The following is a 144,179-nucleotide window of genomic DNA, read 5'->3' as shown; positions in this document are numbered from 1 at the left end:
AGTTCAGTATCTTATATTATATGTGATTCTTCTCAGAAATTCTTCAAAACTCCAATGCTCACCAGCTGGGAGTTTCTGCCAATTTTCAGGGATGTTTAAGTCAGATAATGTCTTTGGTAATTCTGGCAAAAACTTGCGGTGCCGGCGCTGTAATGCATGCTTTGAGCATATACCCTCTATATTTGGCTGGAAGTTGTTTGGAGAGCTCCCGATTGATAATTTTGAATGGAGCTTCTTGGGATTGCGATGCTGATTCTTTCATGCGTGACAGTCATGAATTTCTGTAGCTGGAATGTCTGGTCATGTGATGTCTCTAAGAATTACATCATTAGGGCGTCTTTGCACTTCCTGTTTTCAAAATACGCCAGTATACCTTTTCCGGCACTTACAAAATATTACCCAGCAGTCCCTAATTTTTGTCAACAAAATTAATCATTTAAATGATGCAGACTTTGCCCAAGAACATCAAGCTTGGAAGTCATCAATCAAATTAGTCAACAAAACATGTCAGATTATTAACAGGAGATGCAATTCATCAAGTACAATATCATCAGGGTAGATTTTTATAAGGAGTGAGTGTTTACTCTCAAATTTCTGGCCATTACAATTTTTTCCTTTTCATATATTCTGTCTCATAATAATTTGTCTGTTTAGTAAGGTCTAGTCTTTGGGCTTTGCTGACATGACACCATGGACAAGCATCCATTCAGACCAAGGCATAATTGGATGAATTTCATATCTCCCCCAAAATTAATATCAAGTTGGCAAGACTTTCCACTGAAACTAACATTTCTTTTCTGAATTAGGTTATTTAGTTCCCGGAACACTGGCTCACAGGGTACTTTGAGCGTTTCATAATTTTCTGATGACTTAACAACAGCATTGGTTTTTATTGCAAGTTCTGGTAAGCAGTTTAATCCTTGGCAGTTAAACTGACCGATGTTGTTACAATGTTCGATTATCTTTGACAGTAAAACTGACCAATTGTCAGGATACTGGTTATATGACCCAGGGAAGTGACTACGTCTTTAGTATATTGAACAATGATTTGGGTTCAATCGCTAAGGTGACTATGTCTTAGACTAGCTGACCAATGATGTAGAATGTCCTTTGTTAAAACGTACAGCTGGTAAGACCAAATATCTCATATATAGAATTTTCCTTTGGCTACCTTGCCTAAATGATTCGTGTACCAATGATTCGTAAATAATTTCTGATTATGAGCTAGACAATTTCAGGGATCAGGCAAATCACTAAATGTTTCAAACTAACAATCTCCAATAAAAAATGATTAGCTCAATCTCCTATAGGCTGGAGACTCTATACTTGACTGGTCTTTTTGTTTAAGTTCCCGTCAGACAATGTCTTTGAATCAACAACATACGAGTCCTATCGCATAGATGCTCGGCCTCTGTCCTCTCAAACTCTATATAATTGCCCCGACTCCTGGATGCTCAGCGCCTACATGCTATCATATGTAGCATTCAATTACCTTTAAGGTTAAACTCCTATGCGCTGGCCCTATAGCTTGAAACCTTGTTGAAATTCTGCAACTCTTCTTTAGTCTACCAACTTCCAAAGTCTTCTTTTTAATAATTTATCCGCCCTGATGGGGTAACTGCAATAGTCTCCTTATCAAGGTACTGGTATAAATTATTAGTTGAATCCTCGATGTGTCTTCTTCAACAGCTGGATACCGAATGAGCTCTCTCAGTTCAGTTATTTGAGTTTAATTACGGTCCATCCGCCCTTTTAGACACAATGAAGCATATAAATGCCACGTAGAGTATAGACCGCGAATATGCCCCCTTTTCATGTTCTTAAAGTATGTTTTGGTTCTAATGTAGGGGTATTGTAAACAGAGCATGTTTTATATCAAATAAGGTTAAGAAATTCAACAGTTTTAGTTGTTTATTTCAGCAGAACACCAGGGAGAATTAAATGTCAATAATAGTCTAAAATCATTTACCAGAGATTTGTCACAAGTTTTCACGACCTTGTTTGTCAACCAAGTTGAAAAGTGTCCCAAATGACCAGCTTGGCCACTTATATAAGCTCTGAAAGTGCCAGGACTGTCAGAATTGACCAATCATATGGTTCCATTTGTCCTGTAAGTCTGGCAGGATGACAGGATTTTTATTGGAATGGCGGCCATATTGCCAGGAATATTTTAGAAAAAGTGAATTTACATAAATAATATGAATGATAATATGCTAAAAACACTTAAAATACAAGCCTTACTAGTCATTTCAAATGTTTAACCAAAAGCTTTAATAAAAACTCATAAAAGGAAAGAATTATTAAGGAATATAAATTCCTAGCTGCAAGGATTTTGAATATTCCCGCCTGCCAAACTTAGAGGTCATAGCTGGACAAATCATTATTACAAAATACTGCAAGAATAGCTGAAAGATAGAAAAGTTACATAGTTTCTAGATGAGAAAACATTAAAAGGTTTCATGTGACACATAATATGTGAAGAACTAGCAACTAATTATTTATAAAGAGGCCTTGGAAATTTGACCCAAGGTAGACAACTCTTGTCGGCCATTTTGAAGCCAGTTTACAAAAAGGTAAGAAAATCAATGCTTTCTTCAAATATAACCCCTTAATAAATGTCCTATAAAGTCCTATATGTTCAAGATGTCCTATAACATTGTATTAATATCTTAATTTGTGAGATATTCTCTTAGTATACATAAAATAGTGGAAAAATGTCACAGTCTCAAGAAGTTCAGAAATCCTGGCAGGTAAGTGCCTTAAATACCTCCAAATATAAGCTTCATTATCAATTTATTCTGTTAGTAAAGTATCCTACATTGTCATCCAAAGTTTATATATTATGTTTCATTTAAGATATACTGTCTAGATTGTTTATTTATAAAAATAGCAATATGTAAGCTTGAGGTTAAATTTGGTATTGAAATTCTGAGTCTTTTACAGTATTGATTACCACTCTGCAATTTCCAGAGAGTTTCGGCCAGTAAGCATGAATTTAGTAGCCAAATTGAGACTGTAAGTACAGCGGTCAATGAGACCTAAACGTACTCCAGTCAGGATGTTACAGTCTGTTTTGGGAATGCAAGCTCTCGGACCGGACCGGTCACGCGTTCCTAGCGTAGACAATATAGTAGGAGAAGGCGAAGGCGAGCCAAACTGTTTTTCGGACCACTGGAGTCTCCCGCAATTCCATGCCACCCAGGAAAAGCAAACGCATCTTGTAGCCACTCCTGTCGTATTCGTTGATGGAGCCCCTTGTCTTTGGTCTGTGCTGTGTCAACCAGTCTTCACCCTCCCCTCCAGGAGAAGCACGTTGAGCGTACCTTCTCTTTTAAGGCTTGGGTCGTTGATTGATGAGGTTCCATCTCTGGCCACGGCTGGAGCGGTTGTTCTTGCCACTTGTAGAACACACAAAACGTCCCTTCCGGAGCCACTCATTTTTGAATTTGGAAAATGGTCTAAATTGTATGCCAAATGAGAAGAAAATTTTACTAAAAATGTTGCCAAAATTAGAGAGAGTTTTTTTTGTTGTTTTCTTTTGTTTTTTTTATATGTATATATATGTATATAGTTACTTAAAATTTGCTAATAATTATGTATTTACAAAATATGAAAAAAACCGAAGACAACGCAAGTACTGAGCTTGAAACAAAAATTTAATTGGATTTATTTTTTGTTCTGAAGTCAATAGGAGCCTATTTCTAATCTAGCATTGGATGGTAGATTTTCCTTTATTTTCATTATGTCATATGTTTTTGTAATGTCAGGGCTATTGCCAAATAGTTATAGTGTATAAACAGATTGTAGCACCTGCATTTTTTCTATATTGCCTGCCATTTTTCTTCTTTGCGACTTGCAGTTTGGCCAAAAATTTGTAACGACAGGCTGTTTTTGGATAGCTATATATTTCATAAATGCTGTTTTATAGGCTCCATTTTTGATTTTTTGCAATACCAGAGTATTTACCTTTCTTAAATTGCTCTTACTATTATTCTACATTGTTTGGTTTTTTGGTGACAGACATGCATTTTCTTCTTTTTGTTACAAAAATGGTCTAAATATCTTTCAATGACCTAATTTCTGAAATATTCTTCTACTGTCATCTGATTGGCTGAAAAAATTACTGCCTTAATTTGATTGGTTCTTACTATTGCTCCCGTACTGTGTGTCTTCCTTGCATTTAAATCGTTATTAAAATAAGCTATATACAATGACCTAAAAAACTTCATGCGATAAGAAACCATAGCATGAGTGTCCAGGTAAATTATAATGGTAGAGCTGACCCGCAGACCAGCTCTGGCTGTTGGTGCAGACAGCGTGCACATGCTGCCTCCCCATAAGGCGAAGTCCATCCCGTTGAACTATCGCCCAAGCACGATTGTCTGTTCCATGAATCATCGTAGGGGGGTGAACGACCTCCATCGTGGGGCAAACCGGCATGGAATGCCCCTGAACCGCCCTTACTTGGAGATACGGATGGGTCCATACCTCCAATCGTCCTTTTCGATCGTCTCGAACAATCTGGTATAACTCGGATGGCTGGAGTCCTCTGAAGCGGGGTAAGCGAGTGATGTGGTCAAAAGACACGAAGCCCTCAGTATCGACAACCAGCCAATCGGTTTTTCCAGTATGGCGCAATAACTTTACTAGTGCCCAATCCTTGGCTTATCAAAAAGATAATGAATACATGAACCAAAAATATCATTATATACCATGCCGACAAATTGAGTAACTACTGACAATCAGACCAGAACAATGAAGGTGCAATAAAATTTTTCACACCCGAGATATCATAAAACTGAATATAAAGAAGAAAAACAGGTATCAGTTTAGCTAAATTAGCTTTAAGAATCACTATTTAGTAAGTGATCCCAGTAGAGAAACATACAGACAATGAATATTTGAAATATTAGTGGAATCAATCAAATACTAAAAGCAATATTGACCGATAAAATGATACCCAGATTAATTTCCATTGTTTATCAAAATGTCTTCTGCCTTAAACAGTATGAAGTTAAATGAGCCACAGCAAATAAACCACATTCTACTGAATTGTCTTGTTTTATAATAATAATAATAATATAATAATAATATAATAATAATAACTTTATTTTAAGAACTGATGGAACTATAATCTCAAAACGCTCTTCATTTTTGCCATAACTCATTTTCTTCTTTTTGTTACAAAAATGGTCTAAATATTTTTCAATGACCTAATTTCTGAAATATTCTACTACTGTCTTCTGATTGGCTGAAAAAATTACTGCCTTAATTTGACTGGTTCTTACTATTGCTTCCGTACTGTGTGTCTTCCTTGCATTTAAATCATTATTAAAATAAGCTATATACAATGACCTAAAAATCTTCATGCCATAAGAAACCATAGCATGAGGGTCTAGGTAAATTAAAATGGTAGAGCTGACCCGCAGACCAGCTCTGGCTGTTGGTGCGGAGGCAGCGTGCACATGCTGCCTCCCCATAAGGCGAAGTCCATCCCGTTGAATTATCGCCCAGGCACGATTGTCTGTTCCATGAATCATCGTAGGGGGATGAACGACCTCCATCGTAGGGCAAACCGGCATGGAATGCCCCTGAACCGCCCTTACTTGGAGATACGGATGGGTCCGTACCTCCAATCGTCCTTTTCGATCGTCTCGAACAATCTGGTATAACTCGGATGGCTGGAGTCCTCTGAAGCGGGGTAAGCGAGTGATGTGGTCAAAAGACACGAAGCCCTCAGTATCGACAACCAACCTATCGCTTTTTCCGGTATGGCACAATAACTTTACTAGTGCCCAATCCTTGGCTTATCAAAAAGATAATGAATACATGAACAAAAAATATCATTATATACCATGTCGACAAATTGAGTAACTACTGACAATCAGACCAGAACAATGAAGGTGCAATAAAATTTTTCACACCCGAGATATCATAAAAATGAATATAAAGAAGAAAAACGGGTATCAGTTTAGCTAAATTAGCTTTAAGAATCACTATTTAGTAAGTGATCCCAGTAGAAAAACATACAGACAATGAATATTTGAAATATTAGTGGAATCAATCAAATACTAAAAGCAATATTGACCGATAAAATGATACCCAGATTAATTTCCGTTGTTTATTAAAATGTCTTCTGCCTTAAACAGTATGAAGTTAAATGAGCCACAGCAAATAAACCACATTCTACTGAATTGTCTGGTTTTATAATAATAATAATAATAAATAATAATAAAATAATAATAATAACTTTATTTTAAGAACTGATGGAACTATAATCTCAAAACGCTCTTCATTTTTGCCATTACTCATTTTCTTCTTTTTGTTACAAAAATGGTCTAAATATCTTTCAATGACCTAATTTCTGAAATATTCTACTACTGTCTTCTGATTGGCTGAAAAAATTACTGCCTTAATTTGATTGGTTCTTACTATTGCTTCCGTACTGTGTGTCTTCCTTGCATTTAAATCGTTATTAAAATAAGCTATATACAATGACCTAAAAATCTTCATGCCATAAGAAACCATAGCATGAGGGTCTAGGTAAATTAAAATGGTAGAGCTGACCCGCAGACCAGCTCTGGCTGTTGGTGCGGAGGCAGCATGCACGTGCTGCCTCCCCATAAGGCGAAGTCCATCCCGTTGAACAATCGCCCAAGCACGATTGTCTGTTCCATGAATCATCGTAGGGGGATGAACGACCTCCATCATGGGGCAAACCGGCATGGAATGCCCCTGAACCGCCCTTACTTGGAGATACGGATGGGTCCGTACCTCCAATCATCCTTTTTGATCATCTCGAACAATCTGGTATAACTCGGATGGCTGGAGTCCTCTGAAGCGGGGTAAGCGAGTGATGTGGTCAAAAGACACGAAGCCCTCAGTATCGACAACCAACCCATCGGTTTTTCCGGTATGGCGCAATAACTTTACTAGTGCCCGATCCTTGGCTTATCAAAAAATAATGAATACATGAACAAAAAATATCATTATATACCATGTCGACAAATTGAGTAACTACTGACAATCAGACCAGAACAATGAAGGTGCAATAAAATTTTTCACACCCGAGATATCATAAAAATGAATATAAAGAAGAAAAACGGGTATCAGTTTAGCTAAATTAGCTTTAAGAATCACTATTTAATAAGTGATCCCAGTAGAAGAACATACAGACAATGAATATTTGAAATATTAGTGGAATCAATCAAATACTAAAAGCAATATTGACCAATAAAATGATACCCAGATTAATTTCCATTGTTTATTAAAATGTCTTCTGCCTTAAACTGTATGAAGTTAAATGAGCCACAGCAAATAAACCACATTCTACTGAATTGTCTTGTTTTATAATAATAATAATAAATAATAATAATATAATAATAATAACTTTATTTTAAGAACTGATGGAACTATAATCTCAAAACGCTCTTCATTTTTGCCATAACTCATTTTCTTCTTTTTGTTACAAAAATGGTCTAATTATCTTTCAGTGACCTAATTTCTGAAATATTCTTCTACTGTCTTCTGATTGACTGAAAAAATTTCTGCCTTAATTTGATTGGTTCTTACTATTGCTTCCGTACTGTGTGTCTTCCTTTCATTTAAATCGTTATTAAAATAAGCTATATACAATGACCTAAAAATCTTCATGCCATAAGAAACCATAGCATGAGTGTCTAGGTAAATTAAAATGGTAGAGCTGACCCGCAGACCAGCTCTGGCTGTTGGTGCGGAGGCAGCGTGCACATGCTGCCTCCCCATAAGGCAAAGTCCATCCCGTTGAACTATCGCCCAAGCACAATTGTCTGTTCCATGAATCATCGTAGGGGGATGAACGACCTCCATCGTGGGGCAAACCGGCATGGAATGCCCCTGAACCGCCCTTACTTGGAGATACGGATGGGTCTGTACCTCCAATCATCCTTTTCGATCGTCTCGAACAATCTGGTATAACTCGGATGGCTGGAGTCCTCTGAAGCGGGGTAAGCGAGTGATGTGGTCAAAAGACACGAAGCCCTCAGTATCGACAACCAACCCATCGCTTTTTCCGGTATGGCGCAATAACTTTACTAGTGCCCGATCCTTGGCTTATCAAAAAGATAATGAATACATGAACAAAAAATATCATTATATACCATGTCGACAAATTGAGTAACTACTGACAATCAGACCAGAACAATGAAGGTGCAATAAAATTTTTCACACCCGAGATATCATAAAAATGAATATAAAGAAGAAAAACGGGTATCAGTTTAGCTAAATTAGCTTTAAGAATCACTATTTAGTAAGTGATCCCAGTAGAAAAACATACAGACAATGAATATTTGAAATATTAGTGGAATCAATCAAATACTTAAAGCAATATTGACCGATTAAATGATACCCAGATTAATTTCCATTGTTTATTAAAATGTCTTCTGCCTTAAACAGTATGAAGTTAAATGAGCCACAGCAAATAAACCACATTCTACTGAATTGTCTTGTTTTATTATAATAATAATAAATAATAATAATATAATAATAATAACTTTATTTTAAGAACTGATGGAACTATAATCTCATAACGTTCTTCATTTTTGCCATAACTCATTTTCTTCTTTTTGTTACAAAAATGGTCTAAAGGTCACAATAGCCTAAATAGTTTCCCCTATATATTCTATATAAAACTGACCTTTTTCAAAGAGCTACCAAACATAGCTAGACCCATTTCAGAGAACAAATCCTTACCTCATTTTAAAGAGTTATGATAAAACTGATATAAAATGAAGAGAAAAGTAGGGGTCATGCATCTTCTAAGAAAGATTTCTCTGGTCACATTTACTTACTGTAAACTGACATCAAAATCACACTGCTGTGACCTGGAAGTACTACTCATACTAAAATGGAGCTTGACTTCACCAAATACAACCTGCTCTCCCATTTTTCCTACCAAAATGTCAACAATACATCCACAATGAAATTTAAACAAAAACTAGCCACAATTTAGATCTCTGTTGCCATGCCAAGTGAAAAATTAGTGTTCAAATACCTGGCAGCCATTACGCGACTAGACCAGATGGCTCCCACGCTGGTTCCTTTAGTTTAGTTAGGCCTAAATATCTTTCAATGACCTAATTTCTGAAATATTCTACTACTGTCTTCTGATTGGCTGAAAAACTTACTGCCTTAATTTGATTGGTTCTTACTATTGCTTCCGTACTGTGTGTCTTCCTTGCATTGAAATCATTATTAAAATAAGCTATATAGAACGACCTAAAAATCTTCATGCCATAAGAAACCATAGCATGAGTGTCTAGGTAAATTAAAATGGTAGAGCTGACCCGCAGACCAGCTCTGGCTGTTGGTGCAGAGGCAGCGTGCACATGCTTCCTCCCCATAAGGCGAAGTCCATCCCGTCGAACTATCGCCCAAGCACGATTGTCTGTTCCATGAATCATCGTAGGGGGATGAACGACCTCCATCGTGGGGCAAACCGGCATGGAATGCCCCTGAACCGCCCTTACTTGGAGATACGGATGGGTCTGTACCTCCAATCGTCCTTTTCGATCGTCTCGAACAATCTGGTATAACTCGGATGGCTGGAGTCCTCTGAAGCGGGTTAAGCGAGTGATGTGGTCAAAAGACACGAAGCCCTCAGTACCGACAACCAACCCATCGGTTTTTCCGGTATGGCGCAATAACTTTACTAGTGCCCGATCCTTGGCTTATCAAAAAGATAATGAATACATGAACAAAAAATATCATTATATACCATGTCGACAAATTGAGTTACTACTGACAATCAGACCAGAACAATGAAGGTGCAATAAAATTTTTCACACCCGAGATATCATAAAAATGAATATCAAGAAGAAAAACGGGTATCAGTTTAGCTAAATTAGCTTTAAGAATCACTATTTAGTAAGTGATCCCAGTAGAAAAACATACAGACAATGAATATTTGAAATATTAGTGGAATCAATCAAATACTAAAAGCAATATTGACCGATAAAATGATACCCAGATTAATTTCCATTGTTTATTAAAATGTCTTCTGCCTTAAACAGTATGAAGTTAAATGAGCTACAGCAAATAAACCACATTCTACTGAATTGTCCTGTTTTATAATAATAATAATAAATAATAATAATATAATAATAATAACTTTATTTTAAGAACTGATGGAACTATAATCTCAAAACGCTCTTCATTTTTGCCATTACTCATTTTCTTCTTTTTGTTACAAAAATGGTCTAATTATCTTTCAATGACCTAATTTCTGAAATATTCTACTACTGTCTTCTGATTGACTGAAAAAATTACTGCCTTAATTTGATTGGTTCTTACTATTGCTTCCGTACTGTGTGTCTTCCTTTCATTTAAATCGTTATTAAAATAAGCTATATACAATGACCTAAAAATCTTCATGCCATAAGAAACCATAGCATGAGTGTCTAGGTAAATTAAAATGGTAGAGCTGACCCGCAGACCAGCTCTGGCTGTTGGTGCAGAGGCAGCGTGCACATGCTTCCTCCCCATAAGGCGAAGTCCATCCCGTCGAACTATCGCCCAAGCACGATTGTCTGTTCCATGAATCATCGTAGGGGGATGAACGACCTCCATCGTGGGGCAAACCGGCATGGAATGCCCCTGAACCGCCCTTACTTGGAGATACGGATGGGTCTGTACCTCCAATCGTCCTTTTCGATCGTCTCGAACAATCTGGTATAACTCGGATGGCTGGAGTCCTCTGAAGCGGGGTAAGCGAGTGATGTGGTCAAAAGACACGAAGCCATCAGTATCGACAACCAACCCATCGGTTTTTCCGGTATGGCGCAAAAACTTTACTAGTGCCCGATCCTTGGCTTATCAAAAAGATGATGAATACATGAACCAAAAATATCATTAAATACCATGTCGACAAATTGAGTAACTACTGACAATCAGACCAGAACAATGAAGGTGCAATAAAATTTTTCACACCCGAGATATCATAAAAATGAATATAAAGAAGAAAAACGGGTATCAGTTTAGCTAAATTAGCTTTAAGAATCACTATTTAGTAAGTGATCCCAGTAGAAAAACATACAGACAATGAATATTTGAAATATTAGTGGAATCAATCAAATACTAAAAGCAATATTGACCGATAAAATGATACCCAGATTAATTTCCATTGTTTATTAAAATGTCTTCTGCCTTAAAAAGTATGAAGTTAAATGAGCCACAGCAAATAAATCACATTCTACTGAATTGTCTTGTTTTATAATAATAATAATAAATAATAATTATATAATAATAATAACTTTATTTTAAGAACTGATGGAACTATAATCTCAAAACGCTCTTCATTTTTGCCATAAATCTGAGAAAGTTGAATTTTAAGGCCGTCTGGAATAATTCTGTCATTTTGCTTTTTGTTACCTCAACTGTCTATTAAATATATTGTATCATTGTGTAGTATTGATGTAACACAGCGATCTTTATGGTTATGGTGAATCTGGCAAGAAAACTTTTCCTTCCCTGGCTGGAATGGAGTATAAGTTGTCCAAATTTTTATACCATTGTCAAATTTTGATACTCTTTCTCATAACTGCAAACTCCCGATTATTTCCAAATTGTTTCCTTAAAAGTTTATTTACAGCTTCTGTAATTATGCTGTGAATTTAGTTTTCCGTTTTTAGCTTGGCTATACGAAGTATGGAGGGCTGTCCTACTCAACCTGGCGTAAATGTTGGCGTCCTTCCGCGTACGCACTTTGTTTAAAGTTTTGATGCACTTTCTCTTTATCTCTGTAATTACTTGATGGATTTGTTTCAAACTTAAAATAGTTATTCCTCCTCATCATCAGCCACATCAGATGGCACAAGGGCCATAACTCTAACACCAATATTTCATGAATTATTCCCCCCCTTTTGACTTAGAATTTCAGGTTAAAGTTCTGGTGCACTTTTACGGATTTGATTCAAATTTAAAATAGTTGTTTCACATCATCACCTACATCATATGACACAAGGTCTATAACTCTGGAACCAATTTATCATTATTTAAGCCCCCTTTTACCTAGAATTTAAGGTTACAGTTTTGGTGCACTTTCATTAATAACCACTATTTTATGAGGCTACATATTTGGATTATCCAGTCTTCCATGTTGGCCTCTAGATTTTAAGGATGTATATACAATGACAAATGCGGTAACACAGAACAGTATTATGTTGAAAGATATTAAAACAGATATAACATGGAATAGAACTTCTTCGAAGACAACTCTACAGTAAAGCAATATCATTCATTACCACCAGAGAACTTCCAGGTTAAATTCATCTTCTTAAATGAAGTTAAGTTTTCTGCTGTTCACCGTGAATTGGAATATTGTTCCAAATCTTCGGCCCAGCATATTCCAGGGACTTCCTAAGGTTCTGGCTTAGGTAAATACAGCAGTTGGTTTGTTGTTGATCTAAGGGCTGTATTGGTACTTCTTCTAAATTTATCTGTCATATAGTGTGGGCTTAAGTTATTAAGAGATTTGTGTACTAAAATTCCTTTCCTGTTATCTACTCTGTCAGGGAAAGTCATCCACTTTAAGTGAGTGAACAGGTCTTCAGATGGAGCATCATAATTATGATTTATCAAGAATAATACACTGACGAGATAAAGAAACGCCTCATTCAAACTCGGTATACAATTTTTCGTTAACCGTGATTCAAAATTAGAATAGAACAATTCCATTTGCAAATTAGATGTTTTACAAGAATTTATGGTCAATAAGAAATCATTTCATTGTCGCATTAAGCTTAAATCTTGAATTTTAATAGCCCGGTCGGAGAAATTGCATTAGAAAAATCAGTAGCGTGTGTGGCCACCTCTGCTAGCAACCACAGTGGCAAGGCGACGCCTCATAGAGCCGCACCAGTTGCGTTACAGATACCGTGGGATTCTGGCCCACTCCTGGTGCAGCGCTGCTACCAGTTCCCGGACGTTTGCTGGCTGGGGTTGACGTTGGTGTAACCGCCGTCCGAGATAATCCCGCGCGTGTTCAATCGGATTGCAGTCCGGTGAACAAGCCGGCCAAGGTAAAACATTAATGTTTCTAGCCTGTAGAAAGTCCCTGGTGACGCGTGCAACGTGAGGTCGCGCGTTGTCGTACTGATAGACTAATCCTTGACGTTGAGGGAATAAAGGGACAACTACATGACGTAATATCTGGTCGATGTAATGCCTGGCTGTGAGATTACCTTGGCAAACGACGAGTTGGGACTTAAACCTATGGTTGATTGCTGCCCACACCATTACTCCACCTCCACCGTAACGATTGTGCTCCAAAACGCAATTGTTTGCGTAGCGTTCATGGCGTCGTCTATAGACACGGATACGTCCGTCGGCGTTCCACAAGTTGAAATGCGACTCGTCACTGAACACTACGTTCTGCCAACGCTGGCCGCGATGGTTGCGGGCCCAAATTAGACGTTGGTGATGGTGGCGTAACGTTAGAATTAGACTGTGGTAAGGCCTACGACAGGTAATTCCGCGTTCTCTGAGTCGATTTCTCACTGTATGTCGACTAATTGGACGTCCACGGTTACCTACAACTATACGTGACGTAGATTGCGCCGTCACAAATCTGTCACATAAATGACGTTGACGTATATAATTATCCTGTCGTATTGACGTTACACGCAGTCTACCTGAACGTGGTCTATCGATAGACGTTCCCGTGTCTCTAACACGTCGAATAAGACGCACAATTGTCGAACGAGAGACGTTAAAACGTCTAGCAACTTGTTCCTGCGTTCACCCACATTCAAGCATAGCCAAAACCTGAGCCCTCTCTTCAGAATTCAGCCTCGGCATTACGAAAACTAATGTTTTTTTCAGAGAATAGCTGAAAATATGGTTGTGTGTCGTATTACACATGTACATGTGCAAAAATCGTTCAATCAAACCACATGGTTTACATGCACGGACTGCACGAGGAAATCATGACCAGGTACATGAAGTGAACAAATGGCTGAATGAAATCGCGCGAGTTTTTGTTCACTGTGTTTGTCGGTCAGACTACATGTAGATTTACTACATTTCACAACAATTAAAAGCGTTAGGAAAAAAATAACGCCAAATTTCAATGAGGCGTTTCTTTATCTCGTCAGTATATGTGCAGTATGTTTATTCTATCTCTATCTCTGTTATTACTAAATGGATTTTATTCAAACTTAAAACAATTGTTCATCACTCACATCATATGACAGAAAGGCCATAACTCTTGCACCAATATCTTATGAATTATGCCCCCTTTTTTGCTTAGAATTATACAATGTTTAGATAATTTTATGTAGATAATCTCTCTTATTACTTAATCATTTTGACACAAACATAAGCTATTATCTAATACCTTCATCCACACTGGAGACATTAAACACTCCAGTGACTGCTGCATACGCACAACCATTTTGATTCCGAGGTAGTCCAGAAGGCATCCATTGCTTTAATTTTTAGCTGGACTATACTGAAGTATGTAGAGCTATCCTACTCGAACTGGTGTTGGCGTCCTTCCGCATCCGCATGTTGGTTAAAGTTTTGATGCACTTTTTCTTTATCTTTGTTATTACTTGATGGACTTGCTTCAAACTTAAAATAGTTGTTCCTTATCATCACCCACATCATATGGCATAAGGGTCATAACTCTGGCACCAATATTTTATGAATTATCCCCCCTTTTGACTTAGAATTTCAGGTTAAAGTTTTGGTGCACTTTCACTTTATCTCAGTTATTACTAAATGGATTTGATTCAAACTTAAAATAGTTGTTCTCCCCAGATCATTATCCACATCATATGATACAAGGACCATAACTCTTGCACCAATATTTATGAATAATGCCCCCTTTTTACTTAAAATTTCAGGTTAATTGTGGTGCACTTTCACTATATCTTTGTCATTTCTTAATGAATTTGATTAAAACTTAAATTAATTTTTCAAGATCATCATCCTCATCATATGGCACAAGGTCAGACTCACTCTGGCACAAATGTTTTCTGAGTTTTTCACCGGAGTCACTCATTTTACTTAGAATTAGTTTAATTTTGATGCTTTTCATATCTCTGCTCTTACTAAACTGGATTTAATCAAACTTAAAATGGTTGTTCCACATCATCACTCACATCATACAACACAAGTTTGATAATGCTGGCACCAGTATGTTCTGAGTTACGCTCTTTTTACTAATAAAATTTCCGGTTCGAGTTGCGATGCACTTTTGCTGTATCTCCAGTATTACTAGATAGATTTGAATAAAACTTAAAATAGCTGTTACACGCATGATATGACACATGGTGCATTACTTTTGCAGAAGTTTTCCATGAATTATGTTCCTTTCATACTGATTTAATTTTTTGAGACGTAAGCTATTGTCCAATATCTTCATCCACATCACTATTTTACAAAGTATGGAACTGAATGTCCAGTAATTGCTAGCTGCATATATACTATCCAGCGAAATGAAACCCCTCATATTCATTTGAAAGAAAAGTTGTTCCGATACAGACAACTGCAAAAGATGGTACAAGAACGCGCACTTCCTTCCCCAGATAGCCCCAGCACCATCTTGCCAACTGTCGGTCGGCTGTATATCTTAATGAAAAATATATGTCTGCTGAAAAATAAGACGGGAAAAATGTAAACATGTATCAAGGACACACTTATTCATGCATTTAATATGCAGCTGGTATTTCTTAAATGGATGATGATTGCATCTAAAATAAAGTTGTTAAGGGCTGGCTGCCCGTATTCATTACTGACCCATTTTAAACAGTTTTTAGCTCGACTTTTGGTTAAAGTTGATTAAAGTTTTTGATAAAGTCAAATATCTCTGTTACTATCAAAAGTCTACACCAGGAGAAACAATCCGCATAGCTCTGGTTTGTATTTTGACAGAATTATGCCCCTTTTTAACTTAGAATTTTGGGTTAAAGTTTTTGATAAAGTCAAATATCTCTGTTACTATCAAAGCTATTGACTTGAAACTTAAAATACTTCTTTACCATCAAACTCTACACCAGAAGAAACAATCCCCATAACACTGGTTTGAATTTTGACAGAATTATGCCCCTTTTTAACTTAGATTTTTTAAAAAAAAATTTGATAAAGTCAAATATCTCTGTTACTACTAATGCTTTTGCTTTGAAACTCAAAATAGTATACAATCAAAGTCTACACCAAGAGACACAATTCCCATAACTCTGGTTTGAATTTTGACAGAATTATGCCCCATTTTAACTTAGAATTTTTGGTTAAAGTTTTTGAGAAAGTCAAATGTCTCTGTTACTATCAAAGCTTTTGACTTGAAACTTAAAATACTTATTTACCATCAAAGTCTACACCAGGAGAAACAATATCAATAACTCTGATTTGAACTTTGACAGAATTATGCCCCTTTTTAACTTAGAATTTTTTGTTAAAAGTCAAATATCTCTATTACTGTTAAAGCTTTTGACTTGAAACTCAACATAGTTATTTACTATCAAAGTCTACACCAGGAGACACAATTCCCATAACTCTGATTTGAATTTTGACAGAGTTATGTCCCTTTTTAACTTAGAATTTTCTTCACTGGCAAAGCTCTAATTCAGAGTCAAGCACTGAGAAAAGTCGAGCGCGCTGTCTTACGGACAGCTCTTGTTAATCACTGACCTAGTCAATGGAAAGTGTTGTCAAATTTGTGTGCTTCTCAAGACAAGGATAATAGGGGGGCTATACTACTCGCCCTGGCGTTGGCGTCGGCGTCGGTGTGTGACCCTTCTTGGTTAAAGTTTTTTCGGCAACCTTTGTTTTTCTGTCATATTTTTGTTACTATTCCTTATATCTTACTGTAACTTCACATAAACATTGTCCAGTATACAAACAATGTATGTTTAGGGACTGGGCCCATTATACCTAAGGTCAAGGTCACCAAGGTGTTATACTTAGGTTATTTTTAAGGTTAAAGTTTTTTGGCAACCTTTGTTTTTTCTGTCATATCTTTGTTACTTTTGCTTATATCTTACTGTAACTTCACATAAACATTGTCCTGTATACAAACAAAGTATTTATAGGGGCTGAGCCCATTATACCCAAGGTCAAGGTCACCAAGGTGTTATACTTAGGTTATTTTTAAGGTTAAAGTTTTTCGGCAACCTTTGTTTTTCTGTCATATCTTTGTTACTATTGCTTATATCTTACTGTAACTTTACATAACATTGTCCAGCATACAAACAAAGTATGTTTAGGGACTGGGCCCATTATACCTAAGGTCAAGGTCACCAAGGTGTTATACTTAGGTTATTTTTAAGGTTAAAGTTTTTCGGCAACCTTTGTTTTTTTTGTCATATCTTTGTTACTTTTGCTTATATCATACTGTAAGCTCACATAAACATTGTCCAGCATACAAACAAAGTATGTGCAGGGGCTGGGCCCATTATACCCAAGGTCAAGGTCACCAAGAAGTTATACTTTGAATTATTTTCATGTTATATTTTTTTGAGAGCTTCGTTTATAGACATATCTTTGGTACTTTAAAATATAATGACTTGAAATTAAAAGTATTTGTTTATAATCATCTGCATGTGTGGCTACATACCCCATAACTCAAATTGTATTTTTGACAGAATTATGCCCCTTTTGTACTTTTTTGCAATATTCACTTTCTGGATATAACTTTAATGCAATATAAGATAAAGACTTGAAACTCAAAATGTGTCTTTATCATCATCATCTGCATGTGTGGTAACAATGCCCATAACTCTGATTTGTATTTTTGACCGAATTATGCTCCTTTTATACTTAAATTTTTTACAAACTTCGTTTTCTGGACATAACTTTGGTACTATATAAGATAATGACTTGATGCAATATAAGATAAAGACTTGAAACTCAAAATATATCTTTATCATCATCATCATCTGCATGTGTTGTAACAATCCTCATAACTCAGATTTGTGTATTTGATGGATTTATGCCCCTTGGTGTATCTTCCTTTTGAAGTAGAGGTCTCTTATTCAGACATATATTCATTTTACTATCAAATCCCCGAATAGTGGAGCACGCTGTCTTACGGACAGCTCTTGTTTCAAATATTATTTCTTTTAGTACTTTAGACTTAGACTGAGTATAATATGAATCAGTGCAAATATTTCACAATCAAGAGGTCTCCAAGCAAAGTAAACAAAAATATACAAATAAATGCAATAACAGCAAATTTATGACAATAGCCATAGCTTTTTTCCAGCAGTTACTATATACATGGATAAAACATTATAATTATGAATTATGATAACCACTGGAATTAGTGATCCGGTTAGTGGACCCCAAGTCATCTCTAAAAAGTTTACTCTCTTTCATAATTACAATTGAAGTGTTTCACATGCACTATAAAAGGTAAATACCTATTGATATCTGCGTCATCTCTTTCTCCATACTGTTGACGGTACTGAAGATGTGCAGTTTCTAGTACATATCTGTCCAGACAAACTGTTGGGAAGCCTGGTTGATGAGTTATGCATGAAAGTTCTTCTCCTGTCTCATTTATATGTTCTTCCATCTTGTCTTTGACTTTGCCAACATGAACACAACATCTGCATTTGACAGCAGTTGCCACCTCCTCACAATTGTGACATGTACAACTGAAAATGAAAGCAACAGGTCAAATTTGACTTATTTCAATTTTAACAGTTATTGTGGCCAAGGATGCAAGAAATTAAAACCAGGGCTTAAAAGTTTGTTCACCTACTCCTTAAGCAGGCTAAGATTACTGACATTATTTAAGATACAAGTCCCATGTCAGTAACATTAAAAACCGAGTAAGCAAAATACAAAATAAATGTTAGAAATGAAAGGTCCAGTAGCTTACTCGATTTTAATGTTTGTGCATTTTCTTTCTCATTCTAAATAAATCTGTCGCCCTGGCATCTGGTCACAATTACAAAGAAATTGGTACAGACTTACAGTGCACTACGATGATATCACATTTACGACATATTAATATCATACAACTTGATAAATTAATCGATACATGAAAAAAATCTACCATTCTCCAACATCTTGAGCATTTCCAACTGCATCGTATTGTTTGGAGTTGGATTTGTCAGAGCCTCCCACTTCAGCTCTCAAAAGCTCAAATTGGTAGGGATGAATAGATTCATCATTCGCGGCATCTGATAAGCTAGTATCTTCTGAAAAACTGGAGTTATGCTCGAGAAATCGTCAGAACTTTCGTTGTTTGAACTATACGCCATTGTTGACAAAATAAACATGTACCTCCAGTGACATCATACCCTTAAACCACCAGTAACTGACTTCGTTGTTTTCCGTAATTTGAATCGGCATTTTCTGTACAGGTGCACCCGGTGCTTTATGGATCACTTGATCATAGCTTATATGAGTGACTCCAGTGAAAATAAAACAGCAGAATATGTTCATTGATTAATTTTATTTCATATAACGTAACACTTTATATTGGGTTTATAGAACCTTTCAACACTCTAGTGACCCCCACCCCCTTCCCCCCAGCTTCCTCAGATGTACCCAGTTTCACTATCCAGCATCGAAATAGTCGAGCATGCTGTCTCCTGTGACATCAGGTTTTGTTGATATTTTCTAAGATGAAGTGCATGGATACTATCATTAATTCATGGTTTCATCTTCTTATTCCTTTCCTCAACAAATCGAGTGCCAGTATGTACGTATATGTTAGTTTAAATAGTAAATGTGCAGACTAGGTGATCCATTTTTTTCCATTTCATCATAAAATCCCTTTACTGATGGTTCTTTATTATTTGCTTTTGATTGATTTACATATTTATAGACAAATGCTTTCACTGTTGATTTAAAAAAAAAAATCAACAATTTGCCAAGCTCTTTTATGATCATTAGCACTCTGAAAAAACGTCAGCTGCTTTAAAGATGTAAAACCTAAAATTTTGTCAAGGCTCGGAAACATATCGTCCACATTAACTTGAAAATCGCCTTTGTTGCGTTAATTTCAAAGTGTCCTAGGCCTGGAACTAACAAAATCTTTCCAACTGTTCTACATGTGTTGATATCATGTACAGGATGGTCAATTGTGTGAGCTACAAATGTATCACGGTTGTCAAAAGTAACAAGACAGCTTGGTTCTGGACACGTGTATGTTCTTTCAATAACTTTAGAACCTAAAATATAGGGCAGTCCATCACACCCTGCAATAATCCACTCTTTGCCATTTTCAGCAGCTGTTTTCAATATGCCATTGAAGAGTTCCTTCACAGATTTAAAAGAACATGGATTAACCATCATACATTCTAGGACAAAAACATCGGTGTTTGCATTTATATTACTTTCCACATTTTCATAGATCAGTAAATCTGTCTCCCTATTTTGGAAATTTAGCTGTTTTTCTGCAGAGTCATTCAGGAAGTTCAAAAATTGATGAATAAGAACCTGCCGGGGAAAACTGAGACATGATATTTACTACAGTTTTACTTCCCGTCAACAATATCCATTGCAAAGTTTAATAACCCCACATATTTTGAAACAGCCAAAACCATTAAATGCTCCAATGCATTGATTTTTTCCATTTCTCTGGATTTTTCAGAAATTTTGTCAAGTAATATCCAAACTAGTGGACTTGCTGTATTGTATTGGTGTTTTAAATCCAATTTATTAAAGTCTATATTTGAAAAAGTACATGTATTGATATTTCTTAATTCTTTTTTCAGTCTCTTTCCTACACTTTTAAAAATTGTTAACACATCTTAAGCTTCGTAACATTTGATACACAAATATTTGCTTCTTTCTCGAATTATTTTTTTCTCCACCATGAAAGATATTATGGTACTTTTAAACTTCTTCCAGGTTTTTAAATCTATAATGTTTGTAGATGTCCGAACATATGTGATACAACAGTATTTTCTCGTATACGGCATGATGACTTGGTACTAAAAATAAATATATGTAATGAAGTCTTATAAGACTTTTTATATAAACTGCAGGTCTATAGTTTATGCTATATGACAGGAATATATTGTGGTAATGAGTTACTAAATCGTGGGAACGACATAAAAAAAAAGAGAAGTGCAATTTAAAAAAAAAAGTATTGCATTGAAAAAAAAAGTAGTGCAAAAAAAAAAAGAGAGTAGTGTAATAAAAAAAGAGTAGTGCATGCTAGCTATGTCGAGGGAACGACCTAGTAACTCGTGGGAACGAGTTAGCTATGTCTTGGGAACGACTTACTATCTTGTTCCCACAAGATAGAAAGTTGTTACCATGACATAGCTATCTCGTTCCCACAAGTTAGTCAACCCTGACACAGTATGTGGGCCCATCTCTGGTTGGTCTTTGTCTCGTCCAGAGTCAATCTGCCCGAACTCGGTCTGATGGTGTTTAGAGTGGGTCAAACCCTCCATCTGGTTGTAACTGTCATTCTGTCGGTAATAGTGGGGGTTGGTGTGTGTGTGTGTTCGGGTTTAACATGTTTTTCAGCAATTTTTCAGTCATATAAACGACGGTGTCCACTTGCAGCAGTAAGCACAATGCCCAACTTTATAGTGCTGCCTCACTGGAATATCACGCCGTAGACACATGGCATGATACCCCACCCAGTCACATTATACTAACACCAGGCTGACCAGTCCTAGCATTATCCTCTGAATGTTGAACGCCTACCGTGGAAGCTACTAGTACCTTTTTTTACATCTTTGGTATGATGCATTCCCAAGTCGGTTGGTATGAGCCGTTCCATAAGGGCTTGCTTTGGTATGCCGACCCTAGAGGCCCCATATACCCTCTGACACTGCATATAGGCCAATCTATGGCTGGTTTGTGTCGCCTTTGGTGTTAATCCACTGGTACTAGACCTAATGAGTTGGAGTGGGTTGAGCCCCCAGTCAGTTGGTATGAGTCATTCCGTCGGGAATACCTGAAATGTCACTTATACGTACACTCATCTCCAGCTGATTGTTGTCACCTTATATGATATTGTCCAGGTCCGTTTTTGGACATCTTCCATCGCTATACCGGAGAATCCCGGAGGGAACGACTCCATTCGACGAGGGATCTCCAACGCTCACCAGTCGAGTCCGGAGGGATTGACTCAGCTAAACTCAGCTAGTAATTGATCCACAGACAGTGTCTGGGTCACGTTCTGTCCTCGCCATCAGCAATCACGAGTATTTCAGACGGAATGACTAACACCAGCCGACGAGTGGTCAGACCCTCTCCAACCGCAGATTGACTGAAGATGACAAAAACAGCCGGACGCGAGTCCACATATATTGTCAGGGGCCTTTCGGACCTCTGCTGTCGGTATGCCAGAGCATTCCCGACGGAACAGTTCATACCACCCGACTGGGGTCCAACCAACTCCAACCCCTACTAGGTCGTCCATGATGATCACAGGTATACTAAATATAACAAACATTTTGATCCCCACGACTTAGTAACTCATTACCACGACATACTAAGTCGTTCCCTCCAGTTTGTATCCTGTGGGAACGACATAAAAAAAAGAGAAGTGCAATTTAAAAAAAAGGGTAGTGCATGTCACCTCTGTGCCACCGTAGTTTACACAATGTTTAGATTTAATCTATAAATTTTAAAGTTATTTTACTAAGATATACTTTGTTTGGAACATTCTACAATTATTTGAAATTGATGAAAAACAGGCTACTTTTTCCGAAAAATCCGGAAATACAGCTTTTATCCTAAATTACTTACAGACAGACAAACACATGTTGTTGTTCTGGTCACAAACTTTCAGAAATTTAATTTTCTATCAAAACAAGTTTTATTTGCAAGTATTTACTCAAAATAAATAGACTAAGTTTATTTTACGTGTAATGTTTTAAGCCTAAAATGGCAAAGTTCAGCAAATGCTCCCTACGGCATGTCCCTAGTGGATGAAAATTGTTTTTATATTCTTTTATACAATATTTCCAAATAATTATTAAAGGAAACCTCATTATGATATCTTACTTCTAATGCTTTTTATAATAAAATGAATTTTATGAATTTTTACAAAAAAAATTTGACCAAAATTAGCGTTATACGGTCCCCATAGTAAGTCTACACATCATACAGACGGACAAAACTTACCTAAACTATTTCCATAGAAATAATTTATATGCACAAAACTGTTTTATGTTAGAAACTTATAGTTGATGTAATAAAAATTTGTTAGAAAAATAAGATGTAATTTTCGTACATTGCTTATTGACATGGCACCCATGTTCAAGCCAGGCCGGCCCTTAGTATTGGGTTTTAGCCTTTCACATGTAACTTTTATTAAGATAATAAGATATCGTAATTACTTTTGTCGTAATATTTGATTGAAAATGAACAATAATTTTATTATTTTTTTAATATATGAGCAACATTTCACCAAAATTATCTCAACATGCAACAATTCTGCGATATTTGCGCGATACATGCTCGCGTGTCGTTGCTCGTTGTCGTGTGTCACATTGAATGTCGTGTGTTGTGGTTAAGCAATTTAATGTCGCGTATCGTTGTACATTGTAGTGTGTCGCATTGAATGCGACAATTAAGGCGACACACGACACAACACTTGTAAATGAACAATGACACTAAATTTCTAACGCAATATATTTTGCTAAAACCTAACTTGACAACGAGACATTCAGATGTTAAAATGTTGTGTATCGTTGTACATTGTCGTACGTCCCATTGCAATGTTGTGCGTCGTGTCATGTGTTGCGTTGATTGTCGTATGTTGCCCTCAAAGGGTGACAGTCAATATTCATATTGGCACTAATCGGATTCAGTATCTTGTTGATTTCCAGTAAATGTTTGGACTTTTAAATTTTTTCAGTATAATAAAATGAGTATAGCATTCCCGAGAGTGTTCACCTCTCAAAATACGAATATGGACATGGTTGAGATTCATATATATTGAGATGAATTTTTTTTATCACATCTCAGTAATGCATTCACAAAGCACTTATTATTGCAATATTCTAATCATTCTAGTATGTGATTCATACTTTATGAATGATAGGCCTATATTAATAGCCACCCTCCTCCACAACTTAACCATTCCATACTTGCCATACATATCCTCTGGTGTATACTTGTCATGCATATCCTCGACATGTACCCCAGTACCACCATATGCCTTGCTTATGGAGCCAGGCCTCTAATAAAATATATCAGTCACATGCAACGTACAATGCCCAGTTAATTAATTTTTATTTACTTTAAAACATTAGATGAAATTGGTCATAAAAGTGACAAAAACCAAGAACAGACAAATTATATAGCACGAACGGGCGTACTTTATATAATATTTATGGGTTGTGTATTATTCATATTCTGTTCTATTCAAACACATGCATATATAATCAAAGCACTGAAAGTGCTGACAGCAAGGGACACATTGCAGATCATGGATGTCAGTGATATCAACCTAGAAAGTACCACCGTTAAAGTCAGATATTCAAAAACCGCTTCGTTTTCTTGGTTTCTTGCCAGATTTCAACAGAACTCTAGTAAGAACCAGTAGACTGAGTCCTGACTCATGACAACTTTCTCATATAAACAGGTCAATGGTTAAGTGTATGTCCTTGGAGTGAGTGACAGAGATGGGCTCCGCAGAGCTTAATGCAGTTGAAGGAGATATCAATATCTCACTTTAGTCCATGGTCTTGATGGCTGATTGTTTAATGTTGACAATTATTACCATTGATGAGGTGCCAAAATCATGGCTAAGACCTGATCATTTGTAATTACAATTTTACAGAAAAATCAGATTAACATAAAATCTATCCTACAAAATCAACTTTTATATTTTCTGTACAATAAAAACAACGAGGAGATGACTACTCAAGAATTCAAATCTCAAAAACTTGTTTCCAGTCGCTTGGCAAAATGGTGCAGACACTTCTGAAGAGGATTCCCGGAAAATTGTTTTCGAAAGGATTTTTTTTTACAAATCCAAAACTTGCACAGAAAAACAAATGGCCCATATTGGCGTACATGTATTTGTTATTAATCTCCCACCACAAGTGGTGGGGAGTTATAGGAATGGTCTCCGTCCGTCCGTCCTTCCATCGTCCTTCTGTAACATTTTGTGTCTGCTCTGTATCTCCTAAACCCCTTGAAGGATTTTCATTAAACTTGGGTCAAATGATCAACTCATCAAGACAATGTTCAAAACCCATGAGTCAGCCATGTTGGTTCAAGGTCAAGGCCACAACTCAAGGTCAAAGTTTTGAGCCTTCCATTTCATGTCCACTCTGTGTCTCCTAAACCCCTTGAAAGATAATCATGAAATTTGGGTCAAATGATCACCTCATCAAGACGATGTGCAGAACCCATGAGTCAGCCATGTTGGCTCAAGGTCAAGGCCACAACTCAAGGTCAAAGGTTTGAGCCTACAATTTCGTATCTGCTCTGTATCTGCTTAAGCTCTTGAAGAATAATTATGAAACTTGGGTCAGATGATCACCTCATCAAAAACGTGCAGAACCCATGAGTCAGCCATGTCGGCTCAAGGTCAAGGCCACAACTCAATGTCAAAGGTTTGAGTCTTCCATTTCGTGTCCGCTCAGTATCTCCTAAACCTCTTGAAGGATAATTTTGAAACTTGGGTCAAATGATCACCTCATCAAGACGATATGCAGAACTCATGAGTCAGCCATGTCAGCTCAAGGTCAAGGTCACAACTCAAGGTCAAAGGTTTGAGCCTTTCAATTTGTGTCAGCTCTGTATCTCCTAAACCCCTTGAAGGATTTTCATCAAACTTGGGTCAAATGATCACCTCATCAAGAAGATGTGCAGAACTTATGAGTCAGCCATGTTGGCTCAAGGTCAAGGTCACAATGCCGGGTCAAAGGTTTGAGCCTTCCATTTTGTGTCTGCTCTGTATCTCTTAATCCCCTTGAAGGATTCATATGAAACCTGGGTCAAAAGATCACCTATCCAAGACAATGTGCAGAACTCATGAGTCAGCCATGCCAGCTCAATGTCAAGGTCAAAGGTTTTAGCCTTCCATTGCGTGTCCGCTCTATATCTCCTAAACCCCTTGAGGGAATTTTATAAAACTTGGGTCAAATGATCACCTCATCAAGACGATGTGCAGAACTGATGAATCAGCCATGCTGGCTCTAGGTCAAGGTCACAACTCAAGGTCAAAGGTTTGAGCCTTCCATTTTGTGTCCACTCTGTATCCTTGAAGGATTTACATAAAACCTGGGTCAAATGATCACCTCATCAAGAACCCATGAGTCAGCTCAACTCAAGGTCAAGGTCACAACTCCAGGTCAAAGGTTTGAGCTCTGTATCTCCTAAACCCCTTGAAGGATTTTCATGAAACTTGGGTCAAATGATCACCTCATCTAGACGATGTGCAGAATTCATGGATCAACCATGTCAGTTCAAGGTCAAGGTCACAGCTCAAGGTCAAAGGTTTACCTTTCACTATCCATACCAGTGGCGGGGGATTTAGCTGTCTTTCAGACTGTCTGGTATATATTGTATTAATATTGGCAAATTGTATAATATTTTCAAAATAGTAACTGTATTTTGGTATTTATTCTATCACTAGGGGCAAGACTATAAATATGTTTTCTAAGCTGGAATTGAAACTGGTTCCATTTGTATTCTGTTCCACTGATCTGTCTTAGAAATACAGAGTCAGTTATGGGGACAAGGGATATTAAATTTGGAAATTCTACGAATCTGCGTTGATACCAGCATGCAAAAAATCATCAAATATCCAATTTTGAGAAATTTCCGCCAAGTGTTGAGAGGATGTATTGCATATATTTGTTATACGCCTGAAGGTCATAACAACTTGAAGGGACGTATTATGTTATACCCCCGTTGTCCATCTGTCTGTCTGTCTGTGCATCCGTTAGCAATTTTGTGTCCGATCTGTAACTCTTGAACCCCTTGAAGGATTTCAAAGAAACTTGACAAAAATGTTCACCACATCAAGACGACGTGCAGAGCACATGTTTTGACATTCTCGCATCAAGGTCAAGGTCACACTTAGAGGTCAAAGGTCATATCAGTTTGTTTCGTGTACGCTCAGTAACTCTTGAAATGCTTGAAAGATTTCAAAGAAACATCACACAAATTTTCACCACACTTAAAGACGAATTGCAGGGTGCATGTTTCGGATGACTCACTTCAAGGTCAAGGTCACACATAGGGGTAAACGGTCATATATGATGTTGTTTTGTGTATATTGCTCTGCATTGCAGTGCTCTTGTTTTTATTTGGCAGATCCCTATTTTTGTTCACTTAAATAATTTTGTTTTGAATTACTTCTCTTTTATATTACTATAAATAGCTTATTTTGAAGCTTTTTTATTATTGGCCGTAGGGAAAAACCGAGACCATTTTTTTGTGGTTCAACATGGATTGTACCTCCAATTTTTAGGTGTATTTTGACATACCTGTACCTGGTAAGGATTTTTATGTGGACTTAGAATTGTTTATGGAATTTCTTCCCTTTGTTGTTCCTGTCCTTTGGGCTTTAGCAGTCAAGTTCTTTAAATTTTGCTCCCATCCTCTGATGTAACCCTTCGGGCGTATATTGCCCTGCTTGGCGGCGCTCGTGTCCTTACTTATTTTACACAATAATTACTCAAATACAGGAATCCTTAGTTCTATAAACACCATAAATAACCAGATGAATGTAAAGTACATCCACCTGTTTTATTATCCCCAGCCGATGAAATCTGGAGGAGGGTATTGAAATGGTGTCCGTCCGTGTGTCCGCAGCCATTTCTCAGTAACTAGCAGGTAGAATTTCATCAAACTTGAAATAAACATGAACCAACATACTGCGATGATGCCTGTCTAGTTTTTTTTTGTTTGATTGTTCAATTTCTCTTAGAGTTATTGCCCTTGGTTTAATGAAAAATGCCCAAAAATGTCCGTCTGCAGCCATTTCTCAGTAACTAGCAGGTAGAATTTCATAAAACTTGAAATAAACAGGAGCCAGGAGCCAACATACTGCGATGATGTCCGTCAAGTTTTTTTTTTATTGGTCAATTTCCCTTAGAGTTATTGCCCTTGATTTAATGAAAAATGCCCAAAAATGTCCGTCTGCAGCCATTTCTCAGTAACTGGCAGGTAGAATTTCATAAAACTTGAAATAAACATGAACCAATATACTGCAATGATGTCCGTCAAGTTTTTTTTTTTATTGGTCAATTTCCCTTAGAGTTATTGCCCTTGATTTAATGAAAAATCCACATCTGCAGCCATTTCTTAGTAACAAGCTGGTAGAATTTCATGAAACTTGAAATAAATATGAACCAACATACTTAGATGATGCCCATCGTTTTTTTTTTAATAAGTCAATTTTCCTTAAAGTTATTGCCCTTTACTTGTTTAAGAATCCACAGATTTGTACATAACAAACCAACCAATTGGTAGAATTTCATTAAACTGCTTTCATTCTTTTCCATGAACATTTATTATAAACATGTGAAGATGTGTTCCCACACCTTATCACCACCTTGCCTTGGTTACCCCCCCCCCCCCCCCCCCCCCCCCCCCCCCCCCCGTAAAAAAAAAAAAAAAAAAGTCATTCCTTTTTATTTTTTTTTTCAAACATTACCATTTTTGGCTTGTAAACATGATAGAGACCACATTTTGCAATCAGCTTTAACCAAACTTGCACACAAGTTGTATTGGCATAATATCTCGGTTCCTTTTAAAAACTGGCCAGATTCCTTCATGGGTTCCAGAGTTATGGCCCCTTAAAAGGCCAGAATTTGTTATTTTTGGCTTATGAACAAGATAGAGACCACATTTTGCAATCAACTTTAATCAAACTTGCACACAGGTTGTATTGACATAATATCATGGTTCCTTTTGAAAATTGGCCAAATCCCATCATGGGTTCCAGAGTTATGGCCCCTTAAAGGGCCAGAATTTGGCATTTTTGGCTTGTGAACACAAATGTTCAACTCATCGCAACGATGTGCAGAGTGCATGTTTCGGATCGCTCACTTCAAGGTCAGGGTCACACTTAGGGGTCAAAGGTCATATGACTTTGTTTTGTGTGTATATTGCTCTGCATTTGCGTTGCATTGCAGTGTTTTTGTTTTTATTTGGCAGATCCTTCTTTTGTTCACTTACAATATTTTTTTTTTTTAATTACTTCCCTTTTATATTACTATAAATAGCTTATTTAGTAACTTTTTTATTATTGACCATAGGGAAAAACCGAGACCACTTTCCTTTGGTACAGCATGGATGGTACCTCCAATTTATAGGTGTATTTTGACATATTTGTACCTTTAAGAAAATTTCAACTATATTTTCTCATGATCCTTTTGAGTGATCTTGATTATGATTTTTTACCTTCTTGTCCTTAAGTGCAATGATAACAGGTGAGCGATATTGGACCATTATGGCCCTCTTGTAATACAGATTACAATACTCATCTTGAAAAGTTTTAATCTTGACCTGCTGACCTACTTTCTTGTTTTTGAAGACACAGTATAGAAATATGGACCACGTGTATAACTTTTGATACAGATTTCAATATTCATATTTATTATTCTCAACCCTGACCTACTGACCTACTGTCTTGCTTTTGAAGGTATAGCAAACAGATTTTGACTACCTATATAGATTTCGGAAGTTATTTTGAATAATTTTTACCATGACTTGCTCACCTAGGTATGTCTCTCACCTTCCCCCCCCCCAAAACCCCCCACCCCACCCTTGGAGAGACATATTGTCCTGTCAGTCCTGCATTCCTCTGTCCTTCCTTCCGTACATCACACTTCATTTCCGATCAGTAACTGGAGAACCATTTGACCTGGTACCTTCAAACTTCATAGGGTGGTACGGCTGCTGGGGTAGATGACCCCTATTGTTTTTGGGGGTCACTCCATCAAAGGTCAAGGTCAGAGGGGCCTGAACATTGAAAAACATTTCTGATTTGATCAATAACTTGAGAACCACTTGATCCAGAATGTTGAAACTTCGTAGGATGAGTGGTCACGCAAAGTAAATGGCCCCTTTAGATTTTGGGGTCTCTATATTAAAAGTCAAGGTCACAGGGGTCTGAACATGGAAAACCATTTTCGGTCAGTAACTGGAGAATCACTTGACCCAGAATGTTAAAACTTCATAGGCTGATTGGACATGCAGGGTAAATGACCCCAGTTGATTTTGGGTCACTCTATTAAAGGTAAAGGTCACAGGGGCCTGAACATGGAAAACCATTTCCGATCAATAACTTGAGAACCACTTGACCCAGAATGTTGAAACTTCATAGGATGATTGGCTATGAAGAGTAGATGGCCGCTATTGATTTTTGGGTCATTCTGTTAAAGGTCATGGTCACAGGGGCCTGAACATGGAAAACCATTTCCGATCAATAACTTGAGAACCACTTGACCCAGAATGTTGAAACTTCATAGGATGATTGAACATGCAGAGTAGATGACCCCTATAGATTTTTGGGTCATTCTATTAAAGGTCAAGGTCACAGGGTTCTGGTCATGTGAAATCATTTCCGGACAGTAACTTGAGAACCACTTGACTCAGAATGTTGAAACTTAATAGGCAGGGCTCCGGAAATTTTGATAACTCAATCGGTCCGAAACGAAAATCCTGACATCGACGCTACCCCACCCACGGCATTCCCAGTATTACATATTTTGTAAAACGTGATAGGGTAAAGAAATAAGCATGTCATGCATTAAAACTGAGTTACTAGGCACTGCGCGTTACCATACAATGAAGACAGTTATTCAGTGTTACGTGTGATCGTTACTTTGTTTAAATTTCGATGTTTTTCCGAGATAATACGAGGCATTGACACCGTGTGCGTAACTAGTCTAAAAGCCAACGCACGTGACTTTGATACCGTATACACGGCAGATACTTTGTGATGTTTCCTCATTCTTTGACGGAATTCTATAAAATACAATGCGTCAAAGTGAGTTACACGACACATATTCTCTGCTAAACAGCCTCAGTATTTAAAGAATACTCTGCTGCGGACCGAATGTGTACGTTATTTGAACGCTGAGATCGAATTTCCTGCATGTATAGTACCAAAACGTCACGCGGGTTGGCCACGGATATTTCATTTCAATTACGTTGTACTTCGATAAGCAACTACATTTTATAAAGTTATATGTTCTCTTCTGATGTAAACAAAATTTCATTTTGAAACGTTTTTTAAAAGACCGATTTGATAAACAGTGCCACTCCGGTTTTCTTTATCATTCGTGGTTGCCCGTCAATTTTTTCTTTTTTTGTAGTCGGGTTGCAAAGACGATTTTCTGCATTTGTTTCAACTGGGACCCCAACAAATGAATCATGTAATTTCTTCAGATCAAGTAATTATAAAAATTATTTTTATCGGTTTTCCGTGTGATGTTTCACTAAATCAAAGACCTATAATGTACAATTATAGCTCTTTGATTAAATGCAGCGACCATTTGTTTGTTACCGTGATCAAACGTAGCCTTTTGAAATAAACCATCCGTCGGATTCTAAATAAAAGAAGTGGATCCCCGTCGAAATGATTTGGATCCAGTCAGAAACGTTAGGAAACCAGTCAAAAATGTTTAATACACCGCAGTCGGCTGTCTGCAAACATTAAAGGATGTGCCGCGCGAGCACTGATTGCGTCACGCGCTAATTCGGTCCGATTATCAAAGTGACAATCAGACCGATTGACACGTTTATTGATTATCTGAAGGTGCGACCAACAATTTCCTACTTGGCAGGTGATCGTGTATTGAGATATCAGACCGAAATTAATACTTTTCTCCATTTTTACGGGACCGATTTTTTTCGTTTTTTCACTTCACGAATCGGTCTGAAAAGTCAAAAATCGGTCCAAAACCGACAAACCAGCAAATTTCCGAAGCCCTGTTAATAGGATGATTGGACATGCAGAGTAGATGACCCCTACTGACTTTTGGGTTACTTGATCAAAGGTCAAGGTCACAGGAGCCTGAACAATAACTTGAGAACCACTAGGCCCAGAACGTTGAAACTTAGTGGGATGACTGGACATGCCAAGTAGATGATCCCTATTGTAGCCAACCATCAGTGTCCCCTATTGACTTCTTGCCTATACGACTATGCATTGGGGAAGACATGCGCTTTTCTACAAAAGCATCTTCTAATTTTTTTGTTTTTGAAGCTATAGCAAAGAAATTTGTTCAAGCAAGCAACTAAACTCGAAGTGAGCGATATAGGGCCATGATGGCCCTCCTGTTATCTCCTTTATGTATAAAAGATTGTCGAGAGAATAACAGGAAAAAACTATAGATAGGATTTACTTTATACTTAATACATTTATTAAAGTCTTTGAGAGGAAGTGCAGTAACTGTGAACCGTAACTCTGTATGATCCTGTTTTTGAATTGCCTTCCTTTTCTGATATTTGCTTTGGGGAGCATCCATGGGTTTTACCGATTGCCTTGTTTATTCTTGTGACCACATTTGTTAGCAAATCATTATGAAATTTGATACAAGTGTTCATATCAAAGATATCTTTAAAACCCTGTTTTTGCCTTGTGAACACCCAAGAGGCCACTTTTTGGTTGTTACTTCATGAAAAGTGGTCAAATTGCATGAGAACTGGGAGTATTTTGAAAATTGGTCATATAGGGTCACAAACTAGGTCATGGGGTCAGATACCGGTAATTAAAAAAACAACTTTTTTTTATGGAGGGCACATTTTTGGAAGAATAGTATGAAATTTGTTTTGTTGTTCAGCTCAACAGTACTTCAGATGACTGCAAAAATCTGGGTCCCATGGGGTCAAAAATAGGGACATCGGGCTGAAGAAGCCACATATTTTAGTGGAAGATAAAAGTTCAGAAAAGTTTTTGATATGAGAACTTGGAAAAGTTTGAAATTTGGCCAAAAACTAGGTCACCATGGCAAAAAATGTGAAAGATTATTAACCACCGTTGCCGACGTGTTTCTCAGTACTACTTAGGTGAGCAATATAGGGCCATGGACCTCTTGTTATTACTATTATCTTGATCCAACAGGGTCTCCAGGATTGGTTGTTTTGATCTTGGAATAAATGATTTTGCATTCATGTAGATCTAAATAGAAGGCAATTAAAATTGCTCTTTTTGATGTTTTTATGCATAAGATTTGAAAGTATTATAGGTAGATGTTATTACAAATTTACATAAAAAATGGTAAAAGTTCTATGTTATTATATTTCAGAAAGATCATCCCACATAACACAAATTGACTGCAAAAGAGACAATGAGATTCTCAACATATAATTATTATTATGTAAATCCAAAAATATCCGTTTCTCAGGCAGCAACTGATGTACTTTCTCGGCAACCAGATGTACCATGGATCAAGTCCTGTCACGGCTATGTTAATATCAGATGCCTTTCACACTCTCATAGACTTTCTAGGGAATTCCAGAAATAATGTCCTTGGTGGTCACAATGTAAAGACCTGTGACAGTCATATATCAGTAAATGCACTCCGTTCATATGGAAAAGTCCCAGATTTTAGTCATGTTTGTTTAGGCTTCCTTGACACAATGGCTCCATTCAGTAAATCACATTCACATCTGGAGCCTTATTCCCAGGAAGCACTTGTGAAAAATATATTGAATACTTATAAAGCACATGATGCTAAAGAAGATGTTTCAGTTCTCCAAAAGCTTGTAAGCAGTTTGAAGTCGAGTGATTCTGATAAATTATTTGCTTCATTTCCGCTATCATACACGGTTCAGATGCACAGTTACTTACAGATGGTGTCATCTAAACTTGCCGACACTCGAAAAACTGACAGCCAGCAAAAAACTGTTTGACATATGGCTTTGAAACTTCTAACACTTGTTGACCATCATAGTTTTCATATGTATAATAATAGTAATAATAATAATAATAATAAATTCTTTATTTGAAGAGGGTAATACTCATTAAGTTCATTCATAACATACATATCTTATTTTCAACAAGGACCTGTAACAAACACAAGACCATTTACTCATACACAGTCATTCCATATAGCAGACTTGTAAAGAAGATAAACACGTGTTAACAGTCACATAACATTGAAACTCGACACTGTATTAATTAAAAGAAAGTTTCTAAGTAAATATTTAAATTAATTTACTGTGCTAGCATTTTTAATTGGGTAAGGTATACAGCCATAAAAGAAAACGAAAGTTTAAAAAAATTTGTTTCAGGTCGAAGGTGCTGTAGATCAAAATTCGTTTTAGAATGAAGGCTATAGTATGTATTGTCACAAATTACAGCTGTGCCACAAATATAGGAAGGTGCAAGCTTATTTAATGCTTTATAAACCAAAATATCAATATTGTATTTAATCCTGTTTGGGAAAGTTAACCATTTAAGTTCACAAAAGAGAGTATGGAAGGGTACTTTCAATATAAGTTGAGCTGACCTCTTTTGAATTTTAAAGATTTTTTAGCTCATCTGATGTTTTGAGAAAAAAATGATGAGTTATTGTCATCACTTGATCGGCGTCGGTGTCGACATTGCCTGGTTAAGTTTTATGTTTAGGTCAGCTTTTCTCCTAAACTGTCAAAGGTATTGCTTTGAAACTTGCAACACTTGTTCACCATCAATAGCTGACCCTTTACAGCAAGAAACATAACTCCATCCTGCTTTTTGCAAGAATTATGGCCCCTTTTGGACTTGGAAAATATCAGATTTCTTGGTTAAGTTTTATTTTTAGGTCAGCTTTTCTCCTAAGCTATCAAAGCTATTGCTTTGAAATTTGCAACAGTTGATTTTTTCACACACCTTTTTATGCCCCCCTTCGAAGAAGGAGGGGTATATTGTTTTGCAGATGTCTGTCTGTCGGTCGGTCGGTCGGTCTGTATGTAGACCAATCCGTTTCCGGATGATAACTCAAGAACGCTTGGGCCTAGGATCATGAAATTTGATAGGAAGGTTGGTCATCACCTGCAGATGACCCCTATTGATTTTGAGATCAGTATATCAAAGTTCAAGGTCACAGTGACTCGGAACAGTTAAACATTTCTGGATGATAACTCAAGATTGCTTGGGCCTATGGTCGTGAAGGTTGATAGTGAGGTTGGTCTGACCAGCAGATGACCCCTATTGATTTTGAGGTCAGTATGTCAAAGGTCAAGGTGACATTGACCAGGAACAGTAAAACAGTTTCCGGGCGATAACTCAGGAACACTTTGGCCTAGGATCAGGAAAATTGATAGGGAGATTGGTCATGACCAGCAGATAACCCCTATTAATTTTGAGGTCATTTGGTCAAAGTTCAAGGTCATATTGGCCAGGAACAGTTAAACAGTTTCTGGACGATAACTTGAGAACGCTTGGGCCAAGGGTCATGAAAGATGATAAAGAGGTTCATCATGACCAGCAAATGACCGCTATAGATTTTAAGGTCAGTAGGTCAAAGTTCAAGGTTACAGTGACCCGGAACATTTAAACCATTTCCAGACAATAACTTGAGAACGCTTGGGCCTAGGATCATGAAATTTGATAGGGAAGTTGTTCATGACCTGTAGATGACCTCAGTAGATTTTGAGGTCTTAAAGGCTGTAAGTAAAACCCTTTCCGGACAATACCTTAAGAACGCTTGGGCCTAGAATCACTAAACTTAATAGGGAGGTTGATCATGACCAGCAGATGACCCCTGTTGAGTTGGAGGTCAATAGGTCAAATGTCACATTGAACGAGAACAGTAGAACTTCCGTTTACAGTGAGCAAATAATTTCTGTTCCTTGTGCAATTACTGAATGCATCAAGGGGGGCATTTCATGTTCAACGAGCTCTTGTTTACATGTTGATCCCAACTTAAATTCTTAGCTCACCTGAGCATGAAGTGCTCAAGGTGAGCTTTTGTGATCGCCCTGTGTCCATCGTCTGTCGTCGTCCGCCATCAACTGTTTTACTGTTAACACTCTAGAGGTCACAGTTTTAGCCCAATCTGAATGAAACAGAATGTTACCCTTAATAAAATCTTGGACTAGGTTTGATATTGGGTCATCTGGGGTCAAAAACTAGGCCACCAGGTCAAAAAAAGGAAAAGCTTGTTAACACTCTAGAGGCCACATTTAATATAATATCTCTATGAAACTTGGTCAGAATGTTAATCTTGATGATTTTTAGGTCAAGTTGAAATTTGGGTCAGGTGGGTTAAAAAATTAGGTCACCAGGTCAAATCAAAGGAAAAGCCTGTTAACACACTAGAGGCCACATTTATGGCTGTATCTTCATGAAACTTGGTCAGAATGTTAATCTTAATGATCTTTAGATCAAGTTTGAATCTAGGTTATGTGAGGTCAAAAACTAGGTCACCAGGTCAAATCAAAGGAAAAGCTTGTTAACACTCTGGCGGCCACATTTATGATCCCATCTTCATGAAACTTAGTCAAAATATTTATCTTGTTGATCTCTAGGCCAAGTTTGAGTCTGGGTTGTGTTGGGTCAAAAACTAGGTCACCCAGTCAAATCAAAAGAAAAGATTGTTAACACTCTAGAGGCCACATTAATGATCCCATTTTCATGAAACTTGGTCAAAATGTTTATCTGGATGATTCCTAGGTCAAATTTGAATCTGGGTCATGTCGGGTCAAAAACTAGGTCACTTGGTCAGATCAAAGGAAAACCTTGTTAACACTCTAGAGACCACATTTTAAGTTTGAAACTCAAGAATGTTTGTCTTTATGATTTGTAGGTCAAGTTTGAATCTGGGTCATATGGGGTAAAAAACAGGTCACCCAGTCAAATTAAAGAAAAAGCTTGTTAACATTCAGGAGGCCACATTTATGACCCTATATTCATGAAACTTGGTCAAAATGTTTATCTTGATGACCTCTAGGTCAGGTTTGAATCTAGGTCCTGTGGGGTCAAAAACTAGGTCACCCGGTCAAATAAAAGGAAAAGCTTGTTAACACTCTTAAGAGGCCAAATTTATGACCTTTTCTTCGTGAAACTTGATCAAATGTTTATGATGATGATCTTTAGGCCAAGTTTGAATCTTGGTTATGTGGGGTGAAAATCTAGGGCACTAGGTTAGATCAAAGGAAAATCTTGTTAACACTCCATGGGCCACATTTTTGGTTCAATCTTCATAAAATTTAGTCAGAATGTTTGGTATCATGAAGTTTTATATGATTTTGACTCTGGTTCATGTAGGATCAAAAACAAGGTCACTTAGTAAAATCAAAGGAAAAGTTTTTTATACTCTGGAGGCCACTTTTTTGCTTCACAAAACTTTGTCAGAATGTTTGTTTTCATGAAATCATGGACAAGTTTTAATCTGGGTCATTTGGGGTCAAAAACTAGGTCAAATGAAAGAAAATGCTTATTTACACTCAGGCCACATTTTTGGTCCAATCTTAATGAAAATTTGTCAGAATATTTGTCTCCATAAAATTTCAGGTTAAAAATTAGGTTTGGTTGGGTAAAAAACTAGGTTGCTAGGCCAAATCAAGAAATAAACACTAGAGGCCACATTTTTGCTCCAGTCTTCATGAAACTTGGTTAGAATGTTTATCTCTTTGAAAACTCAGACGAGTTTGAAACTGGGTTATGTGGTGTCAAAAACTGGGTCACTAGGTCAAACTTGTTTGATATGGTGTGTAACTCTGATGAGTGGCCTAGGGCCATCATGGCCCCCTTGTTTAAGATACAGCCTTGAAATTTGGATGACATGACATTGTACAGTTTTGCATACCGATCTTTAAACTGACTTTCAGTGACCATAAATATGACCTACTGACCTACTGTCTTAATATTTTAGCATTAGTTTGACATTTGAAACATGTAGCTCATATTATTCAAGTGAGTGATCTAGGGTCATCATGACCCTCTTGTTATCAATATTTTTGACATGATACATTTTGAATACAGTTATCATTTAGAGTATGATTTATGTTTCTTACTTTATTTAATTTCTTGTTGGTACCAATTAATTACCAATTATTCAAGACTACATAACTAGGGCAAGGATTTTGCTCAGTTATGACCCTTTTTAGCTCGACTATACGAAGTATAAGGAGAGCTATCCTACTCGCCCCGGCGTCGGCGTCTTTCCATGTCCCCACCTTGGTTAAAGTTTTGGTGCACTTTCTCTTTTTTCAACATATCTCTGTAATTACTTGATGGATTTGATTCAAACTTGAAATACTTATTCCTCATCATCATCCACATCATCTGACATAAGGGCCATAACTCTGGCACCAATATTTCATGAATTATCCCCCCTTTTCACTTAGATTTTCAGGTTTAAGTTTTGATGCACTTTTACCCTATCTCTGTTATTACTGAATGGATTTGATTCAAACTTAAAATAGTTGTTCAACATCATCACCCACATCATATGACACAAGGTGCATAACTCTGGCACCATTTTTTCATGAATTATTCCCCCTTTTTACTTAGAATTTCAGGTTAAAGTTTTGGTGCACTTTCACTCTACCTCTGTTATTACTGAATGGACTTGATTCAAACTTAAAATAGTTGTTCAGCATCATCACCCACATCATATGACACAAGATGCATAACTCTGGCACCATTTTTTCATGAATTATTCCCCCTTTTTACTTAGAATTTCAGGTTAAAGTTTTGGTGCACTTTCACTCTACCTCTGTTATTACTGAATGGATTTGATTCAAACTTAAAATATTTGTTCAGCATCATCACCCACATCATATGACACAAGATGCGTAACTCTGACACAATTTTTCATGAATTATTCCCCTTTTTACTTAGAATTTCAGGTTAAAGTTTTATGCACTTTCACTCTATCTCTGTTATTACTGAATGGATCTGATTCAAACTTAAACAATTGTTCAACATCATTACCCTTATCATATGATGCAAGGTGCATAACTCTGGGACCAATTTTTCATGAATTATTTCCCCTTTTTACTTAGAATTTTAGGTAAAAGTTTTGATGCACTTTCACTCTGTCTCTGTTATTACTGAATGGATCTGATTCAAACTTAAAATAGTTGTTCAACATCATCACCCACACCATATGACGCAAGGTGCATAACTCTGGCACCAATTTTTTTTATTAATTATTCCCCCTTTTTACTTAGAATTTTAGGTTAAAGTTTTGATGCACTTTCACTCTGTCTCTGTTATTACTGAATGGATTTGATTCAAACTTAAAATAGTTGTTCAACATCATCACCCACACTATATGACACAAGCTGCACAACTCTGGCACCAATATTTAATGAATTATGCCCCTTTTTGCTTAGGATATACTTATATAGTGTTTTGATACATTTTATCTTTACCTCTCTTATTACTTTAAGTTGATTTTTTTGACATAGACTCAGGCTGTTGTGCAATATCTTCATCCACAATTGGAGTCATTAAACACTCCAGTGACAACTCTAGTTTCCTCAGATGTGCCCAGTTTCACTATCCAGCATCGAAATAGTCGAGCACGCTGTCTCCTGTGACAGCTCTTGTTGACATTGAAATTAGTTAAGTTTCTTGTACCAGTCCATGTTTTGTCTTAACTGTCTGATATATGGCTTTGAAACTTTGAACACTTGTGTGGGTTAAGCTTTTTATACCATTTCACATTTTGTGTATGACTGTCCACCATTATGATCCTCGTCTGTGTTGACCAAATATTTACATCATTTCTTCCAATAGTCAAACGTGCCATCAATAAAGAAATTTTACTTGTAGAACATATTCGCCCAAAACATATCCCACATTCTTAAAAACACTACGTAACCTGAATTTTATAAAGTGCATCTTACTGTAGCACAAAATATAATAGTGTCCAGAAGTGAATTTAAGAAAACTATATACAAACAAGAGCTGTCTGTAAGACAGCGCACTCAACTATTTGGGGATTTGACAGTAAAATTAATATATATCTGAATAAGAGACCTCTACTATAAAAGGAAGATACAGCAAGGGGCATAATTACATCAAATACACAAATTTGAGTTATTAGGATTGTTACAACAAATGCAGATGATGATGGTAAAGACATATTTTGAGTTTCAAGTCATTATCTTATATAGTACCAAAGTTATGTCCAGAAAACGAAGTTTGTTAAAAAATTTAAGTATAAAAGGGGCATAATTTGGTCAAAAATACAAAGAGTTATGGGGATTGTTACCACACATGCAGATGATGGTGATATAGATACATTTTAAGTTTCAAGTCTTTGTCTTATATTGCATTAAAGTAATATTCAGAAAGCGAAGATTGCAAAAAAAGTTTAAGTACAAAGGAGGCATAATTCTGTCAAAAATACAATTACAGTTAATGGGGTATGTAACCACACATGCAGATGATGATTATAAACAAAATTAATAGTTTTAATTTCAAGTCATTAATTTTTAAAGTACCAAAGATATGTCTATTATTAAAGCTTTCGAAAACATTTAACATGAAAATAATTCCAAGTATAACTCCTTTGTGACCTTGACCTTGGGTATAATGGGCCCAGCCCCTGCATATATTATGTTTGTATGCTGGACAATGTTTGTGAGAACTTACAGTAAGATATAAGCAAAAGTAACAAAGTTATGACAGAAAAACAAAGGTTGCCGAAAAACTTTAACCTTAAAAATAACAAGTATAAAACCTTGGTGACCTTGACCTTGGATGAAATGGGCCCAGTCCCTGTACATACTTTGTTTGCATACTGGACAATGTTTATGTAAAGTTACAGTAAGATATAAGCAATAGTAACAAAGATATGACAGAAAAACAAAGGTTGCCAAAAACTTTAACCTTAAAAATAACCTAAGTATAACAGCTGGTGACCTTGACCTTAGGTATAATGGGCTTAGCCCCTATACATACTTTGTTTGCATACTGGACAATGTTTATGCGAAGTCACAGTAAGATATAAGCAATAGTAACAAAGATATGACAGAAAAACAAAGGTTGCCGAAAAACTTTAACCTTAAAAATAACCTAAGTATAAGAGCTTGGTGACCTTGACCTTGGGTATAATGGGGCTCAGCCCCTACACATACATTGTATGTATACTGGACAAAGTCGCCATATGACCTATAAATGTGTCGGTGCGGTGTTAAACCCAACCAAAAAAAAAAATGTTTATGTGAAGTTACAGTAAGATATAAACAATAGTAACAAAGATATGACAGAAAAACAAAGGTTGTCGAAAAACTTTAACCAAGAAGGGTCACGCCAGTGCAGGGGGGAGTAGTATAGCCCCCATATTCTCCGAATAGTGTAGCTAAAAATAGTTTGAGGGGTTTGTCAAGGAAAGGGTCTATATTTATAATAAGGTGAATATATGATAATATATAAATAAAATTACTAAACATGGTTTGTTAAGACTAATGATGTTACTGATATTTAATTTAAATGGAAATATAATGCTGGTAACAGACGTGCTACTAGACCAGCCATGAGATTGCACACATGAAATACTGTCAGAGTAAGCGGTGTTGGTCAGAATCCTTAATGTGTAAACATATCTGAATTATATTTGTTGTAAGATGCTTATTTAAATCTGTAGCTGTAACAAGAATTATCGGAATACGCTGATCGTTAAAGACATTTTAAGCAGATTTGTTGAAAATATAATTATACATTTACTTTATTCACATTGGAAGGATGTAATGCAATTTTTTTGTTACATGAATTAAGAAACATGATTATGAATAGACAGTATGGTATTTATTGCCATTTTCTCAAACAGTATGGTATCTATTGCCATTTTCTCAGACAGTATGGTATGGTATATTGCCATTTTCTCAGACAGTATGGTATTTATTGCCATTTTCTCAGACAGTATGGTATTTATTGCCAGTTTCTAAAACAGTATGTTATTTATTGCCAGTTTCTCAGTATTTCAAAGTTTGGTATTTATTGCCAGTTTCTCAGTATTGCAAAGTTTTTCAGACAATATAATGGATATAATGTGGTATTTATTTCACATTTTCTCAGACAGTACAGTATCTAGTATATAGTTTCTCGTATCACACGACATTTATTGCCCATGTTTCACTTTGTCAGGATACATTTATTTGGGTTTTACGGCGCACCAACACAGTATAGGTTATATGGCGTCTTAGACTAGCTGACAAACAATGTAAAATGTCCTTTGTTAAAACGTAGAGCGAGACCATATATCTCATATATAAAATTTTTCTCTGGCTACCTTGCCTAAATGACTCATGTACCAATGATTCATAAATGATTTTAAGTATGAGCTCAGTATATGATGTAATTTTAGGGATCAGGTAAATCACTGAATGTTTCAAACTAACAACCTTCAACTAATGATAATCAGTTCAAACTCCTATATGCTGGAGATACTATACTTGACTGGTCCTTTAGTTGAAGTTCCCATCAGACAATGTCTTTGAATCAACAACACACAAGTCCTGTCACATAAATGTTCAGCCTATAGCCTCTTAAAGCTACAACTCAATATGTTTGCCCCAACTCTTGGATGCTCAGTGCCTATATGCTATCAAATGTAGCATTCAGCTATCATATAGGTATAACCCATAGTCTTAGCTGTACTTCGCCTATAATGCTGTCCACTCTCCTACTGTCTCAGTAGATTACAAAGAGATCATTTATGTAAAGTTTCATCAAAATCTGTTCAGTGGTTTTGGAGATGTTGTTGAAAGAAATTGTTGATGAAAAGTGATTATGCCGTCTGGCTGACGTTTTTTTTTAACGAATCAGAAAAATTTGAACACTATTTGTAGAAGGTTACACAAGGACAATTTGTGTGCAATTATTTTGAAATAGGGCTAGCAGTTTCATACAAAAAGATTTTCTAAGTTTCTACTATACATGTATACATAATAATAATAATAAATTACAGGGAAAACTGACCTAGCCCCCTGGCAGGCATGTTTTTTGACGAACTGGAATAATTTGAACAATCTTGGTAGAGGGTCACACAAGGACCATTTGCGTAAAATTATTTTAAAATTGGGCTAGCAGTTTCACACAAGAAGATTTTTAAAATTTACACTAAATACATGTAGGGAAATGGACCACGCCCCATGTTTTTGATGAACTGGTATACAGTCAAACTCGCTTTATACGAACTCATCCGGACCTAAGAAATATGTTCGTATCAAACGAAATTTGTATTAATGAATGTATGACCAGATGATTTGTCCAGGCAATTTGGGCAGTATCACCGATATCATAGGCGAATAGATTCCAATATTATGATACATGAAAGTAGTTAACAGTTTTAAACTGATTAAGTTAATTCATTCAGATAACATTGAAATTACTCAAGAAAAGTCATACTTAAACAGGTAAAACTGTTTTAATTCAAATTTTAATGTGTGGTCGAGGTCAAGAGCGCCAAATTATATCCACGCCAACATTGAAGCTTAATTTGTACTATATAACAAGCATTCTAAGAGGTATAAAAGTTTGTATATTTTGGAAGACACAGCCTACCTGTATCGACACTGGAACGTCGATAATCTGTTTAAAATTATTTATACCTCTTTAAATCTTGACCTGTTAATTGATTAAATTATTTTATATTGACATGATAGTCACAAAGGACCGAGTGTTTGTTTGTGAATAGGTGTGAACTACTCCATTGTTCAATTACCAAGCGGCACAAGCTTGACCATATTATTATTTTCAACACATTTTATAACGGCCCCGACTTCTAAAATTAATTCGTATCAAAGGATGGAAAAGTATAATATTTAAGCTTATTGGGACTTCCAAAATGTGTTCGTATCTACCGATTATTGGTATCAAGCGAGTTCGCTATTACCGAAATAATTTTACAAAGAAAAAAGAAGGACTCAGCCGGGGAATTCAGACTGTTCGTTTAATCCGAAAGTTCGTATCAAGCTAGTTCGTATTAAGTGGACTCGACTGTAATTTGAATAATTTTGGTAGAGGGTGACATAAAGACCATTAAATTTTGTGTGAAATTATTTCAAAATTGGACCATCGGTTTAATTATTTGAAGATTTTTCTATTTTTAGCTCTGGTGGACCCTATGAGCAACCAAGCGGAACCATTTGAACAACTTTTGTAGCGGACCACCCAAGGAACAACCAGGCCAAGTTTCATCAAAATCCATTCTGACAGTGGTTTTGGACAAGATGTCATTTAAACACAATTGTTGACGATTGACGGAAACAGCGTGATCATAATAGCTCACAAAGAGCGCTTTGTGATCAGGTGAGCTAAAAATAAACAGTGGATCTGAATTTGTTTTATTAGACTTAAAACGTTTTCTGACGTCATACAATAACCATGTACTTGACAACTTTTTTGCATTAAGATAAGTTCTTCCCACAATAATATAACTGGGGATTTTAAAAATATTTATCATTGACTTGATAGGTAGGATTATCTGTATAGTAGTCGCAACTTGACCGCGATGGTTGACCTTAGGCTGATTATTCATATCGGTTATTTCATCATAGAAATCAAGGGTGCTTAGGGTAGCCGTATATATTTATATGGAATTGGTTTGTATACAGTGCAGTATCGAAGTATATATACTTACATTTGATCAGTTAAAACTTTCCAATACACTAATTCATATTTACACAAATTTATATTTCCTTTTTCTCGTTTAGCTCCTGTTATACGTACACTCCTTTTCAATAATAGGTTGTGCCTCATTATGTATTATAATGCTAAGGTCAACCATCGGGGTCAAGTTGCGTCCACTATAAGAGCGGCTACATGGAAATCAAATAAGTTTCAGAAAATCTGACATAACGTGCTTCAAAATGATCAAATCAAGACTTAAGTATTATATTCAGTCTGAAATGTTATGTATTAGCAACCAACAGTATTTTTCACAATTTAAATTTTAGGTACTACCTCTACTTTAATAGTTATGGAGTCATACTCCAGAAAAAAGTGTGTGTGTTCGGGTTTAACGTCTTTTTCAACAATTTTTCAGTCATATAAACGACAGCCAGAAAAAAGTATTACAGACAGATGGAAGAAGACCATTCCACATCCGCCTTTGCTATGAACTATTTTTATAACCCCAAAGAAACGTGTGAAGTTTCAGTTCAATATCTGCATTACCGGTACTTTTGGAAAAAGTAACTTACATGTAAAACTTTAACCAGGATTTTCAAAAGGGGGCATCATTTGACCAAAATACATGTCAGAGTTATGGGACTTGACCAAGTGAGGTTGGTAATTGACCTAGAAGAAGAAAAAAAAGTTTCAAAGCTATTATGCCTTTAAATGATAGCCATATGTACTTTCATGCAAAACTTTAACTAAGGTGTGAAGCCGATGCCAGGTCGAGTAGAAAAGCTAGATTATTCTTCGAATTGTTGAGCTAAAAAGAAAATCATCTTGAATATAACAAGAAAATCTGGCAAGTATTTTTTTGCTGGATTTTGTAAATGTATGATGGACAACGTTGGCTTTATTTCACTCTCATGACATCAAACGTGATAAAGAAAAATATAACACAAAAAAATAATTAAAAAAGATTTATTTTTTTTCCATATCTGTTGAAATGCATTAGATAGAAAGTTACACATGTGCTATTAATATTAAATATAAATTTATTGTATGAGAAAAACTATTATCACAAAATATAATATCAAAACAAGCCGAACAAATATTTAAACAATGTTACTATGGCAACTAATACAAAAAACAAATGATTACAAAAATGATTAGGTCAAAAGAAATATTAGGCCAAAATATAAATACATACAATCAAATTTGTGAAATGTGGTTACCAATGAAAATTTGCTTGAACGTCACTGCAGAAAAACTGAAAAATTCGATCCAGGGAAACAAAATTTCACTATCCTTTTATGAAATATATATAAGAACCTTGTTTTAATATATCAAAACAACACAAAGAGGACATGTTATATGCCTGTGGAATAACTTCTTAAGGACGTAGTCCGAATGAATTATACTTGCTGCGTACAACCAATTTGTAGTTTTGAGCAGCCACAAGAGACAATCTGTGTCAAGTAACACCTATACATTATCACAAATTTGACTGAATGAAGGTAAATGCATTTTGTAAAAACAGAATAAGATAAGCAACAAGTCTAGGTATGAAAAGAAATGTACAGAATCATCAAAGATGCACAGTGTGCTTCTCAAAGAGAAAATCTTCTGTTTAAGTGTCACTTAATGATATTACTGAAAGACCTAACATTCAAGTATCTCTTAGGCTGGTGATAACAACTTTTTTAACTCTAAAATAAAGTATTTTAGTTTTTGTAATTTATTGTGAAGAAAAACAACATTTATGTTAATTTCAATCATTTTTGAGATAAAAAAAAAATATTGCAGTTTTGACTCCACTACTATATGCTACTGGATTCCTACACAATTTTCAAGAAATATCAATAAACACAGATGATATTCTGCACATTTTTAATACTTTTTTTACAGGCCAAAAAAAATTACGCTTTGAAGAAAACAAAACATTTAAACTGCTTTCACTGCAAGATACATTGTTTGGTTCTTATATCACAAAAATAAGTTCTCTAAAAACCCAGTTACAGAACTGATGAATGGAACATCAAGTTCAGTGTAACATACTGGATTGTCCTTATTTTGACAAATAAAAGTTAAATGGAATGGATACCAAGTATTTTCTACTTCATTTGACAGTCTTACAGTAAACTGCACAGCAAACTTTTTCATATTTTACACTGTTATCAAAAGAAAGTATTCAATGTTTTTAATAAGACGAGAAACATAAATTGTTTTAATATGATTACATGACAATACAACAATGGGGATAGCTAGGTTGATAATACTATTTTGTTATTCTCTTTTTTTTCAGTTCAAAGTAAAAATTGTAATAAAAAAAATCTATCAAAATACAATTTTATTGACTTTCTAATCATGGAATATTAGTTGCAGAATAGAAAGCAGAGGGTTGGTTGGATTATCTGAAACAATACATTATGCCCTACTTACCCTATGTTAATGAATAATAGATCAGTCTCTAATTATACAGCTGGAACTTGGTATCTCAAATTCAAAGGAACCGAGCATTTTAGTTCAAGATTTTTAACTGAAATTTGACTTTAAAACTAGAGCTGCTTTTGAGAAAAGCGCATGTCTCCCACAACTGCCTAATCATCTAAATAGTAAGTCAGTCTTTTTATACTGTTTACTCACTACAATTATACCTTTGAAGAGTAAAATGGCTGATTTTGGGTAATTCAAGGGCCATAATTCTGAAGTGCCTGGACTGATTTGGCTAGTAATCGAACTTGGCCAAACACATTTGGTTCAAGTGTGGTGAATATCAAATGAGAACTGCAGACAAAGGGTAAAAAAGCTGATTTTCGGTAATTCAAGGGCCATAATTCCATTTGGCTAGTTATGGATTTAATCCGAGGACTTATGGTAAAACACATTTTATTGAAGTTTGGTGAAGATTGGATGAAAATTTTTTGACTCGGAGTGCGGACAAGAGTAAAAAGGCTGATTTTTCGGTAATTCAAGGGCCATAATTCCGAAGTGCTTTGGCAGATTTGGCTAGTTATCAAACTTGGCCGAGGACTTATGGTCAAACAAATTTTGTTCAAGTTTGGGGAAGATTGGATGAGAAATGTTCGACTGAGTGTGGAAAATTTTGTGACAGACAGGAATAAATCAATATGTCTCCCACACCACTGTGTGATGGGAGACATAATGATAATCTGTGCACAAGTTTTCAGGACCGGACTTGAAAATATCTTCGACATAGCCGGAATTATGAGATTAGCGGGTTCGAGGTATCGAGTTCCAACTGTATTTTGAATACTCAGCCAGAATACGTAGCACATTATTAAAGACAGAAAAACAGTGATAACTTTCAAAAAGTTTACACATTCTATTTAACTAATGAAACAAGAAATAAATAAATGAATTATCAGCTAAAACAATGTGCCCAAAAGAAACCAAAAAACAATATGTCAAAAATATTTAATAAAGTTCTTATATATACATGTACATCTCAAAGTGCAAAAATATAAACTCTGTAGAGATTATCAACAAAAACATTTCAATATATGACATTTATAATGAAAAAGATTGTGTCAAAATATAATATCCCCTTCAAAAATGCAGATTACAACATTCGAGTATTTACAAAATGTTTTAGAGCAAAATCTTTGAATACACAAATAGACATGTTTAAGGCAGTAATGTTTTTACAAGCATTTAAGGTAGCTGATCCATATCCATAATTGGCAACTTCCCTTTACTGGTACACCATTTCCATCTTCTTATGTCATTAAGTCAGCAGGTGTTTGTATGAGATACGAGCTACGTCTAACAACTGCCGAGCAAATAAGAAAATGTTATAAAGACTGACAAATGCTAAAACAGCTTAAAGGTGTTATCAAGACTGAAGAATATCAAATAGCATGCAATAATACATTATCAAGACTGACAAATACCGGAAATTTTTTATGAGAATACGTTACCAAGAATGACAAAATTATGCTGAAACAGCATGTGAGAATACCTCTTCCAACAGAACCTGCCGATTATCAGTACAGCTCCACTACCTTAAAAGACGAAGATCATTTTTTACAAGACAATGTAACAAACAGCTAGCCAGTTTGAAAGCTTTTTGATTTTCATTTCCCTATGTTGCCAATAATCATGTCTGTAAAATATAGACTAAATACAACATGTTCATTGTAACATACTGTCCATATATCTATGGAATTTTCTGCATTAATTATGAAACAAGATAGCTGTGTAATATCTAAACAGATCTGATCATTCGAAGTCAGACTGATCGCCAAAATACAAAACATCCAAGCATAATCAGCAGCTATGGCTGCCTGAATTCCCTCTGAACAGTTTTTTTTATCTTCAAATGGATAACAATCCTTCCTTCTGCATTTTTGTTTACAAAATTAAATAAAGAAGTCAAGCATCTTAAATAAAACAAGAGGGCCACGAAGGCCCTGTATCGCTCACCTGACCTATTGACCTAAAGATCATCAAGATTAACATTCTGACCAAGTTTCATTAAGATATGGCATAAATGTGACCTCTAAAGTCTTAACAAGCTTTTCCTAGATTTGACCCGGTGACCTAGGTTTTGACCCGACATGACCCAGATTCGAACTTGACCTAAAGATCATCAAGTTTAACATTCTGACTAAGTTTCATGAAGATACAGTCATAAATGTGGCCTCTACAGTGTTAACAAGCTTTTCCTTTGATTTGACCTAGTGACCTAGTTTTTGACCCCATCTGAGCTAGATTTGAACTTGACCTATAGATCATCAAGATTAACATTCTGACCAAGTTTCATGAAGATATGGTCATAAATGTGGGCTCTACAGTGTAAACTAGCTTTTCCTTTGATTTGACCCAGTGACCTAGTTTTTTATCCTACATGACCCAGATTCAAACTGGACCTTGAGATCATCAAGATTAACATTCTGATCAAGTTTCATGAAGATACAGTCAAAAATGTGGCCTCTACAGTGTTAACAAGCTTTTCCTTTGATTTGACCTGGTGACCTAGTTTTTGACCCCAGATGACCCAATATCGAACTCGTCCATGATTTTATTGAGGATAACATTCCGATCAAGTTTCATTAAGATTGGGCCAAAATTGTGACCTCTAGTGTTTAAAAAGCTTTTCCTTTGATTTGACCTGGTGACCTAGTTTTTGACCCCAGATGACCCAATTTCAAATTTTCCAAGATTTTATTGAGGGTAACATTCTGATCAAGTTTCATTAAGATTGGGCGAAAATTGTGACCTCTAGACTGTTAACAAGCTTTTCCTTTGATTTGACCTAGTGACCTAGTTTTTGACACCAGATGACCCAATATCAAACTCGTCCAAGATTTTATTGAGGGTAACATTCTGACCAAGTTTCATTAAGATTGGGCCAAAAATTTGACCTCTAGAGTGTTAACAGTCAAAATTGTTGACGACAGACGACAACGGACACTGGGCGATCACAAAAGCTCACCTTTGAGCACTTTGTGCTCAGGTGAGCTAAAAAGAGTAGTTTGTCAGTTTTCTGAACACAGCTATTATTAAGACTGATTTTTGTTAAAATCCCAAGCCCTCAACATAGACAAGTCCAACATTTGCTGAAGCAATCAAAACATTTTTCAACATCATAATAACATGTAGACCTGAAAAATGCCAGGTAGAAAGTAAGTTTCAAATTTATTCACATATACCAAACAAATCACATTCTGGTAGTCTCCTTACTATACCTGAAGAGAAAATAGTTTTCACGTTATCTAAATATAAAGTATCTACTTTTATTGTAAAAAAGTGTGAAAATGCATAACTTAAACATGAAGTGAGCAGTGTACAATTAAGTGATATGTACAAATATAAACATTTACAATAAACACTGAAAAACACAGTATATACATAATATCTAAGGCCAAGTCCTCAAAGATTTGTCTTACACATTTTAATATCATTTAAAGAAAAGTACAGTATATAGTAATACAGTTAATATATTAGAAATAAGATCGGATTTTAGGAAAGTGTTGAGGAAACATTAAGTGATCTAGAGTAATGATTTGCAATTTACTAAAAATGGCAATAGATTTTAAAACAAGTGCCTAAAATTGGCCAAGAGGCTCACTTGAGAAGTTCCTAGACCTTTTGACATTGTTTCTGACCAAATTTGGTTAGCATACATTTGGCAGTTCACTCAAATTTTTTAAAAGAGATCTATGCATGGATGCTCCTAGCCAAGTTTTGTAATGATCTGTTTTCAGCTACTGTAGCCCCAAAAGGGACCAATGGGAACCATTTGCACAAATCTGAGAGATGTCCATGCAAGGACACTACAGGCTGTATTTTGTAATGACCCATCAAGCAGTTCACGATGAGAGTCTCCAAAGAGTATTTTTAGTTCTGGTGGCCCCTAAAAGGGTCCACTTCATCAAACAAGGTCTATGCAAGGATGGTAAACTCAAAGTTTGGTGAAGATCCATCACAATTCAAAAGAACGAGTTGTTTATTTCCAATTCTAGCAGCCCCGTGAAGGGGCAAATGCAAACTATTTGAACAAGAATTTGTTTGGGTCGGACAAGGATGTTAAGGTTTCGATGGAGGCCTTGAGAAACAAAAATCAAACAACACCAAATCATAGAAAGAAAGAGTTGTTTGACATGAAAATTGAACAGCATGTAAAACATGTATATTACTTTACGAAACAAGTGTCAATATACTGATATAAACATTGAATTCCGGAAAAGGGCTGCCTAAAGGGGCTCCACTTCCAGACAGTTAAACGCCTTTAAAAACTCACCATTTTCAAAGAACAGTTACACATGTTCGTTTTGATGCATTTGCAATAGTGTGCGAGTGGTGAAATTTCGCATAACAAGGTGGAACACAGTTTTCAGCAATTGTTTATCTTTATTTCTTTACAAATGGCATTCATTTTCAAAGGGAGACAACTGTTCCCGATTATTTTAAGTACAAATGGCATTCATTTTCAAAGGGAAACAACTTTTTCCGATTATTTTAAGTAATCTTTGAGAAAAAGTTGTCTCCCTTTGAAAATGAATGCCATTTGTAAAGAAAAAAAGATAAACAATTGCTGAAAACTATGTTCCACCTTGTTACGTGAAATTTCACCACTCGCAAGCTATTACAAATTCATCAAAACAAACATGTGTAACAGTTCTTTGAAAATGGTGAGTTTTTAAAGGCGTTTAACTGTCCGGAAGTGGAGCCCCTTTAGGCAGCCCTTTTCCGGAATTCAATGTTTATATCAGTATACTGACACTTGTTTCGTAAAGTAATATACATGTTTTACATGCTGTTCAATTTTCATGTCAAACAACTCTTTCTTTCTATGATTTGGTGTTGTTTGATTTTTGTTTCTCAAGGCCTCCATCGAAACCTTAAAAACAAATTTTGGTGAAGACTCGTCAAGTTGCTAAGAGTGTTTTTTCTATTTTGAACTCTAGGAGTCCCTAAAAGGGGCCTATTGGATCCACCTTGGTAAAGTTACAAGTTTGTCCAAGATCCATCCAACGGTTCATGATAACCATTTTAACAAAACTTTACACAGGACCATACAAACATGCTACAGACAATGCTTGGTGAAAATTTATCCAATTGTTCCGAGTTTTTCTATTTTTAGTTTTGGTGTTCCCTAAAAGGGACCAAGTGGAATCGTATGAAAGAAAATGCGAGAGCTCCATGCCAGGATAATACTGACCAACTTTGGTATAATTCTGACCAGAAGTTTGAGGTGAGATGTAAAGCTGGTGATGCAGGATGATTTTTCAGGTGAGCTAAAAAAATTGCCCCTAACGCCTGTCCTGTTTACAACTGATTTTCATTCTGCATTTTGTCCCCTGAAGGCACTTGGTTTGCACCCTTAATATATGTATCAATTAAAACATAACCAAAATAGTTAGTTTAACTCTGCCAAAACATAATTCTTATTTGACTCAATTCATTTGCCAGTTAATCAGAAAGAAATCAAGCCTTGCATATTCTGTAATAAAAAAAAGGGATTTGATACATAGTGATATACCACAGGGACTTGAAATTTTGCCACATTAAATAACAGTTTGGTCCTCTAGTGATGAATACAGACCAGTCTAATGTCTGATCATAGCTGTAAATGTTTGTTTGTATAATGGCCAAAGTCAATATTTATATTTAATATATATATTGTCATTATTATATATAGACCAACAATCAATATGTAACTAGGAGACTTTATCAAAAAGGTTTCTATATGCATGTAAGAATGAAAATAATCGAAGGCTTTTTATGGTATTGCCCATGGATCATCATCCTGTAGTTTCTATATCTAAACATGCTGGCATTAAATTCATAACAGTTGTTTGTTCATCGTAAATCTCTCAACGGTATTGACCTTTAATTAAATATACAAAACCTGGAAATATTACTTTTTCTGGAGAGGACAACATAATTTCTGTACCTGTTAAAGTAAACTTTTCCTAACCTCTCACATTCTGCAAAACTAATTATCACAGTTGATGTTTACAGTCCTTAATGATAAAAAAAACTCACTGAAGAAATGGCTTGGATCAATAAAAAGAAAACTTTTGTGACCAAAATTTTGCAAGCCATTATTTTTTTCATCAAATCTTAGTCCAGATGTTATTCATAGTTATGTCTGGCACTTGCTGATCACTTATTCTTTTTTTTTTTTTTTTTTTTTTTGATACAAAAAATTTGTGACCAAATTAATTGGAATGTAATAAGATTGTGACATGTTCTTAAAATATTAAGCAATGACCCATCAACATATCTCCTTCACATTTCAAAATTGATGAAAACCGATAACTGTCCTATGATCATTTAAACAGAATATCCCCCAACCCCCACCAAAAATGGTATTTCTTAAAGGAGTTTTCTAAAATGATGAAAATAACCAAGGATTTAACAAACATAATCTATTATATTAGACACAACTTTTTTAACATTTTTAGTAAACAAAACTACTCCTGTACCCAAACTCTGAACAAGTAGAAGAAACAATCCAAAAGCTAAGATTCATGAACAATCCTTAATAGTTTTCAAATTGATTTTGTTAAAAATCAAGACTCATTGTCATCAGAATAGTTTTAACTTTACTTGAATGACTTCTACTGCTGCTAAAAGGTCAACAAGTCGTGACAAACTAGTAGATTTCTAAATGTCAGTGTACAGTAGTTTTATGATAGCCTGGCTCCCTGGCTGCATGGTTATTTTTTTATATAAATACTGGAAACATCTTTAAATTATAAAAAAAAATTAAGCCTCGAAAATAGCATAATTTTATCTGATGGCTGAACCATACAGTTTGGTGCCAGGGGCAATAAAAAATGTCAATGTAGAAACAACATTCTGGAGTTACTTCCCTCTTAATGAAGAAAACTGATATATGTTAGTAAGAACAAACATAGGGACGGGAGCCAGTCTAGTTTTATGACAAAGAATGTACTTTGGTATATGAAAAGTTACTGCACTCTATGAAACAAACTTTGTGACCCTGTCCATGCAGACAGGCAGCTAAAACACATGCTTTATGGTGCTGAGTGGAAGTAAAAATATACTATACTCAGGGAGAATTTTAAACAAGCTTGATCCTATTTGTAATTTATATGTATTGTTATTTTGTTTCTTGTAAATATAAATGTAAATAAATAATATTTAAGCTAAAATCCTTGCTCATATATTTAGGCCAAGCCCTTTTCTAAAATCTATTATCATTTCTTGTATACTGTAAAGGCACATATTTTCGCTGGGTAAAAATTTTGCGAATATGAAATTTTGCGCATGTTTGCGGTGAGGTTTAATATTCGTGAAATTGTAAAAATGGTATCCTACATTAATTTGAACTATACTAATGGTGAATATTTACGCAATGATTTATTTCTGCAAAATATAGGGCCTCGCGAATATAGTGAAAATTAAACCCTCAGGAAAATTTCTACTTTTACAGTAAACTGAAAAACAATGGATCAAAACCCTTATCACTACTAAGCAGTTTACCCAAGAATATGTGATATCAACCATGATATGAGCTGCACCATGAGAAAACCATCATAGTGTGTTTGCGACCAGCATGGATCCAGACCAGCCTACACAGTCTGGTCAGGATCCGTGCTGTTCGCTAATGCAATAGGCTTTGAAAGCCAACAGCATGGATTCTGACCAGACTGTGCGGATGCGCAGGCTGTTCTGGATCCATGCTGGTCGCAAATGCACTCTGTTGGTTTTCTCATGGAGCGGCTCATCTGATACTGCATGGAAAAGAATGAGATTCAGCATTAAATTTGTATTTCAAACACAAAATCATTCCCTAAACATAAATTCATAATAAGTCAATACAAGGTCAACATACACTGTAATATTTCTAATTCAAATATGGAGGCACATGTCAAATGCATGTGGTAATTTCCTTTAAGAAAGTTATTTTATATGAAAGACATCGCCCAACCATTCATAACACTAAAAAGAATTTTTAAAATTTAACAACTACAGAAAAAGATGTGACATTTAAAATTTAAGACTAGAAATGTGTCATAGACACAGATGCCCCCGCAACATGTGAAAGGTCACAGGCATGGTACTGCTCACAAACTAAAAGAAGAACCCTTGGCCCTATTTATTTACAAAAAAAAAATGTGGGAAAACCAGAAAATTTAGTATTCTGTATATGTAGTGAAAATTAGCTAAGTTCAACCAAAGACTGTGACCTTGACCTTTGAGCTAGTGAAATGGTTGTTGTTGTTGCGCATGACACATCGTCTATCCATGCTTATCATTTGTGTCAAATTATTTTGAAATCGGACCATGCATGTCAAAGTTATGGCCCAGACACGGACACCACCCTTTCCCGAACACACAAACAAACAAACACACGGACAGGGGTAACACTATATGCCCTCCCCGCCCCCCATTTTATGGTGGGGGCATAAAAATGGCTACCATAGAACTATTACTTTATATTACTGATTTGATTTGCATACTGCTAAATTAATTAAGTAGCAAACACCCTTCTAAATATATAAATTTCTGTAGTTTCTTGACTTTAAAATGTAAAGCATAATAATACTTTCATTTTTATTGGAGACAGTTGAGAATTCAAATAAATATCTAAAAATAGCTCAATCTGCCATTTTCTTTTGGAAACAAATTGGTTGCCATTTTGCTCTTTTACTGAAATCATCATAACTGTCTCATGTCTAAACTGATTTTGAAAATTCTTTCACTGCCTTAAATGAGTTAACAAGAACTGGAAGAAAGGTCATTTATAATATAATACCATTAAAACAGCATGGCCTTTCCCTGGATAAACTAATATTACTATAAAGATATAGTTTATATTCTTGTTTTTGCAAATAATGAAATGTCAGAAGGAATTTATTCTTCATAAAAAATACTGTATTTGCTAGCAGTTTGAATAACAATGTGGTATTTACAGTAAAACATTAAATATTACATGCATCAAACAGGGTGTTTGTAAAAGAAACATAGCAATGGTGTCTCAGTCAGAAACACTGAAATGGTGTCTAAATTAGTAACACGGAAAAAAGTGCATAAACAAGAGCCTTAACTGGGGCCAAGCCACAGAAAAATGCCCTCATTACAGTTAAACAAATGGTGCCTTATTAAGACAATAGAAATGGTGTATCTGATCAAAGAAATAGTTCCTAAATTTGAACCATGAAGGAAAGGTGCACCAACAGCAACTACACAGATATGGTGCTTAGAGTTAGAGAAATGAATCCCCAATTATAACTATACACAAGATGCCCCAACCATATCCATAGATATAGTGTCTAAATTTGAGTTACAGAAATATAACTATAAAATGTCTCAAGTTGCCAGAACAGGTCCCACTTTTTCTATAGTAATAGCAAATTTGTATCCTCAAGAATACAGTTAATTAGTTTCAAACATACAATCAGTCTTTGACATTATATCTTTAGCACAACAAGCCCTATTGTCATCATGAAATATCTTGTGAAAAGTACAAATGTGATAATATTCTAAGTTCCTATACAAGCAGTATAGAATGTGAAAATGATACAGCTATTGCTCTAAGTGTATAATCTTCTGTAATCTTCTATAATATGCTAGGATTGTTCTTCTATGTTTTCTTCTGCTGACATTCGCCTGAAGTGATATAATATACTGCATTCAATCACACCGAACAAAACCAAAATCATTACAAAAGAAGAGAATATGATTAAAAGAAAAGTCATAAGAATCACAGATATACCAGGGCAAGATATCACTGATGAGGATTCCGAGCTTCTATCAGACTCATGCGTTCTCCTTAAGTCACAGGTCCAAGGTTATAAGACAGAGTTTGGAGTCCAGTCCCAGTGTACGACCTTGTTGTTAGTCAATTTCAAGAATGAGTTAAGAATTCACCAATCAAGTTCTGAGACTTGTCAACTTCTTTGCGATTAACTGAGTGTGATTAATATATTTAACTTAAACAATGCTGAAAATTATATAAATCCTATACATTGAGAAAAAAATGTCTTATATAAAAGCAACAGGATATGTTAAATCAATTAAAAACCAAAACAAGTGAAACTGTCCTCAGTATAAAACTGACAACTTACTGTTTGACAACCTGATGAAATGATGAGTTTGGAGCAGAATTTGAGCGCCCTGTTTTCTTGAATTCATCCTTCATATTCTCCTTATTATCCCGGAAAGGATGTTTGAAAGACTTGTGACGTAAAACACTCTTTACAAATATCTGAAATATAGAAGAAAAAAATCTTCATTAAATCATTAACTGAATACTTAACTTGAGCTACAACTGAACTTGCCTTTGGGGCCACCTGTATTAAGCAAACACTTGTATTAATAGCCAGTGAGTTAACTTCCAAAATAGACATACTGTTCTAATTTCATCTTAAGCAGCCACCTGTCTTAAACAGCCAGACTGTATCACTCCCTTAGCTGGCTGCTGTATACAGGTTTGACTGTATGTTGTAATGTGTATACATAATTAGAAGGTCAGTACCATTGACCGTGTGCTTTTCATTCAAAACAAGAGCTGTCGGAGGACAGAACCCTTGACTATTCAACAGCCTTGTCAACTAAATAGATACATGTATAAAAGTTGAAAAAGGGGCACAGTTTTGTAAAAACACAGAGAGTTAAGCAACCTGTAAAATGCATGTCAAACTCATCACACTGGACAGGTGTGTGAAGCTTCAATCCATTCCTATAAGTGGGTACTGAGCTTCCAGCTTAGATATAAAACTAAACCAAAAGTTGCCAAGTCAGAAAAGGGCCATAATGTGTGAAGTTTCAATCCATCTCCATTAATGGGTACTGAGATACCAGCTTACATACAACAAGAGGGCCATAATGGCCCTATATCGCTCACCTGTTATCATTGCACTTAAGGACAAGAAGCTATTTATAGAAACATAAAAGGGAAGTAATTAAAAATTTATTTTTAGAAAATTTTGAAGATCTTTCTATGTGCAATCAAGTAACCCCATGGGGTGGGGTCAGTTTGACCCCGGAGGTCATGATCTGAACAAATTTTGTAGAAGTCTACTAGGCAATGCTACATGTCAAATATCTAAGATCTAGGCCTTCTGGTTTATTTTTAGAAATTGTTTGAAGATTTTCCTATGTAAAATCAAGTGACCCCTGGGTCAGGGTCAATTTTGACCCCGGGGTCACGATTTGAATAAATTTGTATAGATCCACTAGGCAATGCTACATGTGAAATATCTAAGCTCTAGGCCTTCTGGTTAATTTTTAGAAAAATTTTGAAGATTTTCTTACATAAAACCTAGTGACCCCTGGGGTGGGGTCAATTTTAACCCCGGGGGTCATGATTTGAACAAATTTTGTGTAGAAGTTTAACTAGGCAATGTTAACATGGTATCAAATACCTGGTAATTACCTGGGGCCGTATCTGGTTTAAATTTTTATTGAATTTTTTTGAAGATTTTCCTATGTAAAATCAAGTGACCCCTGGGGCGGGGTCAATTTTGATCTTGGGGGTCATGATTTGAACAAATTTTGTAGAGGTTCACTAGGCAATGCTACATGTGAAATATCTAAGCTCTAGGCCTTCTGTTTTTTGTTTTTTAAGAAAATTTTTGAAGATTTTCCTATGTAAAATCAAGTGACCCCTAGGGCGAGGTCAATTTTGACCCCGGGGTTATGACTTGAAAGTTTAAGTAGAGGTCCACTAGGCAATGCTACATGTCAAATATCTAAGCTCTAGGGCTTCTGGTTTTTGAGAAGAAGATTTTTTAAGATTTTCCTATGTAAAATCAAGTGACCCCTGGGGCGGGGTCAATTTTAACTCCAGGGTCATGATTTCAACAAACTTGGTAGAGGTTTACTAGGCAATGCTTCACACCAAATATCTAAGCTCTAGGGCTTCTGGTTTTTGAGAAGAAGATTTTAAAGGTTTTCCTTTTGGTTGCCATGGCAACCAGAGTTCTGCATGGAATTCAATTCTTTGAACAATTTTGAAAGGTGGCTACCCAAGGATCATTCCTGTGAAGTTATGTGTAATTCCACCCAGTAGTTTTCAAGAAAAGATTTTTTTACAGATTGTTGACACACGACGGACGACGCACGACTGACGACGGACATCAAGCAGTTACAAAAGCTCACCTTGTCACTTTGTGACAGGTGAGCTAAAAACTTAACCAAAAACTGCTAAGTTGAAAATAATTTTGTAAAAATACAAAATAGACTTATGGAACATGTGCACTGAATGTCATATCATTACTGTGAACAAGTTTGTGGAGTTTCAATCTATACCCATTAGTGGATTCTGAGCTGCACACTTACATACAAAAACTTAACAAAAAAATACTTAGTTGAAAAAGGGGCATAATTTGGAACCTGATCAGTGTTAGTCAGTTTATCACAAATGCTGTTGCAGACTTGGATACCGATGCATAGGTGAGTCTTATAGCTCAACCTGTTCTTTAGTCAAGCTAAAAATGAAAATTTGTTTCGTGGCCACTAGTGTTGACACAAAATGTCTATCAGTACAGTGTCTGTTACATTTGACTTATGACTGACCCGAACATTTCATCTTCATGTACATCAACTTACAACAGGTGAAAAGCTGTATAAATTACATTTTTATGATAATTTTGAATGTATATTAAACAAAAAAAAAATAAATTTCTACAGAAACAAAATTGCTGTTAAGTTTTAAAACTTAATGAATAGTTGTCTTGTTAATTTTGAAAATACATCCACAATACAGAAAATGCTGCAAATTTAATAATGCTGCCTTGCCTTTAAGCCGAATGAATTATTGTCAGCTGATTTTTGAAAATTAAAATTCTTTCACAATTTTGCAAATTTAATAATGTTACCATGACGTTAAAGTCACTTCACACATTAAAATCTGGTAAGCTAATTGTTTTAATAATAAAATCTATCAAAAAACACCATTTTAACTGCGCAATAGAGCAGATTTGTGGAGGATTCAGTTTAAGAGAGAGGAGTATGATACAGTACATCATGTTTAATGAATTCATAAAATTTTTATAACTTTCTGACAAGTAGTATATGAGGACGTTGACATTTATAGGTTATAAAAACTGTTGAAATAAGGAAATAATTACCAGAGTTTCGAGTTTCGGCACGTGCTTAACAACATTATCAACTTCCTCATCGGTAACTGTAACCAGAATGCAATTCTCACTCTCCGTCGGTAACGGAAATTCTTCATCCTTAGTTACCCATGGATGCAACTGCAGAATAAAAGAAATACAATATAAAATGTACACATGCATACTATAATAAAAGTTCATTTTACAAGAAATGTATAACTCATTCATAGGGTTTAGTATTTACCCTTATTAACTACAAATCAGATGTTGTAGAATATATGAAACAAGAGGACAGTAACACTCACTCTCCCTAAAAGAAGTTAAATAAATGAATAAGGGGCATAATTTTGAAAACTGACAAAGAGAGTTATGGAGCATGTACAATGCACATCAATTCATCACAATGAAGTTTCAATCTATTCCAATTAGTGGATCCTCAGATACCAGCTTATACACAAGTCACAACAAAACCTTGCCAAGTCAAAAAACGGGCATTATTTTGTAAAAAAGTAAAACAGAGTTATGAAACCTGGGCAATACTAGTTGGTTTACAACAAATAAGTGTCAGAAGCTTCAATCCAGTCCCACAAGCCGTTACTGAGATACATTCTTACATTTTAAACCTTTACAAAATCGGAAAATTCATGCCGAAGAAATGTGCGATTTTAATAGTTTTACCTACTCTGAGAACAATCAAGCTAAAAATTTGAGACAGGATCCTACATGGATGCTACAGAAAAAGTTTGATGAAGATCCATCAAGTGGTTCATGAGATGTTATTTTTAAGGTTTTCTTTAGTTTTATCTCAGAAGATCCCTAAAAGGGTTCAAGTGGAACCATTTCAACAAACCACAGACCAAGTTTGGTGAACATCAATCAAGAGGTTCATGGAAAGAACTGTTATAAGTTTCTGCATTTTTATCTCTGGTGAAAGGGGTCAAGTAGTATTATTGTTATAAAACTGAGAGGCCTATACAAGGACTCCAAAAGACCAAGTTTGGTGGAGATCCATAACAATTATGGTTCATGAAAAGTCATATACAGGCCCCTTAAAGGTGTCAAGCAAAAACATTTTAAGAAATTTGAGAGAAAACCACTTGAGCATTTCACAAACCAAGTTTAGTAAAGATCCATCAAGTGGTTCCTGTTTGTTTGTTTGTTTTGGGTTTAACACCATTTTTCAACAGTATATCAGTTATGTAATGTTGGGCAGTTAACCTAGTCAGTGTTCCTGGATTCTGTAACAGTACAAACCTGTTCTTCGCAATTAACTGCCAACTTCCCCACATGAATCAGAGGTGAAGGACGAATGATTTCGGACACAATGTCTTTTATCAAATCGTTACCTGACGGACATCTGAACATCTACCAACACTAATAGCTCACCCAGAACAAAGTTCAGGTGATCTTATAAAGCAGTACTAACACTGAAGGGAATACCCCAGTTTTGCAACTTTGGAACAGGGATTGAATCTTGTAGTCTGGATCTTACACTCCACATATACTAAAACACATACTCCAAACTATGAATGTGTCCCTATGGCACTAACCCACTATTGTACACAGAAGTACAATCCTATGAGTAAAAGCACTTTAACCAATAGAACACATAATTATACAGAAGTTATGGCATGAATAAAAACTTATGTAGCAGACTGTCATGTAAAAATTTAATGCTCTTATATATTTGACTTCTGACCTTGAACCTTTAGCTAGGGGCCTGGCGCCTGGCACCTGCACCTGACATGTTGTTTTGCTAAGGTGGTCAGTTTTGCACAGTTATGTTAAAATATAACAATACACAATAAAGTTATAGGCCAGACTCAATTTTGTGCTCACATGAATTTACACATATCTGCATGAACGAAAAGGGGTAACACTATATGCCCTAATTTTAAAGGGCAAGAACATAAAAGCATTACCATAAACACAGACATTTATGATAATTACAAAAAATTACATAGGCAAGTACTTCCCAAACCTTTAACCTGTTAAGGAATACAGTCACCCTGCCATTCCTACTAAATGATCAAATACTGTTAAACATTTTAACTTTATATTATTCATAACATATGGGTATAAAATTTCAATGACTACAATGTGTAATAACGATGCTTTTCAATTATTTTCTCTATTAAACAATAATTATCCTCTTAGAAATACATCCCTGTAGCCACAGTAGATAAAACAAAATCAAGGACGCGGAAGTAGAATCAACAGAAAATTGAAAATTAATTTTTGTACTGTTTCCATTAAATATCACAGCTACAAAAAATGTGCAGGCATTCATTAGTTTAATGTAAAATATTACCTCAAAGTTTTTAATGTATTTGCAAAAATACCTCAAAACTACTGTGCAAATTTTGATACCTACCCAACATATTTGCAAAGGTGACAAATGACCTGAAATTACCTTTATGTTTGGAAGAGTGATTCTCGTTTCTGGGTTTTTGTCTAACATCTTCAATATCAGATCTTTAATGCCTTCAGATATGGCTGGCCTGAAAATACAAATTAATGCATGCCTTGAAATTGCAACTCTTCAAGTAAGACTGGTTTAAACTTCAAGTCTGCAGGTAAGACATGACAAATACTTCAGACATGACAGGCAGGCAGGCTTAAAACTACATTACTTTATGAAAGATCTGTATTTACAATACTTTAGATATGACTGCCTGAACTTGAATCCTTAGGACAATTCTGAAAAAGTAGCTCTTTCACATTTAAATAGGCTGAAATTACAACATTTTTGGATCTTCTTCCAGTTCTACCATTATTGATATGACTGCCTTAAACTACAGTTCAAGTTGTATAACTTGCAACAGATTGTGTGACCTTAAATTTGAAATGGATTGCACTGGTCATCATCTAATTTGAAGTCTAGTTTACAACTGGACAAAAAAGTGACAAAAGTATATAATATACTTACTTTTCAGGAAATATCACAGGATCTTTTAAGATTTTTTTGTGTAAACTTAATGGCATGTCATCTTCAAAAGGACACTGTAATAATTAAATAAATTGTGTAAATTTTGAGGTATGTACAAGAGTGAAATAGTGGCCCTATGTCTCTCACCTGACCTCAAAACAGTCTGGTCAACTGAAACCATTTAAAACAACTTTAAAGACGCCCTTGCCATGATAATACATACAAAGTTTGGTGTAATTCGTTTTGGTAGTTTCAGAGAATACGTTTATGTAAATTTCGGAAAATGGCTGCCAGACACTACACCTATATGAATAGCTAACCATGAATCCCTCAGTTCAGGTGAGATAATAAACAAGAGGACCATGATGGTCCTGAATCGCTCACCTATCCCCACATGACCCAGTGTTGAACTGAGTATGACGTCGTTATTTCTATTATTTGACGAAGTGACCTAGTTTTTCAGCACATGTGACATAGATATCATCAAGATAAAAAATTCTGACCAATTTTCATGAAGATCCATTGAAAAATATGGCCTCTAGAGAGGTCACAAGGTTTTTCTATTATTTGACCTAATGACCTAGTTTTTGAAGGCACGTGACCCACTTTTAAACTTGACCTAGATATCATCAAGGTGAACATTCTCACCAATTTTCATGAAGATCTCGTGAAAAATATGGCCTCTAGAGAGGTCACAAGGTTTTTCTATTTTTTCGGCCTATGACCTAGTTTTTGACGGCACATGACCCAGTTACGAACCTGACCTAGATATCATCAAGCTGAACAGTCTCACCAATTTTCATGAAGATCCATAGAGAAATATGGCCTCTAGAGAGGTCACAAGGTTTTTCTATTTTTAGACCTACTGACTAGTTTTGACCCCACATTACCCAGTTTCAAACCTGACCTAGATATCATCAAGATGAACCTTCTGACCAATATTCATGAAGATCTCATGAAAAATAGGCCTCTAGAGAGGTCACAAGGTTTTTCTATTTTTAGATCTACTGACCTAGTTTTAAACCCACGTGACCCAGTTGCGAACTTGATCTAGATATCATCAAGGTTAACATTCTGACCAATTTTCATGAAGATCCATTGAAAAATATGGCCTCTAGAGAGGTCACAAGGTTTTTTCTATTTTTAGACTACTGACTAGTTTTTGACCACACGTGACCCAGTTTCGAACTTGACCTAGATATCATCAAGGTGAACATTCTGACCAATTTTCATGAAGATCCATTGAGAAATATGGCCTCTAGAGAGGTCACAAGTTTTTCTATTTTTAGACCTACTGACCTAGTTTTGATCCCACATGACCCAGTATCGAACTTGACCTAGATATCATCAAGGTGAACATTCTGACCAATATTCATGAAGATCTCATGAAAAATATGGCCTCTAGAGAGGTCACAAGGTTTTTCTATTTTTAGATCTACTGACCTAGTTTTTACCCCCACGTGACCCAGTTTCGAACTTGACCTAGATATCATCAAGCTGAACATTTTGACCAATTTTCATGAAGATCCATTGAGAAATATGGCCTCTAGAGAGGTCACAAGGTTTTTCTATTTTTAGACCTAATGACCGAGTTTTTGACCCCACGTGACCCAGTTTCGAACTTGACCTAGATATCATCAAGATGAACATTCTGACCAATTTTCATGAAGATCTCATGAAAAATACGGCCTCTAGAGAGGTCACAAGGTTTTTCTATTTTTAGACATACTGACCTAGTTTTTGACCCCACGTGACCCAGTTTCGAACTTGACCTAGATATCATCAAGGTGAACATTCTGACCAATATTCATGAAGATCTCATGAAAAATATGGCCTCTAGAGAGGTCACAAGGTTTTTCTATTTTTAGACCTACTGACCTAGTTTTGACCGCACGTGACCCAGTTTCGAACTTGACCTAGATATCATCAAGGTGAACATTCTGACCAATTTTCATGAAGATCTTGTGAAATATATGGCCTCTAGAGAGGTCACAAGGTTTTTCTATTTTTAGACCTACTGACCTAGTTTTTGATGGCACGTGACCCAGTTTCGAACCTGACCTAGATATCATCAAGGTGAACATTCTGACCAATTTTCATAAAGATTCCATGAAAAATGTGACCTCTAGAGTGGTCACAAGCAAAAGTTTACAGACGGATGCACGCACGGACGGACGACGGACGCCGCGCAATCACAAAAGCTCACCTTGTCACTTTGTGACAGGTGAGCTAAAAATATCAGGGAAATTTTTTATTGTTTCAGGAACACAATTTTCATAATACGAGGTGTGATCTAGAATCATTGTGACTTTCAGTATTACTCAAAAATTTGTTTGTTTCGGGTTAAGCATCTTTTTTCCACAGTTCATTCTATTTTAGTTATGTAATAACAGACAATTAACCTAACCAGTGCTCTACCATTACTCACCAGTTCTCTGTAAGTAACTGCCAACTTTCTCACATGATTAAGAGGTGGAAGATGATTGCAGACACAATGTCTTTTATCAAATCCTTACGAGACCATATGTCTCGCATGATCTGTAGATTTATTGAGCTAGGAGGCTGGACTACTCAAATTTTAATTCATCAATGTCTCTAGGCAAATTATGAACTGTTCTGTCAGAGCAGAATGAAAAGTGGGCCAACATCATTGTGTTGTTGTGTTTTCTTTCTCAAATAAACAAATATCTGACATAAAATGAAAGCGGAACAAGTGATGAATTTTTGTTTCTGCGAATGTGTGGACATCATTTCACAGATAATTAAACACTCATTTGATCCTTCTTGAAAATAATGAAATGTTGATTAAATTTAATCACTAAACAGCTAATTGAAATTTTTAGAAGAAAAAATATAAAACCTATAAGACCCCTTGGAAGCACAGAATGTATCAAATTTAAGAGTCAGTAATTCTAGATTACCCCTCTTAAATGCTTGAAGTCAAAATGAAGCTAATGTTCGCCTCAATGTTCTTTGAACTGTTCTCAAAGAAAAATTGCAGTCCTTATTTTACTTAAGAGTTTACAAGGATATTTTTCTATTATGGTATAAATGACATACAAGAAATACAACTTTCCAAAGACATTTCATTCAAATCAAAATTGCAAGCTCTGTAAAGGTTATTTATTTAATCTGTTTCATTTTTACTCAATTTTTTAAAAGTATTTCTGTTTTATATGGCAATCAGTAAGGCAGTGTTCCTGAATACCTTACCAGTATACACCTCTTCTCCACAAGTAACTGACAACTTCTCCTCATAAATTAGCAATGGAGGACAAACAACATTAGACATATGTCTCCAGTCAACCACCAAGGACAATAAATATAAACCTTTGAACTCCAGATTGGAAGTCTTTGGTTGTACCTAATTTTATGTAAAATGTTGATGGACAGACAATGGGTAGGTTGTTGAGTTAAATGTTTTGAATACTGTATGATATAGCTTTGTTATTTATGGTATATTTGAGCCGTGCCATGGGAAAACCAACATAGTGGCTTTGCGACCAGCATGGATCCAGACCAGCCTGCGCATCCACGCAGTCTGGTCAGGATCCATACTGTTCGCTAACAGTTTCTCCAATTCCAATAGGCTTTAAAAGCGAACAGCATGGAGCCTGACCAGACTGCGCGGATGCGCAGGCTGGTCTGGATCCATGCTGGTCGCAAACCCACTATGTTGGTTTTCTCATGGCGCGGCTCATTTACTTACATGTCCATATATGAAACAGTACAGCGTAATACCCATGGCCCAGATATCTAAACCTTTACCACTGAAATTCTCTTTCTCCTCTGAAATTATGAAAATACTGTAAATAAGGAAGAAGAATTTTAGTTTGCATGCACTCACCAACATTCTCCTAAAGTATTCAGTACAAATAAACAATACAGAACCTAAGCAGAGTAAAATGTCAAAGATACTCGTGAAATGGTGAGCAGAAGCAACAGTCTACATTGGTCTGTATCAATTTTCATCTCTGTTATTTCTAAATGTCAGATTTACATTTATTAAACTCTGGTATTTTTAAAAATTCGTAAGTCAATATGTTTATTTTGTTTGGTTTATAGACAAACCTACACAATGTAGGTCACATGTAGGTCACATGGAGACTTCCAATTATCTGATAGTGGAAAATCACCCTGGTGCCATTCCAGGCATTGCTTCAGGCTGTGGCAGGCACCTGGGTAGAACCACTGACCTAAGGTAAACCAGCTGAATTACTTCCTCACATGAAGAATTGTACTCCCCAAGCAAGGTCTGTACAAATGGCAACTTTTTATAAACTGTAATCTACAACAAATTTAGAAAATGGTCACTGATTTAGACAAACATCATGAGGCAACGTAAACCGACAGGAACTGATCTCAACTTATTGTTAAACATTCTGATAATTCTGCAGTCTGAGATGGTCTTTCAAAAGATGTCATCTATCAGTAAAAATATGCTTCTGTGGTGCAGTTGGAAGAAGTCAAACAATTCCCCCCCTCCCCCTAAATTTTCATGAAAGAATGTGCTTGAGTCATACTCTACTGCTAGACTGCATCCCACATGCAATAAAATGTTTTTCATGATTGGCACGTTTTGTGAATCGAAACTGAAAATAGTGTGTGGACAAAATTCAATATAAATCTATAAGCTTTGAAGCTATATCAGTTTTGATTGTAGTCAGTATCAGTATACATAAACCATAAGCAGCGGACTTCCAAGTCAATGTTTTTTAGGACAGCAGATCACCAGTGACTAGCATTTTACTAGAACTAAATTACCAAAACAAGTATTTTTTTATCTTTTTCTTCAATTTGTTCTAAAACTTTCATAAAAAGTAGGTACAGGCAAAAAAACTGCTCCTCTGAAAGTGCTTAAATCAGATCTGAAGTGACAGTACTTTATATGAAAATAAAGATTTTGCTTGATGACCTTTAGCCATTTTCTTCCAAGTAACAAACAAGGTAAGTTCAAATAGGTGCTAATCATTCAGATCTGAGTGGGGTAATAAACAATGGCCACTTGTATGAAAAGGATTGGCTTGGGAAAGCAACTGCTGACAGCCTACACATTCAGAAGAAAAATACTGAAACCTATCCTACATCAAAACATTGTATTCAGCTGGTATCATTGTATCATAATGACAGTAAAATACTACACAAACCTTTGAGCGCTTCTGGTGCCATGAAAGATGGTGTGCCAGCAGTACTTGTAAGATAGACATCTGTCCCTGTAAACTCGTTACTCACACCAAAATCTGCTATCTGTAACAAAACAGTGGTTCATGACTTGTAACTGTTAAGCCTTTAGTGTATTGCATTAAAGTTAATAACTAGACGTGTGTCCATATGGAACAAACGCCCATAAACTCCCCACCCTCACCCCACTTCCTATTGTCTGGCTTGAATATCCAAACAAAACCCCAGGTGCACAACTCACATGCTGAATGCCAATCCTATAATGTTTCTGACCCTAGGTCAAATTCTTCTGAGATAATACAATACAAACTTTAAGGCCCTTCAAGCATATTTTTGACTAAGTCAAGGGTCATAACTCTTAAGTCACATACGTTTTGAGGTATGTATGATACAAGTTTTGGCAGTAACACATTTCCTTTCCAATTAGACAATTGTTTTTATAATGACTTCTCCAGTGCACCAATCTCTGTAAAACAAACGTGTTTTAGTTTGCCAAATGACATTAACTACAGAGAAGTTATTTTACACTGTACTGTATGTATTTAGACAATTAAATGTAAAGTTATTTTACACTGTGAAAATATTACCTTAATATGGTCATCGTCTCCTAGAAGAAGATTGGAAGGCTTGATATCTCGATGAATAATCTTTTGGTAATGTACTGAAAATACAAAATTAATCATCTGGTAATTGGTAATGTACTGAAAATACAAAATTAATCATCTGGTAATTGGTAATGTACTGAAAAAACAAAATTAATCATCTGGTAATTGGTAATGTACTGAAAATACAAAACTGATCACCCAGTTATACTGAAAACAGAAAATGAATGACTTAGTGATGTTGTCTGAAACATCAATGCCCCAATATTAGTATCTTGAGGACCCTGGATATCTTCAGTTCTTCATTTCTTTTCAGACATTTTCTTTTATTTATTTTATTTTGTTGGGTTTAACGTCCCATCGACCTTTCGTAAGCCAGCTGAATGGCTTCCTCACATGAAGAATTCAAGGCCCCCGAGTGAGGCTCCAAGCCATTTCCTTTACATGTTCTATGTAACATTACCCTGGATAACTAAAGTACTGAAAACCTGATCGCTCCAATATAAAATCTGGTCCCTGTTTATGTGTTTTTCTTTGTTGCTATGAACTAGGATTTAACTGTTTTATTGTAAGGGTTTAGCAGTTTTAACTAATGTCCAGAAAATAGCGCAAGACAAGAAGCCTCATTGGGTGTTAGTCGCTCACCTGAGGAGGACCTTGACATTTTGATATTGCTTCTAACCAAGTTTGGTTAAGATCAAGCAGTTCATTATAAGTGACTTAAAAGTTTTTCTGTTTATTGCTATGACAGCTCTAAAATGTGAATAATTTTGAGACAGGTCAAACTAAACATGCAACAGACAAAGTGTGGTGAAGAGCCATCAAGTTCATGGGAAGAAGAAGCTGGTGTTTGTTTTCTATTTTTGGTTGCGGGTTTATATTTATACCAAAGTTAAGTGTATTTCTGACAATCATGTAGCATCTTTATTTGATTCCAAATCACATCCAAAGGAATTTGTTCATGTGCTACACAAAGTAGTCCCATTCATGAACAATGCGGATGAATTATCAATGATCAAGCAGTTTTTATTCATCCTCTATCCATTCACACTGGCCATTTAGATTATATAAGATCTGTCAATGATTAGGTATTCCAGCCCATGGTTACATCACTGACTTCCAGCTGTTCATGTAAGATCAGGCAGAGTTTATCTTAGATATGAGGCACATTAGTATTTGTTTCTTATACATCTATATTTATAGATTGGCATTTAAAATGAAAATAACTCTAGCAAAACCCCAACCATCAGACATCTCAAGGCTTTGATTATCTCTGTCAAGCAGAAACATTTTAATCAGGATATTACAGACCAAAAGATCTTTGAAGCATTCACAAGGAAAAGCTGTTTACAGTTTTTTTCCACTTTTAGTTCATCAAGAGGTTCATGAGAAAAAGTCATTTAAAGATGTTTCTATCTTCATATTTGATAGTCCCTTAACCTTTACCCTGCTAAATTTCTAAAATGGACAGATGTGCCGGCTGATCTTGGTCTGCACTGGTTGTAAAAGCAGAATCACTTGCCGCCAGCAGGCTAAAGGTTAAAGATGTTTCTATCTTTACCTCAGACAGTCCCTAAAATGGACCTAGTCAAATCATTTTAATGAATTTGGAAGAAGTCCATACAAGAATGCTACAAACCAAGTTTGGTGAAGAAACTTAATGTGGTTCATGAGAATAAGTTGTTTGAAGTTCTTCTTTTTTTAGCTCTGGTGGCCACAAAAAAAGGCCAAGGAGAACTATTCAAACAATTCTGAGAGAAGTCCATGCCGGGATGCTACTGTCCAAGTTTTGTGTAATTCTGACCAACACTTTCAGAGAAAAACATGTAAGAATAAATGCTGATGCAGGATGAGGGACAACGAATGATGGTCATTCACCTATACTCATACACTCGAAACCCGTTATAACGCTACTCGATATACCGCGGTATTCGTTATAACGTGGTAGGCTCTTGGCTCCGGAATTTTCGGGGGTAAAAAACAAAACAAAAAAAACCGAGTCCGCGGATGTTATTTAATTTGATCATAACCAGCCAAACCACATGCACCTGTATACTTTTTACTTTAACACCTTTGCCATGACAAAAATCAATAATATTGTCTGCTAGCTTACTTGTTTGGTATGGCCTTTGTTAAAGTTTGAATACATGTAGACATGAGACAATTAGGCAATCAGTACCGTGTCAAAATTAGATTGTTTGCATAACAAGCGTGTAACATTGGTCAGTCAACTATCAAACCATTTAAGTTTGCACCAATTAAGCGTATGACATGATCACTTGAGTGAATAAAAAAATCAAACAACAGGCCCAGTTTTGTAATAAAATGCAGCCCTTTTTCGTAATCATCACATTCAGTACATCGGAATTAACGAAGATTCGACGCACTGAAAGCAATACTGAGAATGTTCTCCCTTTTTAATATCGTACATAATAACGACGGTGATTTAACAATTTTCTATCTTATTTATCGATTTTCTTCATGTATTCAAAATTAAATTTTTTAAGACTGTCTGTGTTTTTTCTCTTTTAGTTACATAAACCCCCAGTGCAATTGCATTGCATATGTAATTCTCTCGACTGCGCACTCCTCACACTGCATTATATATGTTTACAATTCCAACTTTCTTTTAGAATCATGACAAAATGAGAAGATGACACAGCGTTATAATTCTTTTAATGTATTTTTCAGTAGCATTTTAGGTAAATAAATGTCCCGTTTATACGATTCTTATTTCTTATTAACCTAAAACAGCGTCCAAAATACATCTAATACATTACCAGTGGATGGGGTATTGCATATACTGCTGATACAATCAACCCGCGTTATAAATTTAACCCCGCTAGATCCGTGGGTCTCGAACCTTGGACCCTGATGACAGCGTTATAACGGGGTCCCAGTTTATCTCACCCTGAACAACATTCATCTGAGCTAAAATAGAGATCTTTAAATAACTCAAGAAAATGTAAAAATTGCACAAGAAAAGGCAATATATATCACAAGAAAACTAGAGCTGCTTTTGAGAAAAGCGCATATCTCCCACAACTGCCTTATCATCTAAATAGTAAGTCAGTCTTCATATACTTCCACAAATATACCTTTAAGGAGTAAAAAGGTTGATTTTGGGTAATTCAAGGGCCATAATTCCAAAGTACCTGGTCTGATTTGGCTAGTTATTAATGTGACCCTAAACTTAGGGTCAAACACATTAAATTCAAGATTGGTGAAGATCAGATGAGAAATGTTTGACTTACAGCACAGACAAGAGTAAAAAGGCCGATTTTCGGTAATTCAAGGGTCATAATTCTGAAGTGCCTCGGCCGAATTGGTCAGTTATCGAACATGGCCGAGGACTTATAGTCAAACACATTTTGTTCAAGTATGGTGAAGAACGGATGAGAAATGTTTGACTTAGAGCGCAGACAAGATTTGTGACAGACAGACAGACAGACACACAGACAGGAGTAAATCAATATGTCTCCCACACCACTGTGTGGTGGGAGACATAATTACAAACAGTCCTTCTTCTAAACCAGTATGGTTTTAATATGTATCAGTTATTAAGGAAGAGACATACATTCTCTTGTGAAAACCATTACCTACCCTGACCCAGAACTATAAATCTATGACATATTTCAGTTCTGTTTTTAAACATTATATCAAAATTGTATGAACAACGAATTTTCAAATGAAAGTCATAGCATGCAAAATGTCTAGACCAACTTGCGTGAAATTTATAATGATTCACTGCAATTTACAAACCAGACAGATATCAAATATGGAAAGAAGGATGAAAGGCAACATCAGCAGTTTTTATCTTTACTTTCTCAAGTGAAACTCAGGGAATCAGTTTTATAGATCAGCAGTTTTATGAAACAGACTGCATTTGTAAAGTGAACACAACAGAAAACTGGCAGTAGTGCAGTAATGCTTTGTAAATTGATTTTATTTGTGGCCTCATGGAAATCTGCTTTACTCCTTTGGCAGAGTGAATATGGTAGGAAGAGTGCGGGATGAAGGTGGGAGATCTGAATTGAATATAATACGAGGGAAAATAAGAAATTGAAAGCAGAAGAAGCATTTAAATATTTTAGATAGAAGAGAAGTAGTGTAGTGGGATTATAAGTGCAGAGGGTGGGAATGAGTGTAATTGGGTTTGGGTGTAATTGGGGGTTGGTGTAATTGGGGCTAGAGTGCCACTGGGATTGGGAGTAACGGGGGTTAGGTGTAATTAGGGTTGGAGTGTAACTGGGGTTGGAGTGTAATTGGGGTTAGGTGTAATTGAGATCTGGTTAACTGGAGTTTGAGTGTAATTGGGGGTAGGTGTAACTGGAGTTTGAGTGTAATTGGGATTGGCGTATAACTGGGGTTGGGTGTAATTAAAGGTTGGTGTGTAATTGGGATTGGAGTATAACTGGGGTTGGGTGTAACTGGGGTTGGGTGTAATTGGGGTTGTAATGTAATAAGGGTTAATTGGGATTGGAGTGTAATTAGTGTGGAAATGGGATGAAGGGGTGTGGATGAGGGATACTGAAAACAATATAGAGGAACATAAGAAAGTGTTAAGAGTGAAAGCCCGAATCATTTCACATTCTTCTCAACTATTATCATGATAATTCTGTGCTACTGTAATTGTTATAGATACTGTGTACTTACATTTACACAGAAGGCCCTATTGGTATTGAATTATTATCATTATTACTTAACATCATTATTTATGTGATCAACACAAATTTTAAGAGTTGTGTAAGAAGTTATCCTCAGTGAATTTGACCCGTAGGGTCCTTTAACCAAAAGCTGTCTTGTCTCAGACATACACCTGTACATGTGAAGAATGATAACAGTAAGGACAGTAATCAATAAATCACTGTCAAACAGACGAGTTTTACCTGCAATAATACTAGTGCAGGGAATTGATCAACATTTGTTTGTGTGGCAACTAGTTGGCACAATAACATAATTGTTAATTAACCATAACTAAAATAGCTGTGATATTTATATGCACATTGAATTATGGCAATTTTGTAATCAAAATGTCTACATACTAGATTTAGGTCATTTTTGGACATTCCTTAAATGTTAGAATTTGGTGACCCTGAGAACTACATTATGATTCATTTACTCACAATTCATCTAAGCCCAGATTAGCAAGCACATCCCTACCCTAGCTATCAAAATATCTGACTGCAGTGACCTTGACCTTTGAAATACATGACCCTTATCCAAAATATGCCTGCCATATGATGGTAACATGGGCAGCAGTGAAGAAAAATTTATGAAACTAGGAGCCATGCCATAAATTTGTACCTGAAACCCACATTGACAGCCACACTGACTCCAGGTCAAGAGGAAAAGCCCTCCTCATTTGTCAAATAGTACAGTAACAAGAGCTGTCATAGGAGACAGCATGCTTGACTATTTTGATGCTAGATAGTGAAAATGGGCACATGCGAGGAAGCTGGAGCTGTCACTAGAGTGTTTATGACTCCAATGTGAATGAAGATATTGGACAATAGCTTAAGTCTGTGTCAAATGTATTTAGTAATGACAAAGATGGAGAATGGTATCAAAACATTAAATAAGTGTAAAAGGGACATAATTCATGGAAATTTCTGCAAAGCAATACACTCGAAACCCGTTATAACGCTTCTCGATATACCGCGGTCCTCGGTATAACGCTGTATGGCCTTGGCGCCCAAATTTTAGAGGGTAAAAAAAAATCAGAAAAAAAAAAAAAAAAAAAAAAATCTGCGGATGTTACTTCATTTGATCATAACCAGCGTTAAAACTACAAGTACGTGTACTTTAACACCTTTCCATGACAACTGTCACAAAAATCAATAATCGTCTGCTAGCTTACTTGTTCGCGTATCGCCTTTGTTTAAGTTTCAATACATGTAGACATGTGACAATTATGCAATCAGTACTGTGTCAATATTAGATTGTTTGCATAACAAGCGTGTAACATTGGTCAGTCAACTATCAAACCGTTTAAGTTTGCACCAATTAAGCAGATGACATGATCACTTGAGTGAATAAAAAATCGTATTTTGTAATAAACTGCAGCCGTTTTTCGTAATCATCACACTCAATTCATCGGAGAAAACGATGATTCGACGCACTGAAAGCCTTACTGAGAATGTGCTCCCTTTTTAATATCGTATATCAACGACGCTGATTTAAAAAATTTCTATATTATTTATGGATTTCCTAAATCTATTCAAAATTATTTTAAGACTGTCCGCGTTTCTCTTTTAGATACATAAACCCCCAGTGCAATTGCAGTGCATATGTAATTCTCACGACCGCGTTCTCCTCACACAGCGTTATATATGTTTACTTCCGGGATACACAAATCCAATTTTCTTTTATAATCACGACAAAATGAGAAGATGACACAGCGTTATAATTCTTTAAATGTATTTTTCAGTAGCATTTAAGGTAAATAAATGTCCCGTTTATACGATTCTTACTTCTTATAACATAAAACAGCGTCCAAAATACTTTACCGGTGGGTGGGGTATTGCATATACCGCTGATACGATCAACCCGCGTTATAAATTTAACCCCGCTAGATCCGCGGGTCTTGAACCTTGGACCCCGACGACAGCGTTATAACGGGGTCCCAGTGTATCAGGATAGCTCTCCATGTCCTTTGTATAGTCGCGCTAAAAAGTGACCCACACTCAGCATACCCACATTAATCACTCTTACAGCTACATTTTATGTTCTACATTTTCTCAGTAGTAAGCTGAAAATTTTCTTTACACTCTGTATGAATTCTTTACAAGTTCCTGTTAACACCGGCAAGGAAAGCTTTTATACCCAGGCCATAAACAATGAAATGGGACAGACTGATTCTCTGATGACATGACAAAAACTCTTACAGTATTCAATTCCCAGTATGATGTCGCGGAAATACTTCCAGGCTGTTTCCTCCGAGAGTGTTTTGTCTGTCGGGACATCCATCACCTCCCTGTCAAATGAATAAGTCTGTTACATTAACGTGAAGCAAGTAATGGTATATTACAGCATCTTGTTCAAAATATACTTACAACTAGAAGAGACATTGTAATACATTTTGTTATTTCATAGTCTTTGACAAATGTTCTCACTTTGAAGCTCATTCAATGATTTCCAGTAACTTTTATATAGAATTATTTCATTCTTCTTTTTTTAAATAATAAATTCATTCAAGTGCAAAGAGGTAAAGATTATAGTATTATGAAATATTCATGCTCACTATCAATTTATCTATAGAATGTCTAAGATTGTAATACTTTTGAAGTACGTAATCTGCTTAACATGAATTATAGTTAAATAGCTGTGCAACTTACCCTTTTTCCACCAGTTCAAAAGCTGAAATAAAAGAATGAAAACAGAATTAACTTGAGATGAATTACTCTATAATAACAGCTACCAGCTGAGGCAACACATTTCAAAGTTTCATTTGGACCAAAAAACTGAGTTCATTTTTAAAGTGTGATATACCTTAATTTTACATTCAGCCCCTCGTAAAGAATATTTTTGCAGAATACTCTACAAATTGACAATGAAATAAGAAATGGAATCAACTGTGTTTACTAATGGAGAAAATATATTTGGGTCAATACAAGATTATACCACTCTGGGTACATCAGTCTTCCAAGTCCTGAAGACAAGTGGATTTTACTTAGAAGAATGTAAGATCCCTAGACACAATAGTGGGGAAACCAATGCTAACTACTTTAACATTCGTGTCTATTCCAACATAGGCAGGTTTTTAAAAAATCTTATTACAGGCAGTCCATGTACTCTACATAAATTATCCTTGAACATCACGCATGCAAAAAACGATAAAACTAGAGTAATTTCAAAGCAACTACAAAATGCTCTCAAGCTAAAATTAGTTCTTGTTTTTCATTACAACTAGCTGTTATGCATTTTACGCCTGCAATATTTCTTAATTTGGACAAAATAAATTACGAGCATGAATACATGCCCATTACTCCAGCCAATTTTCCAGAAAACAAATAGCTCCTTGTTTATCATTGATTTCCCCAAGGGGAGGTGGCAAACACGCTTGTTTGTTTGCTACAATGTGGCAAATTTCATTATTTGCAACAAATTGGACATTATGTATATGTAACTGTGTCCCATATTGACAGAAACACAATATAATCAACAACTCAGTTTGGCAAGTTCTCAACGAAAACACCCATCTAATATATAGAAGCAAGTAGCAAGTTTCTAATTTCCGGTTCTTGATGGATCCATGGCCTATATTGTTTATTCTTCAGATTCTGGTACAAACTGATTTAATGGGATACGCCTCTAGCATCAAAGAGAGACAAGAGAGCCATAACAGGATTGCTTCATTTGCTATTCATTGGTTGCAAAACATTTCTTTTGTCTCCAATCAGTCACACAACAAAGCAGAAAAACAACATGCTTTTAGCATCTGAATACATTTCACTCTTAATTTGATATGATTTGTGCATTTGTCATGATCAATTTACAGCCACTAATGTGAAAGCACTGAAGTTTGCTTGCATGAACAATCTAGCCATGATCTGCTTTGCAAATCCTCTGTATGCAAGGTTTTGGCTGTCAAACAGTATTTCCCCCTGAGACAATAGACAGAGACAGACACTGCCTATCAATAACATACATTTTGTAACACTAGAAATTTACTTTCTGTATAAAATACAAAAAACAAAATGTGTTTCCAAATTGTTGTTAGTGACTTTGTTTCAAGGATTTACTTAAGTTAGAGGATGTATACTTAACATTACAAAAAAACATCTCATTTCATTGAAAAATCCATAAAATATTAGAATTGGACGAAAACATCTCATACCTTCCCAGAACAAAATTATCCCTTAGACCCCAGTGCTCAGTTTTTTAAAATAGCCCCAAACCCTGGTTTCATTTATTACAAATAATTTTCAATGCTGTTGTACTCATATCTATATGTACTTTGGGAAATTTTTTATTTCTCTGATGTAAACGCAGAACATGAGACTTTGATAGTTTTCCTTGGGACATTCTTGTCAAGCAGATAATTGGCCGTACCTTCTGTCTCTGGGTAATTAGCCATATATTTTGTCTTAGGTAATTGACTCTTGTCTCTGTGTATGATGATTTATTCATAATTTGCATAGTATGCTGAGATTGCATCTTGCAAATGTTGAATAATTACAAGCTTGGTATTTAATGGATGTTGCACAGTGTGTTCAACTGATCAAATTTGAACGTCATGATTTATTCATGACAACGTGATAACTAAGAGACAAATTTGTGAGATAATGCCCTGCAACATTTACAAACTGGCGTTGAAATTAAATATTGTTTACAATACTCATGAAAACAACAAATTTAGCATTCTCAAGCATGGGGGAACAAGCAAACAGATAAATTTTATCTGAAACATTTTTCCTTCGTTGATTGATTTCAAATGCCAATGAGGATTAAAAGTAACAATGTAAAAAAATTTAAATTACATTTTTCCACACTAGTAATAAATTTGCAAGTCATTACGCTTTAACAGGCCATTTTTCAGAACCAGCGTTGAAGAGAGAAAAAAAATATTCACAGTATCATTACTATTATTAATTCCTTGTACTTTCAGTGTACTGCATGACAAAAACCCATATCAGGCCTGGAAATAGAGCAGAATTCCAACAGGGACATGCACACAAGAACAAATTAATTAAAAGTGCTGCTTAATTTTACATACAGTCTGATCATAGACTAATATGGAAGAACAGGTACTTAGAAAGATTTCATAAGGGAAAAAACTAAAATTTTGAAACATTATTAGTATCAAATATAGCATTTTATAAATTTCTTCAAAAGTGATACTTCAGAGGTTTTGAAAGAGTAAGTATCTCTTTTTGCCACAGTGTGGGATAGGCTTACTTGTAAGCCAGTTGGAGAGGTACACCTATTGTTTGCTTTTTTGAAAAATATTGTATCAATATCCTTTTTGTGACAATCGTAATTCTTCAGGCTTCTTACCCATATATAGGTTATCCTCTCCAGGGTCTTCTAACACTTCTACAAGTCGTACAACATTCGGATGGTCTAACTTCTTTAATATTGCAATTTCTCTGTAAACACGTTCCAAAGGATGGGTTGGTGGGCGAACCTGTTTTCCTTCTCTTGTAGGAGGTGGTCGTCCTAGAATGAAGTAAAATGATAATAAGTTACAAGCCAGAACACAAAATCCAAATTCTAACAGTGCAATACAACTGGCCAGTGTTCCTGAATTTTGGGAAGCTACAGTTTGCATTCAGTAATGTACAGTTTGGTTTGCCCCAGTGTGTCGCCATATAGTATGCATTCTTCTTGTCATCCTCACAACAGGGGACCTGTCTAATGCATGTAACTGAGAACTTCACCCCGTGACAAGGGGTGGAAGACAGTAGACGTGTTTATGGAAACTGTCACTGACCTTCCTCTCACCAAGGGATCAAACTTGCGGCCTCCTGTAAACATAACCTGTTTGGAGGAGCCAAAAAAAATGCAATCCAAACAATTATATTCCAATATATTTTATCTTAAGATTGAAATCAACAAATTCTTGTTACCAGGATAACAGTAAAAGTTATGCCAAGGAAACTAAATGCTACAACCTATAACAAGAGCTGTCGGAGGACAGCAACGCTCGACTATTCAATAGCCTTGTCAATTGAATGAATACAAAAGTTGAAAAAGGGGCATAAATTTGAAAAATGCAAAGTAGAGGTATTGAACCTCTGTACTGCATATCATATCATGACAGTGAACAAGTGTGTGAAGTTTCAATCCATTCCAATTAGTGGATACTGAGATATCAGATTACATACAAAAATTTAACCAAAAACTGCTAAGTCGAAAAAGGGGCATAATTTTGAAAAAAAAAAAGAGTAGAGTTATGGGACTTGCTTAGTGCATGTCAAATCATGACAGTGAACAAGTATGTGAAGTTTCAATCCATTCCCATTAGTAAGTACTGAGATACGAGCTTACATACAAAATCTTAACCAAAAATTTCTAAGTCGAAAAAGGGGCATAATTTTGTAAACAAGAGGACCATGATGGTCCTGAATCGCTCACCTCTTCCCACATGATCCAGTTTTGAGTATGATGTCGTTTTTTCTATTATTTGACATAGTGACCTAGTTTTTGAGCTCATGTGACCCAGTTTTGAACTTAACCTAGATATTATAAAGATAAAAATTCTGACCAATTTTCATGAAGATCCATTGAAAAATATGGTCTCTAGAGAGGTCACAAGGTTTTTCTATTATTTGACCTATTGACCTAGTTATTTAAGGCACGTGACCCAGTTTCAAACTTGACCTAGATATCATCAGGGTGAACATTCTGACCAATTTTCATGAAGATCCATTCAAGGGTATGGCCTCTAGAGAGGTCACAAGGTTTTTCTATTTCAAGACCTACTGACCTAGTTTTTGACCGCATGTGACCCAGTTTCAAACGTGACCTAGATATCATCAAGATAAACATTCAGACCAACTTTCATACAGATCCTATGAATAATATGGCCTCTAGAGAGGTCACAACGTTTTTTCATTATTTGACCTACTGACCTACTTTTTGAAGGCACGTGACCCACTTTCGAACTTGACTTAGATATCATCAAGGTGAACATTCTGACCAATTTTTATGGAGATCCATTCACAAGTATGGCCTCTAGAGAGGTCACAAGGTTTTTCTATTTTTAGACCTACTGACCTAGTTTATGACCGCACATGACCCTGTTTCGAATTTGTCCTAGATATCATCAAGATGAACATTCAGACCAACTTTCATGAAGATCCATTGAAAAATATGGCCTTTAGAGAGGTCACAAGGTTTTTCTATTATTTGACCTACTGACCTAGTTTTTGACAGCACGTGACCCACTTTCAAACTTGACCTAGATATCATCAAGATGAATATTCAGACCAACTTTCATACAGATCCCATGGAAAATATGGCCTCTAGTTATGTCACAAGGTTTTTCTATTATTTGACCTACTGACCTAGTTTTTGATGGCACGTGACCCACTTTCAAACTTGACTTAGATATCATCAAGGTGAACATTCTGACAAATTTTCATGAAGATTTTATGAAATATATGGCCTCTAGAAAGGTCACAAGGTTTTTCTATTTTTAGACCTACTGACCTAGTTTTTGACCGCATGTGACCCAGTTTCAAACTTGACCTAGATATCATCAAGGTGAACATTCAGACCAACTTTCAAACAGATCCCATGAAAAATATGGCCTTTAGAGAGGTCACAAGGTTTTTCTATTATTTGACCTACTGACCTAGTTTTTGAAGGCACGCGACCCAGTTTTAAACTTGACCTAGATATCATCAAGGTGAACGTTCTGACCAATTTTCATGAAGATCTTGTGAAATATATGGCCTCTAGAAAGGTCAAAAGGTTTTTCTATTTTTAGACCTACTGACCTAGTTTTTGAAGGCACGTGACCCAGTTTCGAACTTGACCTAGATATTATCAAGATGAACATTCAGACCAACTTACATACAGATCCCATGAAAAATATGGCCTCTAGAGAGGTCACAAGGTTTTTCTATTATTTGACCTACTGACCTAGTTTTTGACGGCACGTGACCCAGTTTCGAACTTGACCTAGATATCATCAAGGTGAACATTCTGACCAACTTTCATGAAAATCTTGTGAAATATATAGCCTCTAGAGAGGTCACAAGGTTTTTCTATTTTTAGACCTACTGACCTAGTTTATGACCGCACGTGACCCAGTTTCAAACTTGACTTAGATATCATCAAGGTGAACATTCTGACCAATTTTCATGAAGATCCATTGAAAATTATGGCCTCTAGAGAGGTCACAAGGTTTTTCTATTTTTAGACCTACTGACCTAGTTTTTGAAGGAACGTGACCCAATTTCAAACTTGACCTAGATATCATCAAGGTAAACATCCTGACCAACTTTTATAAAGATCCCATGAAAAATGTGACCTCTAGAGTGGTCACAAGCAAAAGTTTACGGATGCACGGACGGACGGATGGACAGACTACGGACAACAGACACCGCGCGATCACAAAAGCTCACCTTGTCACTTTGTGACAGGTGAGCTAAAAAGCAAAATAGAGTTATGGAACCTGTGCAATGTAGGTCAGTTTATCACAGTGAATAAGTGTGTGAAGTTTCAATCCATTCCCACAAGTGGTTACTGAGATACCAGCTTACATACAAAACCTTAACCAAAAATTTCTAAGTCAAAAAAGGGGCATAACTTTGTAAAAAAGCAAAATAGAGTTATGGAACCTGTGCAATGTTAGTCAGTTTATCACAGTGAATAAGTGTGTGAAGTTTCAATCCATTCCCACAAGTGGTTACTGAGATACCAGCTTACATACAAAACCTTAACCAAAAATTTCTAAGTCGAAAAAGGGGAATAATTTTGTAAAAAAGCAAAACAGAGTTATGGAACCTGTGCAATGTAAGTCAGTTTATCACAGTGAATAAGTGTATGAAGTTTCAATCCATTCCCACAAGTGGTTACTGAGATACCAGCTTACATACAAAACCTTAACTAAATCGGGGCGCGGACGCCGATGCGGACGCCGACGCATGGGCGAGTCCAATAGCTCCACTATTCTATGAATAGTCGAGCTAAAAACCTGTGGTCACGAAGGCTATAAGGAAACAAGAGACAATAAAGTTGTGAGACTTTAACAAAAACAGCTTCTGACAAAACTACAATATCACTGCAGAAAAAAATAAACCTGTTTTCACAGCCATTTGTTTGTAATGTGCGTTTTATTCAACCTGGCAGGGTGGAGTTAATCTCTGACGTATGCAAACAATGGTAATCCCAAAAAACAAGCAAAATAGGTAGGCAATATAATTGTTTAATTCTGTAATCAACGATTAAAATTCAGCCCATGTAAAGTAGATGGCCACCAAATATACTACATATCCTGCACAATAATGCACTGGACCATCGCGAAACCCCGCCCCGCCAGGTCGATTAAAATGCACAATAACTCAGAAAGATTATACAGACTGTTTGTGGCCTGGGAAATGCTCTCATTTTCTATCCCCTTGTAATGTCCTTTACACATGCCTCAAAGAGGGGATAGACAATACTCAGTATTACACCACATCAAAATCTGTGGGCAGGCCTTACATCATGACAACAGTTTAATTATAGATACCTATAGACTTTCTATTGCTATTTCTGTGTACAAAGTTACACACTGTTTTGTATTAAGCTGTATTTCACATCCTGACATCATTAACTAACTTCTCAGTTTCAGTCCCAGGGTTAGACTCAGGGTTAATTAACTATGAGGACCGAATACCGAGAACAGTACGCAACAGTGTCATAACTTCTTTCAAATAAATGAAGATGTGGCACAGTGTTACATTCAGCATATTGTTATGACGTTGTTGTAATGTAAGATTCAATTTACCAACTGATATTTTGTTGACGCTCGATAATGTTGTTTATATTGTCTGTTCCGAAAACGGTCCAAACACTGTCACAAAAATCCTCCGGGGCATTACATAACCTTTTGTAAATTTAATTACATACAATGTATTCTGAAGCTTCAGGGAAAAGCAAGTTGATAGCACCAGCCGTCTTCAGCGATAGAAATTCTAGCCGTTGATTCGTGATTCTCACCAACAGAAAAAAGCAATTACCTGATGACTTCCCAATAAATAACTTGCTAAGCATATTGGAAACTCGATAATAATTCTTACATTATTAAAGACTTAATCAAGATTTTCTTTAGGTTATCCAGCATGTTACCCATTATGACTGTGCTATGGGAATCAAGGTTCTATGCTAGCGTGACACTGCACGATCATAACAGCATAATTACGTAATTACAAATCCCTTTGAAGTACTTACTGAAGAACCCTGCCTTTTTTCTCAACCTCATTTTCGATAAGATTTTCATTGCCTGAAAAGGAATGAAACATTGGTCAATAGTTGAAAAACCATGAGAATGAATTCTGGTCATTCAGGTATCACAAGCAGAATGATGAACCTGCCATAGTGGCCACCTGTGTTAAGCAACCTCTTGCTTAATAAACTGACTTTTTTGTCCTAATTTCAACCTGTCTTCAGCAGCCACCTGCTTTAAGCAGACAGACTCTGTCACTCTTGTTTCCTGGCTGCATAATACAGGTTTGACTATAAGCATTACTATATAACAGTATATGAATGCGTGTTAATCTAAGTTAGTTAGGAGCTCACCATTTGCAAAATGCCATTTTGCTTGTAGGTTAAGGAACGGAAATGATGTTAAATTCATGTAAACAGCAAATCCACAGAATCAAGTTTTTAAAACAGAAGAAGCATTTTCAAATTGTAAAATCCATCATTACTTTCATCTCTATTACATCAGTTATGTTTTGGTTGTAATCTGTAAAGTGCTGCCCAAATCCTATTGTTGCACATCACTAAACAGTTGTCGCTGTGGCCAATTGTTTCTGTAGCTAATGTCTCCCCTCCCCCCACCCCCGATCACAGCTGTTTGCAAACCAACTTTAGATGTTGAGTTCTTTAATGCAAAGAAATCCGTCCACTGATTAAGTTGCGGAAGGTTGTTGGTTCACATATCAGTGGGGTCATGTTGCTTTATGTTGTGGAGAAAGACTACAGGTGCTCCTCCTGACCTTATACCAGACATAGGCTGAATCTGTGTAGTCACTGACTTCTGACAAATTTCTTTGATTCATAGCAAATGACTGGCTCTACAACAGACTAAATGTGACTGTCTCCTGGGAGACTTAAAGCCTGATGTGAATTATATACTCTCTAAGACAATGTTAATCTATAATTTATATGAGTAGTCATCAATTGCTATCCCCCAGGTCTGTTATTACAGATTCTGTAATGGTGAACTAATATACGGTAATAGTGGCCTGTAACCTAATCACTACCCTAATCTCTTTAATATAGCTCTCTGGGAGAGTGAGGCTGTCTGTATCAGAGTGTCCTGCGTTTTAGGGCAAAAACTGTTATTTCTACATTCCAAAGGCGATACTGTCTTCATTTCATAGCAAATTCTATAACAACCTGGACAGTTGCTGAGCAGATCTTGTGAGAAAATCCTGAATTTTTGTTTTTCTTACATTTTGCCTGAGGAAATGTTTCAAAAAAAAGAATTACCAAAAATGACTAATTTAATAATATTATGACCTCTTTGAAGAACCAAGGACAGTTTTTCATATTAACGAAAGTTGCTGAATGATGATGTGAGAAAATCTGAAAATGGATAGGATAATAAGACAATATCAAGTCACACACGAGCTTATTTTTTCTTCTTTGTGGGATATAAAGACAAAATATCAAGTCACACAAGGTTGATGTGTGCGTGTGGGAGGGGGGAGGGGGAATTTGTGAGGATATATGGGGTTGGCAAGGTGGGAAATGGAGGCAGGGGAGAAGGGGTTGCAATTGGCATGATACCAAGAGACAATATCATTATGTGTGAGGATGGGTGTGGTTGGCAAGGTGAGAAATGGAGACTGGTGGAGGAGTGGGCACGATAATAAGAGACAGTATCATTATCAAGAAACATAAGACACTAAGTAAAACACAAAGCGGCTGCTTGGTTGTGATGGTGATAGGTGGTGCTGACAGACGGACAGACACACAGAATGTATGAACAACATAGCTATATTCTCCTTTCCACTTCACAATGGGGTCAGTAACAAAATATGTTGAAGAAAGAATAAGAAATATAATTTGTATAAAAAAAAAAATAAGTACAAAATGGGATACAATTTCATCAAAATGAGTAATGGAACCTATGTCACGGGAAAGGCATGTAAGAAGTTTCATTCCAGTTTTTGATGGGTAAAAACTGAGGTATGAGCTTGCTGAGAATCCTTATAAAGAGATCTTAACATGACACTGATGCTAGAGGTGGTGGAAGGGGTTCTCTGGTAATATTCAGATTGTTTTTTGTCTCAAGTATCCATAACCGACATAAAAGTATACTTACATAATGTGCCTCGTTCGCTTCATTGTACGCCAGTTTTACAATACCATAGGAACCCTGAAATACAGGCAGATGTTATGTAAAATAAAGTGCATAAAATATGTAAAACTAATTACATGTATGTTTAAGAATAGAATACAGTCATGTTATACTCTCTGTTTCCACAATTAAAACAAAAGACAAATTCATTTATATCTGTGAGATTCACCTAAATTTGCAAGCTTCACCTATATCTGAGAGCTTCACTTCAACCTAGGAGCTTCATCCTAATCTGGGAGCTTGACCTGAATTTGCAAGCTTCATATATATCTGAAGGCATCATTTAATTTTCAGAGCTTCACCTTATGCTCCTTAATCTGAGAGCTTCATCTAAATTTGCAAACTTTAACTATATCTGAGAGCTTCACTTAAATCTGAGAGCTTCAACTTAAATTGGGAGTTACCTTATGAACCTTCTCAATTTCGGGAGCTTCAGCTAAATTTGCAAGCTGCACCTATATCTGGGAGCTTCAGCTAAAGTTGCAAGCTTCACCTAAATATGAGAGCTTCGTCTATATCTTTAAGCTTCATCTATATCTGCAAGATTCACCTTATTCTGAGAGCTTCACCTATATCTGGCAGCTTCACCTTTATCTCAGAGGTTCACTTAAAATTGCAAGCTTCACCTATATCTGAGAGTTTCACCTTAATCTAGAAGCTTCATCTTAATCTAGAAGCTTCACCTATATCTGAGAGTTTCACCTTAATCTAGAAGCTTCACCTATATCTGGGAGCTTCACCTAAATTTGCAAGCTTCACTCATATCTGGGAACTTCACCTATATCTTAGAGCTTTACCTGTATCTGGGAGCTTTATCTTAATCTAGGGGCAGGGCAGATTTTGGGCAGGTTGAATGGCTGCTGTATTTTAATTCCTATATTAATACAATAGGTATATAACCTAAAGGATATCAAAGTTCACTGACACAGTAAAAAAACAACAACAGTTACTGTTTATCTCAGTTAGATCAAAGTGTTATAACATTTCAAAAGACAGAACTGTCTGTGACAGAGAACTGTCTGGAGATATATCAAATTCAAGGCAATTACAAAAACTGAAAAGAAATTAAGTTCAATAAACTTCATTTTCTGTCAACCTTATACCAGTCAATAACCTCACTGTTCCCATTAGAAATTCCAATGATTTTAAGTCATGGCAAACTTCCAATTTAAATCGGAAGAATACAGATGGCAAACTTTTCCAAAACATTAATACAATATGCGAGCTAATATATAAAATTTACAAAGTAAAAGTACAAAAAACAAGAGGGCCAAGATGGCCCTAGGTCGCTCACCTGAGTAACACACCATAACAGTGTAAACATGTTTTACCTAGTGATTCATGGAGACAAATATTCTGACAAATTTTCATTGAGATTGGACCAAAAAACGTGGCCTCTTGAATGTAAACAAGCATTTTCTTTGATTTGACCTACTGACCTAGTTTTTTACCCCATATGACCCAGATTAAAACTTGCCTTTCATGAAAACAAACATTCTGACAAAGTTTTATGAAGATAGAATAAACAAGAGCTGTCACTATTGGTGACAAATGCCCTCGAAGCATGCCCAAGAATGCTATAGCTGTATGCTTAAAAAAAATCACAAATCATTATGCGACCCTGACCTAAGAGGCCCGGGTCATAAGCGTGACGCACGTTCTCAATATGGTTAACATTTCTTTGAAAAATGGCAGAGATATGAACCAGACAAGAAAAACCTTTGACTTCTCAGTGTGACCTTGACCTTGGAGCTAGGGGTCTGGATTTGTGCACGACACCTCATCTTACTATAGGGAACATTTATGCCAAGTAATTTCAAAATCCCTTCATCAATGGCAGAGTTATGGACCATACAAGAAACAGACCCTGTTAACATTTTACCTCTAAGTGTAACCTTGACCTTAGAGCTAGGGGTCTGGATCTTGCGCATGACAAGTCGTCTCATTATGAGGAACATTTATGCCAAGTTATTTCAAAATCCCTGGATGAATGGCAGAGTTATGAACCAGACACGAAACAGACCCTGTTAACCTTTGACTTCTAAGTGTGACCTTAACCTTGGAGCTAGGGGTCTGGATCTTATTCAAGACATGTCATCTCATTATGGTAAACATTTATGCAAAGTTATTTGAAAATCCCTTCATGGATGGCAGAGTTATGGACCAGACATGAAACAGACCATGATAACCTTTGACCTCTAAGTGTGACCTTGACCTTGGAGCTAGGGGTCTGCGTCTTATGCATGACATGTCGTCTCATTATGGTGAACATTAATGTCAAGTGATTTCAAAATCCCTTGATGGATGGAAGAGTTATAGCCCGGACAAGAATTAACCGGATGCATGGACAGAGCAATTTTAATATGCCCACCTTCGGGGGCATAAAAAATGTGCCCCCTAAGGGGTAAACAAGCTTATTCTTGATTTGACTTGGTGATCTAGTGTTAGAACACCACATGCAGACAAACATTCTGACCAAGTTTCACACACATCAAATGAAAAATGCATCCCCTATTGCATGCACAAGGTTTTTCTTTGATTTTAACAGGTGACCTAGTTTTTGACCCCCAGATGATCTAGATTCAAACTTGAGCTAAAGATCATCATTTTGACCAAGTTTCACAAAGATAGGGGCATAAACATGGCCTCTGGAATGTCATCAAGCTTTTCCTTTGATTTGACCAAATGACCTAGTTTTTGAACCCACATGACCAAGACTCAAACTTGACATAGAGGTCATCAAGACAAACATTCTGACCAAGCTCCATAAAGATTGAGTCACAAATGTGGCCTATAGAATGTTAACAAGCTTTTCCTTTGATTTGACCAGTTGACCTAGTTTTTGACCCTACATAACCCAGATCTAAACTTGACCTAGAGGTCCTCAAGACACACATTCTGACCAATTCTCCTGAGTTTGAAACTTAAATTGTGGTCTCTAGAATGTTAACAAGATTTTCCTTTGATCTGTTCTACTGACCTAGTTTCTGACCCCACATGACCCAGTTTCAATCTGACCTAGACACCATCTAGACAAACATTCTGACAATGTTTCATAAGATTGAGTAACAAATGTGACCTCTAGAGTGTTCACGAGCTTTTCCTTTGATTTGACTGTGTGTCCTAGTTTTTGAACCTATATGACCCAGATTTATATTTGACCTAGAGGTCCTAAAGACAAACAATCTGACCAATTCTCATGAGTTTCAAACTTAAATTGTGGTCTCTAGAGTGTTAACAAGACTTTCCTTTATCTGGCCTAGTGACCTGTTTTTTGAACTCACATGACCCAGTCTCAAATTTGACCTTGAGATCATCAAGACAAACATTCTGACAAAGTTTCATAAATATTTGGTCACAACTGTGGTCTCTAGTGTTCACAAGCTTTTAATATGATCTGGCCTAGTGACCTAGTCTCTGATCCCACATGACCCAGTTTCGAACTTGACCTAGAAATCATCAAGACAAACATTCTGACCAAGTTTCATAAAGATTGGGTCACAACTGTGGCCTCTAGAGTGTTCACAAGGCAAATGTTGACAGGCGATGGATGACGCACGACGCATGCCAGGCAATGACCAGTCACAATACCTCACCTTGACCTTAGAGCTAGGGGTCTAGTCCTGAGCATGACGTATCATCTCATAATAGGGAACAAATAATTTTAAAATCCCTTCATCAATGACAAGAGTTATGGACTGGAAAAGAAACAGACCATGTTAACCTTTGACTTCTAAGTGTGACCTTGACCACAGAGATAGGGGCTGGGTCTTGAGCATGACACATCATTTATTATGGGGAACATTTATGCCATCTTATTTCAATACCCCTTGATGAATGGCAGAGTTATGGACCAGATAAGAAACAGACCATGTTAACCTTTAACCTATAAGTGTGACCTTGACCTTAGAGCTAGGGGTCTGACTCTTGTGCAAGACACATTGTCTCATTATGGTAAACATTTATGCCAAGTTATTTCAAAATTCCTTCATGGATGGCAGAGTTATGGACCGAACATGAAACAGACCCTGTTAACATCTGACCTCTAAGCGTGACCTTGCCCTTGGAGCTAGGGGACTCGGTCTTGTGCATGACACGTGGTCTCATTATGGTGAACATTTATGCTAAGTTATTTCAAAATCCCTTGATGGATGGCAGAGTTATAGCCTGGAAGAGAATTTACATGGATGCACAGACAGACTGACTAACTGACAGACAGACAGTGCGATTTTGGTATGTCCACCTTCAGGGGGGCATAAAAAAATGAACACTTATATCTAAAATATTTGAAAGAGCAACAGTCACAATAGTTTGGTGAGACTGCAGCACAACTTCTGAGATTGATTAAAACAGTTAAATCTAGATTCACTTTGGAAAATCTACAGCTTTAACTGAAATCTGATTAAGTACACAAGCACTTTTGCTGAAACTGCAAGTAATCAATTACTGTAGATGTTCATAACGTACTATCAAAGTGAATTAAAAGAGTACCTTTCCTATTTCATCTTTGAGCTTATATTGGTTGAGCTGAATATAACCATCTCCGCCATCTGAGACCGAGATTCTTCGCGTTTCCATGGTCGGCTGACGACGTAACCGTGGTGATGCTGAAGGTGAGGAGTAAGGTGATCTTGGATATGAAAGACGTCTCTGAGTTAAAGAACTATCCTCTGAGGTACTATAGAGTATTTTAGGACCATAACGTTTGTTAATCAACTGTCCACTACCCGGTCGATTTAAAACATGTGGTGATGATTGACTTTCGCAAGGGATATGAGCAGAATGGGGACGAACTGTTGTCTCAATTTCACAGTTTTCACTTTCTTCTGAAAATGGTTTCACACATTCAAGAGGTGAAGGTAATGTTAAATGACCGGTTGCATCAATAACAGTCAAACTTTCTCGTCTATTTGGCTCATTTATCTGGTTGATATGGTAACTGTGGGAGCCCTGACTCTCGTTAAGGTCACACTGAAGGTCATTATCATTTTCACCAATATCACTTACTGTGCTACACCCAGAATCATTAGTTATATTTGAACTTTTCCTATGTAACGGATGTTTAACAGGTTTTCCTTGTGTTAATTTAAGATTTTCACTTTCAGGCTTGATGTTTTGTTCCTCTTCTATACAAATAACATTACCACTATCGCGATTTAACAATTTCTTCTCAAATGCATTTTCTTTGTTAAGTTCTAGCTGCCTATCTAAAGATGATTTGTCGTGTGCAGTGTTTTTATTATCGTGTGGAGTGAGCTTATTATCGCTTATGTAATTATCATTATCATGTAATTCCGCAACAGATATAGTTTGTTTTTTGGTTCTCATGTCTTCAGAATCCTGACTCTGATGGAAATGGCTATTTCTGAAAATATAAAAGGAACACAATTTGAATATCAAGCAGATGTTACAAAATAACAGTAATGCCAAAATAGTGTTTGTTTCTGATTACATAGGTAGGTTACCAGTTCTTTAATTTTTTTCTTTGCATAATTGCAAAGCATAGAAGTTCTGTGTATTAGCATGAAAACTCTCCTTTTCATCAAACTTAATAATGGCAACATTTTTTAAGAAAACATGTTGGGTTTTTTACTAGCTAAAAAAAAACTGAATAACACTTTCATCTTGTAGAAATTAATAAAAATTTCTGGGATCAGAGATTAAAATTAAGACTGATTGAGTAATTGAAAACAAACAATTTTAATTTGGCCTATTCCTTAAAGAGAATGCTAGTTGAATCTGTATACTAGTTATGCCGAACAATGCTTCAATCATCACAACCATATTATGCTGAGGTCATGTCAACCTGATATTTAATGCCATGTAGGCATCAAGAAATAGCACTTGCAAATTTCATGAAATTTATTTTACTTAATAAGATGTTTTAAACGAAATGTAACATTGTTGATTAATTTACATACATTCTGAGTTAGTTATTCACTTTGCTGAAAAATTTGCAATAATTTTCACCCGAAAAGAACTCTGCCACAAGATGTATTACCATTTCTGGTCCTGACTTGTAGAAACAAAGACCTACTACTGGCGCCATGCTTGCGCGAAGAAACAGTTCCATCATATTTGATATAAAGTTTTCAATAAAGAACATATTAGAATCGAAATAATTTATAGCAAAACCATGTTTTATCACTATTTATACACTCAGATGGTTATATTTCGTCCGAAATAATTTCACTCGGGCTGGGCCCTCGTGAAATTATTATGCCCAACGTATAACCGCCCATCATGCATAAATAGTGATAAATCACTGTTTTGCTATTAATTATTTCTTAATTAACAATCACCTCAATATAACCACATTCATTTACCTGTCTTGCAACACCATAATTTTTTCATCCTGTTTACACACTATAAAAGGACTTTCCTACTTTATACCGCAGTCACACATACGGCGCGGATAGCTACGTCTAGCCACAGATAGAAACGTAGTAATTCATATCGATCCCTACCAGCTGAGCCGTACCTTAAAGTAGTAATCCGTATCAATCCATACGGCTCAGGTACGGATCGATACGGATTACTACGTTTCTATCCATAGCTGGACGTAGCTATCCGCACCGTATGTGTGACTGGGGTATTACCTAAATTCAGAGACCACCTATCAAAAATGACCAAATGGGTGGTCTTTATAGATTAATTTCAGAGTTTATATATGTAATATACCATAAAGCTACATTTCTAGCAATTTCAGGAATTTGCATCTGAGGGTAATCTGGGAAATAATTTAGCATACCTCTGCAAAATGACAACTCTCTAATCCAATCAGAAAAGCCAATTTCAATCATTTGATGAAATGCTGATCCATGAGTAATTGGGGAAAGTGTGTAAAATCAGACCGGCTAACAACCACTTCAGCTTCGTTCATAATATAAATTGGAATACACGAACTGTAATTTCTCCTCAAGCTTTTGGTATAGCTATTCTCCTGAATGCGGGATTGACATCAGTTTATGCACTAGGCTCAAATACCGCTTGTCCTGGATATAATACAGCTGGAAAAATGTACACTAAATCTACAAAATATACACTATCAGGCTATGAAATTGTATCAGGCTATGAAATCCAAACAAGAGGACCATGATGGTCCTGAATCGCTCACCTGTCCCCAAATGACCCAGTTTTGAACTGAGTATGATGTCATTTTTTTCTATTATTTGACATAGTGACCTAGTTTTTGAGCTCATGTGACCCAGTTTTAAACTTGACCTAGATATCATCAAGATAAAAATTCTGACCAATTTTCATGAAGAACCATTGAAAAATATGGCCTCTAGAGAGGTCACAAGGTTTTTCTATTATTTGACCTAATGACCTAGTTTTTGAAGGCACGTGACCCAGTTTTGAACTTGACCTAGATATCATCAAGGTGAAGATTCTCACCAATTTTCATGACGATCTCATGAAAAATATGGCCTCTATAGAGGTCGCAAGGTTTTTCTATTTTTATACCTACTAACCTTGTTTTTGACCGCACGTGACCCACTTTCGAACTTCATCTAGTTATCATCAAGGTGAACATTCAGACCAATTTTCATGAAGATCCATTGAAAAATATGGCCTATAGAGAGGTAATAAGGTTTTTCTATTTTTAGACCTACTGACCGAGTTTTTGAAGGCACGTGACCCAGTTTTGAACTTGACCTAGATATCATCAAGGTGAAGATTCTCACCAATTTTCATGAAGATCTCATCAAAACTATGGCCTCTATAGAGGTCGCAAGGTTTTTCTATTTTTATACCTACTAACCTGGTTTTTGACCACACATGACCCACTTTCGAATTTTATCTAGTTATCATCAAGGTGAACATTCAGACCAATTTTCATGAAGATCCATTGAAAAATATGGCCTATAGAGAGGTCAAAAGGTTTTTCTATTTTTAGACCTACTGACCTAGTTTTTGACCGCAGCTGACCCAGTTTTGAATTTGACCTAGATATTATCAAGATGAACATTCAGACTAACTTTCATACAGATCCCATGAAAAATATGGCCTCTAGAGAGGTCACAAGGTTTTTTATTATTTGACCTATTGACCTTGTTTTTGCCGGCACATAACCCAGTTTTGAAACTGACCTAGATATCATCAAGGTGAACATTCTGACCAACTTTCATGAAGATCCATTCAAAAGTATGGCCTCTAGCGAGGTCACAAGGTTTTTCTATTTTTAGACCTACTGACCTAGTTTTTGAAGGCACCTGACCCAGATTCAAACCTGACATAGATATCATCAAGGTGAACATTCATACCAATTTTCATACAGATTCCATGAAAAATATCGCCTCTAGAGAGGTCACAAGGTTTTTTTATTATTTGACCTAGTGACCTAGTTTTTGTCGGAACGTCACCCAGTTTCAAACTTGACTTAGATATCATCAGGAGGAACATTCAGACCAATTTTCATGAAGATCCATTGAAAAATATGGCCTCTATAGAGGTCAAAAGGTTTTTCTATTTTTAGACCTACTGACCTAGTTTTTGATCGCAGTTGACCCAGTTTCAAACTTGACTTAGATATCATCAAGATGAACATTCAGATCAACTTTCATACAAATCCCATGAAAGATATGGCCTCTAGAGAGGTCACAAGATTTTTTTATTATTTGACCTACTGACCTAGTTTTTGTTGGCACCTGACCCAGTTTTGAACTTGACCTAGATATCATCAAGATGAACACTCGGACTAATGTTCATGAAGATCCACTGAAAAATATGGCCTCTAGAGAGGTCAAAAGGTTTTTCTATTTTTAGACCTACTGACCTAGTTTTTGACCGCAGTTGACCCAGTTTCAAACCTGACCTAGATATCATCAAGGTGAACATTCAGATCAACTTTCATACATATTCCTTGAAAAATATGGCCTCTACAGAGGTCACAAGGTTTTTTTTTATTATCTGACCTACTGACCTAGTTTTTGTCGGCACGTGACCCAGTTTCAAACTTGACCTAGATATCATCAAGGTGAACATTCAGACCAACTTTCATACATATTCCATGAAAAATACGACCTCTAGAGAGGTCACAAGGTTTTTTTATTATTTGACCTACTGACCTAGTTTTTGTCGGCACGTGACCCAGTTTCAAACTTGACCTAGATATCATCAAGGTGAATATTCAGACGAACGTTCATACATATTCCATAAAAAATACAGCCTCTAGAGAGGTCACAAGGTTTTTTTATTATTTGACCTACTGACCTAGTTTTTGTCCGCATGTGACCCAGTTTCAAACTTGACCTAGATATCATCAAGTTGAACATTCTAACCAATTTTCATGAAGATCCATTCAAAAGTATGGCCTCTAGAGAGGTCACAAGGTTTTTCTATTTTTAGACCTACTGACCTAGTTTTGGACCGCATGTGACCCAGTTTTGAACATGACCTAGATATCATCAAGATGAACATTCTGACCAACTTTCATAAAGATCCCATGAAAAATGTGACCTCTAGAGTGGTCACAAGCAAAAGTTTACGGACGGACGCACGCACGGACGACGGATGCCATGCGATCACAAAAGCTCATCTTGTCACTTTGTGACAGGTGAGCTAAACAAGAGCTGTCGGAGGACAGCAACGCTCGACTATTCAACAGCCTTGTCAATTGAATGAATACAAAAGTTGAAAAAGGGGCATAATTTTGTAAAATGCAAAGTAGAGGAATTGAACCTCTGTACTGCATGTCATATCATGACAGTGAACAAGTGTGTGAAGTTTCAATCCTTTCCAATTTGTGGATACTGAGATACCAGCTTACATACAAAAACTTAACAAAAAACTGCTAAGTCAAAGGGGCATAATTTTGTAAAAATGCCAAGTAGAGTTATGGGACCTTCACAGTGCATGTTAGATCATGACAGTGAACAAGTGTGTGAAGTTTCAATCCATTCCAATTAGTGGATACTGAGATATCAGATTACATACAAAAATTTAACCAAAAACTGCTAAGTCGAAAAAGGGGCATAATTTTGAAAAAAAAAAGAGAGTAGAGTTATGGGACTTGCTTAGTGCATGTCAGATCATGATAGTGAACAAGTATGTGAAGTTTCAATCCATTCCCATTAGTAAGTACTGAGATACCAGCTTACATACAAAACCTTAACCAAAAATGTCTAAGTCGAAAAAGGGGCATAATTTTGTAAAAAAGCAAAATAGAGTTATGGAACCTGTGCAATGTAAGTCAGTTTGTCACAGTGAATAAGTGTGTGAAGTTTCAATCCATTCCCACAAGTGGTTACTGAGATACCAGCTTACATACAAAACCTTAACCAAAATCGGGACGCGGACGCAGACGCCGACGCCGACGCACGCATGGGCGAGTGCAATAGCTCACTATTCTATGAATAGTCGAGCTAAAAATGGACATTACCAGGCCATGAACTTCAAAAAATATACATTACCAGGTTATGAAATCCACAAAATGTAAACTATCAGGCCATGAAATTGTATCAGGCTATGAAATCCAAAACATGTACATTACCAGGTCATTAACTCCACAAAATATACATTATAAGGCTATGAAATCTACAAGATGAACATGATCAGACTATGAATTCCACAAAATATACATTATCAGGCTATGAACTCCACAAAATGTATATATCTGGCTTTGAACTCCACAAAATTTACATTATCAGGCTATGAAATCTACAAAATGAACATGATCAGACTATGAATTCCACAAAATATACATTATCAGGCTATGAACTCCACAAAATGTATATATCAGGCTTTGAACTCCACAAAATGTACATTAACAGGCTATGAAATCCACAAAATGTATACTATCAAGCTATGAAATCCACAAAATGATCATTATCAGGCTATGAAATCCACAAAATGAACATAATCAGCTATGAAATCCACAAAATGTAATCATTTTAAGGCAACTGAACATTATTATGCAATCCATAAACAGTTTTACTTTAGAGAACATAACACTGCAACTTAATAATATATTCTGACTTGTAATAAGAATGCTCAATTGAAATAAAGATTATAATACAATAGGCACGTCATTATAGGAAATGATATTGGAGATTGTGTTAAATATTTCCTTATTTTGGTTACTTGTTAGATAATTATATGTGAGCTGAAGTATAATGGCAGTTACTAATTCATGTAAAATATGTATGGCAAGATTTCTTAAGACGTGAGTGTCAGAAAAATGTGCCCTCGAAACTAGAAATATTCATATCCCATACGGACATGTGTCACATGCCACGCCTGTTTGTATTAAAATAATACCCCTAGCACCTAGAAATATTTGACCTAGTTTTTGACCCCAAATGACCCAGATTCAAATCTGACCTAGAGGTCATCAAGATAAACATTCTGACCAATTCTCATGGGTTTCAAACTTAACTAGAAATATTCATATCCCATATGGACATGTGTCACATGCTACGCCTGTGTGTCTTAAAATAATACCCCTAGCACCTAGAAATATTTGACCTAGTTTTTGACCCCAAATGACCCAGATTCAAATCTGACCTAGAGGTCATCAAGATAAACATTCCGACCAATTCTCATGGGTTTCAAACTTAAAATGTGGTCTCTAGAGTGTTAACAAGATTTTGCTTTGATCTGGCCTAGTGTCCTAGTTTTTGAACCCATATTACTCAGATTCAAACCTGGCCTAGAGGTCATCAAGATAAACATTCTGACCAAGTTTCATGAAAACTAGGGTCACAAAATAATGTGGCCTCTAGAGTGTTAACAAGATTTTCCTTTGATACTACATATTGACCTAGTTTTTGATCCCACCTGACCCAGTTTCAAACTTAACCTAGAGATCATCAAGACAAATATTCTGACTGTTTCATAACTATTGGATCATAACTGTGGCCTCTAGAGTGCTAACAAGGCAAATGTTGACAAGACGCCGCATGCCGCACAATGACAGGTCACAATAGCTCACCTTGAGCACATTGTGCTCTGGTGAACTAGAAATAATGAGCCATATTGTTATTGCATGTTTTTATATTACAAAACAGCTATAAAACAGGAGTAAAGTTCACTTCGTTGTTACAGCATGATGATGCACACAAAGTTACAGAGTATTATTCCAACTTCTCCATAAGGTGTAACTAACTAGGCTACCTGCATTGAAATACTAACTGATTTTGAAAAAGGTGAAACACTGATCACTCAAAGTTGCAAGGATATGGTCAAAAAAAGTTGCTAAGTTATAAGATACAAGAGATCAAAACTCAGAAAAGTAGCCGCTGACACATGAACCTCTGAAGTAAGCCCTGGTACTAGTCTGGTTACCGACTAGATAATCTTTTTTTTTTTTAAATAATTCTGTTATATATTCTGTACTTGAGCCATTGCTAGTACTACCATTTCTATTGACTGATGCTTGAGCAAGCAGTGTTCACATTCTACCATTTCTATCGAGTGATGCTTGAGCGAGCAGTGTTCACAGTACTACCATTTCTATCGATTGATGCTTGAGCGAGCAGTGTTCACATTCTACCATTTCTATCCAGTGATGCTTGAGCGAGCAGTGTTCACAGTACTACCATTTCTATCGATTGATGCTTGAGCGAGCAGTGTTCACAGTACTACCATTTCTATCGATTGATGCTTGAGCGAGCAGTGTTCACAGTACTACCATTTCTATCGATTGATGCTTGAGCGAGCAGTGTTCACAGTACTTCCATTTCTATCGATTGATGCATGAGAAAGCAGTGTTCACAATACTACCATTTCTTTCGACTGATGCTTGAGTGAGCAGTGTTCACAGTTCTACCATTTCTATCGACTGATGCTTGAGCGAGCAGTGTTCACAGTACTACCATTTCTATCGACTGATGCTTGAGCGAGCAGTGTTCACAGTTCTACCATTTCTATATATAAGACTACTGCATGTGCTAAGAAAATGTTAATTTACAAAGAGCCAACTTCTGTTTTCTTTAGTGGTTATATAATATTCTTTACTTGGTTTCAGCATTGAACAAGCATGAAAACAAGAGGACCATGATGGTCCTGAATCGCTCACCTCTTCCCACATGACCCAGTTTTGAGTATGACGTCGTTTTTTCTATTATTTGACATAGTGACCTAGTTTTTAGGGGTGACTATTGAGACCAATTTTGACTATTGCAATACTATTGATATTGCTGAAAAACTATTGCGATACTATTCTATTGCAGGTTACTACTGCGATACTATTGCAATAGTTATTGGCCACCATGTTTTATACAGTAAAACTACCAACTGGCATTATTACACAGTGTAAGACACGGCACTGTTTATAATTGCTGTTAATACACATTGAGATGTTTCTATAACTGAAATAGGCAGAAATACATCTAACATTAAATATTTTTTCATTAACATTTTTTCTATTTCTCGCCTTCCTTGGCTTTGAAACAATAAGTAAAACAATAAACCTATTAAAGGTATACTCAAACGAATCGGCCATTTTGTTGCGAATGTCAACGTTTTTAATAACCCAAAGCATGGAAAAAGACGAAAATTGCTGGGTCGGACTAAACAGTTTGCTATATAATAAAAGTAGCCTACTTTCTCCATGTCCATAGTATTTTTTCTCATTTAAGATTAACAAGTTATTTAAATATATTTAATCAAAGTTTCTAAGAAACTAAATTTATTGATTATCTCCCAGACTTCTCAGTCCTTTATGGTAGTTTAATTCCGTGAGGGTACTGTAATTATTGTAATGGAGACGTAAACATTTTCCGAGGCGCAAATGAAAGCTGGCTTTGTTTCTTGGTTTATAAATTATTAATTATTTCTCTATTTACTAAAATTTCAAAACTATCGAAACTATCGATTGCTGAAGGAACTATCGGCGATTGTTATTGGATCGTGACTTTTCTATCGATGCATGCTATCGGGACACTCAGTATCCCAATGCATCGATAGTTCGATGTATCGTTACACCCCTACTAGTTTTTGAGCTCATGTGACCCAGTTTTGAACTTGACCTAGATATTATCAAGATAAAAATTCTGACCAATTTTCATGAAGATCCATTGAAAAATATGGTCTCTAGAGAGGTCACAAGGTTTTTCTATTATTTGACCTATTGACCTAGTTTTCGAAGGTACGTGACCCTGTTTTGAACTATACCTAGATATCATCAAGGTGAACATTCTCACTAATTTTCATGAAGATCTCATGAAAAATATGGCCTCTAGAGAGGTCACAAGGTTTTTTTTATTATTTGACCTACTGTCCTAGTTTTTGTACGGCACGTAACCCAGTTTCAAACTTGACCTAGATATCATCAAGGTGAACATTCTGACCAATTTTCAGGAAGATCCATTCAAGGGTATGGCCTCTAGAGAGGTCACAAGGTTTTTCTATTTCAAGACCTACTGACCTAGTTTTTGATCGCAGTTGACCCAGTTTCAAACTTGACCTATACATCATTAAGATAAACATTCAGACCAACTTTCATACAGATCCCATAAAAAATATTGCCTCTAGAGAGGTCACAACGTTTTTTCATTATTTGACCTACTGACCTACTTTTTGAAGGCACGTGACCCACTTTCGAACTTGACCTAGATATCATCAAGATGAACATTCTCACCAATTTTTATGGAGATCCATTTACAAGTATGGCCTCTAGAGAGGTCACAAGGTTCTTCCATTTTCAGACCTACTGACCTAGTTTTTGACCGCACCTAACCCAGTTTCGAACTTGACCTAGATATCATCAAGATGAACATTCAGACCAACTTTCATACAGTTCCCATGAAAAATATGGCCTTTAGAGAGGTCACAAGGTTTTTCTATTATTTGACCTACTGACCTAGTTTTTGAAGGCACGTGACCCAGTTTCGAACTTTACTTAGATATCATCAAGGTGAACGTTCTGACCAGTTTTCATGAAGATCTTATGAAATATATGGCCTCTAGAGAAGTCACAAGGTTTTTCTATTTTTAGACCTACTGACCTAGTTTTTGAAGGCACGTGACCCAGTTTCGAACTTGACCTAGATATCATCAAGGTGAACATTCTGAACAATTTTCATGAAGATCTTGTGAAATATATGGCCTCTAGAGAGGTCACAAGGTTTTTCTATTTTTAGACCTACTGACCTAGTTTTTGACGGCACGTGACCCAGTTTCGAACTTGACCTAGATATCATCAAGATGAACATTCTGACAAATTTTTATGAAGATCCATTTGTAAGTATGGCCTCTAGAGAGGTCACAAGGTTTTTCTATTTTTAGACCTACTGACCTAGTTTTTGATCGCATGTGACCCAGTTTCGAACTTGACCTAGATATCATCAAGATGAACATTCAGACCAACTTTCATACAAATCCCATGAAAAAAACATTCTCACTAATTTTCATGAAGATCGCATGAAAAATATGGCCTCTAGAGAGGTCACAAGGTTTTTCTATTATTTGACCTACTGACCTAGTTTTTGATGGCACGTGACCCAGTTTCGAACCTGACCTAGATATCATCAAGGTGAACATTCTGACCAATATTCATGAAGATCTTGTGAAATATATGGCCTCTAGCAGGGCTCCGGAAATTTGGATAACTCAATTGGTCCGAAACGAAAATCCTGACATCGGCGCTACCCCACCCACCGCATTCCCAATATTACATATTTTGTAAAACGTGATAGGGTAAAGAAATAAGCATGTCATGCATTAAAACTGTGTTACCAGTCACCGCGCGTTACCATACAATGAAGACAGTTATTCAGTGTTATGTGTGATCGTTACTTTGTTTAAATTTCGATGTTTTTCCGAGATAATACCAGGCATTGACACCGTGTGCGTAACTAGTCTAAAAGCCAACGCACGTGACTTCAATACCGTATACACGGCAGATACTTTGTGATGTTTCCTCATTCTTTGGCGGAATTCTAATAAAATACAATGCGTCAAAGTGAGTTACACGACACATATTTTCAGCTAAACAGCCTCAGTATTTAAAGAATACTCTGCCGCGGACCGAATGTGTACGTTATTTGAACGCTGAGATCGAATTTCCCGCATGTATAGTACCAAAACGTCATGCGGGTTGGCCACGGATATTTCATTTCACTTACGTTGTACTTCAATAAGCAATTACATTTTATAAAGTTATATGTTCTCTTCTGATGTAAACAAAATTTCATTTTGAAACGTTTTTTAAAAGACCGATTTGATAAACAGTGCCACTCCGGTTTTCTTTATCATTCGTGGTTGCCCGTCCATTTTTTTCTTTTTTGTACAGTCGGGTTGCAAAGACAATTTTCTGCATTTGTTTCAACTGGAGCCCCAACAAATGAATCATGTAATTTTTTCAAATCAAGTAATTATAAAAATTATTTTTATCGGTTTTCCATGTGATGTCTCATTAAATCAAAGACCTATAATGTACAATTATAACTCTTTGATTAAATGCAGCGACCATTTGTTTGTTACCGTGATCAAACATAGCCTTTTGAAATAAACCATCCGTCGGATTCTAAATAAAAGAAGTGGACCCCTGTCGAAATGATTAGGATCCAGTGAGAAACGTTAGGAAACCAGTCAAAAATGTTTAATACACCGCAGTCGGCTGTCTGCAAACATTGAAGGATGTGCCGCGCGAGCACAGATTGCGTCACGCGCTAATTACGGACCGATTATCAAAGTGACAATCAGACTGATTGACACGTTTATTGATTATCTGAAGGTGCAACCAACAATTTCCTACTTGGCAGGTGATCGTGTATTGAGATATAAGACCGAAATTTATACTTTTCTCCATTTTTACGGGACCGATTTTTTTCGTTTTTTCACTTCGCGAATCGGTCTGAAAAGTCAAAAATCGGTCCAAAACCGACAAACCGGCAAATTTCCGAAGCCCTGGCCTCTAGAGAGGTCACAAGGTTTTTCTATTTTTAGACCTACTGACCTAGTTTTTGACCGCACGTGACCCAGTTTCGAACTTGACCTAGATATCATCAAGGTGAACATTCTGATCAATTTTCATAAGACCCCATGAAAAATGTGACCTCTAGAGTGGTCACAAGCAAAAGTTTACGGACGCACGCATGGACGACGGACGACGGACGCCGCGCGATCACAAAAGCTCACCTTGTCACTTTGTGACAGGTGAGCTAAAAAATCCATGAAATACAAATACAATGTCATTTTGGTTCTTGGTACAGAATTGTATCACATGGTACACATAAACAAAAGTTACAAGTGGAAATTTAAAATAAGTGGTTAAGAAAAATGTCAACTTTAAAAGACAATGATATAAAACCATTAAAATATTACCTGCCCCTTGAACGGGCTGACAGCCTCTCTTTATACCTCGCATACATCAACAATGCTTTATTCCATCCAACTTAATTCTTTTCATGTTTATATGTTCTAAGCATAATTTCTAAGCTTGCAAACAGTTTCTTCTCAAACCCTACATTGCACTTGGAATTTATTCATCTGTACAATTCATCTTTTATGTATGACCTTCATAAAAAATACCTTTGTAATAGAACTTTTTATTTATCACCCTGTCCTTCAAACAGTTTGCATTACATCAAAAGCTTTTTCCTAAAAGAGAAGTCAGACATACTTTTGATGGAGTATTTATTTTGCATTTCAAGAGATTACCTTTTAAAAAACCTGTTTGTACACCTCAATAAATAGCAGGATGAAATTAGATAAATAATAGTTGTGTAAAATAATAAAAATTGCTAATTACAAATTACTAATTTCATAATTTGTAGGGATTAGTCTATATAATTTACTTTATGTTTTATGACATTTTGATGACAGCTCTACATTAAAATCAGTGACTGATTACTCAGTGAAAAATAACAAATGTTTTTTTCAGTCTGTAATTAATTACTACTGAAATGAATGGAGACAGGGGTGTCTTACATGAATGAAACATTCCCAGGAGTACTTACAAGTACCAAATAATTACAAGTATCTTCTTAATGCACCTTGGGAGTTAGTAGACTTAAGCGTTATAAGAAGCCATATTAGTTTGGAATAGTTTTATAAAACACATACTGTCATTTTAAACTTGTACACTGGTCACAAAGGCAGAATCAATCATGTCCAGCATGATAATTAGTGTTAAGTTTTATTGATTCTGAAGATGTTTTCTTTTAACATTTTGAACTACACCTTTGTTTTCTGTATTAATCATGTCTCAGACTGAATGCAAATGCTAAACTACTATTTGATTTAAACCCCTGTTTTAAAGCAAATAATCCCTTGTTTTTTTTTTGTCACATAAATCTAGCAATATGTCTTTAAATCCTCTTTAAATTCACTACTAATGTTTTAACATTCCATTTTATACAAGAAATCACTCCAAATGTTTTGAACTGACTGATATTCACAGAATATTATCAATATACAACTGAACTGTTGAAGTACTAGGTCATGTAACATTTATGTTTACTTGTCTATCCGAGCATGAAAATTTATATCATTTAAAATTGAAAGAAGAAAAATTGTATTATAAGGGCTTTAAAAGGTGTCAAGTTATTTACTATGACAATGTTTAACTGCCTCTTCAATGCCTATGGAAGCCGACACTTAAAATCAAAATGATCGAAGACTAAAATTGCTATCTATTCAAAAAAGTTTTATCTAGGGCACAATAAAAATGGTAACTGCAATCAAAATATTTACTGTTACTACAGCTTGGTGTTAACCATTATAGGTATTGCTGTTAGCATACTGTTAACTACCGAAAGAGAAAAATACCTTAACATGTTTTTGAGGTTCAACATACACCTTTATCCATACAATTTCAATCTCCAGCCTGTCAAAACACAAATATTCTTTTCTCCTTAAATTTCTATTTAATAAAGTCCGGATGTATCTAATAAAATACTTGTGCAATTTAAATTACGAGGACAGCCTAAAACGCGGATATAAATCATTTTAAAAATATTTTAAAGCTTCACTGATTTTTCAGTTATAAATATTTTTAAGACTCAAGACCAATTAGGTATCCTTTTCAGATCCGTTTTCAATATTTCTCATTTCTCCTTACATTTTTGCTTCATTGCACTAATATCATGTTTTGCACATTTTCATTTTAATTTCCTTGTTTAATCCTACTTTACGTGGGTTGTATATCCTGGATTGTGAAAGGGATATCTACAAGCTAATCATGTATATTGGGTTACTACCAGCTTAGTGATTTAAGTAAATATAAACATATTATACTGGGCTACAATATTATTAGCAATATCATGTTAACCTTGAGGTAAATTTTCTTTAAAGATAGGCGGTAATAGGTAGCTAGTAATTTAATCCTATATAGACTTTTTATACGTATTGTAATTCTGCGTGTGATCCTGATAACCTCATAAAATAAAAAAACTGGGCATTTGTCCACAAACTTTGATCGAAATAAGATACCAAATTGACAGTCAAATTTTATTGACTTATGAATAACCCCTCATTATAACAGAAAAAACAATCTTTTCTGTTTCCATTTTTTTCAGCGAATTCCCCTGAGTTTACTGAAGATCCAGTCTGTCTGCATATTAAAGTTATCTTTTTTTACGCTGTTTGCTCCATGCCAGTATAATGGCATTTCTCAACAGTAATTCCTTAAAAGTCCTGCATTGCTTTTAATATTGTGTTGCATAAAAATAAAGCTATTATCTAAGGTGGAGAATTTCAAGATTCAATTGTTGAAAAGGCAATTCTTTTTGAAAGCTTTCCGGAAGCTCATGGGCATAAAACAACAACAAATGCATGTACACATGAACCCTGCAGAAGATTCAGTCCAACCATTTCCTTCATTACCAAAACTCTATGTGGTATCATACAACAAGAGGGTCATGATGACTCTGTACCACTCACCATAGCTTCAGAGCTTAGAGATATAGAACAAGAAACATTTCTAAAAAATAACTTTCAAAACTGGCCTACAAAATTCAGGAGATTTTCAAAGTTTTCTATAATACCATATAAGAAAACTTAATAGCCAACCCTGGCAGCCATGTTGATTTTTTTCATTCCTAACTGTGGGTCATTTAAAGTAATTTCAAAATTGCAGCAGATGATTTTGGTAAACTTGTTTGAAGATTTTCTCGTGCAGCCCTTATATGCAACCAAATGGAACAATAAGAACAACTTTGGAAGAGACGACCTAAGCAAAATTCTGATAAATACAAAAAAATCTTTTTTGTAATAAATAAATGCTTCATCAATCTTGAACAGTTCAAAAGATCCTATTTGACAAACTGGAAAATGAACAACATAACATAATTATGCTTAGATTGTCTTGTCATCATGCTATTGTCAAATTTGTATTTGAAATTGTACATAATTTTGAGGCTCACTTGGAAGATTGGGCATGCCTAACAGTGTTGCCTCAATAAATAGTCATCATTATTATTATTATTAACCTACATTAATGGTCGGCCTAGAGTTGAAAGTTTTCCTTAGACGTAAGTCGATTAGACTTACATTAAAAATATATTTCAAAATGTTTCTCTGTGTTATCTGAGCATGAAACTGCTTTAACTTAACCTCTTACTGCATCAAGGTGCTATTATGTGATTTTGACTTTTTGTTATAAAATACTTTTTTGTATTTACTTTATTGCAAACAATTTGGCAATGTACCCCTGTTTTTGACAGGTGATATGATTAATTTATCATAGGATACAAATAATTATGCATATATATCATTATTAACATTTAAGTATAGATTTAGTGCTATGTGCATTAAGGAGGTAGGTTACCTTGATATTTGTAAGTGCGCATGTCCAACCGAAAGCTAACGTGACGATTTACGACGACGTTTAAGACAAACTAAATGTGTTTGTATATCCATTCTTCTGGAAATAAATCTTGAACCTGCCTCCAATCTTATGTTTAATGGTTTAATAATGCAGAAATAATGAATGAATTGCAGCAGAAACGCTTCAAAACATTGTTGCCTTAAAATGATGTCATTGACGTCATGACGTTACGTGTCAGTTACCACGCAAAATTAATAGCTTTTATTTTGAAAGTACGTTATTTTGTGCTTTTTCTTTATCTGAACTATTTTTAAACAGCCATTATTTGCTGAAATACTCTGTCTTTTGCTCTGAAAAATGATCAATATTTTGCTTCTTTTATGTAATTATATTGAAATGTTATGTGGAATGTAAGAAAATGGATGATGGTAACTGAAGTGATTGGGAATATAGTTGGCTGAAAGGTAACTTATTACGGTCATTTACAAATAAAAATTGGGCAGTTTGATTTGTTATACCTATTTCCCAGTTTCCGTTGATAATTTGTTACTTAAATACTAAAACTTAGCTCTAAAATTGTTCAAATTTCAGTATAAAATTGTGGTGTCTTGAATTAAATTGATGTTACCATGGAAACGAAGCCCTTGACCTATATGTCTAATTGTAAAATTCAAAAGCGTTGACACTAGTCTATTTAAGGAACACAGCTTCGGCTTTTTATTTTCATTTCAACAATATCCATGAGAATAATAGCAGCATGCAGAACGATTTTTCAATAAAAATGTCAGACGACGGGCACTGCTGTAAGTATTTTAAGATGTGAAATTTGTTAAATTAACTGCAATTCATACGAAAATATTACTAACGTTAGAAATAAGATGTTTTAAAGCTACATTAAGAAGAAAGATAATTTTATATAATATTTTTTTATAAGAAATTACGATAAAAAGCAACATATAAGCTATTTTAAACATCTCTGTTGCCATGGTTACTCTAAACTTTAAGAAAAACACAGTACCATGTAAAGTTCTTGGTATTTTGCTAATCATATTACCCAAATATTCCATGTTGGTCAATAACAGAATGGCACTTAAGCCGCCGAAAAACCCGTTTTCATACATAATTGTTGAAAAATGAGAGAAAATGCGTTACCATGGAAACACGAGCCCCGCGAATATACATTTTAAGCTTTTATTAGAAAGCTAATGCGCATACTAGTAAAACTATTAATTATGCATACTTCTACCGATAACAATGAAACCAAAATACACTTAAAAGTGTTAAATATCCGTATTTTCCTTCTTCTTTCTATATAAAATACCTTAAGAGGGTCATGTACTTCAAACCTGGATAAAAATTGTACTTGAAGGGTCAGAGATAAACGGAACTGAGATTGTAGCAGTTAAAACATTAAATTACACGAAATACAAAAAATCACTGCGGTTCAACTAATCTGAATTTACCCTGGTAACAGGTAACCTACCTCCTTAAAGGTGGATAATCAGATTTTGGCCATGTAACGGATTTGTTCGAAACTTTTAGCATCTGATCATTTACACTCATTTATGTTCACTTAACACTTAATACAAATTAGATTTTCACTGGAGGTATTTTTAAAATTTCATTTTCCTATCCTGGTTGCCCAACCAAGATAGAGTTATTTTATCATAAGTATAAATTTGATAAACATACTTTGCCTAAGGAAATGTATAAATATTAGACATATTGTAATAAATTTGTAAAATATTTGCATTAAAAATTATGTATTTAGATGGAATTCATTAGAAACGCAAGTTTGAAAAATTATTATTATCTCCCTTTGCCTATCTTGGTTGCGCAACCAAGATAGATTGGAAATAAATAAATTCAGAAGCTACACACAGCTTTTAAACTTGCATTTTGGTTCAGATTGTTCAATAGTTGATATGTCTATCAAATGCAAATGTAAAACTAGACATTGTATCGAAATAAAAAGAAATACCCAGCTTTTTATATACTTTCATATTAAAGGGGAGTAATTACAAAATTTTATAAAAATAATAAAATATACATTTCAAATAGGAATCTAACTCTATGTAATCGGTCTTTTTCTCCTTAAATAATTCTCTACCAGAATATACAAAAAGTAAAAAATGTCATTAAATGTTGTTTAAATGTGACTGACCACCTTTAAGTTCATGCATTAAAGAGCTAGTTCACAAAAGCAGCTTGATTCATGTTATAATCTGATACCGAAGGACATAACTGAACTGAATCTAGGTGTTGTTTGGCAAAAGGGGCCCTAACTCATGACATGAATATTCTAAATAAGATCATTTACATTTCTTGCACATCGGACTGGTTTTAACGGTGATTTTACCCACGCTGACAAAACCCATCTGCCCCCCTCCCCTCCCCCTCCCCCATTACAGATGACTTGTGCTGTTAATGGCAACTTACATTAGTCATGCATTCATTCATTCATAACATATTATTTATGGATTAAATACCTTGATAGTTGCTCTTGTTCCTTACAGTACTAATAAACTTTGATAATGTGGCAGTTGAGTCCAATAAGTCCAGGGGTGTTCAAAGATAATCTGACATAGATCTATTGCAAAGCAATTATTGGATTTACCTGTATTGGACAATAAACAGTCGATTGTATTCAGGTCAACTGCCACATTATCAAAGTTTATTAGTATGTTTCTCGATTCAAAACAAGTTAATTTTGGGAAAATACACAACATTAAGCCACAAATGACAAAACTAAACCGAAACATTGTTGTTGTGCATATCTGACATGTCATGACATCATTTTTGTTTATTGACGTTAATTTCCATGATGCTTTGTGTAAATACACTAATATAAGAAAGAGTTCTAAAAAGAAAGTATTTCCTTTTGCTGTGTTTATTCTATAATTTGCATAATGACTGTAATTGCAAGACAAGAGGGTCATGATGACCCTGGATCGCTCACCTGAGTAATATGAGCTACATGTTTCAAATGTCAAACTGATGATTTTTAGAAATTTTTTGGAAAATTTTACGATGTACAATCAAGTAACCCCTGGGGCTGGGTCAATTTGACCCTGGGGGGGTCAAGATTTGAATAAATTTTGTAGAGGTCCACTAGGCAATGCTACATGTCAAATATCTAAGATCTAGGCCTTCTGGTTTATTTTTAGAAAATTTTGAAGATTTTTCTATGTACAGTCAAGTAACCCCATGGGGCGGGGTCAATTTGATCCCGGGGGTCATGATTTGAACAAATTTTGTAGAAGTCTACTAGGCAATGATATATGTCAAATATCTAAGATTTAGGCCTTCTGGTTTATTTTTAGAAAACTTTTGAAGATTTTCCTATGTAAAATCAAGTGACCCCTGGGGCTGGGTCAATTTTGACCCCGGGGGTCATGATTTAAATAAATTTTGTAGAGGTCCACTAGGCAATGCTACATGTGAAATGTCTAAGCTCTAGGCCTTCTGGTTTATTTTTAGAAAAATTTTGAAGATTTTCCTATGTAAAATCAAGTGACCCCTGGGGCTGGGTCAATTTTGATCCCAGGGGTCATGATTTGAACAAATTTTGTAGAGATCCACTAGGCCATGCTACATGTCAAATATCTAAGCTCTAGGCCTTCTGGTTTATTTTTAGAAAATTTTGAAGATTTTTCTATGTACAATCAAGTAACCCCATGGGGCGGGGTCAATTTAAATCCGAGGGTCATGATTTGAACAAATTTTGTAGAGGTCCACTAGGCAATGCTACAAGTGAAATATCTAAGCTATAGGCCTTCTGGTTTATTTTAAGAACAATTTTGAAGATTTTCCTATTTAAAATCAAGTGACCCCTGGGACAGGGTCAATTTTGACCCCAGGGGTCATGATTTGAATAAATTTTGTAGAGGTCCACTAGGCAATGCTACATGTGAAATATCTAAGCTCTAGGCCTTCTGGTTTATTTTTAGAAAAAAATTTAAGATTTTTCTATGTGCAATCAAGTAACCCCATGGGGCGGGGTCATGATTTGAATAAATTTTGTAGAGGTCCACTAGGCAATGCTACATGTGAAATATCTAAGCTCTAGGCCTTCTTGTTTATTTTTAGAACAATTTTGAAGATTTTCCTATGTAAAATCAAGTGACCCCTGGGGCGGGGTCAATTTTGACCCCGGGGGTAATGATTTGAACAAATTTTGTAGAGGTCCACTAGGCAATGCTACATGTCAAATATCTAAGCTCTAGGCCTTCTGGTTTATTTTTTAAAAAATTTTGAAGATTTTTCTATAGAAATCTATGTAAGATCAAGTGACCCCTGGGTAATGATTTGAACAACTTTAGTAGAGGTCCACTAGGCAATGCTACATGTCAAATATCTAAGCTCTAGGCCTTCTGGTTTTTGAGAAGAAGATTTTTTAAGATTTTCCTATGTAAAATCAAGTGACCCCTGGAGCGGGGTCAATTTTGACCCCGGGGTCATGATTTGAACAAATTTGCTGGAGGTCCACTAGGCAATGCTTCACACCAAATATCTAAGCTCTAGGGCTTCTGGTTTTTGAGAAGAAGATTTTTCAAGTTTTTCCTTTCGGTTGCCATGGCAACCAGAGTTCTGCATGGAATTCAATTCTTTGAACAATATTTGTAGAGCTTCACCCAAGGAACATTCCTGTGAAGTTTGGATGAAATTTGCCTAGCGGTTTATGAGGAGATGTCATTTGAAGTAAAAGTTTACAGACGACGGACGCCGACGGTGAGTAATCCTAATAGCTCACCCTGAGCCTTTGGCTCTGGTGAGCTAAAAAACAATCTACCACTGGCTGTAGATGCAGATGGGAACTGCCAAAAACAATTACACTCAAACTGGATATTCCCATCTACATCTACAGCAAGTGACAGATTATTATAATCTACAGAATATACTGAACAGATACATTATGTACCTTACCAAAGACAACAAATAGTATGTTATAGTTACAGTATAATGTCTTTAAACAGCGTTTTCTTGAAATCAAGAAAAATACGCATTGCACCCTGATACGCTAAAGGGTCCAACTGCATATTAAACAGAACAAGAAGCAGATACAAACTTGCTTCGGAAAACATGCACATCTATTAAACACAATTTGTATTAATTAAGACACCACCTTTTCAGTTCCTTTTTGTGCTGTTAAAAGAACAAACTTAGTTGTATTAAGAGACCATTTGTGCTGAGAGACAACAGTTTTTGTTCTTCCATTCAGTGGTTCCTTAATGCAAGTTCTTTCAAGTGATGATTTAATAAATATATATTTAACAAACCTTTTCTTGTGTAGCTGACATACCCTCTTACCATACAGTTTCACCATACTGTCTGTGTACAATTTCATTTCCAACATTTTCCTACTACAACAAATATTCTTCTTATAAACTGTTCAGAAAGTCCAAATTGAAAATAATTTAAAAAATCGAACTTTTGTCTCCTTCTATTTTAATAAAGTGATATATCAACAAGTAAATTAAACTCTCCCAAAGTTTCAATTTATCTGCAACAAATGTCAAACCTACCAATACCATATTGTACAGCTGCTCCATACATATGTTAAAACGATTTTCAATATAGCTTATTATAACAGTTCTCTAAGGCAAAAGCCATTTATTATATCTACTATACTTACTTCAACATATTTGTTGTTATTTTTCAAAAAGTACCCTAGTTCCTTTCAACTACATGTATATCCATTATACATTAAAATTTGTTTAATCCATGAACTTCAAGCTAAGCAATGTAACCTTTAGGTTATATACCTGTTTTGGCTTTATTGTCCACACAGATAAAAACATTTATATAAATAAAGTAGATAAAGAATTTTTCAAATTAAAAACAAATTTTCTTTTAAGATCAATAAAAGGGAGGTAACAAGAAATAGTAATTTCAGTTGCAATGCCAGCAAACCAGGTTTTCAACCTTTGACATCTGACACTATATAATATCTGACAACTTGATATGAATGTAATGCCTCATACCATCACACTGGCTACTGACTTTTTGTTTCTCTGACTCACAGACTCTTAATTTCCACCAAAATGGAAATAAGATAAAATGGAAATTTGACAAATTACGGATTTTGATGGTACTACTTTTGCCAACAGTAAGCAGATACTTACATGCCAAAGACCCAGAAGGCATATAGCTAGTGCTTTTAGTGAATCTAATTAACTAACTAGACGATACTTTTGTAAAAAAGTGCATGTCTCCCCCAATGCATAGTCGTTTAGGCAAGAAGTCAATAGGGGACAGGAGCGAAAGTCAAAGAGACACTGATGGTTGGCTGCAATAGGGATCATCTACTTGGCATGTCCAGTCATACCACTGAGTTTCAACATTCTGGGCTTAGTGGTTCTCAAGTTATTGTTCAGGCTCCTGTGACCTTGACCTTTGATCAAGTCACCCCAAAATCAATAGGGGTCATCTACTCTGCATGTCCAATCATCCTATTAAGTTTCAACATTCTGGGTCAAGTGGTTCTCAAGTTAATGATTGGAAAGAGTTTTCTATGTTCAGCCCCCTGTGACCTTGACCACTGATGGAGTGACCCCAAAAACAATAGGGGCCATGCATCTACTCTGTAAGTTATATCACCCTTTGAAGTTTGAAGGTTCTAGGTCAAATGGTTCTCAAGTTATTGCTCAGAAATGGATTTCCATTTTCTGTCCACTGTAACCTTGACCTTTAATAGACTGATCCCAAAATCAATAGAGGTCATCTATTCTGCATGCTCAATCATCCTACAGGGCTCCAGATAATTTTTTTTGGCCTAGGAGTAATTACTCATCATAATTTTTGTGAATGCGTAAAATGGTAAAATCTGAAATTGACTCGGAGTAATTTTAACGCTGAAAAAACATAAATGAGAAAAAAAAACACAAAACAGTTTTATAACTATTAACATATTTATTGGGTGTAACACCCATGACTTATGTCAGGTTTTTGCTTTTTATTCACAATCAGTGTCAATCAAAATTTTACTTTCTGTCATATAGTCTTTCAAAGACATTTTGGTTGCATTTTGATGGTCAGTGGAATCACAATGCCTATCAATAGTAGACTTTTGGAGGTTACTAGAACCAGTGGACACAAACACATTTTTCATTTTACACTTTATGCATAATGCACATTTTAATTTAGTTTGTATAGGATTGCCAGAATCAATAACATTCCAAGGATATAATTCTTTCCAAACCGCATGCGTTTTCTCCGAAATTGAAACATGCTTCGGCTTCATACTCACTACGGTATCCAAAAGATTAACCAATATACCTTTTATTATGTTTTTTTTTTTTATCATTTTTTGTAGGTTGAAAGAAAGACTAAAGCGTTTTTTCACCTCTAGAAATTAGCAGTCTTTGAAAGAGACATTTTGTTTTTGTTTACTTCACACGGGAAGTTGATAATTTAAATCGACACCGCTTTTAAATACACTACAATACCATCAATATTAGCTAATGCACGCATTGAGTGTATAGTTTAACCTAGGTTTATAGAGATCATACGATGCGTGTATACGTTCAATGTGGGAGAATTAATGCTGATCGGCTATGTTACGTAGCGCATCCAGACGATTCAGATTTTGTTTTTACGCTAGTAAAAAAGCATTGTGTGCGTTTCTGTAATTTCATATACATTTTTATACGCTTAGAAATTATTAGACATGCGTATTTGCATTATTACTATACGTAATTTACGCTAATACGCATCTTATCTGGAGCCCTGATCCTATGAAGCTTCAACATTCTGGGTCAAGTGGTTCTCAAGTTATTGATCGGAAATGGTTTTCCATGTTCAGGCCCCTGTTACCTTGACCTTTAACAGAGTGATCCCAAAATCAGTAGGGGTCATCTACTCTGCATGACCAATCATCCTATTAAGTTTCAACATTCTGGGTCAAGTGGTTCTCAAGTTACTGACTGGAAATGGTTTTCTATGTTCAGGCCCCTGTGACACTGACCTTTAATAGAGTGACCCCAAGATCAATTGGGGTCATTTACTCTGCATGTCCAATCATCCTATGAAGTTTCAACATTCTGGGTCAAGTGGTTCTCAAGTTATTGATTGGAAACGGTTTTACATGTTCAGGCCCCCGTGACCTTGACCTTTAATAAAGTGACCCCCAAAATTAATGGTTGTCATCTACTTTGCATGACCAACCATCCTATGAAGTTTCAACATTCTGGGTCAAGTGGTTCTCAAGTTATTGATTGGAAACGGTTTTACATGTTCAGGCCCCTGTAACCTTGACCTTTAATAAAAAGACCCCAAAATTGATAGTTGTCATCTACTTTGCATGATCAATCATCCTATGAAGTTTCAACATTCTGGGTCAAGTGGTTCTCAAGTTACTGACCGGAAACGGTTTTCCATGTTCAGACCCCTGTGACCATGACCTTTAATAGAGTGATATTAAAATCAATAGGGGCCATCTACTTTGCATGACCAATCATCCTATGAAGTTTCAACATTCTGGGTCAAGTGGTTCTCAAATTATTGATCGGAAATGGTTTTCAATGTTCAGGCCCCTGTGACATTGACATTTAACAGAGTGACCCAAAAATCAATAGGGGCCATCTTCTCTCCATGATCAATCATCCTATGAAGTTTCAACATTCTGGGTCAAGTGGTTCCCAAGTTATTGATCAGAAATGGTCTTCAATGTTCAGGTGACCTTGACCTTTGATGGAGTGATTCCAAAAACAACAAGGGTCATCTACTCAAGCAGCACTACCACCCTATGAAGTCTGAAGGTTCTAGGTTAAATGGTTCTCCAGTTATTGATCGGAAATGAAGTGTGACGTACAGATGGACGGACCGAGGGACGGACGGACAGCGCAAAAACAATATGTCTCCCCCATGGGGGGGGGGGGGGGAGGGAGACATAATCAGCAAAAGTTGAGATGTGACTCATGTAAAGATTTTGCATTATGTAAGAGTATGAATAAAATATTATAGATCAATCTTAATTTCTTTCTCTCCTCCTATCCAGAATTTTTGTAAAACAAGAGGGCCATGATGGCCCTATATATACCTAGTATAAATACCTAGTTTTTGACCCCATATGGCCCAGTTTCAAACTTGACCTAAAGATCATAAAGACAAACATTCTGACCAAGTTCTGACCAAGTTCCATGAAGATAGGATCATAAATCTGGCCTCAAGAATGTTAACAAGCTTTTCACGTGACTTAAGCATGTGACCTAGTTTTTCATCCCACATGACCCAGATTAGAATTTGATCTAGGAATCATCAAGATAAACATTCTGACCAAGTTTCATGAAGATAGGGTCATACAGGGTCATATATGTGGCCTCTTGAATGTTAACAACCTTTTCCTTTGATTTGAACAGTTGACCTAGTTTTTAACCCCACATGACCCAGTTTCAATCCTGGCCTAGGAATCATCAAGACAAACATTCTGACCAAGTTTCATGAGGATATGGTCATAAATGTGGCCTCAAGGGTGTTAAACGAGCTTTTCCTTTGAACTGGCCTAGTGACCTAGTTTTTGAACCAATATGACCCAGTTTTGGAAATGGTCTAGAGATCATTAGGATAAACATTCTGACCAAGTTTCCGGAAGATAGGATCATTAATCTGGCCTCTAGAGTGTAAACAAACTTTTCCTTTGATTTGATCAGCTGACCTATTTTCTGACCCCAAATAATTAAGGTATGAACTTGACCTAAAGGTCATCAACACAAACATTCTGACCAAGTCTCATGAAGATAGGGTCATAAATGTGACCTCTAGAGTGTTAACAAGATTTTCCTTTGATTTGATTGAATGACCTAGTTTTTGACCCCACATGACCCAGATTCAATACTGATCTAGAGGTCATCAAGCCAAACATTCTGACCCTGATTAGCATTATAGTTTTGTAAAGAATTCTTCTGTAAATGTTTACAAGATTTTCCTTTGATCTGGCCTAGTGACCAAGTTTCGAACTTGACCTAGACATCATCAGTACAAACATTTTGACCAAGTTTCATGATGATAGGGTCATAAATGTGGCCTCTAGAGTGTAAACAAACTTTCCCTTTGATTTGACCGGGTGACCTAGTTTTTGATCCCACATGACCCAGATTCGAACTTAGCCTACAGGTCATCAAGACAAACATGCTGACCAATTCTCATGAGTTTCAAACTCAAACTGTGGACTTTTTGAACTTGACCTAGACATCATCAGTACAAACATTTTGACCAAGTTTCATGAAGATAGGGTCATAAATGTGGCCTGTAGAGTGTTAACAAGATTTTCCTTTGATCTGGCCTAGTGACCTAGGTTTTGATCCCACATGACCCAGTTTTGATATTGACCTGTAGAATGCTGATCTATACAAACATTCTGACCAAGTTTCATAAAGATTGGGTCACAAATGTGGCCTCTAGAGTGTTAAGAAAAGAAATGTAGACGGACGATGCACGATGCACACCACACGATGCTGGACAATGACCGGTCACAATAGCTCACCTTGAGCACTTCGTGCTCTAGTGAGCTAAAAAAAGAAGAGTGGCAGACTGTCACAAATACGCCCGTCTAAATATTCAGTTACAAAGGTAATAATGTTGATGTATGCCTTGTTAACCCCAAAAAAGAGTAAGGAGGAATATCAGTATTTGTGAGGTTCCATGTGGGATGAAATTCACAATCAGATCAAAACTGTTTGAATGGACAAGGCTAATTTCGCAGATTTCGAGTAATTCATGTAACTGCCAAGAGCGATTTTGGTGATTATCGAACATGGCCGAGATATTATGCCCACAAACATTGTCAGCAAGTTTGGTGAAGACTGGATGAAAACTGTTCGACTTAGAGAGCGGACAAGGCTAAATTCATAGCTTTTCACGTAATTCAAGGGCCATAATCCAAGAGTGCTGAATGCCCACCCATCCCGGGTGTTCACATAATACGCCCCGCTCTTTCAGAGACCGGCCTATAAAATTGAGAAAATAAAGTTCAAGAAAAGAGTCCTAATGCATATAGTACAATTCTTCAGACTATAAATGATCTAACCTTATGTATCTATATCTTATTCATAATTAAAGTTACTGAGCATAAACTTTCTTTTTTTAGTAACATTGACTTTGAGCTCCAAAATAAAATCTCAAGAGCAAACGTTGTCTTGATTAATTGATCTGTTTGATGCTGCCCACCCTAACAACAACATACGCCATTCTAATAACAATATTTTGGACACCTTATTAATAAAAGGGAGGTAACTAGATAAAGTATACTGGTGACAAATGAAAAGGGAGGTAACCAGAAATAATATACTGATGACCAATAAAAGAGAGGTATTTAATCAAAAGACAGCATTCAAGAACAGTAAATTCAGAAACAGTAAAGTAATGACAACAAAAAGGGAGGTAAACAGAAACAGTAAATCAAGACTAGAGCTATCACTAAAGGTGATGAATGTACCCCCGCATGCACTGACACAGTACATTGCAATAGCACACTCCCGTATGTAAGTATCTGTGACGTCGCCGATAAGGTCTGCTATCTAAAAATAGCACAGGACGCAATTTGCGGACAAACAATCAGTGCATTCATTGTACAATAGCATAAGTAAACCGTACATTTTGCATTTACTTCATTATTTTTGCTCAGGTTTCTAGCCTGCACATCGCAAACAAATGTAACTAGCCGAAAAATTCCTCATCTATATCCATGTTAGAAATAACATATCACTTTTTCATCAGTATATATATGGATGAATGGATGATGTTATTATAATATTCTGTTCATTTTGTGACACATACAGTTTTAAAAAAAGAATATTTAGAAAAAAATAGAATAACACGGGAAAATGTATCAAAAACCAAATAGAAAGCATTAATTTTTAAAATGTATTCACAGAACAGAAAAAATTCTAAATTATTCTTCTTAGTTACTGTCATATATTAGCACAGGGTCACTCAAAATAAAATTCATTTTTGAAAGACCCTGATTAGCATTATAGTTTTGTAAAGAATTCTTCTGTAAATGTTTATAAATTTAAGATCCACTTGTGAATGTAAAACGAAATCTTATGATCGCATAATTTAAATTTATCGAGATTTCAAAATATGATGAACAACATGCATATTTTAAAGTTAACTGTCATATACATTGTTATTTTCGGCCACATATTCACTGAAACAATTAACACCTCTGTGATATACATTATGTTGTGTTTTATTACAAATGACCACTTAGTGTGACATGTTGGTAGTTATGTTTAGATGTTATCTGATGAAACATGTTGCTAATTAATCTAATGCAACACTATTATTTTCTACCAAACCATGCATATATATGTATTTTTAAAATGTTTGACGGACACCGACCACAGCTGACATCAGGGATCATCATCTAGTTTGCGTCTTGTGTTGTGTGAATAAAATTTGTTCAAAATGAAATACATGTACTTATTGTAGTTATGATTTTAAATGTGCTGATACACTCTTTGAACCCCTGTTGAGCTGTAGTTCATGAACTGATGAGCGTTCATGAACTGTTCATGAACATTCCTGAACCATTCGTGAACAATGCGATGAATGTTCCTCAAAAAGTTTGTGAACTGTTCACGAACCAAAAGTTCATGAATTGTTCATGAAACTATTCCTGAAAAAGTTCACCAACTGTCTGAACCTAAAGTTCAAGAATTATTCATGAACTAGTTCTTCAAAAATTTCACCTTTGGTGCATGATTTTAAAATCACGAATTATAAGTTCAGTAATCAAACAAGTGACTTCATTCAGAACTCCAGTGCAGTATTTGATTTTACTTCAATTATGCTGATGGTTCATGAACCTGAAGTTCATACACTGTTCATGAACTTCAAATTAATGAATTGATCAATCAAGTCTGAAATTCATAAAATTCATAAAACAGGATCCGTTTACTTGTAAAAGATTCTAGTATTTACAGCTGAAGGCTAATACCAGAGTTACTGATAACATACGCATGACTAGGAATGTTACTACATGTATTTTGTATCTTATGTTGTTTGCAATTTGTACAAAATTTTGATTAAACATTGGGGATAGCTAACAGAAGTTTCATCATTATTTGGCAATTTAGAAAATGTCACTGGAAAAGAATAATGGTGTACACTGATACTTGGTTGGTGAATTTATTGATGTCTTTCATTTCATACCAGAAATCCTTGAAATATTCATGAACTTGTTTAAGAATGAATCAAGATTTTTTCATGAATGTCAATATACCTATAGAATTCAAGAAAAATTCTTGAAAAAAAATGATGAACATTTTATGAGCAGTTTAAGAATATTAAATTCTTAAAACATTCTTGGTGTGTTCTTAAGAAAAAGTCATCTAATAAAAGTACTAAAAATTCAAAACCTTTTTCTAGTTCAGTACCAGTTCTTGAACCCAATAAGTAGTTTCTGAAATGTTCACTCATTAAACATAAAACTTAGGTTTTCCTTTTAGAATAAATAAATAAGTTCATGAACTGTTCATGAATGTTCATGAACATTAAATTTATGTCACATGATCAGTTGCCATTATTTTGTTGCATGCTGGGAAATTTTTTGCACATGTGATTCAGCAATTTTTTAGAAGTTTGTGCAGCAAATGAGAAGGAAATATTTATCATACTACAGTAAGTAATGGTTTAAAAGGAACTTGAGTATACTGAATATCAAATAAGTAATTATGGTGTTGTCATAAATTGTTCATTTTAAAAATATAAAATTCTTTTAAAATGTCACATGTTTGCACGACCCTGAAACAAAGCTAGAACCTAATCTGAATGTCAATCTTGAGATTAAAGTAAATTAGACCGTCTAGCAACTGAATTTTGGATAAAATTTCACTTGGGATTTTGTTGTTTTTTCCGCTTTTTTATATTTTGGAATTAAAGACCTTTTTCAGTGTCGTATGAGGGCGTAATAATTTTTAAATGCAAAATGGACACAATCGGATGTCCTTGGGATTTAATCACAGGTTTAAACAGTGCAAAGTGTTCTCAAGTCACTGACCTGAGAAAGCCTGCTTTTCTCAGACAGGCTTTATCAGGCAGTTGCTATAGTAACGTCACTATTGTCAAAATCACTGTTTCTAATTCAGCATGGTTCATCAACTTTCCATTTATCTTGTTACTTTCAGTTCATGAACCCCTGGTTCATATGGGGTAATGTGCATGCAACATGCTTTTGTTGATGGTTCGTCATAAATTGAAAACACTCCCTTGTCCGCAATTCGCACATTGCATTATGGTACAACTGCTGTATGTTCTATTTATAGAACAGGGGAGTGTGCTATTTGAGGCACACAATTATGTGGAAGATTAGGCGCACACAAGATTGCATATGCAGACTGTATGTACATAGTATGTTTACAAGAAACAAAGTCCAATAACTCTGCAATTTTTGTCGTTGAAAGAACCTAACATGCCCCATGCACAACTACTGTTGTTACTGATCACCTGTGTGAAGTTTCATTAAATTGTGTCAAGGGGATGAGGGGAGATGGTGCGCACAAGATTGTGTCTATGTATATAGTATAGTAACAAAAAACAAAGTCCCGTAACTCTGCAAATTTTTTTTCTGAAAGAACCTTACATGCCCCATGCACAACTACTGTTGTTACTGATCACTTGTGTGAAGTTTCATTAAATTTTGTCAAAGGGATGAGGAGAGATGGTGCGCACAAGATTGTGTCTATGTATATAGTAAAGTAACAAAAAACAAAGTCCCATAACTCTGCAATTTTTTTTCTGAAAGAACCTTACATGCCCCATGCACAACTACTGTTGTTACTGATCACTTGTGTGAAGTTTCATTAAATTGTGTCAAGGGGATCAGGAGAGATGGTGCGCACAAGATTGTGTCTATGTATATAGTAAAGTAACCAAAAAAGAGTCCCATAACTCTGCAATTTTTTTTTCTGAAAGAACCTAACATGCCCCATGCACAACTACTGTTGTTACTGATCACTTGTGTGAAGTTTCATTAAATTGCGTCAAGGGGATGAGGAGAGATGGTGCGCACAAGATTGTGTCTACAGACGGATAGACAGACAGACGGACAGACAGACAACCTGAAACCAGTATACCCCCGCTTACAACTTTGTTGTTGGGGGGTACAATAACCAAGAAAAGGGAGGTAATCGGAACAGTTAAATGGATGACAAACTAAGAGGAAGGTAACATGAAATAATAAATTTGATGACAAATAAAGATGGAGGCGACAAGGAAAAGTAAATTTGATGACAAATATAGGGGAAGTAATCAGAAGTAATACAGTTGGATCTGCCTTAGCGACCACATCTATTAACCAACCACTTGTCTCAAGTAGCCGTCAGCCTGCCCGCTTAGCTCAGCAGGGACAGCATTGGTCTACGGATCGCGGGGTCAAGAGTTCTATCCCCGCATGGGACGTATGTTCTCCATGACGATTTGATAAAAGACATTGTGTCTGAAATCACTGGTCCTCCACCTCTGATTCATGTGGGGAAGTTAGCAGTTATACTTGCGAGAACAGGTTTGTACTGGTACAGAATCCAGGAACAACTGCCTGTCGGTACATGACTGAAATACTGTTGAAAAACGGCATTAAACCCAAAACAAACAAACAAACATGTAGCCAGTCAACCTATTTTCCAAATTAACATTTTGTTCTAAATTCAACTTATCTTAAGCAGCCACTTGCCTTAGCAACCAAACTATGTCGCTTCCTTCCCTAGTGAAAAAATCAATGGAATTCCAGTGGAATGCTACATAAATTCCACTGGAATCTGCTATGCTACTGGAATACCAGTGGAATTACCAAATATACCACTGGAACTGGAATTTGAAATACCAGTAGAGGTGGAACTCCACTGGAATTTGAATTTGAAATACCAGTACAGGTGAAATTCCACTGGAATTTGAATTTGGAATACCAGTACAAATGGAATTCCACTCAACTGAATTTCATGATTTGTGAATAAAATAGCACCAGTTTTGGCGGAAAAATGATGGTTTTTATATAGTTTGAAATTCTGGACCAGATTTATGTGAATAGCATGGTATCAGCTACAGTAAGTGCCTTATATATGTTGAAAACAAAAGAAGTTTAAATCAAGTATAAAATGTGATATTTTTTCTGTTTCTTTTATTCATATAATTCTAGTCAGATGCAGTCATATTTTTGTCATTGGTTTTCATGACTTTTATTCTTATACATGTAAATATTTTGATCAGTTCTTGATTTCCATGCTTCTAATAATACTTTGTCAAAATATGTGTTTTTGTGCCCCCACTATGAGTGGTGGGGGCATATAATTTTAGTCTAGTGTCGTCCATGCATCTGTACCTCCATCCGTTTGTGTGTATGTGGGTAGGAAAAAAAAAAGTGACGCGCCTAGTTCAAAAAGTATTTAATAAAAATTGATGAAATATTGCAGAAGTCTTTAACATGATATGAACGTGTGCACCTCCTATTTTTTGTCTGTCTCTGCTCCCTATTTCTAGAGTTATGGCCCCTGAAATAGTCAAAAAAGCACATTTTCACCTTGTGGTGCACCAAGCTCAAAAAGTATTTGATATAAAGTGATGAGTCTAAATTATTATGACCTTGTGCACCTCCTATTTCTATTTTCCAGCTGGCAATGCATCCCTCTCCCAAATTCCAGAGTTATGGCCCCTGAAATAGCACATTTTCATCTTGTGATGATGCACCTACCTCAAAAAGAATTTCATATAGATTAATGAAACCTTGCATGAGTCTATAACATGATATGAACTTCCGGGCACCTCCTACATTTCGTGGCCATCGCCTATTTCTAGAGCTATGGCCCCTAAAATAGTGACAAAATGCACATTTTCACCATTGATTTTCATTAGATATCATTAAAGTACCATTTTTTTTCACTGACTTACCATTGAAATACCATTTATTTTCCATTAGAATTCTTCCAGGTGAGAGTTGTGGATGTAATTTAACTAGAACAAGAAGGATTTCCACTGCCTTTAGGGGTGGGGGTCATCAGCATTTCACTGGTATTGAGATGATATTCTGCTTGTATTAAGATGGAATTCCACTGGAAACTTGATGGAATTCTACTGGAGTCTTGATGGTATACCACTGGTATTTTAAGTGGAATTCCACTGGAAACCTGATGGAATTCTACTGGAATCTTGATGGTATACCACTAGTATTTCAAATGGAATTCCACTGGAAACTTGATGGAATTCAACTGGAATCTTGATGGTATACCCCTGGTATTTTAAGTGGAATTCCACTGGAAACTTGATGGAATTCAACTGGAATCTTGATGGTATACCACTGGTATTTTAAGTGGAATTCCACTGGTATTCTGGTGGAATTCCACTGGTATTTTTCAAGGGTATTTTGGTGGGATTCCACTGGTATTCCAAATGAATTCCACTGGAAAATAATCGCTATTCCAGTGGAATACCAACACTATTCCGTTGAAAAATACCAGTGGAACTGAGATGGAATTCCAGTTGATGTTCCAGTGGTATTCCAGATGCTCATTTTCACTAGGGTTGGATGGCTGCTTTCTGACAACATTGTCCACACTGTTGGTTATTCTGGGCCATATTCATTGTGACTGATCTCAATATTTGAATAAATTTGAAAGATTTACAACATGCTGATTGATTGGCACATTTAAGTGACTCATTGAGAAATTTTCAATGAAATATGTGTGAGGCCCAAAAGGGATATGTGGTTGATAAAATATACGTGTCTGCTTTGCTTTTGTGGTGTTTAACATCAAAGGGACAAAAGTATAGGTACAAACCATACAGTAAGCATGAACCACTCATGCTTCTTATCAAACTTCAAATGAATGCAGAAATGATAAGTTCTTTAGGTTTGATTATTGTAGGACTTGTTTCTTTACTGCAGATAAGCATTATCCAACATGCTGAGAGTCACATACTGAGCACTTACAAAGTCAAGAATCCACCCCACCTGTGTTGAATCATCTATTCCAGAAAATCATTCTTGTCTATGTGTGGCATTTCAACTCAAAATTCTCACAAATGGAAATAAAATGTAAATAAAAGTTTATGCCTTTAACAGAAATACATTGTGTGTACTGTTGTTTGTATTTCCTTTCTGTCAAGCATTGAACCAAGTATTCCTTAGCACGCCAACTCTAAATGTCTCTTACACACTGAAAGTCACATATATAGGGTATTATTTTCAAAGCAAAAACATTAAACCTAGAGTCTAACATATGTTGAGGAAAGTTCCATGGAACAAGTGGCTGATCCCTATACGACTGAGACACCATAAGACCATATTTCTTCCATAGACCATTTTTTCTCCTCTAAGAACACAATTATCATCAATTATTCATAACCAATCATACAGCTATGTCTACAAATGTATGGTGCGGACATGACAAAATTGAATTAGTGCCGGAAGTTTACTGCTATCTTCATTTTGCGCCTCATCAAAAATTGATGGCAAGTTCTCACTTTGCATGTACGAGTGTCAAATAAAATGTGGAGCTTTGCAAGCAACGAATGAGAACAAGATGATTTTTGGAGACAATTAAAGCGTGAATAGTGGTGTCTAGAAAGAAGAAAAACACCAAGTTGCAAATAAATTTTCATTTTTTACGCACCTAAAACAGAGAATGTGTAAAAAGCTCATTTATACTGTTGGATAAATTGATATATTCCGTAACATGGCTCGATTTTCCTTATGAAATATTCAGGAGTTTTCTGGAATCAGCATTAATTTCGGTTTCACTGAACATTCATCTTGAGATTTTAACGCTCGCTAAAACACAGAAAACTTTCAGGCTTCTTCTAATTGTAAATAATGTCTCAATTTTGGGAGACCTTGGTGTATTGCTTAAGATAAAAAATTGTTAACAATACTACTCTCCTAAGATCAGTTTTTTATTTGTTTTGTTTTGGGATTAACACCGTTTTGCAACAGTATTTCAGTTATGTAACGGCGACAGTTAACCTAACCAGTGCTCCTGGATTCTATACCAGTAAAAACCTGTTCTCCGCAAGTAATGCCAACTTCCCCACATGAATCAGAGGTGGAGGACGAATGATTACAGACACAATGTGTTTTATCAGATTGTCAAAGAGATCATAATGCCTCGTCCGGGGATAGAACTCTGCAGATCTGCGCTCTCCCTTTTGAGTTAAGCGGGCGGGCGATCAGTTTTTTAAGCAAATAATGTTTTATAAGTGACATGAACAGGACAGTATGACCTTGACCTAGGAGCTAAGGGTCTTGCTCATGACACATTATCTTGTTAAAGGTGACTTCATTAAAACTTTTGTTACAAGTTATAATTTGAATTCTTTGATGGATTGCAGACAAAGATGTAAAGCTTTAACTAATAATTTAAGAGTGACAGGTCTAAGACTTGAGTATAACATGAAGCTCACCCACTAATCCATTACCTTTAGCCTGCTAAATTTCTAAAAACGGACTAGTCCATCATTTAATTTGGGCAGTACTATTTATTATTTGAAGTCCACTGAAAATTTACAGACTGAACAGCGAACAGTGCAGACCACCCCTTCCAGCAATAAATAGGCTAAATGTTAAATATTTTTTATGTAACAAGAGGAGTTCCAGAAGCCAAATGTTGTCAGATCTCCCTTAATGAAGCAATAAATCTGTATTTTCTTGAGCATTCTTCAACTTAAATTGCTTGAAACATAATAATACCACCTCTGACCAAGATATATGTTCCAACAACTCAAGAAGTATGATATTTGGTCTAAAAAATTGTCTGGAAAATTGTTCACTCATTAAAGAGAATAGAACAAGACAGCCATCATAGCCCTAGATTGCTCACCTGAGTTTCAAAGCTTAATTGGTACTTTAACATTCATATACAACTTGACCCTTACATCCAGTTACAACTGAACCTAATTGAACCCTAACATTCATTTACAACTGAACTCAATTAACCATAACATCAAATACCCTCAATCTTACATTCATTTACAACTGAACCCAATGAACCTACATTCATTACATGAACTCATGACCATAACATTCATACACTCAACCTAATTCATTTACACAGTTGAACTCAATTGAACCATAACATTCATTTACAACTGAACTCAATTGAACCATAACATTCAAATACACCTCAATCCTAACATTCATTTACAACAGTTGAACTCAATTGAACCATAACATTCAAATACACCTCAATCCTTACATTCATTTACAACAGTTGAACTCAATTGAACCATAACATTCATTTACAACTCAACCTGAACATTCATATACAACTTGACCCTAACATTCCTTTACAACTGAACTCAACTGAACCAATGTGATGAAATTCTTTTTTGTTTACAATTATAAATACTTCTTTGATCATTGCTTGTCGGTGTAACAGAGAAACAGCATTAAATGTAACTAAAACATGCAAGCATTAGATAAGAATCATTTTATCAATTCCAATATAAGATTATATTTGTTGTATTCCTACTAAGTCTTACTGTATCTATTTTAATACTGTCTTTAAAACATTCTTACCACATCATATAAGACTACTAGACATTCCATAATTATCATCTCCATTTCAACAAAAACACCAAAAGACATGGAAGTATCATCATAAAAAATAGCATGTCTCAAAGCATTGATTTTCACAGCTTATCTAGATATAGGTCAAGTTTATTGTTAAAATCAATGATTTGTCCATCTCTCTATCTATCTACTTAGCAGTTCTAAAGATTCTGAGACCTTCATTTCAAACATAAGTAAAATTTCTCTGTTGGGTACTTCACACCAACTTCATTATTTGAAGGACATAACAGAGAATATTGCACCTACGACACACCATAATAGTATGTAAGACTGATTGCTTTTTAAAGAACAACTTTAGAATAAATTATCAACTACACCAAATATTGGAATGAAACAGAAACATTTAGGCACCAGAAGCTGAAAACTCAACAATAAAATATTAGTTGTGGCTCCTGTCGGCTGCTTAGCACATCTTATAAACACAATTAGTTCTGACAGAAAGAAGGCAAAAATCCTGAGATAATTGCCAAGTTTTATATGGTTTTATAACTACCATTTTTTGTTTTTGTTTGTTTTGGGTTTAACACCATTTTTCAACAATATTTCAGTCATGTATCGGCAGGCAGTTAAGCTAACTAGTTTCCTGGATTCTGTACCAGTACAAACCTGTTCTACGCAAGTAACTGCCAACTTCCCCACATGAATTATCAGAGGTGGAGGACGAATGATTTCAGACACAATGTCTTTTATCAAATCATCATGTAGAACATAGGCCTCACCTGCGGAATGAACTCACGACCCCGCGATCCGTAGATCAACGCTCTCCCTACTGAGCTAAGCGGTTGGGCTGTGAGGGTGTGAGAGAGGGCGAGTTGGCCAGACTGCATCTGTTAGAACTCAGTATTAATTTGTAACTATGTCCTGTATAATGTCACCCACATTGGAGTCAATAAGCACCAGCCTCTGCAGATTATTAGTATCCAATTCAGTTTAATAAAATCCTAAAAGCCATACAATAACACTTTAGTTGACAGCAATAGTCGAAAGGGCATTCACATGCTTTAATTTTCAAATGACAGTAATTAACTGTTGTCTGTATAAAGGTTAAAACATTATTAAAGCTCCCAAACTCTTTATTAAATTTGAAACATTGTTAATTTTCTTCTATTTCTAGTGGTAATCATGTCTTCTATTTCTAGTGGTAATCATGTCTTCTATTTCTAGTGGTAATCATGTCTTGGGAATATCCCACTCCTCTTTCTAAATAAGCATTGCATATCAAAAGTGCTGGAGTTACAAAATGAGTAGAACACGTTTTGCAAAATGACCTACTCCTGGCTATTCCGGTTTACTCCTTCATATTTGAAACCGCATTTTATTCCAGTTTAGTATCGCTTCCAGGAGTAATTCAAACATGTTAGAATGGATATAGATTTTAGTTTTGCGTGCTTTGCTGGCAAATAAAATACATTTTTTCGTTCAGAGGCCTTTGTGATTAATTACGACACATCTGAATGAAAAAACGTGTTTTATTTGCCAACAAAGCACACAAAACTAAAATTGATTTCCCAAATAAAATATTTGTTTCAACAATTTTCTTTGCTTGTGAAAAGATTTTTCAATATCTGACCTAGTCACCTATTTTATTACCTCAAATAACCCAGATATCAATGAGATAAACATTCAGAAACAAAGTTTTATGAAGATCTGGTGACAGTACAACATGCAGAATATTTACAAGGTTTTCCTATTAACTTACCTTCTGACTTAGTTTCTGACCCCAGATGACCAAGTAAAGAACTCCTGCAAGATTTTATTGAGAGTAATGTTCCAACTAAGTTTCATTAAGATTGGATCAATGTTCTAATCTCTCCATTTTTATGCAGTCAAAAGTGAGAACACATGCCAGCAGACATAAAAACTAGAATGTGTCTGTAGGACACAGGGTGTGCCCCCCACTGGTACATTTGTCACAAATAAGGGGCAATAATTCAAATGTTTGCAGTCTTAATGGGGTAAAGCCTAAACAAACATTTTATGCAAAGGATTCATTACTTTTGAGCTATGAGCATCACAAACAAAAATCCACTATTTTGGCTAATTCAAGGGCCATAACTCTGTAATAAGAGCTAAGATTCTCAAGAAGAATGCCAAGTGTGCAAGGTCACATCCCGATAAAGACTCCAGCAAGGTTTTCTGAATTTACATCTAAATACTTTTTGAGCTAGGCACATAATTAGGTGAAAAAGTGCATTTTTTTACTATTTCAGGGGCCATAACTATAAAAAAGGGGGTGGAGCCAGCCAAAAAATTAAAGGTGTGGAAGTTTATATCATGATAAAGACTTATGCAAGTTTTCAACCATTTATATTAAATACTTTTTGAGCTAGGTGTGTCACAAGGTGAAAATGTACATTTTTGACTATTTCAGGGGCTATAACTCTAAAAATAGGGGGTGGACCCAAATAAAAAATAGGAGGTGCGCAAGTTCATATCATGATTAAGACTCATGCAAGGTTTCATAAATCTATATCAAATACTTTTTGAGCTAGGCATGTCACAAGGTGAAAATGTGCATTTTTGACTATTTCAGGGGTCATAACTCTGAAAGTAGGGGGCGGAGCCAGATGAAAAATAGGAGGTGCGCAAGTTCATATCATGATTAAGACTCATGCAAGATTTCATGAATTTATATCAAATATTTTTTGAGGTAGGCGTGTCACAAGGTGAAAATGTGCATTTTTGACTATTTCAGGGGCCATAACTCTGAAAATAGGGGGTGGAGCCAGCTGAAAAGTAGGAGGTGCGCAAGTTCATATCATGATTTAGACTCATGCAAGGTTTCATGAATCTATATCAAATACTTTTTGAGCTAGGTGTGTCACAAGGTAAAAATGTGCATTTTTGACTATTTCAGGGGCCATAACTCTGGAAATAGGTAGCGGAGCCAGATGAAAAATAGGAGGTGCGCAAGTTAATATCATGATTAAGACTCATGCAAGGTTTCATGAATCCATATCAAATACTTTTTGAGCTAGGCGTGTCACAAGGTGAAAATGCGCATTTTTGGATATTTCAGGGGCCATAACTCTGAAAATAGGGGGTGGAGCCAGATGAAAAATAGGAGGTGCACAAGTTCATATCATGATTAAGACTCATGCAAGGTTTCATGAATCTATATCAAATTCTTTTTGAGCTAGGCGTGTCACAAGGTAAAAATGTGCATTTTTGACTATTTCAGGGGCCATAACTCTGAAAATAGGGGGCAGAGCCAGACGAAAAATAGGAGGTGCGCAAGTTCATATCATGATAAAGTCTCATGCAAGGTTTCATCAATTTATATCAAATACTTTTCGAGCTAGGCGCGTCACAAACTTCGGACAGACGGACGGACGGACGGATGCACTGACAAGACCAAATCTATATGCCCCCACCACTCATGGGGGGGTCTTTAAATGACAGCCATATGTAATTGCATGCAAAACTTTAATCAAGGTGTGACGCCGCCGCCGACACCAGGGTGAGTAGAATAGCTAGACTATTCTTTGAATAGTCGAGCTAAAAACTAGCACATCAATATGACAAATACCAGGATGGCAAATTGGTTTGTCAATATGATAAATACCATACTTGTTGTATCAGCATGCTTATTTGTCATTCTAGTATGTTGGCACCCTTCAAATACACCAACAGGCTATATTATTGTGCAGATACCACAAACAAGGTACCTGTTGTATTGCCAAGCTAGCTGGTGCCAACATGGCAGAACAAAATGGCAGAAATAAGCCACCATACATGTAGATACTTTTAGATACTTTACTGCCAGCCCTGTTTATACTGAACAGCATCCTAAATAGGAAACTATAAATGAAAACAACAACAAATTTCCTATTCAGTGATAAATACCAACATGATATCATTGATTCTGCAGGAAGCAATACTAAAGCTAACAATTATCTTAACTGCCTTTCCAGGTTTAGAAAGATCTATTATTCAATAACACTGATATAGAACTAGCAGAAATTTTATTTTTGCTTGTTTGCTACAAGAGCTATTTTCAAATGAAAGTGAGGTCTGTTAACATAATGCTGCAACCAGCTTTCTTCAGTACAGTCTTACTGGCAACTTAACAATGTGTCAGTGGTAGAGGAAAACTGGTTGTCTCCCGTCAAATCCTGATAAAGCATCCGTTTTCCTTCCAAAACTCTACCACATTTCCAAAGCATTGATTATGTTAACTATAATCTACTGGGCTTGCTTCTGTGTGTGACCTACAAATTATTCCTTAAGTAGATTCTTTCATACTCTTAGTCCAACACTTTATAACGAAATAGTCGCTCCCCTGAATAACACGCAATACCAGTGTAAACATGTTTTTTACCTAGTGATTTCATGGAGACAAATATTCTGACCAATTTTCATTAAGATTGGACCAAAAAACATGGCCTCTAGAGTGTAAACAAGCTTGTTCCTTGATTTGACCTGGTGACCTAACATTTTGGCCCTACATGACCCAGATAAAAATTCATCTGATATTTCATGCACACAAACATTCTGACTAAGTTTCATGCACATAAAATGAACAAGAGTGTTAACCAGCTTTTCCTTTGATTTGACCGGGTGACCTAGTTTTTGACCCCATATGACCCAGTTTCAAATTTAGCCTAGGAATCATCAAGATAAACATTCTGACCAAGTTCATGAAGATAGGATCATAAATGTGGCCTAAAGAGTGTTAACAAGCTTTTCCTTTGATTTGACCGAATGACCTAGTTAATGACCCCATATGACCCAGTTTCAAATATGGTCTAGAAATCATCAAGATAAACATTCTGACCAAGTTTCATGAAAATAGGGTCATAAATGTGGCCTCTAGGTTAACAAGCTTTTCCTTTGATTTGACCTGATGACCTAGTTTTTGACCCAAAATGACCCAGTTTCGAATCAGGCCTAGAAATCATCAAGATAATCATTCTGTGCAAGTTTGTATCAAATCAAAGCATAAATGAAACCTCTATATGGCTGAAAGGGCCAAACAATAAAATTTTGCCCCTTTCAGGAGCAGTAACTCCAGAACCCATGATGGAATCTAGCTGGTTTTAGAAAGGAACTGAGATCTTATTGTGACTGAAGTTGTGTGTAAGTGTGGTTAAAATCAAATATAAAATGTTACTTCTATCATGTTAACAAGGTAAAAGTTAACAAATTTTGGCTTTCAGGGGTCAATCAGGGGCCGTACTTTTGGAACATATGATTGGATCTGACAGATTCATCATGGAATCCAAGATTCATTGTTGCTGAAGATATTTTGCAAGTTTGTATCAAATCAAACCATCAATGAAGTCTCTATATGGCTGCAAAAGCCAAAATAACTCTTGAACCCATGATGGGATCTGGCCAGTTTTCGAAAGGAAATGAGATATTATGCCAATACAAGTTGTGTCCAAGTTTGATAAAAGTTAATTGCAAAATGCGGTCTCTATCGTGTTCACTAGGTTAACAAGCTTTTCCTCTGATTTGACCCGATGACCTAGTTTTTGACCCGAAATGACCCAGGTCTCTATTGTGTTCACAAGCCAAAAAATAGCAAATTTTGGCCCTTTAAGGGGCCATAACTCTGGAACCCTTGATGAGATCTAATCAGTTTTCGAAAGGAACTGAGATATTATGCCAATACAAGTTCTGTGCAAGTCTGATTAAAGTTGAGTGCAAAATGTATGGTCTCTATCGCGTTTACAAGCCAAAAATAGCAAATTTTGGCTCTTTAAGAGACCATAACTCTGAAACATGATGTGATCTGGCCAGTTTTCGAAAGAAACCGAGATATTATGCCAAATCAAGTTGTGTGCAAGTTTGATTAAAATTGATTACAAAATGTGGTCTCTATTGTGTTCACAAGAAATTGTGAACGGACGAAGGGTGGACGGATGACGGACAAAATGCGATCAAAAAAGCTCACCCTGTCACTATGTGACAGTTGAGCTAAAAAAACCAATTCTGTTAATTGTCACACTGAGTGACTGACACAATTATAGATTTGATCTTTGAGCTCAATTTGTGACCCTTGACCTTTAACCTACAGACCCCATTCATGAGCTCTGCACATTGTCTCATCCCCACCTACCTATATGCCAAGTTAGAAGTCAATACTTGCATGGTTATTTAGTTAAGCTCTGGACATAAAATATGATGGACAATTTTGACCTTTTAGTTCAATTTGGGACCTTGACCTTTGACCTACAGAGCCAGTACAATGGCTCCACACATTGTCTTATCGCCATCTACCTATATTCCAAGTTTACAATAAATAACTTTAATGGTTATAAAGATATGCTGCACACACAAATTATGACGAGGAGACAGACATACGTACACACCATCACATAATATGTCTCGTTTTTCAAAACTGGTGATAAACATGAGAAAAAAAATTTGTAAAATTTCTAAATAGGATTCAAACTAAAATGAAAAACATACCAGTTTCCTGAGTATGAAGTGTCATATTTGCTCCACTATAAACTGCTGAATAAATCTATATATCTATATATATAATGCATCCTGCATTATCCATATATATATGTTTCTAGAACACGTAAGGTACTGCTCTGAACTTTTTTTATATGACAAAAATCATATCACATCTAATCTGTGGTTATCATCTTTCCTGTACAACAATCCGCATTATTCATACAATAGTAGTTATTGCTATCAACTTTTATAGAATGATAGACATGTAATCCATATACAAGTTATTACTTTAAACAATCATATTATATGTAATACTGGTAATAAACTTTCCCAGACAGTTATACGTAAAACAGTTATAAACTTCATAGAACAATACATCCTATCATGCTTAATATATGGTAATAGACTTTCATAGAATAATAAATTCACCCATGTAAGCTATACACAAGTTACTGTCTTAAAGTTTTCTAGAACAATTTCTGTTAATCACACATATTGATCCATCTATTAACACAATTTCTGACTTATGAAACATGTGTCAATTCCAGCCTTCCAGTATTTTCTAGTGGAATATACACTGGCTTAAATGTGATTTTTTTTAACATAATCAAATGCATTTCATAAATCTACGAAATCCACTACAACATCTTGCTGAATCACTTCAATAATTATGATTGACATAAATATGTGCATGCTTCCATTAGGCAAAAACTCCTGTCTCTAATCAATATGGAGACAATAATCTGCCTGATTATTGAGTATGATCATGAACACTGGGTTACTCTATCTGATATGAATTCAAGTTTGATAGAATGTATTTCAAAGGAGGAATTGATTGTATACAATAAACTGAATGAGTAAGGATAAAATATTATTAATATGAGAATATTAAAGGCACTGGCCTGAAGATCGTGCGACAACAACAAAATTAAATAAAATGTATGTATCAAGAAATTAATGCTATATTTCTTAAGAACTTAACCTTTGAAACTTAATCACTGGCAGACAGTATGTTATGGAAACACATGAGAACTTATATAATTTGTTGTTTTAACTATTAAATTTGTACAATCAAAATCAAAACGAGTTTGTAACACTTTACTTGAGGTAAACTGCCTTTATTATAAATAATTATAGTTAATGCTTAAGGTAGTTCTGTACGTTTGGAACGAAAATTTTTCTACAATGTAGAATTTAATTAAACTCTGATTTTTCAAAACTTCCGAATATATAAAGATAATTCAGCAAATAAAAAAGATAGGGTCGTGTGCTTGATTTTGTGCTTGACTGATTTGAAAAATTTCGACCTCACACAATTTTTCATAATGGGGGTCTATGGGAAAAACGCAATTTTCATAACATTTTCGCAAACAGAAATTTTTCTACAATGTAGATTTTAATGAAACTTCTCACAGTCGTAAAACAACATATGGCCTATAATATGGTGAAATAAAATGTATAGGTCCGTGTGCTTATTTTTGAGATATCTGGCTATGATTAAAGTGAACCGCCTATTTCAAGCTAATTTTAAGACATTATTTTGAAATATATAACGTTTAAGATGTTTTAATATCATATTTTAATTTTAGAAAGATAGTAACAGTGCCATTTCAATACACTTACTCAAGGGTTGCCCTTAACTCATAAACTGATTTTCGTTTCCGTACGCCGAATCCAGGCATTATTCTACGTTTTCCGGATAAATGACATTACGCCATCACTTCCGGTTATCAAACGTGCAGAACTACCTTAAACACCTAATCCTCCATGGCTGTATTGATAAAGAGGGTGGGAAAGTTTTTATTGCCGTGGTGACCCAGGTTCCATTTTCAATGCGGACATCTTTTTTTCTTGATTTGGTATTTTCAAGATAGTTTAGGAAAAAAAACTCATACTGTGAAATCAATAATATTCGTGAAGGAATAATTTTCATGGATTTCGTGGTAGAGTCAATCTACAAAATTTCATTTCCCCAAACAAACAAGTAAAATTCCCATTCATTTTATGTTTGAAAGTTGATATCCATGAATTCAGAATTAATTGATTTTACAGTATTCTAATGTTCATAATATACCAAACTTCAATTTTAAATGCCAAAATCTGGAGGTAAGTGCCTTTAATGGTTTGTGTCCATAGGTTTTATTTACTCAATTAATATTATTGAATTAAAAGATTGTATCATTAATACTGATAAATATGTATTGTTTTGAAGTATTTAAAATGTAACCTTAGCTCAACAGAGTTATGTTTACATTTAAGGTTCTATTAAACAGAATATATTAGACAAGTTAAAGCATAGCAAAAACTCCTTCTAGAGCACATCTATATAAATATATAATGATCATCTTGTAAAATTTTGGCAGCAATATCTGTTTTAAAAATTGGTCATTAGTGTGTGGAACCCCAGGATCGGACACAAGGACAAGATCATTCTCCCTTACTGACATTCCGTATCCCCCTGTTTTTAATCAGGGAGTCAGTGGCACAGTGGTTAGCAGTTTGGACTAAAACGACAGCGATTCGGGTTCAATTCCCTGACCCGGATCAATTCCCAGTTGCAACTGATATAACGACCAGTGTTCAGTACTGGGCAATTTACCTTACAGACCCAGGATGCTGGGGAGGTAAATATGATGCCTGCCATGGTCTCGGCTGGAAATAAGTTGTTCCATCAATTCCAGGTGGGGACTTTCGTTGACTACCCATGTTAAATAGCACCCCTGGGGCATTACATTTTGTACCAAAAAAAAGAACACTAAAATTTTGAACTATGTTGTTTTATACTGCCAAAAAATGTCAAGTAAGTATTTACGCTAGTTATTTAACATAAATTGTTAAATCCAACAACAAAGTAAATCCATTACCAGTTTCAGTTGAGTAAATACGGCAACTGACCCGGTCAATCCATTTCCACATGTAGTATACGATTTGATGCGTGAATTTGTTGCGCATAATTAGAGGGCCACAATGGGGTTTGTTATCACATAATAACCATGCATTCTAAGGTAACGATAATATATAGTTGTTTACATGTAAATTTGCAGATATATGTCTATCTGTTTGTACACACGTTATGTTCTTCAAGAATGGAGGAAAAAAAGAATCAATCAACCATCATCGGGTTTAGTAATATGTAATCTGTGAAGCGCGTTCAGTCAGAGAGTCGCCTCAATTTGGAAAGAATAATTTTAACGTCAGAGGTTATTTCTAAGATCATGGAGTTTGTTTGGCCGGCTTGTAATGACAACAGCTTTTGAGGTCAGTTGCTTAGTCAAGTCTGACTTACCGAATCAAAGTGTTCCTTCTCAAGAAAAGGAACAAAAAAAAAAAAAGTGACAGTTAAGGTTCAACGTAAATATCTGAATATGTCAGGAAAAAGAGAAATTATTTAATGTCAGTCCATCCCTGGCCACAGATCAGTATTATGAGAAGATTTTTTCTTTAAAAACAACCAAATGTTGCTTCTAATTTCCATAGTTTCTTTGCTTTCTGAGTTATGCAAATGCATGAGCAAGCTGAGAACCAGCAAAACAGAAATTGTTTACTTTTTGTGTAAATGGTCAACTGTATACCAGTATAATAATGTATGTAATAAACATAATAACAAAAAGCTTTAGACACTTCTTTTGGTAGCATTTACACTTCTGTACTAAATAAAGTAATACAAATCAGGGAGAAAAACTTGTGATAGAAAGACCTGATGTCTTCCCCTCCAGTTTAAAACACTGTCCTGTTATTGAGAATCCATATTCAATCTCAAGGTCACTGTGACCTTCATCTTTGACCTTATGACCCCTAAAACATTTACAGACCACAGGTAACCCTCCTATGAATATTGACAACCTAAGGTAAAAATATTCTATAGTTATTGATCAGAATTCTCTCATTATTGATTGGAAATCATTTCCAGCATAAATGTCACTGTGACTGCAAATTGACCTCTGACATACTGAACCCCCAAAAAACAAAGAGGTGATTAAGTGACCTAGCTTAGTCCATTATTCTATGAAGTTTGCAGGCTAAAGTGGTCTCCAATTATAATAACTAGAAATAGTTTTCATCCTCAAGGTCATTGTAATTTTATGAAATAGTCATATACTGACCATATGCAATCACCCTGTGAAGTCACAGCAAGCCGAATGTAGAGGTAAAAATTCTTCTTGGAATAACTATGCATTTACAATTTGTCTTGTGAAACAAGCTTCCTTTGACCGACAATGTCTTGGGAAATTTAAACAATTAACAGGAATAATTCTACCAACAAAATTAATTAAACAACAAAAATCAAAGCAAACGTGCAGATCCCCTGAGCAATTATGCTCTACGAATTTCATAATTATTATAAGCACCAGGAAGTTCAAAGAATGATTCCAGAAAAGAAATATTTCATTAGATACCTGGCTAATGATTATGAGAGCAAAATACACAAGATAATTTATAATCAGATTTTATCAGTGGTTTTAAAGATACATACAGATGAACCCCTCCAAACCAGATCCCTCTCAAACCAGACCTTTTGTCTGGTCCTCAATAATTAATACTAATTCAAATAAATGATGAAACACTGTAATAATTTTCAACTTATGCCCCTAAGTCTCAAATGAAACTGGGTCATCTAGTAACTGGACTGTCCATTTGTGTGTATGTCTTTAAATACCCTTTATGTTCAGAAATCTCAATGGATTATGTCCCTGTTTTCTTTTTCACATTAATGCTAAGATATAAAAAGAATTCCCTTAAAGAAAAATTACAATGAAATATTATAGTTTAGTGTCTTGCTAGAATAGTTGCATTTCTGACAAAATGCTAAACCCTCTACAACAGATACCCTTCTAAACCAGATAAAAAGCTCAGGGGAGGACTGCCGATAATGCTGTTATAACTTCTGGCTTGTATATTTACATTGATGTATTTTTCTGTATGCTTGTTGTATGTGTGTGGAATATGTGCATTATACAATAAAATATGATTTATAAAACTTAACAAAAAGCTCAGTCCAAAGGCCATCTGGTTTAGAGGGGTTCAACTGTAGTAGTAGTAGAAACATTAACATTAAATTCTTGGCCATTTATTAATCAATTATTACCTCAAGTCAAAAGGTCTGAAGTCAAATCTGAATTAAGACCTTCAGTCCACGGTTATAAAGCAAAGCCTAAAAACGTTACCACTGGTCACTTTCAAAATTTAAGTAACCATTAAGAAGCTGGATATTTTAGACTGGTCTTCAAACACAGTTTTACATAACCTTGCAACATTGTCTCTGACATCTGTCATCTCAATAGCTGATTCCAGCTCTCTGTGAAAATCTCACTATTCCAGCAGACAACTTGCAGTGGATAATGGGACAATAATTCATTGATCAAATTTGAATAGAACTTTATTTTTTATATTTCATCTTTGATAACCCACTTGTCTCTATTCAACTGATCTATAATGAACAAAATTTAGAGAAAGAAGCCAAAATGGGCCTAAGTCACTCACCTGAAGAGGACTTTGACCATCTTTCCCTGCTTCTGACCAAGTTTGGTCAACCTCCTTTAAGAAGTTATTTAAAGTTGTTTTTTTCTCCTCAATATTTTGCCATGACAGCCCAAGTGTTACCATGCATTAGAACAAACTTAAAGATAAGAAGTTATTTAAGAACGATTTGAACGAATCTTATGACGTCAAAGACATGTGTGAAGTCTGAAAAACATTTGGCGAAGTAGTTATTGAGAAACCTGCTTTAATTTGTGACACAGATGTGAACATCAATGTCGATGAAGGGGTGGTTACAAAAGCACAACTTTAAAGTCAAGCTAAAAACAAGAGCTGTCACTAATGGTGACGAATGCCCCTGCAGCGCCTTGACCTTTGACCTGGTGACCCCAAAGTCAGTAGGGGTCGTGTACTCAATAAGTACTATCAGCATGTGAAGTCTGAAGGTCCTGGGTGCAGTGGTTCACGAGTAAAGTGCCTTCATGCAAAAAGTTAACGTTGTGACGAACGAACGAATGAACTAACGAACTAACGAACGGACGGACAATTGAAAACTAATATGCCTCCCTTCGGGGGCATAATTATCATAAAAATTTCATCCGTTATAAATGTAGTATAAGTAAACAACAAGTAGATATCAGTACCTTGATGAGGCCTTGTTCGGATCTCTATCTAGCAGCTGTATCACACGACGTCTAACCCCTCGCCAGAAAAACATTGTTTAATCCATTTGCATCTGTATATGTGTCATATATCCAACAGTTATGAATGTTTTGCAAACATTTTATAAAGTAATTCCACTATGCATGTTTCATATGTAATCATATCTAATTATAATCTATATAAATTCATAATATATAATGATATCTGTAGATTCAATTGGCTGTCCTTAAAATATTGTCACAGCTTTCCACCAGCAGTCAGTGAGTTATATTATCCATACATAACTTTTGCAAAACAAATTCCTTTTTATGTGACATGTTGTTAAGTAACAATATTCCCCATCACACATACCTGAGAAAAGTAATGCCTCCTCAGGTAGCAATTAATATTGTTTCTATAATTTTAACAAATCTTTTATGTAACTAAAGAATTATTTACATTTTGCTTGATCATTTTTTCAAAAAGCAATCTGAAACAAGAGCACCTCCTTGCAGATGCAGACGCTCATCTGATTTTTTTGTCTCTGTATAATAGAAATATTACCATACCCATGATTTTCTTCCCTGTATAATAGAAATATTGTCATACCCATGATTTTTATAATAGAAATATTGTCATACCCATGATTTTCATAATAGAAATATTGTCATAAATATTGTCATACCCATGATTTTTATAATAGAAATATTGTCATACCCATGATTTTCATAATAGAAATATTGTCATACCCATGATTTTCATAATAGAAATATTGTCATAAATATTGTCATACCCATGATTTTTATAATAGAAATATTGTCATACCCATGATTTTCATAATAGAAATATTGTCATACCCATGATTTTCATAATAGAAATATTGTCATACCCATGATTTTTTAAGTCCAAAAGGGGCCATAATTTTTGCAAAAAAGCAATGTAGAGTTACAGTACTTGCTGTGCAGAGTCAGCTTTTAATGGCGAATAACTGCTCCAAGCTTTAAAGCAATAGCTTTGACTGTTAAGGAGAAAAGTTTACCTAAACGCAAAACTTAACCAAGAAATCTGATATTTTCTAAGTCCAAACGGGGCCATAATTCTTGCAAAAAGCAGGATGGAGTTATTGTTTCTTACTGTATAGAGTCAGCTTTTGATGGTGAACAAATGTTGCAAAATCTAAAGCAATAGCTTTGATAGTTTAGGAGAAAAGCTGACCTAAACACAAAACTTAACCAAGAAATCTGATTTTCTAAGTCCAAATGGGACCATAATTCTGCACAAAGCAGGATGGAGTTATGTTTCTTGCTGTACAGTGTCAACTTTTGATGGTAAACAAGTGTTGCAAGTTTCAAAGTGATAGCTTTGACAGTTTAGGAGAAAAGTTGACCTAAACATAAAACTTAACCAAGAAATCTGATATTTTCTTAGTCCAAAAGGGGCCATAACTCTTGCAAAAAGCAGGATGGAGTTATGTTTCTTGCTGTACAGAGTCAGCTATTAATGGTGAACAAGTGTTGCAATTTTCAAAGCAATAGCTTTGATAGTTTAGGAGAAAAGATGACCTAAACATAAAACTTAACCAGGCAACGCCAATGCCAATGCCGATGCCGATCAAGTGATGACAATAACTCTTTTTTTTTCTTCAAAAAATCAGATGAGCTAAAAAAAGATATTTTCTGTATCAGAAATTCCTGCACTGTTGTCTGACTTGGTTATGTTGCCAGTAACAATTAGTGGAAGAAACTGATCCTTCTTTTCTCAAAATACATCTAATTTCCCTCTACCATTAGTTTTCTTTTATACCCCTCACCCTCATAACTCCAAAAAAAATTGTTTACTAATTCATGTATAAAATGACCTTGTAAATAACTGCACTCAATTATTGACATTTATTTTAACAAACAATTCATATAATCACATCTGATTTTTTCAAATGATCAATGAAAACCATACAAATTGTTTCTTTAAACTGCTTCATGCTGACACATCCTAGGAACATTTACATGTGTTTCTGTTGTTAACATCAACAATGACATGAGCTTGATTATGGACTTTAACATCAGTTCAGATAAAGGAATATCAAACACTCTCATAACTGATGTACAATCATTAACAAAACACCATAGAACACCAGCACAAATGAGCAATAGTTGTTTGTAAGATAGTTATTGGCTGTTTCAAATGTAACAGGCTGTCTGTTTTGTAAAGAATGTCTTTCCCATTAAAGCCTTGAAAGGAAAACATGTTTTCTAACCAATTTTAAATTGAACAAGCTGAAAGCCAAATTTTATTTATTTTTTTTTTTTACCTCTTGCTCAACCTTTCAATGAAAATAGTTGCATGAATACTATTTTGTAAAATGTAGGAGCATTTACAGGTGTTTGTCCAGTCTTGATGCCGGTATCAGGCACCTATACCCTAACCACAATCAGACAACAAAAAATTAACAATATATATATATTAAAAACACTAATCATAATGCTTAAATGAAAAAAAAGCTGAAATGCCTACTCCCACCCACATATACTGTTAAGGATTTAAAAAAAAACACAAGCATCAAGACGGCATTGGCACCTGTAAGAGCATTGTGGTCCATTACTTTATTACATGGTTTTGTTCCACAGGGATTTTAGTACAATTTATATGTCAAAAGTTAAGCCAATATCGTCCTCCTACAGACTGTAATCATTAGCAAAATAAATGGTTAAATCAAGTCACCTCACAATCTATGGCCCCAGGGGAAATCATTCTTACAGCATGACAACATTGTGATATATGTATAGTTGTATATGATCATGTCAGAAGTGACTCTGTTTCAGATGAAGTTTTAAATGTCTACATAACTGTTAATGTTATAAAATACACCTTTCTTTCCTGTTCTACATTAGAGAAAATTAACTAGATGTGTGTCCACAGGACACCAGGTGCCCCCCTCCCCCCACCCACTCCTGACACTGTACATGGTTTTGTGACTCAAAGTTGAACAATTTTTTAAGATGCTTGCAACACAAACTTTTCAGAACTTTATGTGTATTTTTCGCTTAGTGAAGGACCATAGCATCTGGTGCACAATCCTCTAATGTGTTATGACTCTAGGTCAAGTACGTGGAATAAACTTTTATTTTTTGACTAAGTCAAGGGCCATAACTCTGGTCTTGCAACATAAAAAAACCCTAACAAAACACAGGTGCACAAAATCATATGCTGGATATTTTTCCTACATGGTTTCATGACTCTAGGTGAATCTTTTTTAAAGATTATGCAACGCAAGCACATTATGTGTATTTTTCACTAAGTCAAGGACGATAACTCCAATCTGGCTGAGTGAAATCCCAAACAGAACACCAGGTGCACAACTTCATATGCTAATTAACAATCCCCCAATGTTTTATGACTAAGTCAAATACTTTTTGAGATACATGTGACATAAACTTGTATCCCATTTATGTATATTTTTGACAATCAAGGGCCATAACTCTGGTCTGACTGACAAAAAGATAGAACAAATTCCCAGGTGCTCAACTTCATATGCTGAATAATATTTCTATGATGTTTCATGACCCTAGGTCATATACTTTTTGAGATATGTGCTACACAACTTTTATGCCTTTAAATGCATATTTTTTTTTACTAATTCAAGGGCCATAACTCTGGTCTGACTGAGTGATATCTCTAACAAAATCCCAGATGCACAACTTCACATACTGAATAATATTCCTGTAATGTTTCAAAATACTGGGTCAAATACTTTTCAAGATACATGCAATATACAAACTTAGGGCCATTTTATGCGTATTTTTGACCAAGTCAAGGGCCATAACTCTGGTCTGACTGTGTGAGATCCAAATTAATACCCCTGGTACACTGCTTCCCATGCTGAATAACAATCCTGTGAGGTTTGATGACTCTGGGTCAAGGCAGACATGAAGACATGAATGAGACAAATTCGGACGGATGGACAGTCTTGTCACAAACGGATGAATGGACAAGGGCAATTCTAAGTGCCCCCCCACCCCCCACCCCCCAAAAATGGGCACAAAAAATGCACAGTGGCAAGTATTACATTTTTACAACTTGTATGCAAATAGTTTGATATTAATTTATTAGTATTCATTAAATCTGATCTATCTAAAGTGGTGGTTTCTTAAGTAATATTTGAAGTGTGGCCATTGCTTACTGAGTATATGGAACTCATACTTTAATTCATGTTATAAACAAGAGCTCCGCCAAGCTGGGCAATATACGCCCAAAGGGTTACATCAGAGGATAGCAGTAAAATTTAAAGAACCTGACTGTTGAAGCCCAAAGAACAGGAACAACAAAGGGAAGAAACTCCAAAAAAAATTGTAAGTCCACAAAAAATACTCTAAGTCCACAAAAAAATCCTTACCAAGTACAGGTATGTCAAAATACACCTAAAAATTGGAGGTACCATCCATGTTGTACCACAGAAAAGTGGTCTCGGTTTTTCCCTACGACCAATAATAAAAAAGTTTCAAAATAAGCTATTTATAGTAACATAAAAGGGAAGTAATTAAAACAAAATTATTGTAAGTGCACAAAAAACGGGATCTGCCAAATAAAAACAAGAGCACTGCAATGCAGAGCAATACACACAAAGCAAAGTCATATATGAC

At 35.7% G+C, this 144,179-nt stretch overlaps 2 protein-coding genes across 5 annotated transcripts; one reads left to right on the top strand and one right to left on the bottom strand.

The window, feature by feature from the left end:
* Positions 1 to 33,291: 33,291 nt before the first annotated feature.
* LOC123533496 (uncharacterized) lies at positions 33,292 to 33,789 on the top strand. Its single transcript, XM_045315143.2, has one exon. The coding sequence runs from the start codon at positions 33,292 to 33,294 to the stop codon at positions 33,787 to 33,789; it is 498 nt and encodes a 165-aa protein (XP_045171078.2).
* Positions 33,790 to 45,402: 11,613 nt separating this feature from the next.
* Positions 45,403 to 134,100, bottom strand: LOC123534578 (calcium/calmodulin-dependent protein kinase kinase 1-like). Of its 4 annotated transcripts, XM_045316878.2 has the most exons (16): positions 104,456 to 104,820; positions 103,010 to 103,285; positions 90,230 to 91,103; positions 85,703 to 85,756; positions 83,599 to 83,650; positions 78,712 to 78,873; positions 76,050 to 76,071; positions 75,600 to 75,688; positions 68,698 to 68,771; positions 68,077 to 68,176; positions 66,639 to 66,718; positions 62,930 to 63,003; positions 62,414 to 62,501; positions 60,013 to 60,141; positions 57,007 to 57,146; positions 45,403 to 56,548 (listed from the first exon to the last, which is right to left on the bottom strand). In XM_045316878.2, exons 2-16 carry the CDS (start codon positions 103,054 to 103,056, stop codon positions 56,509 to 56,511), a joined length of 2,025 nt encoding a protein of 674 aa, XP_045172813.1. In that variant the 5' UTR covers positions 103,057 to 103,285; positions 104,456 to 104,820; the 3' UTR covers positions 45,403 to 56,508. The 4 variants fall into 4 exon arrangements, with proteins under 4 accessions (XP_045172813.1, XP_045172819.1, XP_045172818.1 ...); XM_045316884.2 differs by lacking the exons at positions 103,010 to 103,285; positions 104,456 to 104,820 and adding an exon at positions 133,432 to 134,100; XM_045316883.2 differs by lacking the exon at positions 103,010 to 103,285.
* Between the last annotated feature and the right edge of the window lie 10,079 nt (positions 134,101 to 144,179).

Source organism: Mercenaria mercenaria, chromosome 12 (assembly GCF_021730395.1).
Source record: "Mercenaria mercenaria strain notata chromosome 12, MADL_Memer_1, whole genome shotgun sequence".
Lineage (NCBI taxonomy): Eukaryota > Metazoa > Mollusca > Bivalvia > Venerida > Veneridae > Mercenaria > Mercenaria mercenaria.
This window is presented reverse-complemented; position numbering and strand designations above follow the sequence as displayed.

Excerpts from the sequence above, each read along its gene's own strand:
- LOC123533496 (XM_045315143.2), top strand. The coding sequence starts at position 33,292 with ATGTACTTTCTCGGCAACCAGATGTACCATGGATCAAGTCCTGTCACG.
- LOC123534578 (XM_045316878.2), bottom strand. The coding sequence starts at position 103,056 with ATGTATGCGAGGTATAAAGAGAGGCTGTCAGCCCGTTCAAGGGGCAG. Across the intron at positions 91,104-103,009 it reads TCAGCCCGTTCAAGGGGCAG|AAATAGCCATTTCCATCAGA; the intron begins GTAATATTTTAA and ends TTATATTTTCAG. Across the intron at positions 78,874-83,598 it reads AAAAAAGGCAGGGTTCTTCA|GACGACCACCTCCTACAAGA; the intron begins GTAAGTACTTCA and ends ACTTCATTCTAG.